Source organism: Camellia sinensis, unplaced genomic scaffold (genome assembly GCF_055761805.1).
Source record: "Camellia sinensis isolate YWXY unplaced genomic scaffold, ASM5576180v1 Unanchor1, whole genome shotgun sequence".
NCBI lineage: Eukaryota > Viridiplantae > Streptophyta > Magnoliopsida > Ericales > Theaceae > Camellia > Camellia sinensis.
In genome coordinates, this window is record NW_028128987.1 from 27,440,419 (window position 1) to 27,571,918 (window position 131,500).

The window sequence follows — 131,500 nt, forward strand, 5'->3', positions numbered from 1 at the left end:
AAATATAATTCACTTTGTGCATCACCCAAAAATTTCAAATGCTTTGAAGTTCCTTCATTTGGTCCTGTCCGGAGATCATTTGCAATGTGATCATCGTTCCCAACACTTGTACGTGCATATGAATTTCTTTAGAGTCTCATTTATCATTCCAACCATTGCATCCCCAGCATTTGAATCCACCAAAGTTTCAATATCTATATTTAGACAAAGAGGACTGTTATATATCATCAAAACACTTCACCTGCAGTGGTTTCCCATTTGTCATGGTGGGTCAAATTATTTTTTAACTATGGTGGGCCCAACGCATACACATGCAGTTTATTGTATGGATACATGTGGGAGGTGAAATACATCTGGTGATAAATATCATTTTCCATAAGAGAAATTATATATATTTAAGGCCGACAAATACAACATCAAACAACAGAAGAAAATTCTAGAAAAGTTGAAGAAATATTACCATCCAAATCATCTGCACCCATTAAAAGATCACACTCATCTTCTAGATATTCAACCGACAACTTTTTCTCATTTGAAGCAATTGACTGATTTGCCTTTGATGAACTTACATCATCATCATTTTCAGAAAAGGAATCATCCACAATAGTGTCCAGAAAACTCTGGAACATTCTATCTGCCTCAAATACGCTATCATCTGTAGTGTTACTGGAGCTGTCTGAATCATGCTCTAGATCTTGTAACATCACATTATGCTTCTTTTTATCAGGCCTTTTCTTTCTGGTATATATATTTATCAATTCACAAAAATCCTTCTCATAAGAAGATGGGGATGATGTTCTACTATGCTTTACTGAAAATCGATGATGTTCTACTATGTTCTACTATGCTTTTCTCAATATCTATATTACCATGAAAAGGACCGTATAATTCTCCATGATTAGTCCAATCTTTATACTTATTAAAAAAAAAAAAACCATTACTATAAAGATGATCCTTCACAATTTCTCAAGAAAAATTATAGCGATTCTCACCAATCCTACAAAGACAACTAATGAATGAACCTTCAAGCCTATCGGTGTATACAAACTCAAGGAATCTATCAATCCCATTCAAGTACTCCCTTAACATCCTAGTTGGTAAATCGATCCAACTCTTATCCATTGTCTTTTTTCTTTTTCTTTTTTTTTTTGAAGAGTATCTCTTATCCATTGTCTTATTTTCTGAACTTTGCCTATGAAAATTGCATCACAATACTTAGCAATCACAATTCTAAATGAGATTTGACATTGTTTGTATGGAACAATTATTAGTATTTGTTAAAATCTACCTACTCCACTAAACCTTCACCCACTCAAACCTACTCCACTAAACCTAACCCACTACACCACTACCACCTCCACTTCACCTACTCCTTACCTACTACACACTCACCCTCTTCTATATACACCTCACCTACTCCACTAAACCTAACCCACTACACCACTACCACCTCCACTTCACCTACTCCTTACCTACTACACACTCACCCTCTTCTATATATAGGAATCATGAATCATTGTAATGTAAATCAACAACATATCAATCAATAATAATACATACAATTTATTCTCTCTTTCTCTATACATTATTTCTTACATGGTATCAGAGCTGGTTTAAAACCTAGTATTTTCGCTTCCCCGGCGGGCGGCAACCTCACCTTAGCCGCCCGCCGGACCTCAACCTATTCTGCTGATAAAATCAACAAAGATTTGTGCAACTGTAGTCATGTGTGAGGCTGATGGAGACGAATTCTTCACCTCATATGACGAGACAGTCTGGAACTGGAAACACTGCAACATTCTGCTCTGGAATTCTGCAGCAGCTAGATTATAACTTGGTTGAGTGCCAAGCTTTGGTTCTTCCACCCACTCTTGAACTTGCCCAGCAAAGTGTGAAGGTTCATGCTTGTGTTGGAGGGACTAGTGTGCGCGAAGATCAGCGCATTCTCTCCAGTGGGGTTCATGTTGTTGTTGGTACTCCTGGTCGTGTGTTTGACATGTTGCGGAGACAATCACTTCGCCCTGTTTGCATCAAAATGTTTGTCTTGGATGAAGCTGATGAAATGCTGTCACGAGGTTTTTAAAAATCAGATCTATGATATTTTCCAGTTCCTGCCACCCAAAATCCAGGTTGGGGTGTTCTCAGTTGCTGCCACCCAAAATCCAGGTTGGGGTGTTCTCTGCCACAATGCCACCAGAGGCTCTTGAAATCACCAGGAAATTCATGAATAAGCCTGGAAAGAGAAAAAGCTCATGCTAGGATTTGCGAAGTGATTCGCTGCAGGAATTTTGGCTTTGGATGAAACCCTTACCATACTCCACTCATTCTCTCCAACTGTTCTAACTTTTTATTTTTATTATTATTATTATTATATCAAATAATCAATGCACTCATGTTCCCCACTAACAGTGTCCACTTTTGACCCAAACCATTTTCAATCCATCATTTCTCCTTCACCTTTTGCACCCCACTCACCGACTCTCTCTCCACTTTATCACATGGGTTTGTCCCTCTCTCTCCTCCATTTGATTTCAAAAATCACTTATTTTTATTTATTTTTTCCAAATCACTTTTCCTCTTTTTTAAATACCCCACTTTATTTTGAAACAATCGCACTGATGTTTTTCATATAATCCATCTATAAATATTTTTTATCTATTTTCTTTCTCCCTTGTTTTCTTTCATTTTATTTTTATTTTTTTCAACAAAACACTCCCAAAACAAAAACAAAAACAAAAAAAAACAAAAAAAAAAAACAACATTTTACAAACTTGTCATTTCTTCATGCCGGGGATCAACCCCGATCAGCATTTTACACCATAAAAAATAAAAAAAAATAAAAAAAAAAAAAAAAACACAAAACAAAACAAAACACAACCAACACAAATCGGAACAGTGGGATTTTTCTTCTCGCCTATTCCGCCGGTCTTTTCTTCTTGCCTCTGTCCTGGGCGGTCCTTGACGGTGTTGCCTCCGTGTTTCCCACTCCACTGGGCACGATCACTACTCCCTGCTCCTCCACTGCAGCATATGGCGGCCCTCCAAATCGGAACATCACGGTGGCCTTCCGCTTCAGCTCCTTATTTTCTGCTTTCAGCACACTTATCTCTGCTCGCGCATCCTTATACATGCGTTGGAGCAGAGCCAGCTGGGCGGTTAACTGCTGCACTTCATTTGTCCTACTCTGCAGCCGGTTCGACAAGTTTGTGACTGCCGTCATGCTTTCCACACATACCTTCAGAGTATACTGATTAGCCTCAATATCAGTTTGCACCGCCATTTTTTGCTCCACCGACCGCATCGGAAAGTTCAATGGAGCAAAACCAGAGGTGTTTGGTTGAGGTTCACTGGCCACCGCACCAGTTATTTCTCCTGTGGGCTCGTTCAGTTCTGGAAAGAGAGTGAGCAGGTTCTGGGTAGCTGGACGGGAAGAAGAGGCCATGTTTTGGGTTGTTAAGTGTTTCCGAGCAGGGTTTACAGAGTATTTCAGACTGCCAAAATTCAGAGGTTTCAAACTGGTTTGCACAGCCTCTGCCTTCGTCTTGGTTATATAGCCAAGGCAGCCACGCGCATCGCGCGCCTCTTGACGCCCGACAAACTGGCACGCCTTTTCATGGCACATCTTTTGATAAAGTGGACACGCCTTTTGATGGCACGCCTTTTTATGGATTGGGCACGTCTTTTGATGGCACGCCTTTTTACAAAATTGGGCACACCTTTTGAGGGTGCATTTTTTAGGGGTCCGACAAGACTCTGTAAACTGTCCCGACATTGATTCCGGTTAGTTTCTACAAGGGTCCGACAAGACTCTGTAAACTGTCCCGACATTGATTCCGGTTAGCTCCTTTATGGGTCCAACAAGACTCTGTAAACTGTCCCGACATTGATTCCGGTTAGCTCCTTTATGGGTCCAACAAGACTCTGTAAACTGTCCCGACATAGATTCCGGTTAGTTTCTACAAGGGTCCGACAAGACTCTGTAAACTGTCCCGACATTGATTCCGGTTAGTTTCTACAAGGGTCCAGCAAGACTCCGTAAACTGTCACAACAACTGTCACCACATTGTCTGCTACAACGGTCCGACATGACCCCATAAACTGTCTTCTACAACGGTCCGACATGACCCCATAAACTGTCTTCTACATCGGTCTGACACCACCATACAGTGTCCTCTACCACGTTATGACACCCCCATACAGTGTCATCTACAACGTTATGACACCACCATACTGTGTCCTCTACAACGTTATGACACCACCATACAGTGTCTTCCCCAATGGTCTGACACGACCATACAGTGTCACCTATCCTCTTTTATTTTTATGTATTTTCTTGTTTTGTTACTCTCTCCAAACTCAAGTTGGTTAGTTCCTATCCCCCTTGAGTTTGCGGGGGGCTGTTAAAATCTACCTACTCCACTAAACCTTCACCCACTCAAACCTACTCCACTAAACCTAACCCACTACACCACTACCACCTCCACTTCACCTACTCCTTACCTACTACACACTCACCCTCTTCTATATACACCTCACCTACTCCACTAAACCTAACCCACTACACCACTACCACCTCCACTTCACCTACTCCTTACCTACTACACACTCACTCTCTTCTATATATAGGAATCATGAATCATTGTAATGTAAATCAACAACATATCAATCAATAATAATACATACAATTTATTCTCTCTTTCTCTATACATTATTTCTTACAGTATTTTTATTTATAAATGTATGTATGTTCACACATAGAGTGAGAAGTTAGGAAATAAGAAAAGTAACGATATACTAATAGAAAATTGATATTGAAATTTATACATAATGACTTGGCTAGGTTTTGAGTATCACTTTAGAAGGAAGAGTTCATTGAAGTGCCTTCAATTACACAAATGACACTAACACATTATTCAAGTGCAAAATTCTATGTAGAAATTTTGGTAGAATAGCATTTTCTTTTCTAAAATTAACAAGAGAAATGCTAGAAAAGCACAATTCACCCACAATGACTTGGCAAGTGAGTTGGCCTTAGAGCTTCTCCATTAAGTTAGTTAAATTTTTGTTATATTTTAGCTTAAAATTTTTATTTTTCTTTTTTAATTGTACAATTTTTTAATACTCTCCAACAAACTATCTATTTTTTTTTATTTAAAATTTATCTTTTATTAACTCAACACAAGTAACCCGAAAATATCAAAAATAAAATATTAACTACCAGCTGCATTTGTTGAACTTATCTTTTATAAACTCAACACAAGTAACTCGAAAATATCAAAAATAAAATATTAACTACCAACTACATTTGTTGAACCAAAACCACCAAAACTAAAGTAGCTAATTCTATAACTAGTTTGATGGAGTTGAAATTTGATGATTTACTCACTATTTTAGCTAAAAATCAAAATAGCTAGTTTGATGGAGATGCTCTTACATGATTGAATTTGTGACAAATAAAAAAGTGACACATTACATGTCATGTCATTATGGGTACATTAGGAGACTTTTTAGAGTTCTCAATCTTTTTCCAATTAACAAATAGGAATAAACAGTTAGATACACATTCAAAGAGTACTATGGTAGTTTAAGACAACTCCTCAAAAATTGCCTCCTAACTATGGAAGTTCAACAATTGGCCACTACACAATCCAGCTAGAAGAAGGGAGGGGGAAAGCTAAACAGTTTCAAAAAAATAATAATAATAACACTAAAAACCTAATTTACCAATAAAATAAAATAAAATAACTAAAGGCCAAAATACTCAATCATCATCAAAGAATACCCCATCATCCGAGAAGTTAATGGTTGGTCCAAGGGCAACGCCACGTGGCACTCCACATGCATTGTGATTGGTGAAGGGGGTGGGGTCCACAATTTTATATTGGGTGATTGGAAAATATGAGAGAGCATGGGGGTTTGTGATTGGCCTAGGGCATGGCCACGTGGGGCCCCAAGACCAACCAAAAAATTTTCCCATCATCCATTAAATGTAATCATTTTTATAGGTAACTAAACAAAAAAATGAATTTATCTTACAAATTGATAATTGTTTTCTTCTCATTTTTGAAAAGAAAAGCATAGGGATCTTTCTCCAATATTTAGAAAGCCTTATACAATTAGCAAGAAAGTTCTTGTTTTTACCTTCTTTTTGTTGAAAGATAGTAAGAAGCTATGAAGCATGGACATGCCAAAATGGAAGTCATGGAAATGTCGGATGCGGGGACACGTACGGGACACGCCATTTGGCGTGTCCCTTTAACCAATTTATTTTTTTGGGACACGGCGGCACATAGCAAGAAGACATGGCAAGGGAAACAAAACAGAAAACCCTAATTCGAAGAAAGAGGAGAAGAAGAGAGCTAAATCCAAAATCAGAAGAAGAAAAAGAGAGCAGTGCGAACCTATTCCTCTCCATCTTGATCGATCGATCGATCTCCATCTCCATCTCCATCTCCAGTCGATCTCTATCTCCAGTTGATCTTCTATCACTTCTTGACCTGGTACGTCTCTATTCTCTCTCTTCTCTGGCTCGCCTCTCATCTCTCTTCTCCCTTGTCTGGCTCGCCTCACCTCGTCTCTCTCTCTCTCTTCTTTTTCTTCTTCTTCTTCTTCTTCTTCTTCTTCTTCTTTCACCTTTCGTCTGCCTCTCTTCTTTCCCCCCTTTCGTCTCTCTCTCTCTCTCTCTCTCTCTCTCTCTCTCTCTCTCTCTCTCAAACTGAAATGTATCGTTGACCATCTCAAAAGATAATATACTATATGTATTAATAGTTATTCTATAACATATAATATACTTATAAGATAATGTATAATACATATTATAAGATAGTATATACTTATACATATAAATAAAATAAATAAATAAACACATATAGGTAAAATAAAATAAAAAAATTAATTGAACACATTATTTAAAAAATATAATAAATAAATAAAATAATTAATGTGTATTAAAATAAAAATATTTATAAAAAAATTAAAAAATTCGCCGTGTCCCGTGCCGTGCCCGTATCCCCATTTTTTAGAAATTGCCGTGTCCCATGTCCGTGTCCGTGCTTTATAGATAAGAAGCAAAGATTTACCCTATGTATTTTTTATTAATTAGATAAGTAATCAAACTACCCACCGCATTACCACCAAAACCCCAACTTTTCTAAACTTGAAATAATATTATTGCACCTTATTTTACTTTCATGAAAATTTTGAATGGTTGAAAGAAATTAGACATGCAGCTAGAAGCATCCAATTTATTAATGAAGAACGAAAAATGGAATGACTTCTCCATCTCACTACAATGCATCATTAATCGCACATATATTTGAAGTATCTTCGAAGAAAGCCATATAGCACTATTGAGACTGGAATCTTGTATACAATTTGGGAAATAATTTAAAGAATTTGCCTTTTTTCTCTAACCTAAAGAAGAAGAAACAAAAAACAATTACTCAACACCCATCAATCAAAAACCAAAAAAAAAAAAAGGTCTTCCATTCAATTCCAACACTCTCTAATAGACTGGCTGAAAAACAAAAAAGAAAGCAAGGAGAGAGAGAGAGAGAGAATAAGTGGTGTCTTTGAATAAATATCAACCCTGTTCAATTTTATATTTGGAAAACTATAAAATCTAAGAGCATAGTATCATGAAATTCAAGCATTAGTCATCAAATTCAATGTTGTATTTGGATAACTATTAAATCTAAGAGAATATTATGATCAAATTCAGTTTTGTATTCATAAACGTTTAAATCTGCAAGCATGACAAAGGGAGTTTTAATTTTACAAGAAAGTGAGAAAGCAAAGATTTGGTGTGAGATCAAATGAAAATCAGATAAAAGAAAGAGTTTTTTTATTTAAAAGGTAAGTGAAGGGTGGGGGGAGTGGGTTGGGAGCATGGCGTAATTTTTTAAATTTTAGAATTTATAAATAAATAAAATAAAATAAAGAAAAAAAAGTAGGAAGTGGAGGCCAATGAGCACCCACTACATTCTTATATTATTATGTAAGGTAGATAGATAGATAGATAGATAGATAAGATGATAGATGCACATACATACATACATACATACAGATACAGTAGCGTTATGTGAGTGGTTTGTTTTCTTTGATTTTCCAAAACAAATAAATGCAGTTTATCTGTAACAGGTGGTCTTAGTTTGTAGGGAAATTTAGTGAGAATTGGAGTCCAAGTAGTTGAGTTGAGATAGACTTTTTTATTGGAAGATTTGAGAAGGGATTTGAAAAGAAAAATAAAAAAAGATGGGTAAAATTAGATGATATATATATATATATATATATATTATTCACGTTTCACCTGCATTTTCCATTTCTCCTCCTCAAATTCCCAACCAAACACAGCATGCTTCTCCTCCTAATTTGTTGGTAATAGGAGGGGGTTTCCTCAATCAACCTAAACTAGCATTGCTCTGTTTTTTCTTTAGTTCACAATAGTTCTAGTAAGCAGAAGAAATCAAATCCTCCTCAGTAAGTACCCCATATAGATTATATACCATTAATCCCTTGTTGTACCTCTAATTAAAATGTCAACCGATTTGATAGAGAAAGAAACAGAGAGAGAGAGAGAGAGAGATGGCTTACCCGCTGGAGAAGGAGGGTCAATCGGTGGTGCCGCTGGAGATTGATGACCGAGAGATAGAGAGAGAGAGAGAGAGAGGGAAGACAGAACTCGTTAATGAACCAATATGGATTTTCGCCAAAAGATGAACCCATATGGATTTTGGGCCCAAAAAAATTAGGGAAACATACTATTATTATATTCGGTGGTGTTCGTGCATCAATTAGTATATATATTAGTGTATCAATTAGTGTTATGATATTATTATTTATCACATTTATTATATAAGTTACATTAATTGATACGCATTGTATTATTCTATTATATTATATTATATATGTGAGCACTTGATTTGGTGTTTAATAATATGGTGATTTTTCTTTTTGTCAAGTAACAAATTTTTCTATTTTAAAATAAAATAATATTATTTAAAAGTATGAGTAAGATTTAAACCTAAAACCTTTGATTCCATTAAGAATACCCTTACCATTTAGACTACATACATATTACGATATTAACTTCTTTATTATTTAATTTTATGCTTACCTATCTGAATTGCACACGTGTTGCGTATGCCACCCATTAATATATATATATATATATATACACACACTAGCGAGTCTCACAAATAATGTGGGTGTAATTTAAAAAAATATAATAGTATAAGAATAATTTATATATTATATAAGGATAAGGACAATGGGGTTTTTAACCCCTAAGTCTTGTAAAAGTTCAAATATCTCAATCATAATTTTTTAATATTTGGATTTTAAAAAAAAATAATCTCAACATTTATTGACTTCTCTCAATCCACAAGCTTTTTTGACTTCTCTCATAGTTACCATAACACCCTTTTCAACTTTTCTCATACACTATGATTAGTGATGAGATTGTTAAACTATTTTTATAAAAAATTTAAAAAAATAATTTGTATATTAAAAAAATATCTAAAACAAATATAAATATTTATACGTATCTATCTCTCTATATATTATATAAGGAAAAAGAGGTTTTTAATCAGCAGTCTGCTAATAGCTTCAAACTCTCATTCTAAAATTATTCACCTTGCTTGTTTCCACTTTTCAGAAAATTTTACTTTTTTATTTTTCGTGTTTTTTTGTTTTTACTGAATTTTTTTAATATTTTAAGCAATTTTTTTACTTTTTAAACACACCTAACATAAATACACCTAAAAAGTAAAAAAAATGTAAAAAAAATCTTTTAAAAATTCACTAAATACCAAAAATATAAAAAAATACAAGAATTCAGTATATTTTTTGTATTTTTATGTATTTATTAATTTTTTAAAATATTTTTTCACAAAATTTTTACTTTTTAGATACGTCTAAGTAAGGTGCATTTAAAAAAGTAAAAAAAATGTTTAAAATTTAAAAAATATTCACTAAAAACAAAAAAATACGAAAACCAAAAAAGTTAGTTTTCAAAAAACTTAATTCAGAAAACTCAAACCAAACACACTGATTGATTTTTCAATTTATAAAATAGATTAAAAAAACCTATTGACTGATTTATTTATTTAATTATTTTAGATATAATAATTATTCATTAATTTATGGATTTCAAATGAGAAGATAACAAAAATATTTCATAATCTCTCTGTCATAATCTCTCACCAATTATTTTTTAAAAAAAATATTAAAACTTGCATTCATTTTTTCTCCTCCAAAAAATCAAATAATATTTTTATGAAAGTTGTAGGTATCTATCTATATCTAATATATTATATTATAACATAACAAAACAAAAAATAATTAAAAATCAAATATACAAACAGATAAATTTAATAAATTTAATTTTTATTTATTTAGTTAAAATATTTCTTTTGCCTCTCAATATCCAATTTCAAATTTTAAAAATCTATAAAGTATATCTAAACAAATCTGATTTGAAGATATCTGCCACTATCATACTTTAAATCAATAAAACTCACATATCTATTACATATTTAACTCGCATCATAACTTACCTAAATAATAATAATTAAAAACAAATAGAAATCACAGATAAATCAAATTTTTTTAAAAAAATAGAAATCCACAACCCCATCTAAAATAAATTTTAAAAAAAAACAAATAGAAACCAAAAAAATAAAGAAAATAAAGAAAATAAGAATTTAGATATGGATCTCAAAATGATATAAGAATATCTAAATTTGAATTATGATTTAGCAATATAATTATCTATTTTTTTGATGCATATCTATCAAAATTTTAAATCACTTAATGGGACAAATTAATCAATTTTCTAAAATTATTGTTTTTTCAATTTATAAAATAGATTTTAAAAAAAATTATTGACTGATTTATTTATTTAACTATTTGGGAAATAATCATCCCTTAATTTATGGATTTCAAACAGAAAGATAAAAAAAAATATTTCATAATCTCTCCATCCTATTCTCTCTCATCGATTTCCAAAAGCAAAATATTAAAACTTGCAATCCTTCTCTCTTTCTCAAAAAATTAGATAATATATTTCATGAAAGTTGTGGATATTTATCTATATCTTATATATTATATTATAACATAACAAAAAAAAATCTAAAAAACAAATATATAAACAGATAAAATTAATAAATTTGATTTTTATTTATTCAGTTAAAATCTTTCTTTTGTATCTCAATATCCAATTTTAAAATTTAAAAATCTTTAAAATTTATCTAAACAAATCTAATTTGAAAATATTTTTCACCATCATACGTTAAATCAATAAAACTCACATGTCTATCACATATTGTAACAACCCTCATACTGTTTACCGACTTATGACTGATTGATTACCGATAACCATCGATTATCATTAAACTGAATTGATTATGACTGATAATTGAACTGATTAAAGTACTGAACTGACTGACTGAAATTGGAAACCGAATTGATTGAGTATATGTTAGTTAAATTGCATTCTATCTGTTTGACTGTATGATTATCTGTTCATGCTTATATGTTTAAACTGCTAATTGAAGGCCTTATCGGCGGCCGAATTAGAAACCGATTGATGTTCCATGACCCTCGTAATTAATGTGATTTTATGGTGTATTTACCTGAAAACTGATTGGGTATGATTAAATTAGATTAAATTAAGCTAATTAAAGAGTTGGACTTAATTACCGAACTGCCACCCTTAGTGGCCCACTCAATACACACACACTTGAGCCTTATGTACACACTTGTAGAACATTTCATCAGCCATTTCTTCTTGTTCTAGCCGACCTTAGAGAGAGAGAGACTTGAGGAGTTGATTTCATCTCAATTTTGCTTGTGAATTGTTTGGAAATTGAAGAAATTGTTGAAGAGATTGCATGGTTGAGCTCCCTTCTTGAACTACAAGACTTAAGGTAGCTCCATTGTCTTCTTGTTCATGTTTTGAGTTGATTGTTGCATGGTCCATGTTAGATTGTAGAGCTAAGTCATGAATTGGGTCATTAATGGTGAATTGAAGCTCAATCTTTGCATGCATGTTTGAATTAATGAGTTTTGAGTTGAATTCATGGTATAATGGTGCATGCATGTTCATAATTTTGTGGTACCCCATGAGTTAATCTTGTTTTTGAAGGTTTAAGCTCTTTTGAAACAGCATTAAAGCTTTGAAAATGATTTAAGATCATGCATGTTGCATGTTCATATTGTTCTTGGAAAATGGTTTGAAATTGGGTTTAAATATGGTTTTAATTGACTCACCTTTGGGGCTTGAATTCATAAATTGAGCTTTGAAACTTGTTATACATTGAATTTAGTTATGTTTTCCAGAATTTGGGCCCAAGAGGTCGAGTTTGGAGTGGTAGAATGCTTGGTTTGAGCTTGGGAGGCAAATCTGGAAATTCCAGATTTGGCGTCCTCGCTCGAGTGAAGGGTTCCTCGCCCGAGCGAGCACCTTTGTCTAGGGCTCCGCTCGAGCGACCATCGAGCGACCATCGCGCGCAAAATCACAGCATCCAGTATTTTTACTGTTTCGACAGACCGCTCGAGCGAAGGATTCCTCGCTCGAGCGAAGCCTTTGATTTTGGACTTCCGCTCGAGCGAAGAAAGTCTCGCTCGAGCGAGGCTCTTATTCTCAGCAAAGTTTGCAAAATATTTTCTAAGTGTATTTTTGCATCCTCATCCCATCCTAGGCATTCTTAGGCCTAGTTTAAGACATCTTGATGAGGATATCGTTGTAGAACACACCAAGGCAAATTAGGGATTAAGTTATGATATTTCCCAACTGTGTAGCTTAGTGTGTTCAACCTGTGAACTGTGTAGGGTTGGCGACTGGGGAGACACGCTCTAGCATACCGTAGCCCAAACTCTGTGAGTAACAATTGTGTAAAGATATGTTCAACTGATATCTTTTGAATACTGAACTGAACTGTTTACTAAACTGGTATTACTGAATGAATGTATGTCCTTTATTTCTGAACTGTACTGTGGCATCCTTAGTACCTACTGTTTACTGTTACTGTTACAGAGATCTCTGTCGGTTCCCTCGTGGAGCCACTACTGTTTACTGACTGATGGCCATCATTACTGTTCGGTCTTTAAGACCTACTGTTTACTGCTATGCTAATGGATGTACCACATATGACTGAATAACTGTTCTGACTGAAAGACTGAAGTATTGTTTAATGAACTGATTTCATTACTGTAAGGACATTTCATTCATAACCTCTTTACGCATTATGTTATTCACTGGGCTTTAGCTCACTGTTTATATATATATGTAGGTGCTCAGCCACCAGATCGGAGCTAGGAGCGTGGGTTAGACTCCAGTTTAGTCAAGCCAGCCTTTGTGCCTCACTGCGAGGTTCCGAGTTGCCATGCTATGGCTTGGGGGTGTTTTGTTTGTTTTCCCCCGCCTGTCTTCATACTGTCTAACTGTTCTGTATAGACTGAATGTTTACCGTACTGTTATCAAGGGATTAGGTCCCTGTACCGTGTGACTGTAAATTCTGTATAGACTGTACTGTTTGTGTATGTATGAATGCATGAAAAGTCTTTTTGGCATACAGACTGTCACAGCTCAATGGACATTGTTTAATTACTGTTTTGGCTTCCGCCAGGCCCTGTACTCTGTTTTACTGTATTACTGATCAGCAGGCCTTCGGTAATCTCGGATTACTGGCCGGTTACGGTGCTAAACCCATAGGGCCGGGTTTGGGTCGTGACACATATCCATAACTTATCTAAATAATAATAATTAAAAAGAAATAGAAACCACAAATAAAGGAAATTAAAAAAAAAATAGAAACTCACAACTCCATCTTAAATAAATTGAAAAAAAAAAAAACCAAATAGAAACCACACAAAAATAAAAAAAATAAGAATTTAGATATAAATCTCAAAAAATATGACAGTATCTAAATTTAAATTATGATTTAGTAATATAATTATCTATTTTTCTGATGTATATCTATTAAAATTTTAAATCAGTTAATGGGATAAATTAATCAATTTTTAAGTCTTATTTAAAGAATAATCTAATTAGTCATCACAACTCCTATACTTCACGGGCACTTGCAGAGGGGCTAACGGATTAGGTTAGGTGAAATCTAAGTTATTGGAGGTAACATTCTCCCACTCCATAAATTTATTTGTATTCAATTTTATTTTTTTGCTTATATGATTCTTTTTCTCTGCTGTTGGTGGAGAAGAATTATTAGTAATTATGATTGCAATCGAAGTATCTATATCAGTTCTGCGACAATAATTTTGATCGGATTTTGTTTTTTTCAATAAAGACCATAAATTTGAAGTTAAAAAAATAGGTATGAAATTTTTTATATTTTATTGTCATCTATTTATATATTATATAAGGAAAATGAAATTTTTAATGAGAAGCCTCTTAAGAGCTTTAAACTCTCATTCTAAAATTATTAACTTTTCAATTTATAATATAGATTAAAAAAAATCTATTGGCTAATGTATTTATTTAATTATTTTAGAAATAATAATTATTCATTAATTTTTGAATTTCAAATGAGAAGATAACAAAAATATTTCATAATCTCTCCATCATAATCTTTCTCACCAAATTTTTTTTTTTAAAAAATATTAAAACTTGTATTCATTTTCTCTCATCCAAAAAATCAGATAATAATTTTCATGAAAGTTATGGATATCTAATTTATATCTTATATATTATATTATAACATAACAAAAAAAAAATACAAACAAGTAAAATTAATAAATTTGATTTTTATTTATTCAGTTAAAATATTTCTTTTGCCTCCCAATATCCAATTTTAAATTTTAAAAATCTATAAAGTCTATGTAAACAAATCTGATTTGAAAACATCTCCCACTATCATACTTCAAATTAATAAAACTCACATATCTATCACATATTTAACTCGCATCATAACTTACCTAAATAATAATAATTAAAAACAAATAAAAATCACAGATAAATTAAATTTTAAAAAAAATAGAAATCCACAACTCCATTTAAAATAAATTGAAAAAAAGAAAACAAATAGAAACCACACAAAAATAAAGAAGATAAGAATTTAGATATGGATCTCTGTAGACACCCCATTTTGACCGCCCTTAAGACTTGGGCGCCTCACGCTGAACACTCGATGATGAAATGTTATGCTGTACAATAGTTTAATTCTTTAGCAGAATGATATGATTTCAAGCTTTAAAACCAAAACCTTGCACTCCCTTTGGATGAAAAACCCAATTTTTTCTAGCCTAACTGTAGCAATCCAGATTTTTTGTAAGTCATTATTTATTTATTAATTAAATACCACATTAAATTCTCATATAACTACACAACTTGGGCGCCTCACGCTGAACACTCGATGATGAAATGTTATGTTGTACAATAGTTTAATTCTTTAGCAGAATGATTTGATTTCAAGCTTTAAAACCTAAACCTTGCACTCCCTTTGGATGAAAAACCCAATTTTTTCTAGCCTAACTGTAGCAATCCAGATTTTTTGTAAGTCATTATTTATTATTATTATGATTATTATTACTTTATTTATTTTTGAATTTATTAATTGTGTAGTTATATGAGAATTTAATGTGGTATTTAATTAATTTAATGTGTTATTTAATTATAAGTAATTAATCCGAATATTGATATGTTTATATTGTTTAAAAAAAAATTATATATTGATAAAATATATATCATATTTATTTATATTTTAATTATGTTATATTTATATTATATAATATAATAACTATTATAGGTATAATAATGGGGGATGTACCAATAAATCCCAAATTAATAACTTATGCACTGTTTAGTCCTAAAAGTTTTCTTATAGACTGAAATGTCCCATTACAATGTTAATAACATCAGATACAATGTTAATAACATCAGAGTCATGTTACAAACATTGGATTTCAAACATCTAATGTTCATCAAATTTCAATAATGTTTGAAAATATAGGATGAAAAACATCTAATGTTCATCAGATTTCAATAAATTTTGAAATTATAGAATGAAACATCAGATCATTTACATCATTCACATCATGTTGATGTAAAAATGGGACTAAATGGAACATAAGAAAATTTTTAGGACTAAATGATTCAACGTTTCAAAAATTAGGACTTATGGGTAAATTTTCCAATAATAAGTGATTAGTTTGTATTTATATTATACTATTAAAGTTATAGAATAATACAATAAGTGATTAGATTATCAATTAAAGAAAAAAAAAAAAAAAAAAAGTTATTCAGAGACCCACCGGAAAGGCGAGGGAGAGAAGACAGAGACGGCGCGGAAGTAGAGGGAAGGGGAAAAAATATTAGGGTTTTGTTTGGGCGGCTCTATTAGATTTTTAAATAATTTTTTCATTTTCAAAAATAATATTATAAGTACAAAATTTATTTCTCTTAATTTATGTTTAATTTGTTGTTTTATTTATTTATTTTTATTTATTTGATGTTGAATTGATTTTATATTTGTATGTAGATGATTGATTATTTTTAATTATTTTGATTAGCTGTGTATGTAAGGTTTAGAATTTTTAGATGTTTAATTGATTTTAATTATTTTGATTAGTTGTGTATGTAAGGTTTAGAGTTTTTAGATGTTTAATTAATTTTAATTATTTTGATTAGTTGTGTATGTCAGGTTTAGGATTTTTATATGGATTTATTTTATGGTTGTAATCACCCTCATGGATATATGAAATTAAAATAAATTAAAAACCCATAGATAAATTCATTACATTCCACAATGACTCATGGATTGTTGTTTTATTAGAGTGTTGTGAGAAAGAGTGTATAAAAAAAAATTGAGAATTATGAGATTTATTTGAATACCTTAGGCTTACCATTGTTATGTTTATTCTCATGAGTGAGATGTTATGTAAATATATATTATTGACTCGTTCTCATGAGTAGACGAGTGCTTTGATTTATACGCGTACGTATATGCTAACCATCCAGGGAGTGTGGATCAAACTCGGGACGATATCTCCGTGTAAGTTTAGCTTTGGAGCTGTGTTAGATATATGGAAGGCACATGAAATATATGTGTAGGCGGGAAGTGATGGGCCGAAGTGGTGGAGTTAAGGTACAAAGAGTTTAATTATGAGATGAATGTTATAGTGTGTATTGTATTGATTTGTAAAGATTGAAAAATAGTAAACGACCTTGATAAATTATGAAATTTGAGCAGAGACATTTATACATGATTCTAGACAACTTTTGTGTTTTAGTTTGTTATCAAAAAGATTGATTAGAACTTATAATCGGATGATCTTCGTTGTTGTTAGTTTGATTCATTTTAGCAATTAAGATTTTAGAGGCTGTTTTAACCTACAAAACGAGCTCATTTTTATGGGTTTCGCATAAACTGATGTAAAATATTATTCTGCACACTTTTCATATTTTGAACTTTTTTGAAAAAAATCATCTTAGGGCAGTTTTTGTTCGTTTTCAGTTTCAGATTTTCCGATTGAATTCCGTCTAGGTTTTTCTATCAAGTTTTTCTCTCAACCTGTTCAGTTTCTATTAAATTCATTCGCATAATTTTTCATGAAATTTGATTCTATACAACTTTCGTTCTTTAAGTTTTGGTCAATTCAAATTATTTAAGCATGAAACGGTGTATTTTTATACTTTTTCAGCAAGTTACTTATGACTAAATTATACTTACTTTATTTTTTTTCCAGGATGGTGGGTCTTACTAATTTTTTTTGCAGGGCTAACCCACCATATTTTTATTTTTATTTTTATTTTGTTTATTTTATAATCAATTTATATTTCGTTGTGTACGGACAATAAACTAAATGCCACCGTATTTCGAAAAACTACTCATTCGTCTCAGTGCGGTTAGAACTACTTGTCTTGTCCCGTAACAAGAATTAAATGTATTTTTGTTTGTGTCTGGTGGACATGTGGGAGCTAAATTTTATATTCATACAAGTATACCTGTATACTGACCCGTTTTGTCTTTTGGCAACTCGGGTGTGTTCTGTTTGAGCGCAGTCGAGCTTCCTTTGCAGGATTAGTTGGGGCTACGGTGGTGACGTGGAGTAACTATAGTTTTTGGACATATCTCTTCGATTTCTTTTGTTTTCTTGAGTTTAGGGATGATATTAGTTTATGTATTTATTATTTTTTTTATGACTTTAGTATTGAAATAATTTGGCATTTAAGTTGTTTTGACTGGTTGTTGCTACCTGAACGTTAGATATTGGTTAGTTATGAGATTATGGTGGATGGTTTGGTTGACATTTAGTTTTTTTGTTTCACCCCTAGGATTTGGATGATGGAATATTGATTGGGGTTTAGCCCTAATTTAATATTTAATTGTCTAAATTTTGGGACATGACACTAACCATTTAGAGAAGAGTTAGCCAACAAGTGGCTGGTAGGCCATTTTCAGGTGGCTGGTCGTACCTCATCATGACCGGCCGGCCATGTTTAGCACAAACAAATATTTGTCCCCATGTGCATGCTTTGCCCCAACTTTCCTCTTTCAGATGTTTCCGACTTGAAATGCTGTTTTTCTATAAATACAAGGCCCCCCCTTATGGTTTGGGGTTGAAAATTTTTGCCAAGAACCATAACTTGTCCAACACACTTCCCTCCTCTCTTGCAATATACATACACCTTCCAAGCTTAAACTTGAGGCTTTTGCTGAGGTTCTTGAAGATAATTTTACCTACTAGAAAGTGTTAAGCTTATGGTTTGTTAACTAGGAAGCTCTTCCTCTCTTTAAATGGGTAATCTTTGAATTCTTTAACCATCTTTTCTCCCTATTTTTGTTGTATTTTCATACTGTTAGACTTATTTATTTTTATGATTTATTTAATTATATTTTAATTTATTTTAAAGGGAAAAATAGAATCCAAAATTTATTTTGATGATTTATTTAATTATATTTTAATTTATTTGAAAGAGAAAAATAGAATCCAAAATTTCTTTTGATGATTTATTTAATTATGTTTTAATAGAATCCAAAATTTATTTTGATGATTTATTTAAATTATGTTTTAATTTATTTGAAAAAGAAAAATAGAATCAAAATTTATTTTGTCCCATTATTTCTCACCTAAACTTTTTTCATAAATATTGTTTGAATGTATTTAATATTTGCTTAAATCAAGAGTTTATTTTAACCTAAAAATAATGCCCAAACTAGAGGTTCAAATAGTCCAAAACAAAAGCAGCAGGCCAAAAGGTTCAAGTGGAAGATATTCAAATTAGTAATGATGGAGTGGAAGATGTTCAAATTAGTAATAATGGAGTACAACGGCTATAAGTTTCATTATATATATACCAAAGCCTCTAATGTAAACAAGTTACAAAAAAAAATCAGAAAATATTCTTTAATCTATAATCACTCACATCTATTCTCTGAAAAATTCTCTGAAAAATGTTCTTCAATTTTTGTTTACATTCTCTTTCAGAAATTATACACTGAGACGTATAGCTTTAAGCCCATCTTTCTTGTGTGAGGTTTACAAAAAAACCAGAGTTTCATTTTTATGTCTATCTTTGAGAGATAATTCTTGTAGTTTCTATGAAAGCATAGTAATTTCAGAGTTATTTTAAGCTTAAGCCTCGTTTGGCAAGTGACCTTTTTAGCCAAAAAGTCAAAAAGTCACTAAAAAAATTAAAAAGCCAACAACTCATACCAAAAAGTCAAAGATTCTCTTTTCTCTCTATTTGCACATCTTTTCGTAAAAAATTAAAAAGTCATCCCAAATATACTAGTTTTTTTTAGCTCATATTTTAGCCAAATAGCCAAAAAGTTACTAAATTAGCCTGTTCCCAAACGAGGCCTTAAAAAAGTGATTTAAAGTCACAAAAAGATGAAGGGTTAGCCACATTTCCTTAGGTCTTGTTTCATAGCTTGTTGCTTTACCTTTTCTACTTTGTTTCTTTTGGCTTTGGCCACTGTTTTTTTTTTAGTTTAAGGGTTGTTTAGTGTGTGAATTTAATTTATGTTTTGAATATTACGCTTGTGTTATTGTGAGTCCTCATGGATTTGGTGTCTAGGCCATAGCTTCCAATCCATTTGAGTTGATAATCTTTTCTTTCTTTTTTATAGCTTTCATACACATATTCACGTCATTGTAATTATCCACCCTTTCATTCATGATTTGAAACCTCCTTCATTTCTTTGTTTTTTTTTATTATTATTAAGAGTTGTATCAAACAAAAGGCTACTGCTCAAGGCATAAGAAAGAGACCCCTCATGCTAAATAGTTTAATCTCTTCGGAGGTTCATTAACAAGGCATTACATCTCTCTTATGCTAAGCATGATCTCTTGTTTGACATTTATCTATCGCTAGTGCATTACTTCTAAGGGACTAATTTTCTAGTTAGACCCTTGGAAATCATAAAGGAAAGAGTCATTATAGCTCATTATCAGGTTTGAATTTAGAGTCATTATCACTCAATTCGGGTTTGACTCCAAGTTCATCATCGCTTGTAAATGAGTTTGATTATTCCTTTGTAGTTTTCACTGTAGAAAAGGGCTTGAAAAGCTCATTTCTCGAGTCAAGTCATGCTTGCTATTCTTTATTGCTTTGAACTTAGTGGACGTATTCATCACCTTTGGACAAAAAGGAAGAAAAGATAAGAAAATGGAAAGGTAAAGTAAAAAAAAGGCTAATAAAATTGAAGTAAAAATGGGTAGAAAGATAATAAAATTTGGTCAGGTTTGGTCAGACATTATACTGAACCTATTGCGTTTTGAATCATCGCATACTATTTTAGTGATGTTCGATGATTTATGAAGCAAGTCTACCACCTCCCTTAAGATTACTCCATGACAGGGAGGAGTTATTGTCTATATTTTGTTTCATTTATTGAGCTCTTGTCCTATCGTTTCTAAGATCGTCATGCAACAAATTTGTAATGATTGATGATTTGAAAATCGAATCTACTTCTTCCTTGATCATCTTCATGATAGGGAAGGGCAGAGAGGATAAACATCTCTTGGAAACACTCTATTTTGTTCTGTTTCAGCTCTATTGCAATAGGATATTCCCCAGAAGTAATGGTCGGTCGCCCATCATTCTGTATGGCCAACCACTCTTTTAGGCCGGCCGACTACCAATTTTTGTACAGGTAGTGGTATTTTTACAATAGAATAGAGCAAATCCAGAGGCCAAAACAGAACAGTTTTTGGACTATAAACAGAGCAAATTCTGGCAACAAATAGAGACGTTTCCAGAGGATGTTATCGGTTGTGCACACGCAGTTCCTCGCCTCTAGTTCGAGTCTATTAGATTAGTAGCTTTTAGATTCATATGTTGTAATTAATTAGTTGTTTTGGTTTCATTCGAATTTGTAATAGTTAATTAATTAGCTTATCCATTTGTGTTGTAATAATTAGTTAATTAGGACATTTATTCGAACCCTCTTGTGCGAGGGTCAACTTGTAATATTTGTATGTCTTCCAATCATCATTTCTTTATTGATAGGCTTATTGTCACGACCCCATTCCGCCCCTGGTAGAATGGTGCCGTGATGGCCAGTAATCTGAGATTACCAAAGGCCAACTTGTAAGAATTCACACACAATCAGAGTATATATATATGGGGCTAACATGTGAGGAAGTAATAAATTTAGATCTAATTAGTCCGTAAGAGCTGTGCATAAGTCAAATGAAATGACATACATCTTTACATAGCTTTACACCTTGGGTACAATAAAATGAAGTACAAAAATACATCTTGACCAAAAGGCTTCTCAAGCCATCATATACAAAACACAATGAATTACAAGCTAAGAAGCATGATCTTCAAGATGCTACAAAATGCGAGTCCAAAACAAGTTGTAAAGCACATCTAGGCGTCACCGCCATCCTGCTCATCACTTACATATATATAGAGAGGGTGAGCTTGGATACTCAGTGAATGGTACAAATAATAAAGGGTTTGCATGAATAATATCCGAATCTTTATCAAAGTGACACACATTATATCTTGCACAAAGTCAAAGAGAAAGCAAGCTCATCTAACAAGTCTTTCAAGCTTCATCAATCAAGTCTTTCAAGGCTTTCAAGTTTCAAGGGGTGACATTAATAAAGGTTGTGCTACAAATGCTTATAGTCCCCTAGCACGTACGGACTGTCAAAGGTTGTGCTACAAATGCTTATAGTCCCCTAGCACGTACGGACTTTCAAAGGTTGTGCTACAAATGCTTATAGTCCCCTAGCACGTACGGACTTTCAAAGGTTGGGGTCCAAAATAAGGCTAACACTTGATACACAAAATAGGGACAATCATTCATGCTTAACAAATACTTTTCAAAACAAAGTAAAGCTTTATCAAAACTTTATAACATAGCTTTATTAAAAATACCACTCACATAGTTCTTCAATGTCGGGGTCAAGCGAGAGTCCAAGTCCTACAAGCACATGGCAAAGTCTATTGAATGCACTTTCAAACAAGCTTTACATTAATGCAAATGATCTCGGCATTCCTTCAAAATTGAGTGGAGCCGAAACAAAACATTGTTTCTCATATCGGGGAAACTTGCTGGGCACCAACCAGGTCTTGGCCGAGGTCCCACATCTCCTTGCCGAGGTGTGGTCCCGATGGCCACATTCAAGGAAACGAAGTCGGGAAAATCTGGGTTTCCCTTTCTTGAAGAACATGAACATAAAGAACATGGATGCAAAGATCATAACTTATCATTACAAAATTTGAGATTTCATGCTATGAATTCAAAAATATGGACCTGGGTACCCATATTTGAAGATTTCATGAAAACAAACACAAAAACATGAATCTCGATGCAAGCTTTCATATCAAACAAGGCTTCTATTCAAGAACACATGAATATCACTTTCTCTTTCTAAACCCAACTTTAAATCGATGCATGGCTTGCAAATCAGGTTCGATCATGTAATGCAACTAGATGATCAATAAGAACAATAAGAGTAGGTTAAGATTCTAACCTCAAAACACGAATCAAATGGTTTGAACTCTAAGGATCAAGCTTGGAAATCTATTCCTCCTCTAAGAACTTTTTCTTCTTCTTCTAGAGCTTCTCTCTCCTCACAAACAAAGACATATAGCAAATGATACATTTCTAGGTCTGCTGGCTGGCTTAACACTCAGCTCAGACACGTGGCAACGGTTGGTTGGTTCTACTCAAAAAGGTGACTGAGTGAAAAGACAAGATTATGACAAAGTGTGTTCAACAAACAAGATGGCATAGGCACTCCGGCAGGTAATGATCTCGGCTAATAACAAGGCATCGGCAAGTAAGGGAACAATGATCTCGGCTAGGAAGGACAACACTTGACTAAGCTGTGCCATACCTTGGCCTAGATGTGTCACACCTCGGTCTAGGTCATACCACTCCAGGACAAGATCACTTAGGTGCAAAGGCAACATCTCGGCCTAGATAATACACATCTCGGCTTTGGTGATGAACACCCCGGCCTAGATAATGACATCTCGGCCAATATGTCAGGGCGAAGGTGGAGGTCAAACAAAGTGGTTCCAAGATAATTCTAGACCGAAGATGACCTCGGCTAAACTCACACCAAGCAAGATACAAAACATGCAAGAAACACTTAAGCAAAACAAATCAAGGTTTGCAAAATGCAACATATCAAGGCAAGACCATGTAATATATGCAAGCATGACTAGAGTAAAGTGAGGGTTGTTACACTTATCGTGGTCGCATATAGTATTATGTTTTCATTTTATATCATTATCATGCTTTATATCTATTTTTGCATAAATAAGGTTCGGTTCATCATTTATTGAATATCATTGTCATTTTTTACTTACTTGAATACGTGCATTACCGCATGCTCTAAGTTGATCCATATGACATGTTAATAAGCCGAACTTACTAGTTGCATTACTGTATGTGCTACATTAGTCATTTTGCTTATAGGATCATGCAGTTTTCTAACTATATTCTTTTCTTTGGCTTGTCTCGGTTGAGTACTAGGTGAGCATTATTACATGTGTGATTGTGTTGCCATGTCAAGCATACCACCCTGAGGCTACGTGCTTATTTGAAATACCTCTTTGAATGCCTGTGGATGAAGGCTATTTCGCTTAAGTTGGAATGACTTTGATTAGTGTACATGTGAGCTCACTTTTTCAAGTAGCACATATTCAAACCTCTTTTCAAACAAACATGAAATCAAAGCATTCCAAAGGTCTATACTTATGTGCCTCACGTAGTAAGTTAGCCTAATAATCAGAAATATGAGCATATACTATTTATAAAAATCACATCATGATTAGTAGAGGTCGATCTTTGATCGGGTGAATGGGGTGCTCAATTCGTGACCTTTCCCTCTCATACCTAAGTTTTCCGAGCCAAGACACTTTGGTTATGACGGACAAGTGGCTTTCAGCACGAGTCATGGGTTTCCTAAATTTTCTAAAAATATTTAGGTGGTGACTCTGAAATCTGGCAATGTAGTTCATTTTTGGCATCTCTGATAATTAATGGATTTTTCTAAGATTTGCTAGATTTGGACTCTCATTTATTTTTCTGTTTCACATTGCACTTGTGAAACCAGATTCAGAACCACGGGAGTTCGAACTGTAGGACTATCGTACCCGAAGAGACTAACCCCTCCGAGGAGCGCAAAAACCAGCTATAATCTCAAAAAGATATAACAATATCTGAATTTGAATTATGATTTAGTAATATAATTATCTATTTTTTAACCAACTACATACTCAAACTTGACTATTTCAAAATGTTATTTCATTATAATTCCAATTAAGAGAATTTTCAACCCTTAATATTTTTTTTATTAAATTATAATTTGATAAAAAGTTAAAAAGATGAAACGTTGAAAATTATTGTTTTTTCTATCAAAATTGGTGAAAATAAAAAAAAAAATTGACATAAGAATGAAAGTTCTTTTAAAAATTGATAAAAATTTAATGAACAAGTTAAAATAATTCATATCAAATCAAAAAATTTATTCAAATTTAAAATCAAATTAGATAAAAAAAATTAATTTTTTTTAAAAAAAAAAACTAAAAGAAAATGATGAAAGTTTAAAAAAATTTTGAAACCTTCTTATTCTTAAAGACTAGAAATGTGTATATATATTATATTCATATTGTATTTTTAGTTATAAAATTGAAATCAAAAGAAATGTAATTTAAATTATTGGATTATTAATAGAAACGTCATATTAATTGTTGTTAAATATCACTTCACTTTACATTTAATAATAAAATTGTATATTTGTCTTAATTATAACTTTTAAATTTGTATATTTTCATATCTAGAAGAGGTATGTCATAACTCATTTACTCAGGTTTAACTTCTTTTTTTTAATACAAATTATCAAAATTGCTCTAAATAGATTTATATATATATATATATATTTTAATTTTTTAAAACTATAATTTAAAATTTTATAAACGTAAAAGTTAACTTATAAATTTCATGTATACCACAAGACAAAATATTAGATTACTTCAAGATAATGATTTTTTTTTTTAATTTATAAAGCCTCGTGCATAGCATGGGCTACCACTAGTAATATTATATATATGAGCACATGATTTGGCGTTTAATAGTGTGGTGACTTCTCCTTCTGCCTTGTGCAAATTTTCCTATCCTCAAAAAAAAAAAAAAAAAAAAATTTAAAAGCATGAGCAAGATTTGAACCTATGAACTTGAGTTCCATTAAGAATATTCTTACCATTTAGACAATACACATATTATGATATTAATTTCTTTATTATTTATTTTTATGCTTACCTATCTGAATTGCACACGCATTGTGTGTGCCACCCACTAGTATATGTATATATATACACTATCGAGTCTCACAAATAATGCGTGTGCAATTTAAAAAAATATAATAGTATAAGAATAATAAATAAATAAATAAATGTATATTTGTTACTTAAATGGTAAGGACTTATTTGTCAAACTCATGACAAGGAAAACAACAAAGTTGAGATTTGGATTTGTCCGCTATAATTGTCCAGTTGCAACAAATGTTGCCATTAAACAAGATATGGTGCAATAACAAAGCGTTGAAGGTGAAGAATGCAAAGTTTGAAAATGAGCAAAAAGGTGAAGTACAATTTCCAGTTAATCAGATAAAAGAAAGGAAAATGATTTTCAATAATGCTGGTAGGGAAATGAGGGTATCATATGCTAAGGTAGTGAAAAGAGGGAAACATTGAAGGATTTAGTATCCACAATAAAAGTAGAAGACTATGGGACTGACTGGTTGTATGTAAGTATAATGATTAAATTTAGAAACCAATTGTCATTTTATAGAATTCACAAATGAGCAACAAACAAGTGGCTTGAAAGACATTTAAGTACAAAAAGGGGTGTAGCATCCTCAGTTTTAGACCCGACTTGAAACCTTGTAGGTGGGTATACCAACGTCGAGTTCGAAACTTTAGTGTGACATGTCTTGTTTTGGTGATTGTAATTGGGACCACATTAATTCCTTTTGGCATCTAGTGTATTCAATATTTCGTTTCAAGTGTAAAAATGAAAAACAGAGTAGAAGCATTTTTGGAACTAGTGAGGTTTGGCCGTACGAGCAATCAAATCCACTGCACGAGCGACTAAGTTAATATTCTTTTCTACTAGAGCTCCACACAAGCCACTGTTTCCTCTGTACGAGCGATAAGGCCACCGCACGAGTGGCCAAGTTGAGTTCTCTTTTGCTGAAGCTCAGCATGAGCGGCCAAATTCTTCTGCACGTGTGGTGAGGCTACCAACACAAGTGGCGGGGCCACCGACACAAACGGCCAAGGCTTGTAGGCCACGACGTGGCAACTTCTCAATCCAATATTTTGACTTTTTTCATATTTTGTGTAGAGAAATCAGCATCCCTTTTCATTCTCTATAACTTTCGCTATATCTCTCTTCTCTCTACACTCTCTCTCCACCATAACTACACAACTTTAACTTTTGATTTAGAGCTTTTAGAGTTGAAACCGATCTCCAACTCGAGTATTAACATCGTATAGCTTGACGAGGGCGTTGAGACCATCCAAGCCAAAATTTGATTAGGATCTCATGAGATTTTGCTTCTCCTCTTCTCTCCAAAAGATAGGGTTTTCTTCTACTTATGTAATATGGATTTAGATGAGTATGTGTGCTATTTTTGATATTTCATTGAAAATTTTGTAGGGATGTTGTGAAAACTCGCATTAAAAACTAGGGTTTGAGATTGGTTAGACAATTCTCTAAAATTTTCTTATCAAACATATTTTCATGTATAACACGTGGTTATTTTAATTTGAGAAAGCCTCAAATTTGGTAAACCTTAATTTGTGAAATGGTATGAATCGTAGAAATTATGTCAAATGGTATGAATTGTAGAAATTGTGTCTTTACCTTGAAATTGAGAAAATTTTGCATGAGTATTATGAAATTGAATACTAATAGAGATTGCATTGTTGGCCATTGGTAGCAAATGACATGGTTGTAGAAATTGAAATCTTAGGATAAACTAAAACCCATTTTTTTAATTGTATATGTAAATTATTGTATTCATCGGATGAAGACCTGTTGTTAAACAAAGGTGTGTTGAATACATTTTGAATATAATTAAGAATGGCATAAGTTGCCCATTTGTTTTATTTAAACATTATGGTTTTAAATTGATTAGTATGGTGAATCTATGTAATGTATAGAGAGTGAGATAACTTGGCTCGATAGTCCAGGGTGAAAGATCGAAAACCTCTGTAGTGTATGTTCCAAGCTCCTTCCGGTTAGAAACTTGTAAATTAGGTGGTGCTTAGCGATAACCACTAGTAGAGTAGTGCTCATAGAAGCCTATTGGTTAATTAGGTGGTTCTTAGCGATGACCACGGGCAGAGTAGTACTCATGGAAGCCTACTTGTTGATTAGGTGGTGCTCAGTGATGACCATTGGCAGAGTAGTGCTCATGGTAGCCTATTAGTTGATTAGGTGGTGCTTAGCGATGGTCACTAGCATCTGTACCTTGGTAGGATTCATTGGAATAAAATGAAGGGTTAGGATTATAAAACGATATTTTATCAAACTTGTGATAACTTGTTATTTGAGAAAGTGGAAACTTGCCTTGATTTTGAGAATGATTTGAGAAATCAAAGAGCATCTTATACCTTAGTAGCATCATGATTATGTGCTTGTGTAGATGCATATTAGTGAGTAGAAAGATTATCTTACTGGACTATATGTTCACTCTACATGGCTAAAATCTTTTTCAGGTATTGATGACTTGCCACGATAATAAGTGGCCTTGGACTTGTGCAAGGGCTAGACAGAGCTCTCTTGGAATGTCAGCCAAGCGATTTTTTGTTTCATAGGTCAAGTTCCTTTACATTTTGTAAGGTTTAATCCCTTTGTAGTTGATGTAAGCTTGAGGGAATTTTGTTTTATTGTTGGATGTTTTATTTCGTATAACATACAGTATGGTCACTCCACCTAGAATTGAACATATGGTGTATGTAATGAACCAACTTGTTGGCTACATATTTTGTATAAGCCAATCACAGTTCGACACATGGCAGGATGAGGGCAATACGGGAAGACAATTCAAATCTTCAATCATAATCACACACGTGGTAGTTAGTATTGGTCATTGTAGACCTGCATAGCACTAGATCAACAAAGAGATGAAAAATGACGTGGCTTCAACGGTTACTCATATTTAAATTCAAAATCATGAGGGAAGCCTAACTGCAAATATGGCATAGTGGAGCTAACTGTAAGGCAATATGATCAGCGATCATAGATGGACGGTTAGAAACGCATTTCGACGGTTGTCATTGAGAAGTATAAATAACAGAGAATGCCCCAGAAAGAAGCCCCACACTCAGATCCAAAAAATCAGTTTTATCTACTTTATTTTCCTTCCAGTTTTTACATTTCTTGTTTTTTATAATTCTGTACTTCAAATTCCTGTATTGCACTTCGTTCATAGGAGTAGTTTCAAGTAGTTTGTTGTTGTAAACCTCAATGAGGCTGATTTGGATCTTTGTAAGTCTTCCATTTTACTTAATGAAATGCTACAATTGTTCTTCATTTAATCGTTGTTTACTTAATTCTCCTAAACAAAGCCACCAGTAAAAGTCCTCTTCATTGAGGCTGAAAGAACTAAAACACAATTGTCTGATAATTGGTTGACAATTAATATTCTATAAGGATTGATTGATCCTTACTGGCACACTCAAAATTACAATAATAACCTTCGAAAGCCAAAAAAGCCAACATATATTTTTGGCACGCCCAGTGGAACTAATTGAAATGGCTAGACGTAGGAGACAACGAGAAAATGAACGCTTGGAAGAAGGCGTGGAAGGAGAGGTAAAAATACCTAATCCAGAGGATAATGTAATAATACATCCTGTAGAAGTACCTGTTTTATTAGAACATATGGTCGAACAGACCAGCACTTCGGAGCAAGTACCGCATGTTCAAAGTATTGGACAAGGACAAGGAATTGGATCATCCACTGTTCCATCTACTCAGCCAATGAATCCATGAGGAGGCCTAGTAGATGCCATGGGACAGCAGTTAATGAACACAATGGAAAGATGGGCAACATCCTTTATGGATCGAATGAATACTCATCAACCAACTAATGCAAGGCAAATTGAGAAAATTTCAAATGTCCCTCAGCAAAGATTGGTTAGAGATAAACAGTCTATGCAAAATAATGGACTTTCTAATGGTCAAACTAGTAATCAAAATAATGAAAGACCATCACCTCAGTCTTGGTATGAGCCTCTTTCGAGGCCTGTGACAAATCAAAATGCCTCATTACTTAGCAGTGAAGCCATGCAAATTGGTGGATATGGCCCAATACAAGAAAATGGCATAAAGATGCTTCCAAATCCCATGTTTGAAGCCATACTTGGCACGAGGGGGTTCACTAATCCTTTGTTTGAATTTGTACCCGGGGGGTTGGAAGGGTTTCCTGCAACTGGAAGAGACACAACACCTATTCTAGCACCTTTCGTAGGACAGGCTTAGAGGGGTTACCCATACCCTCAACAGCAGCCAACACCACAGGGACAACCAGTCCCAAATATACCGCCCTATGGACCAAGAGGACCTCAGGCACAAGGTTATCCACCAAATCCTGTGTTTGTTCCTCCAGTAGTGGTTCAACAAGTACAAAATATGGTCCCTAGGGACCAAATTACTGATATTGTTAGAGAGATATATGAACCAATGGCTCGGGGGGTTCAAACTCCTGTGTACAGGAAACCATATCCAGAATGGGTAGATAGGGTACATGAATACCCAAGAGGGTTTAGGATACCAGACTTTGCTCTTTTTTATAGAAATGGAAACCAGCCAACGGTAAAGCATATTGCTAGGTTCGCTGCTTAATGTGGTCAATTTACCAATAATGATTACATGAAGTTAAGACTTTTCCCAAATTCTCTAACTGGGGCAGCTTTTGTATGGTATATTAACCTTATACCATGCTCCATCCAAACTTGGCAACAAATGGAGGAGGCATTTCATGCCCAATTCTTTCAAACGGAACCAGAAGTTTTCCTGGCAGACTTGGCAAGGTTGAGTCAAAGGCCTGATGAGAAGGCTGCTCAATTTATTGCCAGATTCAAAAGAGCATGAAACAAATGTAGAATCATCCTACTAGAGCCTAAGTTCGTGAGATTGGCTCAAAATGGTTTAGAGTTGAGGCTTCGAAAGAAGTTTGACTCAACAGAGTTTAGAGACTTAGTGAAACTGACCTATAAGGTGTCTAGGTATGAAGCATTACTAGAAGAATAACAAGATTGAAGTAATGCATCATACAAGACGTATTATAGAGACCCTAATTATGAGATTGATTCAACAGAGATTGTAGGGAAAGAACTTGTGATCTGTGAAGCATTAATTCATAAAGACACAACAATAGACTAGCAGTTTAAAAAGAAAGACTTTCATAGGAAATACTCTTTCGATTTAACAAAGGCAGATGACATTTTTTATCATTTACTTGCGGCAAACTTCTTGAAGTTACCAAAATAAGTCAAAATTCTGTCTCTAGAGGAACTTAAAGGAAAGGTGTATTGTAAATGACATAATTCTTGGTTTCATTCAACTAAAAACTGTATTGTTTTTCGAGACAGGATCCAAGAGCAAATTCGAAAGGGGAGTTTAAAATTCGCAGCTAAAGCAGAAAAGGCCATGGGGATTGACACTAATCTGTTCTTAGAAATTGGAGAAGTTGCAGCCAATGTTATTGTGCCAGACTTCCAGAACTTATCCTTGAAGGAATTAGAAGAGGTCAATGTACAAATGCATGTTGCCAACCAGACTACTATCAAGAAAGATGCTAGAAGTTTACCAGCTGTTAGACAAGGCTTTGCAGACTAGAGGGAAGACTCTGATAAAGAGACACTAGATGATGATTCTTTAGAGGTAGCTGTTATGCAAAGATTGTGTCCCATGTACAGGTTGAGCTACAAGTGGTTGAAAGGGATTCCGATTGATGGGAAACAATATTACAAGGATGTGCGGAGGCGTCCTAAACCAACTAGTACCTATAACAAGAGGCCATATCTAACTGGTACTAGGTAGCAGCCATTCATGGCTGAGCCAACAGCCACTAGAGTGCACTCTAAGGGCAAGAGACCTCTACATGAATTCAGACCACCCAGTTATTACAAAATGAAGGGCAATCATCCTGAGAGGAGACTTGCAGTGGGCTCAAGTGATAGGATCAAAGCCAGAGATTGGCCTCCTAGACCAGCCTCACACAAAAAGGAAAGTGGCCATCTTTATGGAAGACCTAAATTAGGCCCAAAACAGGGGGTCAGGGCCAAGCAGTGGCCTTCACAGCTAGCTTTGAAACTGGCTTCGAAGGAAGAAAGAGACAGTTCGACAACTGGGCTAGTGGGTTCAAGGGTACTTGGAGTTCCAGATTGGTTTGTTATACAAAACAAACCAAAGGAAATTCCTACCCAAAGAAATGTTGTTGGAGACCAGGGTAGGATGGTCAAACCTCCCTTTGTGGCTCCAAATAATTGGGTGTTACTAAAGCATCCAAAAACAAAGGAACCAAACATGGTCCCAGTGTTTTCTAGATCCCAAAGGAGGAAAATCCAGCGAAGGTATACTCAGTACCAGAAGGATCTGAAAGAAAGTGGAAAAATCTCTTCATTGGTGCAGTTAAAGGGCTAGACAGAGGGAAGAAAGAGTCTAAAGTTAGGTCATAGTCCAAAATCGACTCTTCAAGACAAAAAGAGTTGCAGCAGAGAGCAATTGGCCAAAGTTCACTCCAAACTAAAAGCAGAAAGATCCAGTTTAGCAGGATTGGAAAGGGCTTTGATGGAAAGCGATAGTGAGACAGAGGGAGAAATTGGCCTAGACCAAAGGAAGGAGATGGTTGAGGAGGAAATGTTCGAAACCTTCATGGCTGAACAGACATTTTTGGTCAAAAAATCAACAAAAATAGACCATTCGAAGAAAGTTACTAGTACTGAAGTGTCAGACTACAACATGGAAGATGCTTCTGAAGTAATTGAGCAAGTTGGCCAGGAAAAGAAGCAGGTACAGCCAGTCGTCCAATTTGGCTCATTTCTTCCAGTAGCAGTGAATATGGTGCATATACTACCACAGGAATTCGAAGTTGAAGATGAAAATCAAGAAGGTCAGGAGATTAACCCAATTCCAATTTCTAGTGAAGATTCACAAGTGAGTATGGTGCAAGACGAATCTGAAGTGGCCACGCCAATGGAAACTGAAGACGAAAGTGAGGAAGAGATGAGTATTAACCTCTCATACCCTTTTGAGTATCCTACGACATCCATGACACTGCATGTCAAACCCTTGTATATCAAGGCCTTCTTCGATGGGATACAGATGAACCGGGTATTGGTGGATAATGGGAAAGTAGTAAACCTGCTTTCAAAATCTTCTTTGAAGAAATTAGGAAAGAGGCACCCCAGATTAATCCCAACAGTACAACCATTGCTGGTTTCGCTGGAGACAAACAGATGGCTCAGGACATTTTGCCCATCAACCTGAGTGTGGGAACCAGGGACTGCATAACGGCATTCTTCGTTATTGACAGCAATGCTAAGTATAATGCTCTACTTGGTAGGGATTGGATTCACACCAATAAATATGTGCCTTCCTCTCTACATCAGAAGATCATGATGGCCTTGTGCAATGGAGAGAAAGAGAAGATCAATGCAGACCCTCAACCCTTCATAGCTTGTGCAAATTTTGTAGAGGCCAAATTGTATACTGAAGGAGTGGCACCACTCAGTGTACTGAGAAAACCTGATGGATCAGCCGAAGTGACGGCTGATGAGGAATTAGCACACCTGAAGCACTTAGTTCAGGAAAGTGCTGATGAAGAGTTTGTCGCCAAAGATGACAATGATGCCTGGTTGTAGGCAAAAAGATGGAACCTAGGAAGCCAAATATGTGGCTTTAGTTAAGTTCTCAGTATTGGACATAAAATCAATAGTACAGAGGGTGCAAGAGCAAGAGAAAGAAGCCATGGTAATTGACTGTAAGAAGGAGCAGCAACAGGCCAGGGTTTTGGCCTTGGATAAATACTGTGCATTGGACATTGAAATAAAAGTTGAGGAGATACAGGAAGAAGAGGCCTTATGGACAGACTTTGTCTATGAGGTGGAGGACAAAGATGTTGAATCAAAGAAACTGGGAGCAGAACAAAGCAAGGAGATTGCTTCGAAGACAGAAGAAATCAAAAAAGAAGCATCAGTGAGTCCTCAGATGCAAGACCCTTTGGAAGAAGTGAACATAGGGAAAGGTTCTATACAGCAGCCCACCTATATAAGTGCTTGGTTAAATGCTCTTAATAGGGACCAGTTGTTGGTGGTTTTAAAGAGATATAAAGATTGTTTTGCATGGTCTTATAACGAACTACCAGGATTGGATAGGTCATTAGTAGAATATAAGCTTCCTATAAGGTCTAATTTCAAGCCATACAAGTAGAAACCAATAAGGATGAGTCCTGAAGTGATTCAGAAGGTCAAGGAGGAAATTCTTAGGCTCCTCAAGGTAGGCTTTATTAGGACAGCCAGGTATGTTGAATGGCTATCCAATATTGTGCCTGTAGTTAAGAAGAATGGTAAAATGAGGGTATGCATTGCTTTCAGAAACCTGAATTTAGCAACTCCAAAAGATGAGTACCCCATGCCCATAGTAGATTTATTGGTGGATAGTTTAGCAGGGCACAAGATTTTACCAATGATGGATGGACACTCTAGTTATAACCAAATCTGCATTGCAGAAGAGGATATCCACAAGACAACATTCAGATGTCCTGGGAACATTAGCACCTTCGAATGAGTTAAAATGTCATTTGGCCTGAAGAATGTTGGGGCTACATATCAAAGGGCTATGAACACTATCTTTCATGATCTCATTGGAGGATATTTAGAGTGTTACATTAATGACATTGTAGTAAAGTCCCAATCCATAGAGGAACATTTGTTTCACTTGGAAGCAGCTTTTGAAAGAATGAGAAAGTTCAAGTTGAAACTTAATCCTCTCAAATGTGCTTTTGGCGTATCAACTGGAAACTTCTTAGGCTATGTAGTACACAAGAAGGGAATACAGATTGATCAGAACAAAGCCAAAGCTATCATTCAAGCCAGACCTCCATCAAGTAAGAAAGAAGTATAAAAATTCCTTGGGCAGGTTAATTTTCTTCGAAGATTTATTTCTGATACTGAAGGGAAAACTAAAGTATTTTCTTCCTTATTAAGGTTGAAAGATGAAGAGGAATTTGTGTGGACAGCAGAGCATCAAACTGCTTTCGAATAAATCAAAGCCTACTTGGCCAACCCTCCAGTGTTGATGCCACCAAAGGGTGATAAGCCCTTGAAGTTGTATATAACTGCAGCAGAAGATTTACTGGGAGTTTTCTTAGCCCAAGACAATGAAGAAGGCAAAGAGAAAGCAGTTTATTACCTTAGTAGGTTTTTAAATTCTTGTGAATGTAAATATTCAACTGTAGAAAAGCTGTGCCTTGCATTGTATTTTGCTGCAATGAAACTAAGATACTATCTTTGGCCTACCACTGTCTTGGTAATTGCAACCACAGATTTGGTTAAATATATGTTATCTAAACCTATGTTGAGAGGAAGAATTGGCAAATGGATATTAGCTTTATCAGAATTTCATCTAGAATATGTTCCTCAAAAGGCAGTAAAATGACAAGTTTTGGCTAATTTCTTGGTAGATCATCCATGTCAAATAAAAAGCCAAGAGATAATGGAACTTGGTATGGTTAGTGTTGAACCATGGCAAATGTGGTTCGATAGATCAAAAGCTAATGGTCTAACTGGAATTGATGTGGTGATTAAGTCACCACAAGGGGTAGAAACCACATATGGTTTCAGAGTGGATGAAATTACTTGTTCCAATAATCAAACTGAATATGAAGCTTTAATAATGGGACTGGAAATACTTATTGGATTATAACCTCATGCAGTTGACATATTTGGAGATTTTCAATTGGTGGTTAACTAGGTGAAAAGAATTTTCAAATGTCAAAATGTAAGCATGTTGCCATACTATGTTGTTGCATTATATTTGCTTTCTCAATTTCAGATAGCAAATGTAACTTATGTTTCAAGATTCTTGAATAATAAAGCTAATGATGTGGCTCAGAAAGTTTCAAATTTCAAGAGAATGGATAACACTCAAATGAACATAAGCCAAACAACATATCAAAAGGTAATACCACCTTTAAATAAAAGGAATATAGTCTTAGAAGGCAATCATAATGACTTACAAGAATAAGATTGGAGACATCCAATACTGCAGTATCTAGTTGGCCTATCTTCGAAAGCCAACAAGAAAATCAAATTGCAATCTATGCAATACATAATGTATGGTAATACTCTCTACAAAATGGGGCAAATGGGTTATTATTGGAATGTCTAGGACCAAAGGAAGCATTGACAGCCATGGCTGAGATTCATGAAGGCATCTGTGGTGCTCAGCAGCCTGGTGTGAAGATGAGATAGTTGCTTCGAAGACATTCCTACTATTGGCCAACCATCCTTAAAGATTGCATAGAATATGCTAGAGGTTACTAGGTATGCCCAAAGCATGGCACAATAAGACATGTCCCTATAACTGATGTGCATGCAGTTGTGAAGCCTTGGCCGTTTAGAGGATGGGCTATAGATATGATAGGAAAAATACACCCACCCTCTTCGAAGTATCATTGTTTCATCTTAGTGGCCACAGATTACTTCACTAAGTGGGTCAAAGCTAAGCCGTATAAGGCTGTAGACCAGAGCGAAGTTATTGGATTCATTAAAGATCTGATCCACAGATTTGGCATCTCACAGATGATAATTGTTGATAATGAGACTGTATTTGATGGAAAGATGGTAAAGTTTTTTGTGGCAGAATTTGGAATTAGTCTTGTTAATTCTAACCCCTATTATGCACAAGCCAATGGTCAGGCAGAATCATCCAATAAATCTTTGAAGAAAGAAATACAGAAAGTTGTGGAGGATAATCTCAGGGATTGGCATAACTTACTGTTGGATGTATTATGGGCTTACAGGACTTCTCCAAGATCAAGTACAGGAGTTACTCCTTATGCCTTAGTATATCGGCATGATGCAGTGTTACCTGTAGAAATTAACATCAAGTCCTTAAGGGTGAGGGTCAGGATCAGTTAGTTCCTGTGCAGTATTATCAGAGTATGTGCTGGGAATTAGAGAACGTGGATGAAGTTAGAATTCTGGCGTTAAATAGTATTCTTTTCCAAAAGAAGAAAGCAGCCAAAAATTATAATAAGAAAGTCAAGCACATTAGCTTTGATGAAGGTGATTTGGTATGGAAGACAATACTCCCAATAGGGATTAAAAGCCACAAGTTTGGCAAATGGTCACCTAACTGGGAAGGATCATATCAAGTTCATAGAGACTTGCCTTCGGGAGCATATCATTTGAAAAATTTGAATAGATACGTACATCCTAAGAAGATTAATGGCAGATATTTGAAATCCAACCGTGTGGGAAACACAAGGAATATAATAAGTGCTAAATGAAAAGAACATGAAAACGCTCAAATGATAAATAAGGATTTTATTTCATAATGAGTGGAATACATGCAGCCATAGATTGGTCCAAAAGTCAGTACAATGTTTAAGTTGTTCCTTTACAATAGACTCTCTACTCTTAAGAGATGGGAATAGCTAAATGGCAGTAGCCATCTCCTGCTTTCAATCAGCCAGTCCTTGGTTAGTGATTTGCAGCTTGGTGGCAATTCGATCTAAAGCTTGGTTAACTACTAATAACTCTTCTTCAAGCTGAGCTTTCTTCTCCAATAGTTGAGCTCGAAATTGGGAGACAGAGGAGTGTTGCTCTTTCAATTCTGACACTTCAGCATGTATTTTGGAAACAAAACTCCGATCTCTCAGCAATTTCTCTTCTGCAGCCTTGGCAACATGGCAGATGTTGATGTAAAAGTCAATGGTGGCTGCCGCCTGAGACAAATGACTTGAAATAGTCATGCTGGATTGGTCAATAACTCTGCAGCACTGGAGGAAGCCATTCTTGATAATAGGCTTTTGCAAAGCTTCGAAGGGGATCTTCGAGAAGGATGTCAGCAATTCCAAACAACTGTCCAAGTCCAATGTAGGCAAGGAAGTCTTACTAATAGAGGAAGAGCTCTCAAAAATTTCTAAGAGAGAATCAGCTAAGACTAATGGCTCAGTCTCATTGCTAGCTATTAAAGTGGTGGAAGGCACATCAAAAAGGCTAGCTAGTCTAGCTTCGAAAATGTCCACTTCTTCTGTTGACATGATTGGTACAGAAAGAGCTATGATATGAGAAAGAGATGGCTGCATATGGATAGGAGGAGAAGGAGAAGTATCCCTACCAGTATCTATAGTTTTAGCTGCCAGTAGGTCAAGAGAAGAGGGACCGAAGCTAGGTAGAGATAATGGACAAGGAATTGGTGAGCTACCAGTGTCTTCTCTATAGGAATCAGCTATCACTAGAGATGAAGCAATAGCTGAAGTAATAGTAGGATTTTTCTCAGAAGAGGAAGGAACAGTAAGGCTTAAAGGGAGAGCAAATTGAGTAGAGTTGAAGGATAAATGAGGAAAGTATGGAGTTAAACCAAAAGATAGGGATGTAGGAATACTTTGCCTCAGGAAATATATGAAAAATGTAGGACCAGGAGTGGGAGTATTATTTGAATGGGCTCCACATTTTGAGGTCTTTCAACTTCAGATGAAATTGAAGGAGTCCTTATTGAAGGAGAATACAGAGTAGTTGTTGCTGCAAAAGAAGAAATACAAAGTAATGTTAATTCTCAATATCAAGAATTTGAGAAAAGAAAGTGGAGACATGAAATGAAATTACTGGTTTCAAAAGTGGTGGCAATAACGGGAGAACTACGAAGGGAATAGTGCTCAGCAGTGTGTTGCCTTCTCGCAGTTTCCCTTTGGATTGTATCAATAGCAGCAACTTCATCCCTTAATAGTTGTTGCTGCCGCCTTTTTTCAACTCTCTGGAAAACAATTATTTCTTTAGAGTGTTCCTTCTCCACTGTTTTGGCAGCTACCTCATGAGTAGGATCTTCGACCAAGTCAGAAGGAGAAACAGTTATCTTCTTTATCTTTTTTCTCTGCAGTGGTACTTCCTGCTCTTTCTCTGCCCCTTTCTCTTCAATCTGAGACTCAGACTCCTCAGGAATGAGTATTAGTTTTCTTTTCTTTTTCTGCTGGTGTTTGTCTTTGAGAATAGCTAGAGCTTCAGCTCTCTTGGGAGATTCTTTTTGTGGAGACCCTAAACCAAGTAATATGAATACGAACAAAACAAATAGAAAATTCTGAAAGAAATGAAACCTAAAAATTCATGCCCTTTTTCGAAGCAGCTCTAGTAACTCTGAAATGAGGAAGTGAGACTGCGGAATAGTCTTGGTAGCTGTAGAAAGAGAGGGGATGGTCCCATTTTCTTTTGGTTTAGCCTTAGAAGGCACACCTAGCCCTATTAGTAAATCATGAGGATGTATTGCTAGATAAACTTTCATATTGGCTGTCCACCAATTTTGAAATCTTTTTAAAACTAAGCCAGATGAGAGGAAGGGGATAAATTTAAACTCACTCAAATCTTTCAACGGTTTAAATATTGCCTCCTCTAGTTTAGATTTGGGTACTCTCAGGTCTCTGGCTGTAAGATGGATATTCGAGAGGTTGCAGAGTGGAATAAGAATTCCTTGGGTAAACCCAAATTGCCTGGAAGACTAGGAATGACAGTATACCTCAGATATGCACTTATAAGCTCGAGGGTTTAAAGTACCAATAAAAAGCTCCCTTGGCAACAAAATAGAAGCCCACATATCTTTGTGCGATGGGATGGAACACTGTTTATCAGCCAAGAATGTCCTTAGCCAAGTCGGTCCTTTATTGGCATCAAATGGGGAAAAGAAGGTGGCAGCTGGGGAAACAGGAAGCTGGTGGAAAAAAGTGAGATAGTAGGTGAAAGAAGCAGGATAAAGGGCAATTCTAGCATACTTTTCTCCATAAGTGCTAGGGTCTTGAACTAAGAATTTCGAGCACTTGGGATACAAATCAGTGAAGTAAACAAAGAGCAAGAGTTGAAGCACCTAGAGGGGACCTCCTTGGTTGATCTCAAGAGGTTTCTTACAGAATTTGGAGTAGGCTCTATAAAGATGGCTTAAAAGATAAGGGGCCAAGGCTATTCGCTTCTTTAAAATAAGGACCTTTGTAAGTGGGGCAAACTCAAGCATGATTCGTTGAGATGATGTACAAAAGAGAAATTTACACAACCAATATAAAATAAATGAGAAGAGTTCTTGATCACGCACAGGGTCCACCCATTTATTTTCAGCCTTTACAAAGTCACTGAAAGAAGAATTCAAAGGTGGAAAAGAAAATTTAACCGAAAGGTCTGGATAGCTGGGTGTAAAGGGAGTACTAAGTGGTAAAAGCCCTAAGAGATGACAGATATCAAGAATGGTAGGAGCCATCATACCACAACAAAACTGAAAAAAGTTAAAGGCCATATTCCAGAAACAAAGAGCGGCAGGAATCAAAAAAGGGTCTTTAGGAATGATAAACCTGGAAAGAGACGAAGGGCATCGAGAATATAGAGCTTTTATAGGTCCCATTCTCTTGCAGGCACGACCCCGTCATACCACTCCTTCCATTCAACCCTTAATGTTGGCCAGCAACGATGAGGTCAGTATACCCTCCAATTTCCCCAGTCAAGCCCCCCTTCATAGAGAAGAAAGTGGTCCTCCAAACGAGGGTACAAAGCAGGAAGTTGGGCGGGAACCTCTTGAAAGATAGGACCTAGGACATATTCTTGTTTTTCACTGTGGCGAGGAACAAAGAGGCATTCTTCTATGGCACTCGATCTACCATCTTTAAACTTAGCAATTTCTTTCTCAATACATCTTTTCAAAGCCATTATTGGGCTTATACGTTCGCCAGTTGGTACTTTCAAGGAAGAAAACTCCACTGATAACGAGCAGCAAGCAAAGAAAGGTCAGTAGAGATTAAGGGTTTGTGTGTTAAGCAGATGAGTGGATTTAGAGCATGAAGTAAAAAGGGTTTTAAAATCTTTGTGTCTGAAAAATATACCCAATCGTTTTAAGTGGGTTGAATTCATAAAGAAGTGTTAAAAGTACGGATACAAAAAGTTCCCCTCAATGGTAATAATTTGAGAGAGAAATGCATCTCAAATACTAATGTTGGCTTCGAAATCAGATTTTTGGCTTCAAACCCAAATTTTGGCGCCAAAGTCAAGTGACAAACAACTTCAAAAGCAGGAGGTCAACTTTGAAACACATTCCCCACCTAAGGGTGCAGGAACGCCCAGGTATAGACTGCTTGTTCGAAGCAAATTAGTTGATTTGAAATTACTTGATTGTATTAACCATATGTTGGGGAATTGGATATGATCAAGTCAAGTTTCGAAGGGCAAAATTGGTAATTTCGAAGGGCAAAATTGGTAAATTCAAAGCTCTGATTCTGAAAGGAAACCGACAAAAGTTGTCAATTACACTCCATATGTTGGAAAAGTTCAAATTGGGCTTCTAGTATTTCGTTAGATGTGTTTAAATCAAGTTTCAAAGGACAAAATTGGTTAATTCGAAGCTAATAGCTGAAGAATTATGTTAATCCTAGAATCGGTATAAAGGGCGATAATTGTTTTCTTAAAAAGAAAATTTCACACTTTGGAAGAGTTTGAGTTAGGACTTGAGTTTGAAAATTTCATATCAACCTTACAATTAAGTTTACAATTGGAGTGGTAAATCAGAGTCTGACAAATGAAATTTGGAAAGCCTAGTTTTATTGATAAGTGTTGTTTACACCGGGATTCATTTGATTACATTCTCAATTTCATAGAAATATGGAATGGACAAAGTTACAGGATCATGAAATTTAGTCCAACAAAATTCGATAAATGAATACTCTTTTTCTACTCTATTCTCTATCTTGTCTAGGTTTGGTATATCTAATTGGTAAGCCCTTAATTGAGAAGTGAGTTATTGGGCCTTCATTTCAAATTCTATCTGTTTTAGGGCTTTATCTGTGGTGTCCATCTCCTCTTCTTCATGCACTTCGGTCATTGCAACATCCTCCCCATGCTCAGAATCCTAGCTCCTGAAGGCCTTATATTCATCAAGGAGGTTCTCTGCCTCATACTGAACCTGAATTCGAGCAGAGAAGACTTCGTCCAGAACTTCACTGGTAATGGAAGCCTGGAAGCACCAGTTGAGTAGGAGAGGAAGTTGGTCTAAAAAGGTATAAAGCTCTATTTGGGCCACAGGATTGAGAAGATGACTTCGAGACATAATGTCACAAGCCCATAGAAAGTTTTTGTGGGAAATGTCATCTCAAAGGACTTCAAAGAATAAATGGGAAAAAACAGCAAGCAAGGTCTGAGCCGTAAATTGCTGATAAGAAGTTGGAGACACTAGGGCCTGGTAAGGGGTGAAGTATTGGCCCTCAAAGAGAGTAAGCCTCAATTCATCAATCCAATTTGATTGGAAGGCAAAGGAGGAGTAGCCGGAGGTTCCCTGATCGAATCTAGGAATTCAGGTCTGGCCATACATTCTAGCCAATCAGAGGTATAAAGTTTTGCATTTTTGGCTAAAAGCGCAGGACTGATCCCTAAAGCTTCATCAGGACGTTGGACACTTCGAACCGTCCGAGATGGCAAGGTAGAAGTATACCATGCTGAAAGCAGATTGTCCTCAAGACTGTGTATACGGTCAATAGGAACATATGGATATACTACAGAACTGCGTTTGGAATGAGGGATTTCAAAAGGGTCATCGAATTCTGGGAATCGGTGATGAATGCGTTCCCTCGTCTGAGGTTGAGTAGAGGCAGGCCAAGTTCCCCAGCTAGAGGTCATAGAAGATGAAAAAGCAGCAACTTCATCCCATGCGAAAGGCTTTGTTGCAGAAGAAGAGCTTTCGATATCCATGATTGCAAATTTGTGTTCCAAAAAATCGTAAGCAATAGGTTCTTGGTTCGAAGGTCGGTGATTTGCGAAAGCTTCCATAACTTGTATAAATGGGAGTGGATAAAGGTGGCTAATCAATGCATGAAGGTTCTTTCGAGGACGAACAACATCATCAAATAACTCTTCGTATGCTTGATCAATGAAAGAAAAGACTTGCTTGGGCATAAAAGATGTACCAGTCTTTTCGAATACTGAGATAGTGGGAATGTTGAAGGGTTAGAAGAGAATTTAATGCAAATGTTTCATTGATGAATGCTGGTTGCATTTCTGAAAAGTGCAAAGCCCATACACATTCTAAGACGTGGGCAAAATACCTTGATCCACTAATATCACCAAGTATTGGGTACATTAGTACGGGGGGTAATGTTGGCTACATATTTTGTATAAGCCAATCACAGTTCGACACGTGGCAGGATGAGGGCAATACGGGAAGACAATTCAAATCTCCAATCATAATCACACACGTGGCAGCTAGTATTGGTTATTGTAGATCTGCATAGCATTGGATTAGCAAAGAGATGAAAAATGGCGTGGCTTCAACGGTTACTCATATTTAAATTCAAAATCAGGAGGGAAACCTAACTGCAGATATGGCATAGTAGGGCTAACTGTAAGGCAACATAATCAGCGATCATAGAGGGATGATTCGACGGTTAGAAACGCATTTCGACGGTTGTCATTGAGAAGTATAAATAGTAGAGAAGGCTCCAGAAAGAAGCCCCAGACTCAGACCCAAAAAACCAGTTTTATCTACTTTATTTTCCTTCTAGTTTTTACATTTCTTGTTCTTTACATTTCTGTACTTCAAATTCCTGCACTGCACTTCATTCATAAAAGTAGTTTCAAGTAGTTTGTTGCTGTAAACCTTTACGAGGCTGATTTGGATTTTTGTAAGTCTTCCATTTTACTTAATGAAATGCTACAATTGTTCTTCATTTAATCATTGTTTACTCAATTCTCCAAAACAAAGCCACCAGTAAAAGTCCTCTTCATTGAGGTTGAAAGAACTAAAACACAATCGTCTGATAATTGGTTGGCAATTAATATTCTGTAAGAACTGATTGATCCTTACTGGTACGCTCAAAATTACAATAATAACCTTTGAAAGCCAAAAAAGCCAACACAACCGCATGTATTAGATGGTATTCATATATATATATATATGTAAGAGGGACCTTTGAGTATATTCATTATTGCCTGTTATTTATTATTTGAGTTTATTTTATTGGGATTCGGGTCTTGGAAATCCGGGGTGTAACAAGGGAGAGGCAAAGTTGCAGCGGTATCCTTTGGATCCATGGAAGCATTAAATAATAGAAAGAAGGTGCTTGATGATTTGATAGATAAATGGTGTGAACCCATTGTAGAGTGGAAGAGAGGTGTAAGAATTGAACATTAAAGGTAGGGGTGTAAAAATGGCCCGAGGCCTGTGGGCGGTCTGAAGCCCGCTTGAGACCTAAGGTAGGCCTGGCCCGTTTTAGCCCTGTTAGGCTCGGGCCCGAATTTAGCTTAGTACCTTGGGCCTTTCATTTGTGGCTCGATCCAAAAAATTTTGAGGCTCGGCCCGCCCAGCCGACCCTCTCTCTACCAATGGTCAAATTTCGAAAAATAAAAATAAAAATAAAAAACAACTTACAACGGTTAAATAATTAAAAAATAATAAATAAAAATATTAATCTTGTAAAAATAAAAAATATAAAAACAAAAACAAAATAACATAATAGTTAATAGTTAATAATTTGTACAATTATCTGTAATTGAATTACAAGAATTGAAATAAAAATTTATATGATTAAATGAATAACATTAATAATTTTAAAACAAAACAAAAAATAATAATAGTTTATCCACCCCTCCCTAGCCACAAGAGAGAGAGAGAGAGAGTGGAGTAGGACCCACTAGCTGTTATAGCAGCCGAACGAAATAACATTGCATTGGAAGAAAAGAAGAGCTAGACAGGTCTACAAAGATTCAAACGGTAATATATATATACAAACAATCATAATTCAAACGGTAATATATATATATATATATATATTTATAAATTTATTTCACTCTTTAAAACTATTATAAATATCTTTCATTTTTCAAAATAAATCTCACAACAAAAAATTCTCTCTCTCTCTCTTAAAATCTCTGAATCTCTCTTAAACTCTTAATTAATTTTGAAGTGTCATTCCTAAGTGACAATTGCAATTATGTAACAAGAAACTTTTATCAAAAGAAGCTAATTTCTGTATCGCATTCGCCAAGTGATAACATTAATTAGTTTAATTAAATTTATTAGCTACTCATTTTTTTTCATTAATTATTTGTGCATATATATTAATTATTTTTTTTTTTTGATTGTATTTACACATTATTTAAATTAATTGTTAATTTTTATATATTGTTTTACTTATTACTATGGATCCTAATATTCCTAATGTTTATGTCGATGTTAATACATATACTACACAACATGAATCTGTTGATTCTCCTTTTATTGTGTCTTCCAACAATTGGATCATCATCTAGGAGCAGAAGTAGTAATGTTTGGGAACATTTTGAAAAAATATCTATAAATAATTTTGATGGTTCAATTACATTTAAAGCAAAATGTAAATATTGTGCACATTTACTTAGTGTTGCATCTGTAGGGGATCTTAATATTCCTAATGTTTATGTCGATGTTAATACATATACTGCACAACATGAATCTGTTGATTCTCCTTTTAATGTGCCTCTTCGAACAGTTGGATTATCATCTAGGAGCAGAAGTAGTAGTGTTTGGGAACATTTTAAAAAAATATCTATAAATAATTCTGATGGTACAATTACATTTAAAGCAAAATATAAATATTGTGCACATTTACTTAGTGGTGCATCTGTAGGGGGTACTAGTCATCTAAAAAGGCATGTTAACAAACATTTACAAAGTTAACAACCTGATATTTGAAGTCAAATGCAATTAGGGATTTCGTCAATTGGTAATTTACAAACATTTTCATATGATCCTATACGTGTACAAAATTCTATAATTGACTATATTATCAAAAAAGAATAACTTTTTACTACTAATGAATGTCTCGATTTTACCGAAATGATTCACGAAAATTTTGCACCGCAATATCAAAGTTTTTCAAGAAATACAACTAGAAATAGGATTTTTTTAAAAAAATTGAGGATGTTAAAAGTGAATTATTTGACATCTTTAAAAATTTGAATAGAAGAGTTTGTTTAACATCTAATCTGTGGTCAAATAATGGTTTTAAATATAAATGTATTACTGCACATTTTATTGATAATGATTGGAAACTAAATAAAAGAATTATTTCATTTAAATTAGTTGAACTTTCATACACTAGTCATTCGCTTGGTGTAGAAATAAGAAATGTATTATATGAGTGGGCTTTACAAAATAAAATATTTACGATTAATTTAGATAATGCAGCATATTATAATCAAACTGTAGCCCATTTAAAATCAACTTTACAATTACTTGTTGATGGTGATTTATTTCATGTTTGTTGTTGTGCCCATATTTTAAATTTGATTATTAAAAAAGCTATGCATGTATACAAGACTTCTGTACTTGCAATAAAAATGCAGTTGTTACTATTATGTCTTCTAGTAATCAAATTTCGGAATATAGAAAAATTTGTCAACGAAAAAATATGCCATTTAGAAAATTAATTTTAGATGTAGGTAGTAGGTGGAATTCAACATATAATATGTTAAAAATAGCTTGTAAACAAAGAAGAGCAATAGATTTATTTTTTGCAACAACATCAATAGGATGAGTACTGACTCCCACTGAACTTAATTGGCACCAAATAGCCTTGTATAAAGATTTTTTAAAAGTTTTCGATACTTCAACAAAATTATTTTCTTATATATATATATATATATATATTCCTACTTCACCATTTGTTTTATATATGCTAGGAGAAATAGTTAAAGTTTTCATAAAATATATGGGTAATGAATATTATGTAACCATTATTATTTCAATGAAAGAAAAATTTGATAAATATTTTGATCATTTGTCTTTTCTATTAGGTTAAGCCATAATAATTGATCCTAGGTGTAAAGAAATTGGTTTACAAGAATTTTTAGAACGTCTTTTCGCTGATCAAACACAGTTTGCCCCTATTATACAAACATGCAACAGATTATTTGAAGAATACAAGGCAGCTGCATTTGTAAATACACCTACACACACTACACTAGCAGTCTTATCTTGAGGCAGGAGATTAAGTGTTTTTTTCAGCAATAAAAAGTAGAAGAATATCTCTACATATAAGTGTAAGTAGTTCTGAACTACAACATAATTTGGAAAGCCCGTCAGTGGATGATTCTGATGATTTTGACATTTTGGAATCGTGGAAACAAAATGAAACTATGTGGCCTGTGGTTTCACAGATGGCCCGTGATATACTAACCGTTCCTATTTCTACAGTTGCTTCAGAAACAGCTTTTAGTGCAGGTGAACGAGTGCTGAGCGATTACCGAAGCAGACTTTCACCCGAAATGGTTGAGGCACTGATGATATCCAGAGATCATATGCATGCGCTTACAAGAAGACAAAATTATAGTGAAAATGAGCGAATTCAAAATGATTTGGATGACATGTCCTCGGGCAACGTAATTGAAATGTCTGTCTCCTCCGATGATTGATCAACAATTTGTTTTTTACTATTTCATTTCATTTCATTTCGTTTTTTCTTTTTTCTTTTTTTTTTTGTATTAAATTATTAAGGTGGAGTATAATTCAAATGATTGGTAGGCTAGTAGGTGCCAACTTAGTTGGGATGTATGTGACCTATAGTGATACAATTGCTCTACCATCATCAGTAATTTACACCTAATTTATTTAATAATATCAATTTTTGTAATTATTTATTTCATTTTGAAATAAAAATTATTCATTCAAAAAATGTTATATAAATAATTTAATATTGTAAGTTTCATTTTCATATATATATATAACTATTCATTTTGAAAGAAAAAAATTACATAATTGCATATTTTTTTAGTTATAAGTTTATAATTGAAAAAACATAAGTCATACATAATTAAATTTAAATATCACCATGAAACATTACATAACCAAACAAAAAATCTCATTAATCTTAACTAAAATACTCTATTATAATTTTTTTTATTTGTTATTCCTAATATATATATATATTAAAAAAAAAAAAAAACTCGACTAGGCCCGGCTCGCGGCCTAAGGCTTGAGCCCAAGCCCTAGGCCCTATTATGAGTGGGCTTGGGTTTGGGCTTGGGCCTAGGCTCCATTATGAGTAGGCTTGGGCCTAGGCCCTACTCTTTGGCCCATGGCCCGGCCCTCTAAAAAGGCAGGAGCCTGCGAGGCCCGCTTGGGTCGGCTAGAGCCTGGGCCGAGCCATTATTACATCTCTAATTTAAGGTTTGTCTAGCTATGTTGTTATGGATTCAACCTCTGGAATAGCATTAACTTCAAAAGAACTAGTAAAGTATGGGGAAAAGTAGTGGAGATTGGGGAGACTACACCCAAAATGACATCTTTAGAATATGGTAAAGTGAAAGTATTGACAAAAGACATAGAGATGATTAACAAGGTATTTTGAACCGGTGTTGGATCGAGCCAAATTTGAAGATATTTTCAATGGATTAGATCAAAGGATTGATTGGCAAAATGGGTTGGGATATAGCCTAAACAATGGAATTGAACCTTAGACGCAGATTTGATCATTGGAAGTAAGTGGCCCATTTCAAGCTATAATTCGAATGAACCAAGAAAGGAAAGACTTGCATCAAAATAAAGAGATTTACAGGAACCATGAAGGGATAAGCAATGAGAAGAGCGAGACACAGATGACAATAGAGGCAAAGTTGAGGAGAAGTTCAGGACAAGCCATAGCTTGGTCAAGAAATGGTTTCACAATGGGGCAATTTTTAGGGCGGTTATAGCTACAATTTCATTTTTAGTATCGCAGCATAGCTCCTCTAGTAGGAGAAGACATCTAATGAATAAAGCTCAAGCTATGATTCAAATCGGCAAAGCTTTGAGAGTGGATTTTGAAGGTAAGGAAACGGAAGTAGCTGAAAGAATTGTGGAAATGGAGTAAAATGACCTGGAGTAGTTAGCTCAAAGGAATGAGGAAAGGGGTACTTAAATGAGTAGCCTAGGAGGTAAGGGAAAAATTTGTTCTACTGAAGATTATGTCTTGATTGGGGAGGTTTGAAAAACGAAGAAGAGTGAAAGATTTTCTCAAACTTATAAAGGTGGATATGGTACTTTTTTAAGAAACAAAAAGATGAAACATCTTAGACCAATTTGTTAGATCTCTTTGGCTTGGTGATTTGGTGGGGTTTATGGTAGCAGATGCTAAAGGCAATACGAGAGGGCTATTGTGTGTATAGCAATCTAAAGTGTTTGACCTAGTGGATTGCTGCAGTAACAAGAATGTCATCATTCTTTCAGGGATGATACATTATCAACTTGATTGTGTTATAGCTAATGTATATATGCACATAATGAGAGTGTGAGAAGAAGGAATTTGTGGGAAGTCATAACCAACCTCAAAACTGTTTTTCTTAAACCTTGGTGCATTAGGGAGGATTTCAATGAGGTTAGAGCTATTGATGAAAGGAAAAGGTGTATAAGGAGAGATAGAGAAATGAATGAATTTAATGATTTTATCGATAACCTTGTAATGGTGGATACTCCAATGTTAGGAAGAAAATATACCTGGTGCAACTCACAGGAATATGATAGATGGAGTAGATCAGATAGATTCTTATTAAGTCAAGAGTGGTTAGAATGGTTCAAATTTAAACTCTGGGGGCTACCAAGGTTGCTATCTAATCATTGCTAATTCTTTTGATGGAGGATGATACGGATTGGGGACCCAAACCCTTTAGATTTATTAATGCCTAGGTTTTGCACCCATCTTTCTTGAAAGAGGTGAGAAAGGTTTGGAAAACACATAAGTGGTAGGCTAGGCATGCTATAGAATAAACACAAGATTGCAAGCACTTAAAGAGGCCTTAAGGAAATGTAATTATTATGTCTCTGGGAATGTAAACAGTAAACTCAAAGCCATTGAAGAGGAACTGCATTACTTGGATTTGATTGTTGAATTGAGATCCGTACAAGATGTTGAAGTAACGAGAAGAAAGGAAATCAAAAAGGACGTATGGAAGTTAAGAAAAATGAAAGAATGGATTTGGTTATAGGAGTCTAGAGTGAACTGTGCTCTAAAAGGTGACGAAATACCAGGTATTTCCACATCATCGCTACCAAAAAACATAATAGGCATCTAATGGATTCAATCACTGTAAATGGAATTAGCTATAATAATCCCATGGAGATGAAGTAGGTGGTGTCTAACTACTTGAGGAATGCCTTCATTGAATATTGAAAGGATAGACCAAAACTCTCTGGTGATTTCAAGACAATTGAGCCAAGCCATTCATTTGAAATACTTGAGAAGACTTCTTTGAAGTAGAAATTTAGACTATCATCAAGGAATGTGATGGTAACAAAGCTCTTGAGCCTGATGAATTTAATTCAACATGCTTCCAAAAAGGATGGGGATTTATGAAAGTTGATATCATGAGTTTTGTGGAGGAATTTCATAGAAAAGGCAAACTGGTAAAAGGATTGAACTGTTCTTTGTGGCACTAATTCCTAAGAAGGAAAACCTTGCAAACATCAAGGAATTTCGGCCAATTAGTCTCTTTTTTTTTTGGTAGATAAAGTCATAAGTTATATACAAAAAAATAGATATTACTGTGAGGTTCATTACACACCCAGAGGCAACACACCCTTCGAGAAGGGAAAAAACAAGCATAGCTTCTATACAAAGTCTAAGAAGTAGGTTAACATACAAGGAGAAACTAAAGCTAGGCCAAGCAATAATCAATGGACACACCAACAATTTCATAAGAGTCTTACAACTTGATTTCTTAGACTTGATAGAGATGCTAACTTCTGGAGCAAGTTTAAGATAGGCGATTCTCTCAAGAAGCTTTTTCTTGTTTTCCACTTTTGAAGATAAGTTTGTCCATGGAACAACGAATGTTCCATTTGAAAGGGATTGAGGAGCTCCTTTGGAACGTGAAGATCATCTAGGGGCTAACCTATTTATATTACCTACAAAATCCTCTCAAAAGTCTTAGCTAACAGATTAAAACAAATACTATCAAATGTTATTAATTCAACTTAATTGCTTTTCTGGGAGTTAGAAATATTTTAAAACAAGTACACCCCTCTTCCACTGTATCCAATTGTCGACGATCCCTCCCTTACCCTCCGCCGTCGCCGCCCTCAAAATCAAAACCCTAAAAGAGAGAGAGAAAGACGATCTAGTTGCCAAAGGTCGTTGGGGTTATGATCTGAAATGCCACTACCATCGACACAACTGTCATTGTCATCCACCTCGGATCCAAATCTTTCTTTTTGTTTACGGTGGTGATTAGGGGTAGATGTGGGGTGGGGGCGGAACTATGATGTTGGGGAAGGGGTTGGGAGTGCTAGCCGTCGGCAGTAGTGGTTATCCAGAGTAGTAGAAAAGGAGGGAGGAAGGGTTTTAAAATGATGGGGATTGGAAATTGAGGGAGGGGTTGTGGTGGTCGGAGGATGGATGAAGATGGTTGGGTGGCAGTGGTGGTGGGGCTTTGAGGTGATGTCAGCGACGGTGTTGGCCTGGCCAACATTGAAAGGAAAGAAGTGAAGAGAAAGAAAAGAGTAAATTTGAAATTTGACAAAACTTCCTACCTTTTTTCAATTATTTTTTTCTATTGTTATTATTTTTGTCTTCCATTAACTTGCAATTCTTTTAACTTATTGTCATTTTTCTATAATTTACCCAAGTAAATTTGTGCAAATGAGTGCCAAAAAAAAAAAAGAAAAAAAAAATAAGAAAAGAAAAGAAAAGAAATAGGGTATCAGCGTGGATGAGAACTTTTTCAGCAATTAGGAAACAAAGAAACGAGATACACGAGGAGAGCCACGTGCAAGTGGGCATTCAACACCCTCCTATTATTATAGCATTTATATATTGGGATATTTCAGAAAAATATTTGAAAGTTGTTTTTTAACTTGTAACTCATTTTATGACCTATTATTTCTTATATTTTTTATAAATTTTTATAAAATTTAAAAAATTAATTTTTAACTACCTTGTCAAACCAATCCGTTATTTATGCATCATCGTCGAGGCAAACCAAGCAAGTCCCACGTGTTGCTTGCATTTGAATAATAATTACAAAAAATAGATCAGATCTGTTAAAATAATAATAATAATAATAATAATACTAATAATAATTACTATTAACCTATAAATAACAGATCAGATCTGTTTAAAAAAAAAAAAAAATCTATTAACCTATAAATATTAATAATTATAATTATATATTTTTTTATATATTTGCAATAATTTTTTTGAAATTACCATTGAGTGATAATTTTTTCTATTATTATTAGAGCAAATTACAAATAAAAAATTCGATTTATATATTAAACTTGACAAGAATGTTATGGGAATAATATTATTGTAAATAAATTTCATTTCAATGGTATTTTATTTTTAAAATGGTTCACAATGAGTCACATCATTATGTATAAATTTTTTTATTACCTAAAAAAGAATATTTTATTACCTAAAAAACAATATGGCCTATTTTTGAAAAGTAGGTTAAAACTCAATTTTTTGACTTTCTTTGAAAAAAGGTACAAAAAATTAAAAATGTGACGTGATTCAAAAAAAGTCAAAAAGTAAAAAAATTGACTTTTAACTCAGTTGATAAAATAGGCCATATGTATGCATTTGTTATTTATATGAAATTACAATATAAATACATCTCTTGAATTTAAAATACGAATTGTCCTATATAATTTTTAAAATTACATTCTACCTCTTAAAGTTTATAATTGCATAACAAATTATCCTGTTTAATAATAAATTATTAAGTTAATTAACAAATTTTAATAAGGTTAGAAATATATTTTAATTAACAATTTATATAATTTTATTGTTGTACAGAAAAGTAGTTAGAAGTTTTATTTTTTCTATTAATTCTGTTAAATAAAAAATTCTAATAAGAATGTATTTATAATTTTCAAAACTATAGGGGCCAATTCGTATTTTAAACAAATTTTAATAGATATATTTGTAATTTGTTCTTATTACTATTATCATAAAGGGGCTTTAGTTTAAGATATCCGATATTAGGATTTTATAATATAGGTTTCATTTGGGATGTAAGTTGGCTTTTTGACTATTTTAGCCCGGGACAAAAAAGTCTTATTTGAGATAGGCTTTTTAGATTTTTTGACTTTTGTGAGAGAAAAAATAAAATGATTATGGATCAGATGTGACATTTTGTCTTATTTGACTAAAATAGCCAATTTTGTCCTATAGGACTATTTTAGTCCAAATGTGTATCCCAAACGGAGCCATAAAGGGCGTACAATATTTTTATAGTAGTTAGAGTCTCTTAATATTTTCATAGAAAAATTTGTAAATTTTTACAGAGAAATTTTACCAATTTCTCTAATAATATTATTAAGAGATCTTGACAAAAACATGTTGGATCCCTCTTACTATCCAAAATTAGAGATGAACGTTTCACTAATTTTTCCTTCATATAATACTTATTTTTATCAATAATTCGTTAGTCATATAAATAAAAAAATATATATTTATCACTATTTTATCTTAAAAAAATAATTTAAAATATGAATCTTCAAAATAGAAATTAGAAGGAAAAATAAAATTGTGGAACAAGTAGGGCACGATGATAATAAACAGTGAATCGTTACAGATTTTTTTCCCAAGGTATGTGGATCCACAGACTTAATTTTACTGTTTTGTTTATTTGGATGGAAAATATATATATATATATATATTTATATTTTTTGATGTTTACTACAATAGAAAATGAATTAGTGTGCTTGATTTTAGTTTTCTGAATTCAGTTATTTGAAAATTAAGTTTTTTTATTTTTTATGTTTTTTTGTTTGTAATGAATATTTTTTAAATTTTACGGAATTTTTTTACCTTTGTACATGCATCTTCTTAGATATATCTAAATAGTAAAATATTTGTCAAAAAATATCTTAAAAATTTAATAAATACACAAAAATATGAAAAATGTACTAAATTTAGTATTTTTTAAAATATTTGTTGGCATTTAATGTATTTTTTTAAAAAAAATTCACAAATATTATACTTTTTAAGTGTATTGATGTTAGGTGTGTCTAAATATTAAAAAAATTTACTCAAAATGTTAAAAAAATTTATTGAAAATATTAAAATACAAAAAATAAAAAAGTAAATTTTTTTGAAAACTATCTTTTAAAAATCAAAACCAAACAAACTAAATAGTTAATAGAAAACAAACTTATATGAGTAAAATATATTTTTTTACTTTTATAGAAATTCATATTATTGTATATACCAGATTAAAATAGCAAGTGTCATTATTATTACTGATGAGCAAAATTTTATATTTGTAAAAAAAATTTTGTATGATAAAAAATTCATTCATTTAGGCTATTTTACAAAAAAAAAAGAAAAAAAAAAGAAAAAAGAAAATCGGGGATGTCTTGAATTTTTACCAAGAAGAAAACAAGATAAGAAGAGTTTGTTCCCATTTGGAATTGCACACTAGCATAGCACCACCACGCCACGCCACGCCACGCCACTCGGGAAATCTGTGATCGTGGGTGGGTGCACGCACAGAGGTTCCCAGTACCATCAATTAATGTATACAAAAATGGCCAACAGTTTGAGGAGATTTGCAAGGTTGGGTTGTTCTAAGACTAGGACTAGCAGTAATAATATTATTCCTATTCGGGGGACCAGCAGCAGCAGCAGCAGTGGTGGTGAGGGTGAGATTAATCTCCGGCAGCAGCAGCAGCAGCAGCAGCAGCAAGAGAGTGAATGTGAAAGTGAGAGTGGGAGTGTGGTTGGGGGGAAGTCGATTAACCTCTTCTCTGCTATCAACCAAGCCCTTCACATCGCCTTACATTCTGATCCTCGGTATCTCTGTCAATTACTTTTTTCCTCTCCCTTTCTTTTCTTTTCTTTTCTTTTCTTTTCTATATACAATATGCCTATTCATTTTTACCTTCTACTCCATAATTTGCGCTCCACTTAATTCCAATATTTTTGGCAGCAGATTCTACCTGGGATTATTGCTCTGTAACTGTCTCTGTGTACCTCACTCTTCTTATCACATACGTTTGATTTGTTTTTCCAAAGTAATTAAGCAAGGGTTAAAAAAATTAAAAATAAAACAAAGAAGAAGAAAATGAAAAAAGTAAAAAAAAAAAAAAAAAGAAAGTAAATTTGCATGGTTGATTGGTTTCTCTCCTCTCATAGCTGCAGTTTGTTTCCCAATGCCAAGGGATGGTTTTCACACATAGGAAATTTTTGGAAACTAATACTCAACCGGAATAAAGGATTCGGGCATATCTTTTGTGGTTGAATCCGCAACCAACAACTTAATGGGTAAATCAGGTGCTTTTGAATCACAAACAACCTTTCTAGCGATGGAGCGATACTACTGAGTATCACCCTTGCGAACCACAACACAAAGGCTTTTGTTGTTCTCCAATGGCAGAGAGTTAAAACAGTGAGAGTTGAGAGAGATATTATGGTAACCTACTCACCATTCTACGTATCTCAGAGTTGTAACCACCTACATCTCCTTATAAGATGGGATATTTATCCGTAGGATAAGGTGGTTTGAATTCAATTTACCGTTGTCTCCAAATGGGTCCTTGATCATGTCACCATGGACACCCAACCCGACTCAGTTTTCCAATATCTTCCACTCTCACGAGTTGGCATGACATTGCCATGTCTTTATCTCAATTTGCTTAACCGTTGAACAAACTCATACTAGGCAATGGACTGTGCCACTGTTGAGAACACCTGCATGTGGAAACTCTATAATAGAAACTCAAAACAAAGCCAACGTTGAGACATCAACCCAGAAATGGAAATAGCGTCTTATGTACCCCGGACCCATTTGGTTACATTGGTTCAACTATCTCTAATCCCTCATAAAGCATACTCAATCCTCTCGAGTTTTCGTAGTTTATTCACACTCAATTTGTAGAGCAAAGTGAGTTGTTGACAATGAATACATAGCAGATGTGTAATACTTGGTGATGTTCCCTTCCCCCTCATATTAGTTAAATTGGAATTGACTGCTTTCCTAGTAATATCCCTTAACCACCTATAATACACCAAACTAGCCGAACATTAACCCTTTCACCTCATAACATAGTCAAGGGTTGCAAAGGGCACACAATGAGGTTACCAATGATGAACTATGGGGTTCATACCGTGAGAAAGTAGGGATCCACCCTCTCATTTCACTAACTGATCATCAAACGCATGTAATGTAAATACATGCTATTGTGGAGTAACCCTTTTGAAGAGTGATATTATACTCTATACACCATACAAATCTTAGTCTAGTCACTTCTAGGCACACAAGTCGCTTTCTAGCATGTAAGCCAAATGCTCTATTTGCTTATCTTCTAAGCGCCAAATGATATCTCACATTTGACTATCCAAAATAGGCACAACATGGAAAGTAGGTATTAGCATCCGTGGTCGGTCTATAACAAGACCTCATCTTAGCTCCAACCAAGATTACGTATATAGTGGATAATCTAAGCCCTTTTTGGCTCCAACCACTATAAATCACTAGTCTCATCCTTACTCGCTATCCAACACCAAGGGTGATTGCTCATGTGAATGAGCCAATCTCACTTGCTGACATCTAATCAACCTTTTTTGTGTCTGCTATCTCACAAACCATATTCATAAGCAGTGAGCATACATGTACAACAAAAACAAATATTAATACTAATAACATAAATATCCCCCAAAAGTCAATAGATGAGGTAAGTGATCAACTGAATCCGGTAACATACACAAGTATCACCACTTATGAAGTTCTAAAGTCCTGACATGACTAAGGGGTTGTTTGGGATGTTCTAAATAAGTGCACTTTTTGACTTTTTATGAAATATGAGTTGGGTTTGAAGTGATGTGGTAGAGAGGTGATGTGACTTAAATAATATGATGCGACTTAAATAGGATAGTGACTTTTTGACTTTTTTAGATGATGCCAAACCTAGCCTAAGATAAATATATCCGGAATGGGCTTAGTCAAAGGATTTGCAACCTTGTGACTAGGGATGCCAATTTTCTCCTGCTTCGCTTCGCCTCGCTCCCGCATACCCTGCCCCGATGAGGAAGTGTAGCAAGGACGGGTGATGGAGACAACACAAGTGGCAACATAATACTAAAGTCTATAAACGGCGTGGGAAAGATGCTTCTAAGGCTCAAGTTTTGATTTGGCATGTGTTAGATGATCCACTTGGGAACTAGAATAAATTAGTTAGATGATGGAGACAAGTGGTAGCAAGTCTATAAACTGCGTGGCAAAGATGCTTCTAAGGCTCAAGTTTTGATTTGGCATGTGTTGGATTATGCTGGTTCGTTGTGTGTTGACCTATGGATCTTGGTATTGGTTTAATATGTTTATTATGAGTTTTATTTGACATTAAATAGGTTTTAGAAGTCAAATTTTGTAGTAGTTTCTGTTTTTGGTTTTAGTAGTTTCCTTCTTGGTTCTAGTTGGCTAAGGAAATCTCATAATCCTATATAAAGCTATATATTGCTTCTAATATAATAACAATCGGAATTTATATAATTTTCCAGAGCTTTGAGCCTCTTTACGGTTTTTGTGATGCAACCCAAACCTTAGAGGTGATGCATAAGGGATTCTAGGAGTGATTCCTATTTTCTTTCATCTTCTTATTTTCTGTTCTGTCATTGTTCATAAATTACTACCTGCAACCCATAGACAGTCTTTATTTTGTCACCAAATTGTTATCTCCTTAAGCCCAAACCATTCATAACCAAAACCTAAACAACGCTTAGTATTATTTCATTAAACCTACCCCTAAGTTAGCTTAAACTTGCTTCAAACCTGCGTGTGTTGCATCAATGGGTTTTGCTCCCTCGGCTCCGTACCCTGCCCCCCCGGTCTTAATTTTATTTATTAAATATATTTATATGTATATATTTTAATTTTTTCAATATAGTAAGACTAAAATGTTAAAATATTACACTTAATATTCAGGCCTCGTTTGGGAACCCTCTCTTTTAGCCAAAAAGTCAAAAAGTTACTGAATTAGCCAAAAAGCCAACAACTCATACCAAAAAGTCAAAGATTTTCTTTTCTCTCTACTTTTTGCACATCTTTTCGTAAAAGGCCAAAAAGTCATCCCAAACATACTAGTTTTTTTTAGCTCATATTTTAGCCAAATAGCCAAAAAGTTACTAAATTAGCCTGTTCCCAAACGAGGTCTCAGTTTCGCTCATTTATTTATCATCGTACATCTTTTAACTCTAATTAATTATAAATAATTATTCTCAATATACTATATTATCTCTAATTTTTATTAATTTTCTTATTTTTATAGTTTCAAAATTAACTTGCCTCCGCCGCCACCTCGATTTGTTCCACCCCCGATGTGATACAAGATGGGGGCAGGGCACGACAAACCCGCCCCGTTGCCATACCTACTTGCGACTCATAGGAATGTGTTCCACGATCACTTCCGTTGTGCCACAATGCTCTAATAAAGTTAAACCTCACATCAATATGCTTGGTTCTCTTTTGGTACTTAGGATCCTTAGCGTAAGTGCAACCAGGATAGGCGAGAGCTCCTATCTTGTTGTATGTTATGATATGATTGATAGTGTTGTTGCTATGTGGATGCATTCATGATATTGTTATATAGAATCCAAGAGTATTGGAGCTCAAGCAACTTATGGATAAGTGGCGAGCTCTCGTCAACTCAACAGCTGGTGATATCAGCTTTACTATGTGTCCTATGATTCAAGCCCTTGAGAAGGATTCATAGGAGTTGCAGAGGTAGGTAGGTATGATATCTCAGGGCATGTATCATGTATGCAGCAGCCGTGAGTGTAAGGTCAATGTCCCCTCAAGATTGGTCAAGGTGGAGCTGTCATTTCAGGGAAGACAACAAAGCAACCTTGACGAACTCATGATCCTAGTCTTCGATCCACAATCCTCTAATGATATGCCTAGCCCTTACTCCCAGCCTAGGCAACCAAGTGATTGAGTAGAGTGATCCTCGCTAGGAGAGTGAGTACATAGGGAAGACAAAGAGGTGACTCTAAACTTTTTCTTAAGAGGTTCCCACGTCTCAAGTGCAGTCAAACAATTCTCAAACTCACTAATCTAGTCATTTTTCATGTTGCTTAACATGGTAAAGCGAGTGCACCGATCTTTGTTATTCCAAATCTGAGAGGCTTCAAGATCATGACAATTTTGAGTTGTATTGCCCTGCTCAGACTATCACTTGGTTGAGTGTGCTGAAAAATTTATGCTCATTGAGGAGATATTGGATCTTACGTCACTAGATGTCATAGTTATCGTCATCAAATTTCTCTCGCTTAGTCAAGTCTTTCACAATATTCTTAGCTGCCATATCTACATACAGGGAAAGGAAACAAATGTGCATGGGATATTAATTTTAGGGTTTGAGTTTTCTTTGAATCCATAAGCCCAAATCATGCCAATCATATGCTATCAAAAAGGTCTTGGAACAAGCTTTACAAATATGTAAGATTCATAACTGAAAAAACAAAGTATGTGGTAGAAAAATACAGTCAAAGTTACGAGATTTGATTCTTTGACATCAAATTTCTTCTAAATGGTTTAATAACTTTTGACGAAACCTTCCAAAATTTTATTATAATCTTATGAGCTACAACATGTAAAAAATTTAGGCAATTTTGACATGTTAGGAAAAATTACCATTTTTTTGCATGGAATGCCTAATCATTGATGAAAATTTGCATATAGGAGTGATTTTCTAATCTAAAAAATGTTCCAAAATTATACTCATGCATGAAAAAGCACAAAAAGACCCTCAACAACTTTGATACCAACGTAGAAAACTAATACGTAGCGGAAATAACAGATTCAGGCATACCTTCTGAGGTTGAATCTAAAACCAAGAACCTGACAGGTGAATCACGTGCTTCTAAATCATGAACAAAACCTTCCCAGTGGAGTGGTACTATGGTATGAATAGCACCCTCTCGAACCATAGTACAGATGCTTTTGTTGTTCTCTAATGACAGAGAATTAGAGATAGAGAGTTGAGAGAAATATTCTAATGACCCACGCACCATTCTACGTTATCTAATGTATATGACATGTCTCAGAGTTGTAACCACCCACATCTCTTTATAAGATGGGATAGTAGGCTATCCATACTTATCCTAAAGATAAGGTGGTTTGAATTTAAATTACATGGATCTCCAAATGGGTCTTGAATCATGTTACCATGGACACCCAAACCCTGGTCTGAAACCCAACCAAGTTTTCCGATGGAAATGTATAAGAATTAGCTTCAAATATATAACTAATAAGTTGTAATTGTGAAAACTTGATAGAATATGATTGTCTAAACATCTTTTTGTCGGTGTAGCCTATTAAATGTAATCTTGGTGCGTCTTTTGAAAAAATCAGGCAAAACAAATGGGCAATTTATTCCCAAAATTTTTCAACAAATTTGCACGTGAGCCCAATTTATTCACTCAAGCATTTGGTGTATTATTTTTGACCCTATTGTCTAGTTCAGAAGAAAGTCAGCTTTCTTGCATGGGTACAGTTTTTTTATCATGTAAATTGATACCTGTTCAACTCATATAGATTATATTCCTCTCAGTGCTTATGTATTTGGAGAAGATGTGAGCTTCGGCGGAGTGTTTCGATGCACAACAGGATTAGCTGATCGATTTGGCAAACACAGAGTTTTTAATACCCCTCTCTGTGAGCAGGTAATTCTATCTCAGATGCTACCCATTCTGATCTGCAGATTCATGTCCAAGTATTTCTAAAATTTAAAACTAAACATTCATTAAGAATTTCTAGGTTGGAAACTGATTCTCTATAACATCAAACTCAACATGGTTGAGTGATAGAGAGAGCCTCATTGTTCATCCTATAATTTGATTGCTATGGATCTTTCCCATTTGGTACATTTGGTAACTTCTGTACTGATGTTATCACACATAGGGCATCGTTGGATTTGGGATCGGTTTGGCTGCAACGGTGAGCTCAAAACTTTTGTGGATTTATCATACAGTCTTCTCATTAAAACCCTCCATCAAGTTTGATTCGTTTATTTTTCTTTTCTAAAATTTTTTCAACTGATAAATGCAACTTGCGTTAATTCACATGGTAGGGCAATCGAGCGATCGCAGAAATTCAATTTGCAGACTATATCTATCCAGCATTTGACCAGGCATGCATCATCCCTGGTTCTAAGTTATACTGCATCCTCAGATTCCTCACCGCTGATATTTGGCTAATTAAGCTTGTACTTTGTAGATTGTTAATGAAGCTGCTAAATTCAGATATCGGAGTGGCAATCAATTTAACTGTGGAGGTAATTTTAAGTAAAATAGTTTGTACAAGTTCAAATTTGTTATGTTTCCATTGCATATAGAGGATTCTTTAGTGATTTACCAGGTTTAACTATAAGAGCACCATATGGAGCTGTGGGTCATGGTGGGCATTATCACTCGCAATCCCCTGAAGCTTTCTTTTGTCATGTTCCTGGCATCAAGGTATATTTTCTTCTTCCAAGGCATTTAGTTTGCTTTTGCATGCTCCTTTTGTTTATAACTCATTCCCTAGTGGGTGTTGTGCAATGCTCCACAATGCCAACTAGATTGTGCAAGGATTTTAAGATATAGTTTCATGGGAAAAGAAACATAGATAGAAGTATAAAACAAAATCCTACGTGATTAATATTAGGAATTGTAATGTCAACATGCATTTCTCTTCAGAGATGGTAAAAATGTGACTCATTTGCAAAAAGATGCACAGTAAGAGTAGTACTAACTTCATTCGATGCAAATTATTGAATGATGAAAATTATGGGAAAAAATCACTTTGCCCCCTCAAACTGTTGCACTTATGGCATTGTACCCCCTTGAAGTATCAATTTAAACAATTACCCCCTTAAACTATTGACACTAACTTTATCCCAAATCTTCAATGATGTTAATGTTTTTGACGAACTATCACACCTATTGGCACACAAATATTATGCATGTTGTGGGATACCAATTGCATGCCCAAGAGGTCACCCCCGTTTTGTTCACAAGAAATGTGCAGTGTGAAACTAATGAGGGTCTAGATTTGGAAATTTGCAGAAAATCCGCTAATCTATTTGCTAACCTATTTTGGAAAGGTTCTATCCTCCTACCGAAAAATGTTTTGTTGAGAGTTTTTCAAAGAATAGAAAAGAAAACTCTCATGGGGAGGATAAGAATGCTTCCAACTGAGGCAAAGTGCCCTCCAATCAACAAGCAAACATAGAGATATCTCAAGTCAGCAAATAGCATTATGGTAGCATGTTTAGTAAGAAAGAAAACACTAGCAAGATGCAAAAGAAAGGAGAGAAGCTCACCTTTGTACTCCTCCACACCAAGCCAAAAGCATAATGGATTAGAAAATAAAGAAAAAAGATGCATGATCCCAGATGCATGACTCTACCAAATGCAATAAAACTAATAAAAATGAATCCTATAGGCCTGGTTGCCACTAGAATGTCATGTGAATCATCTCAAGCAAAGGGAATCACATTAACATGTATAATCAACATAACAAGATAGCGACAACATCTCTAAAACGCAATAAACTGGGCCTAGTCTAGATGCACAAATTAAGCTAAGAACATACTAGTAAGTACAAGATAAGAAGAGAAGACAGAAAAGAGATAGATAACGATCAAAATCTACCTGTTACACATGGAAAGAAGTCAAGATCTCACTCAGAGAGCAAGATGAAGGCTCAAACCCAAGAAGCACTAGATTCAAAGGAAGTAGATCTTAACCATTATCAAGAGCCAAGCTAAAGATACAACAACAATACTAGAAATGACAAAAAACAAGTAGAGAGAGATAGAAGATGGTTAGAATCTACCTCCAATGCATGGAAATAAGCATGAAAATCGTTCAAAGAACAAGATAAAGGCCTAAATCCATGATATAATGGATTTGGGAGGGTAGGTTCCACCATCATCACGAGAACTACACTAAGAGCATAATACAAATGCTAACTAACATAAGGATTGAAAAAGAAGAGGTAGAGATAGATAATGAGATGAATCTACCCCCAAAAGCATGGAAAGAGGCAGAAGTCTTGCCTAAAGGCAAGACAAAGGCCTCAATCCATGAAATGATCCGAAGAAGGGAGTAGATTCAACTCTCATCAAAGAGAAATAAGCTACAAACACAAAAGAAAAAGTAGAGAATGATCAAAATCTACCCTCTAAGCATGAAAATGAGCATAAATCCATGGAATAGTAGTTTGAGAGGATAGATTCAACCATTATCATATGGAAAATGCATGTTTGGCTACCAAGAAAGTGTGAGAAAATGAAGAGAAAGGAAGACAATGAATCTACATCAATAATAATGGGATTTGACAATAATCTCAACTACTCAAGCCCAAGACACAACCAATGACTAATAAAACTACAACAATATAGAAGAATAGAGTTGTTTGAATATAAAGAAAGGAAAAGAAAAGAAAAGGTGATAAAGTCTAGAAAATGAAGTTTTACCTCTTCCCAAGCTATAAGCAAGAGGGAATAGCACTAGAGCAATCAACACAACTCAAATATCCCTCTCAAAGCTTCAATGGAAGCTCAAGAAGCTTCAAGACCAGCCTTCAATTGAGGTAGAGAGAAGTTAAGGGCGTGTTTGGGCAGACTTTTGGCAAGGTAGTGAGTACTCTTCTTTCTTTAGCCAAATGGGTGTTTATATAGGCCAAGCAAGGCCTCAGGTGTAATGACCAGGTAAATTTGAACCTTTAATTAATGTAATTGAGCCTCAATTAAGTTTAATTAAGCCCACAAGTTTTCCTATTCATTTTAGTTTAAACCTCCATCGGTTAATTTTCTACACATCCGATTATCTCGGTTTGCATGCACCAAATCTAGAGCCAACCCAGGACCCAAGGGATAGACCGTCCGGGCCCAGTAGATGATGTTAATGTGACCTTAGAGTCAATCCTCTTAAATTAGAATTTAATTGTTTGTTGAGAAAGGCAGTGTAGCAACTGTCTTGAGTTGCATGCACCCAGGCCCAAACTGACATGAGATCCAAGAGATGGACTCACTGGGCTCAGTATTAGATGTTAATAAGTTAAAATAGTGCTATTTAATAATTTGGTAGCATTCTAGTGAATTGGGAATTTGGATGGGTAGTTTGGCTTGATTCATGTGTGCACATGTCTGATCCAATTTGAGATTTGAGAGGTGGATGCTCCAGGTCCTATAATTATCATTCTTGTGTTATTTATGTGAATTTTATTTATTTTAGTTGACCCTGTGAATTTCGTGAAATTGTAGTACATAAAGCATATAAAAATTGTGTAGTTTACATAGAAAATTGAGTTGTTTGGTAAATGGGAACAAGGGAGACTATAAGCACTATAAGAATTACATAGAAAAACCCTTTATTCAGTAATAAAACCAGCCCTCTATTTTCCCTATGCCTAGCATGTGACTTTCCTCTTTAAGGGTGAACAAAACCTTATTCCTTATTTACACATTCTTACCCCTTTCACAATTGGGGAAAGGGGGGTCACATGGGCTTGACCAAGCTTTATACATAAATGATATATATGAATAAAAATCTGATTTTTGAACCTAGGGTGGAGATTTAAAGGGTTTTCAAGCTTGATATTGGCCATTGATTGAAACTTGAGTTAGTAGCTAACCTAGGATCAATCTAAGGCTAGTTTAGAGTTGTTGGGTGTTAATTTAGAGAGAGAAAACATTGTCTTCTCTCCCATTTTCTTCTCTTCCATTATTGTGCACTTTAAGTCTCTTTTGCTGATTCATTATTAGGTTTAATACTTGTTTGAGTTGTTGAGGGCCATTGCATACACTAAGTGAGTTGATTAGTGAGTTTTAAGTGAGTTGTAAAAACACTTTGAAGATCACCTTGGAGCTTTGGTTGGTGTTCATGGAGCCATTATCCTCATTGGAGGTTAGTTGCACTACCTTTTTCTCTTCATTTTTGAAAGCTTCAAGTAAAGATAGGGGTTTTCTCATTTTCTTCTTAAAACAACGTGTTAGGGCTTATTTCAAGTTAATCATTTGATTTCATGAGTTAATGGTATGATTTGGTATGAAAAGCATGATTTAAGTTGTTTTTATTTAAATCCATGAAATAGACATATTAGTTTATGGAACTTTGCATTAGTTTTTGAGTTAGTTAAGATTTTCATTTTCTAAACTTGAAAAGTGTTTAGTTGGTCGAATTCATGAATTTAGAATATAATAGTCATGTTGCATTTAATTTCATGAAATACAATATTTAATAAATTTGGGGCTTTTTGCTCAAATCTCGAAAAGTGTCATTTGTGTCATATTCTAAGATTTTTGATGTAAAGAATATAATTTTTGGACAACTTGAAATTTTTGAGAAATATTTGAAGTGTTGAGAAATTGGGGAAAATGGTGTAGTTAGAATAAGCATGGGTTAAAATGAGTTAGTCTAAAAGACGGTGTGATTTAGAGTTGATTTACTATTTTCCCATAATTTTTACCCTAGTTTTGTTTTCTAGTTTCTTAAAAATACATGTTTCAATGACTATTTTATTATTTTAGTTGTGTTTATGAGTTCTCCATTTGATGGGACTTAAGGCTTGGCTTGGTTTGGTTTGGTTTAGTTGTGTTTATGAGTTATTTGGATTATTTAATGAATTTGGTACTTATAAGGGCAGAAGGATAATTTTTACTCTTTAGGGGTAAACTAGTCATTTGGGAATATTTGGATTATTTGATTGAAATTGACACGTAGGAAATTAACTTGGGATTAATGAAGGGTAAATTGGTGATCTCAGGCATTGAGGGCATTTTGGTAATTAACACCTTAGGGGTAATTTTGGTAAAATTGTGCCTTGGGGGCATATTGGTCATTTCACACTAAGAGTATATTTAGTATTATAGCCATAGGGGCAATTGGTTAGCTAGAAAGGGGAATTATTGAGAAGGTGGCTAAGTGTTGAAAAATATTCTGAAGTGTGGAAAAATGAAACTTAACTAAGTATTAAATAACTGTGTTGGTATTTAGTATACCTAGTTGTTTTTTGGGCGTGGCCTGGGTTATAGGCTTATAGCCATTATTGTGATCCAGTACGCTTGAGGGAAATAGTGGATCTGATTATCTACAAGTTAGACCTCCGGACACTATGCAGTTTAGAGGAGTAGTAGCCTCCTGCGGTTGAGGATGGAGTTCCTTTTTGACATGCAGTTTGGAGGGAGCCTGGGGCATGATCAGGGTAGGACCTATTATGTCCTTATTTATGGCTTGGGCACGGTATGTGTTGGCGAGACCATGTTTTTTGCCCTATTGGCAAGTTATTGATGCCCTGTTGATGGTTATTGATTTCAGATTGTTTCTTTTATTGAATTATCCTAGTGTGTGTTGATTAAATAAGATTGGACTTAATATGATTAAGTAAGTTAATCCATAAATTGGACATTTCATTGCATAATTTTACTTGTCATGACACTAACATGTGTATTTAGTAAGAAATGGGATAACTGTCGGGTGAGTGTCAAGAGTCAACCAGTTTTCTTGTAGCTAGTATTGTTCTTTTTAATCACATTGATTTGTCTATCATGATCATTCTTATAACGATGCCCTTGTAGTTAATCAGTTATGTTAATGTGCATGATCTACTAGCGATGACCTTAGAAGTCATCAAGAGATGAAACATGAGAGAGTATAGAGAGCTATCCTCAGAATTGAGGATCGAACAGAAGATAATCATTATCCAGACTGACGAGAGATCTAGAGGGAGTCTAGTGGAGATTATAGAGAGGAATCGACAACAAAGCTTCTCACTGAAGATAGATTTGGGAGGTGTAAGTTGGGCAGCGAAAGTTCTTCAGCTTGTGGGAAGCTTTACAAAGGAGGCTCTTTCTTTAGTAAGTATTAGAGTAGTTCTGCTGTGTTTTGTTTACACAAGTATACCAATGGTAGGGGTGTTTTTGTTGATTTGTCGAAATGGGAGGGAGGTGTTAAGGGAGGCAACATTATTATTCCGGCGGGGAATAATGGTAGTGGGTGGACAGATACAGCTATCATGCTTCGTAAAGTCATTTGCAATGAACCCAAGAGAAGCACTATAGGCATGGAGGCCAAGGTTAGAGTTATAGAAGGAGTTCAAAGCAAGGGGACAAAGGAGATGGCTTTGGCAAGGAAAACAGGGGTGAATAGAGGAAGGATGTTTGTCGACTTGTTCAATGAGAATCGAATGGGTACTTTAAGGGTCGATATGGAGCAGGCAATCAGTTCCGAACTAAAATTAAGCCTCTCACTGATTATAACACAAATCAAAACTCGATGAAATAACAAAACTTGATAAAATAGACACAAAATGGACGCAAGACAAAGCAATACTAGTCGATCACCTGGTCGGTTGCTCGTCGGAAACGCATTCCGGCAATAAAAACTCGATAGTACGGGTATAGGACAGAATACCGGCACATAATATAACAGAACAACTTACGAATTATCGGAACAAAACAAAAAAAACAAAGTTCCTCTTTTTTTTTTGTTTTATTACTTTTTCCTTTGTAGTTTAAACACTAGCTTCAGATAGACTCGCTGTATTGGAAGACTTTTCTTTTGTTTTATTGAGGTTGGACCCACCAATTTGGATGATCACCTCGCATAATGTGTGATGAACGGCATGTGATGAATGGTAGCATTGTACAGGACTTAAAACTGTGAATACCTGCTCTTGCATTCGTTCTTGAATCGGATAACGACCCACAACCGGACAAATATGTAAAATGTAACTCGATAACAGGAAAATGAAATGAAAACAACTCAAAAATACTAAAAGGCACTTGGTACAAACAGTACTCAAAACATAGCCGCGACATGCTAGGACAAAGGACCAGCTTTTGCATTGCTGCATCTGCACTGGTCTGGGCCACCACCTAGACCCGGCTGGGCTTCAAAAAGAGGTCGGTCAGTGCTGTCTAGCTGTCATGCATTGCTCCTTCTATGCCACTAGTCTATTGCTTCGACCTTTTTTTTCAAGTTTTTTTGTTGATTGTAATAAAAGTAACTTTGATTTGTATCAGAGATTTGGAGAACTTTAAGTTTGAAATCAATGAAATTAATGTTGTGAGCGCTGAAAATTTTCCTTTTAGTCCAAAAATGGTCTAAGTTGTAAAAGGTAAAATTTGAACAAAATCAACTTTTATTAAAACTTCTCAAAAACCATTTTCGAAAAGGATCACCACTTGACACGTACGGAATCAATCCTCAAAATGTATAATGCTGGATCAAAAGATCATAATTGCCCCTTGATTGAATACCACTACTCTGCATTGTACCCAACTTTTCTCTCAAAGTAAGGTGACAACCAAACCCTCAGGTAAATAACAGAGAAAGATGACTTGATCAACAAAATGGACAGGACGATTGAGCTAGAATTGATTACAACCGAACTTTAGGATGAAGTTGCCTACGTATCCCGAAGATGGGAATCAGGCCTTACGTAGTTCGGTTCAAGTTCTGTTAGAATTTACCATAAACCTACCACCACTACCACCTCACCTACTCCACTAAACCTAACCCACTACACCACTACCACCTCCACTTCACCTACTCTCCACCTACTCCCAAACACACTCCTATATAATAGGAATCCTTGTAATTGTAATAAACACATCAATGTATTAGATCTATCAATAATATACATCAATTTATTTTAACATGGTATCAGAGCTATAAGATTTAGGCCTATACTCTTTTTTTCCGGCGGGCAGCCGGCCGGCAACCTTGCCTTCGCTGCCCGCTGGAGTTTTTCTACACATACCTTGAAATTTCCCTTCTTCAACCTGCTATGCATACACTAGCTCTTTTCTCTTCCTGGAATGTTAATAGCAATTCTCAGTCCATGTCAAAGAAGCAACAGAAGCAGATCAAGCTCTCCAGTACAACCGGCATGCTCATGTTCTATGCTCCTGCCTTCCTCGCCGGAGCAGCTTCCTTCTTCCTCTTCCCAGATGGCGGACTCAGGTTTCTTCTACTCAAACCATCCATTTCTTCAAGAGGGTCTTCGAGGTTCTGTTTGTTCACAAATACAGCGGAGGCGTGGTTCTGGACTCGGCCATTCTCGTCTCGGTTGCCTATTTCATCTCAACTGCAAGCATGATATATGGCCAACACCTGCCCGAAGGGTATCGTGAGCCACTTATTGATCTGAAATATCTAGGGGTTGTTATATTTATAGTGGGGATCTCTGGAAACTTTTACCACCATTACCTTCTTTCCAAACTTAGGGAAAATGGTGACAAAGGATATAAACTTCCCAAAGGAGGCCTCTTTGATCTGGTTATTTGCCCTCATTATCTCTTTGAAATTCTTGCATTTCTTGGAATTTTCTTGATCTCCCAAACACTGTCTCTCTCTCTATCTCTCTTTTTCTTGTGACACACACTCACATGCACCTCTGTTTTTTTTTTTTTCATCTTTCACACACTCACATGGCCACACACTCACACGCACATGGCCACACACTCACACACTCAAGTGGGTTCTTGGAATCGGTTACCATTGCTGTCACCCACTCACTTCACTCTTTTTTTATTTTATTTAAAAAAAAAAAAAAAAAATTAAAAAAAAAAAATATAATAATAATAATAATTGCTGTCACCCCTCTTTTCCTTTCTTTTATTTTATTTAAACACAATGCCTCTCACCTGTTTTCATCCACCGCCCACATCCTCACTTTCTTTAATATATATTTTTATTATAATATATATATATTTTTTCTATCCCTACTTTTATTTTATTTTATTTTATTCTATTTTTTTTTTATCTTTTGTATAATACTGAAACATTGCTAAAAAAAAAAAAAAAAAAAAAAAAAAAAAAAATACACAAACCAAAACAAAACACCCACACCCACAGTGGGATTTTTCTTCTCTATTCTGCCGCCGGTCTCTTCTTCTTGCCTTCGTCCTGGGCGGCCCTTGACGGTGTTGTCTTCGGCTTTCCCACGCCACCGAGCACATTTACTCCCTGCTCCTCCACTGCCGCATATGGCGGCCCTCCAAATCGGAACATCACGGTGGCCTTCCGCTTCAGTTCCTTATTTTCCGCCTTCAGCACACTTATCTCTGCTCGCGCATCCTTATACATGCGTTGGAGCAGAGCCAGTTGGGAGTTTAACTGCTGCACCTCATTTGTCCTACTCTGCAGCCGGTTCGACAGGTTTGTGACCGCCGTCATGCTTTCCACACATGCCTTCAAAGTATACTGATTGGCCTCCACATCCGACAGCACTGCCATTCTTTGCTCCACAGACCGCATCGGAAAGTTCAACGGAGTATACCCAGCGGTGTTTGGTTGAGGTTCACTGGCCACCGCACCAGTTCTCTCTCCTGTTGACTCGTTGAGGTCGGGAAAGAGGGTGAGCAGCCCGCGGGAAGACGATGAAGCCATTTTCTGGGCAACAGAGTGTTTCAGAATATTACAGACTATCTCTCTCAGCAAAACGAAGAAGAGTTTTTTGTTTTTTCAGAGGTTTTTCGCAGCTTTTCTCTGCCTCAGCCTCAGCCTCTGTCTTATAGCCGAGGCAGCCACGCGCATCGCGCGCCTCTTGCCACTAGCCGACAAAACGGGCACGCAAGCCAAGGCGCCCACGTGCCTCGCCATCATGTCCGGCACATCTTTTGATGAATTGGGCACGCCTTTTGATGGCACGCCTTTTGAAAAATTGGGCGCACCTTTTGAGGATGCGATCCTTTATGGGTCCGACAAGACTCTGTAAACTGTCCCGACATTGATTCCGGTTAGCTCCTTCATGGGTCTGACAAGACTCTGTAAACTGTCCCGACATTGATTCCGGTTAGCTCCTTTATGGGTCCGACAAGACTCTGTAAACTGTCCCGACATAGATTCCGGTTAGTTTCTACAAGGGTCCGACAAGACTCTGTAAACTGTCCCGACATTGATTCCGGTTAGTTTCTACAAGGGTCCAGCAAGACTCCGTAAACTGTCACAACTGTCACAACATTGTCTGCTACAACGGTCCGACATGACCCTATAAACTGTCTTCTACAACGGTCCGACATGACCCCATAAACTGTCTTCTACATCGGTCTGACACCGCCATCTAGTGTCCTTTACACCGTTATGACACCACCATACAGTGTCCTCTACAACGTTATGACACCCCCATACAGTGTCCTCTACAACGTTATGACACCACCATCCAGTGTCTTCACCAATGGTCTGACACGACCATACAGTGTCTCCTATCCTTTTTTATTTTTATGTATTTTCTTGTTTTGTTCCTCTCTTCAAACTCAAGTTGGTTAGTTTCTATCCTCCTTGAGTTTGCGGGGGGCTGTTAGAATTTACCATAAACCTACCACCACTACCACCTCACCTACTCCACTAAACCTAACCCACTACACCACTACCACCTCCACTTCACCTACTCTCCACCTACTCCCAAACACACTCCTATATAATAGGAATCCTTGTAATTGTAATAAACACATCAATGTATTAGATCTATCAATAATATACATCAATTTATTTTAACAAGTTCACTCGAGTATTAACACTCTCCTTTTGCGTTCTAACTTTTGCCAAGGTCGCCCTTTAGGGTTTTCAACCTTACGAGCTCAGTTTTTCTTCATTTCTAATTTTTTATGCTCTAACTTTTGCCTAGGTTGCCCTTCCGGGCTTTCGGCCTAGTGAGCCTCTCAGGGATAATATTTCTTTAATTTGTCCGTGTTGATCGGTTGGAAAAATTTCAGACCATCTAAGTCCATGAGAATGACTACTCCTCCTGATCAGATAGACTTGATGATGTAAGGACCAGTCCAATTGGGTCTAAACTTGCCCCTAGGGTCACGGATAGGAGCTTGGTTGGCTTTGAGCACCAGATCTCCTTTCTTGAGATTCCTAGACTTAACCTTCTTGTTAAAATCCTTAGCAATTCTGCGTTGGTCGCCCTGTACATAATACAATGCCTTCAGCCTTCTTTCATCAAACAACATTAATTCCTCAAATCTACTCTGTTACCAGTCGGCCTCTGCTATTTGACACTCAACCATAACCCGCAATGATGGTACTTTAATTTCAATTGGCAGAACAACTTCCATACTATAAACAAGAGAATAAGGAGTTGCCCCTGTAGACGTCCGGATTGAAGTTCTATAGCCTCAAAGTGCGAATGGCAATTTATCTGGTCAGTCCCTATAGGGCTCAACCATCTTCTGCAACATATGTTTGATATTCTTATTGGCGGCCTCAACAGCTCCATTGGTTTGTGGTCGATATGTAGATGACTTATGAAAAGCAACATTGTATTGCTCCAACAAGTCTATCACCTCCTTCTTGAAGTGGGAGCCATATAATATAATAATATAACTTTTTTTATTATTTTCTTTTATATATATCAAATATATAATTTATACCAATTTATATAAAAACATAAAAACACCAAAAGCATGAACAAACAAATAAAATTATGCAAAATTACAAAAATACTAAACTAATGAAATATTCAGTATTTTAAAACAATTTGGCCATAATGGTAAAGGTTGTGATTAAAGTTTATATTTCATCTCTCTTACTGAGGATTCTGTGAGAAACACATTCTAATTGTCATCATCGAGTAATTAAAAGAAAGCGCTCAAGTCTTAGGGCCAGTCAAAATTGGAGTGTCTACAGGTATGGGTTGGGTTTGAAACGATGTGGTAGAGAGATAATGTGACTTAAATAAGATGATGTGACTTAAATAGGATAGTGACTTTTTGATTTTTTGACTTTTTTAAGTTATGACAAATAAGGCCTTAATTTCAGGTTTGTAACTTAAATATTTATATCTGTTATTGCGTGATATACTTCACTTTGTTGGTTTGTGCGCCAAGTGAGGACGTGTTTAGTATGTGAGAGAACCCTAGAGTTTCTGAACTTAAAGGGTGAATTATTTCAAAAGGTATTAAATGGCACATTTCTCAATGCAAGCCGTATTTTATCAAAAACACCTTGTTTTGTCACCTAAAGTTAAGTTAGGCTCTATAAAGGAAAAATGGACATGTTTTCCTACCCCATCCAATCTAAGGCCATTGGGCACATTTTACGAGGCAAACCTAATTTGATAATTTAATGAGAATTGGCTAAGAAAAGTGATCTCGAGTGTGAACTATTACTAAGCAATAAAAAGAGTTTTATTTAACAAGCTCATGCTTTGGTTAATTAATTTCTGCCTAATTGATCTTTGAAAATTGAGGCGTGACAACAAGAATATGCCATACATGTATATATTCGATATATATGCATATGGGATATTCCAAGATGCTAGGGGGACCTGCGGCCGCCTCATACCACCTGCTGAAGCATGTATGACCTGCAGCCTAAGGCTAAGTCAATGGTGGCCGTACAGTTTGTCTTGCCGGGTGAGCCTCCGCAAGTATGATCTTGTCTACGTGAGCAACCACGGTTGTGATTTTGCTCGTGTGATCATCTGTGGATATGATGAGCATCTGCAGATATGCTCTAGCCCACGTGATCATCCGCAGGTTTTTAAAACCTGCAGAGTGTCATAAATACCTGCAGCTGATGTTTTCTTGAATGTTTTCCCTCCTTTCATGCAATGCAACTTCGTCTTTGCTCACTTTTTTTAAAGAAACAAGGTTTTGGTTTTGAAAAGGTGGAGTTGGACTTGGTCAAATGCTCGAAATGACATCTTTAATCCTTGAAGACTCTTTTTCGAAAACATTTTAAGGCTTGAGAATGTATTTGGCTGAAGAGGGTTTAAGTTTGGGTACTTCATTTGAAAGGCTTGCTTGAAGATAATCGAGATCCATTTTTGTTTCATCATCGAGGGGTCACTTCAAGGGTGCCTGAGCCGAGTCGTAGGGCCGGCAAAAAATCTGTTGTCTACACTTGTGATTTGCTTAATTTGGTTATAGCCAGAGGCTCTAGTTCGCTACAATTTGTTGTGTTTTTTATGCAGGACAGCGCTGTAAGGACTGTTTTGGGGCTGTGAAAGTGCTAAAATTTAAGAAAGAAAGGAAGAAAGGAGAAAAGAAAAAGAAAGAAGAGAAGAAGATAGGTTTAGGCATCACACCTAGGGTTTGATTGCATCAGACAATTCATAAAGAAGCTTCAAAGCTCTCAAATTTTTATAAAATATCAACTCTCTTGAACTAGAAGCATTACATGATTTTATATAGACTTGAAACTTCCTAATTCAACCATAACTAAAAAATGAAACTACTAAAATATCTTTGACTTCTAAAACTAATTAAGAAACATAAATAAAACCCAATTAAATAGTTTGACCCACAAGATGACCTATGGGCAAACCCTACAACCCATATCAGCAAATATAAAATTTACCAAAAAACCCTTGACCTAAAAATCCTAGAAAATATAAACTAATCATAAAATAAGACTCTAATAATACTAAAAACATGATTATGAATGGTTCCTATCAGTTTGTCTTTGAAATCATGCCAATTTCCAAATATTGTCACTTCTTTAAATTTACTTTTCCTTGAGTTTCTTATATTCTGCATCAGTTTTGTTGTTTGTTATCAGGATATTTGTCTCCTTATCTATCTAATTATTACTATAGGGCAAAGTGAAACATAGATTCAATTAATCACACTTCTGCAGACAAGTTCAATATTTCATCAAAAATATTAACCTTATTAACAGTTTGGAGTGAAGGGAACTAATGTCAATATTTCAAGTGTGATAGTTTGAGAGGAGAAAAGGGGGGGGGGGGGGGGGGGGGGGGGGGAACTGACTTTTTCCCCCTTTTTTTATGTTTCCTAGACAGAACTATGGACATTTACTATTCTGTGTATGGAAGAAAATGCTGACCAATTAGATTATGATCCTTGATTTGTTTGAATGACTTGTTGGTTTTGGTCTGCATCTTCCAATTAGTTGATTTCCATCAGTTTGACAAGATTTATAGGGTTATTCCATATGACACTGAAGTGGCTTTTAGAGTTTACTATTGAGGAGCTTGGATTTCTTTTTCTTTCTCTAGTTTCCAAAGCTAGTTGAGGGAACTGGGTTTCTTGTGTTGTTTACAAGTAGAGAATACAGACATAGTTTCCGAATATCTCAATGGTAGATTGTTTGTAGGTTGTCATTCCTCGAAGCCCTAGACAAGCAAAAGGGTTATTATTATCATCCATACGTGACCCAAACCCTGTTGTCTTCTTTGAACCAAAGGTATTGCATTTATCTAGATTAATTTCTTTGAATCATTGATCGAATCATATCAAATGAAAATTGTAAGATCATGATTAATTTTAATGTCTTGGACTTTCAGTGGCTTTACCGTTTGGCCGTGGAAGAGGTTCCAGAGCATGATTATATGTTGCCTCTATCAGAGGCAGAGGTACGCTATTTTTAGTTCTATAATTGGTTGCGGATACTAAATCTGAAGAAATTGCATAATTCAAATTCAGGTGATTCGAGAAGGTAGTGACATAACACTGGTTGGATGGGGAGCTCAGCTATCTGTCATGGAACAGGCCTGTGTTGAGGCAGAAAAGGTGAATGTTTCTTTTGATAAAATTCTTCTATTTTGTTAATGTTCTTTTATTATAGAAGAAATTTAATATTGTATAATTTAAGTATACAATCAATTATCCACAATTTATCAACAAATATAAACATTTTGGAATGAATTTTCAAGTTGTCATAAGAGTTAAAAAGAATGTTTTGAGTGTCTTTTATACTTCTTGAAGTCCCATTCGTTTTTGCTCTCTTCTGTTGTTTAAAATTTTCAAATGATATACGATATATTTCTGATTAACTTCCAAATCACAAAAATTATTCACATCAAAAGAATCAGAAATATGTTAACAGGTGGGGTTTACTTTGTTCCATTATGAATTATTATTTGTAATTTTCACATGCTATACAGTAATTTAAACTACAAGATTTTGACCCTCTTTCTATGAATTTTTTGTATGTGTGTGCATGCAACACACCCGTACTTGTGTCTGTATATTGGTTAATTGACTCATGGAGGTTTGCAGGATGGAATTTCTTGTGAACTGATAGACCTAAAAACTCTAATACCTTGGGACAAGGAAACAGTAGAGACCTCCGTTAAAAAGACTGGAAGGCTTCTTGTAAGTAGTACAATCAATGCAAATATGCTTCCTGAAAGATGTGTTGCAACTCTTGGTGATCTGTCTGGTTTTTTATTTGTAGATTAGTCATGAAGCTCCAGTAACTGGTGGATTTGGCGCTGAAATTTCTGCTTCCATTGTCGAACGTTGCTTCTTGAGGGTAAATTTGGCACAATTCCATTGCTTATTTCCCTATAGAGTTTATTATTAGTTGGTTGCTTTCAGTAAAATGCCAAGCTTGATTTCTTTATGGGTGCTTGATATAATGATGTAGTAGCCAATGTTTTGAAACCAGACCATTGAGTAAACCAAAAAACATGCCACGGTAAGGGTTGTTAGTTCAACCGTCGGGTCAACCAGAATCAAATCGTGAAATATGAGTATTAAAATTATTATAAAAAAAAAAAGAATTTATTTAGAAACTTAAATTTTCTAAAACATCCACCACCAAAGAAAAAAATATGAAAGAAAAACCAATGCAGTTATCAACTCAAGTTCTCAATCAAATTTTATAATCACTTGTATTTAAATAAGGAAAATACTAATACTGAATAACAAAAACATGCACCCAATCCTAGTTTTTGGATCACAGGCACAGAAAGGAGGATTAGAATGGGGGCTACCAGCTTTAGATGCATTGGGTAGAGGAGGAGATGCATGAGCAGTACTCACACTTGTTTGCGTAATGTGAGTAAGGTGTTTCAAGGATGAGACTTTCTTTTTTGGGGGGACGGGGGAGGATGTAAAATCCCCATCCAACTAATCTTTCGACAGTATTTCTGCATTTTTCATTTTTGGAATTTTAGTAACATATTAAAATTAATAAAATAAATGGTGAAAATAAAATTGATTAAAACATGCTTATCTGACTTCAAAAATCACATTGTTGCAAAATTAATTGATCGAAGAAATTTTTAGCAATATTTGAAAATTTAAAATTTTAGAATGTAGGGGAAATAATTAAATATAATAAAATTGGAAGTGTCAATTTTGTAAATTTTAGACACCCATTTGCATTAGGTTTATTTGCAAATTGCATGGCTATGTGACTCATAAGGAGAAACTCTAGCTTTTGGGTGTGCTACCCGTTAGAGGTGTTTGCCAGTGGATTCCAATGAGGTAGGTTCTCTCTCCTACTTTTTCTCTTCTATGCTTCCTCCTTGTTTTGGACCTAGTGGGCAAGTAGTCTCCTCTTGGCAGCATTTCAAATATAGCGTGTGTAGCTTTTTCTTGATAAGAGAAGAGGCAATATCCTCAGTTAAGTTCAATAGTTTTCAACTTTTCACGGTAGGGATGAATGAATCTCAAACACATTATCCTTTTGAAAATTAACTCTCTTTAATGGTGACAACTAGGAGTTCAACTCAACACAAATAACCAAAAACGGTGTCTGCTTACTTTGGCCATCTTTGTTTTGACAGTGTTGGGATGAAGTTAACTTCAGTTGCCCTTAATAATTGCACTAAATTACTTTAGAGTAATATATTTAGACCTAGAATTACTTGACTATTACTCATCAACCCCTCAAACTCAAGTTGATCAAATTTGAGTTTCCCAAACTGAAATCTGTAAATGAATTTGACACATCTCAATAATTAAAAAACACAACAGGGTTACACTAACATTTCAACTTGTGGCATGTTAAAATCCACCTACTCTCCACCTACTTCACCCACTTAAACCTACTCCACTAAACCTAACCCACTACACCACTACCACCTCACCTACTCCACTAAACCTTCACCCACTTAAACCTACTCCACTAAACCTAACCCACTACACCACTACCACCTCACCTACTCCACTAAACCTAACCCACTACACCACTACCACCTCCACTTCACCTACTCCTCACCTACTACACACTCACCCTCTCCTATATATAGGAATCATTGTAACCATAACATGAATATCAATCAATAATACAATTCTCTATTTCTCTTTATACATTAAATTTTCTACATGGTATCAGAGCAAGGTTAAGCACTTAGTATTTTTCGCTTCACCGGCGGGCGGCAACCTCGCCTTGGCCGCCCGCCGGACCTCAACCTAATCTGCTAGAATTTTCTACACATACCTTGAAATTTCTTCGAGTCCACCACCACTGCCTCTCCTCTCACTGTTGTCCTCCCATACACCACCGTCTCGATCGTCTTCATCTACAATGTTGCAGTAAAGGATCTCAAGCGTGGTTTTGTTGCATCCAACTCAAAGGATGATCCAGCCAAGGAAGCTGCAAATTTCACCTCCCAGGTTATTATTATGAATCACCCGGGTCAGATTGGTAATGGGTATGCTCCAGTTCTTGACTGCCACACCTCCCACATTGCTGTCAAGTTTGCTGAGATTGATCGTCGATCTGGCAAGGAGATTGAGAAGGAGCCCAAGTTCTTCCGTGAACATGTTCATTCTTGATTACACAGCCCAAGAGGCCATCAGACAAGCCTCCTCTTCTCCACATTCTTGATAACACCAACAGCAACAGTTTGACGCATTTATTAGAGAAAAGGTCTAAAGGCAGCTCCTGTCAAAGCTGATGCTCAACAGGCTGTACCACCTATTGAAGTGCCAGCACTATCCTTGCACATGGGGGGCACCCACTCATTTCTTTATTGTTTTCTTTTGCTCACCCATGTGACCCACAATGCAACCTATTCTTGTTCTTTTCTTTACACTCGTGTTCCCCACTTTCTTTATTATATATATATATATATCTCTTTTTATTATATTATATTAAAAAAAAAAAAAAAAAAAATCTTCATCTCTCCTCCGTTTGATTTCCAACTCCATTATTTTTATTTTTATTTATTTTCTCCAAACCACTTTCCTTATTTCCTCCATCTTTCATTTTTTGATTTCAAATATATTTTTATTATTTTTTCTTTATTTTTCTTTCACATTCTTTTTAATCTTTTTCCAATTCCCTTCATACCATATAGCTTTGCACACCAAATCATATTTTATTCATCTCAGGGATCAACCCCGATCACAATTTTACACAAAAAAAAAAAAAAAAACCAACAAACAAACAAACCACCACAACACACCCGCACCCACAGTGGAATTTTTCTTCTCTACTCTACTGCAGGTCTCTTCTTCTTGCTTTTCTCTTGGGTGTCCCTTACCGGCGCTGCCTCCATACTACCCACTCCACCGAGCACGTTCACTCCACCCTGCTCCTCCACTGCAGCATATGGCGGACCTCCAAAACGGAACATCACGGTGGCCTTCCGCTTCAGCTCCTTGTTTTCTGCCTTTAGCACACTTATCTCTGCTCGCGCATCCTTATACATGCGCTGGAGCAGAGCCAGTTGGGCGTTTAACTGCTGCACCTCATTTGTCCTGCTCTGCAGCCGGTTCGACAAGTTTGTAACCGCAGTCATGGTTTCCACGCATGACTTCAAAGTATATTGATTGGCTTCAATGTCAGTTTGCACTGCCATTTTTTGCTCCACAGACCGCATAGGAAAGTTCAACGGAGCAAACCCTGGGGCGCTTGGTTGAGGTTCACTGGCCCCCGCACCAGTTATCTCTCTTGTTGACTCGTTAAGGTCTGGAAAGAGAGTGAGCAGACCACGGGAAGACGAAGCCATTTTCTGGACAACAGAGTGTTACAGAGTGTCTCTCTCAGAAATCTCTCTCAGAAAACAGAGTGTTACAGAGTATCTCTCTCAGAAATCTCTCTCAGACAACAGAGTGTTACAGAGTATCTCTCTCAGAAATCTCTCTCAGAAAACAGAGTGTTACAGAGTATCTCTCTCAGAAATCTCTCTCAGAAAACGAAGAGTTTTTCAGAGTTTTTCTAGCAGGTTTTTGTCTTTGCTTCCAAGCCTCAGCCTCTGCTTCGGTTTATAAAGACCATGACAAAGAGGCCGACACGCGTTCTGTCGATCACGTGCATCGTCGCGTGTCTGGCGCACCTTTTGATGGCACGCCTTTTTATGGATTGGGCACGCCTTTTGATGGCACGCCTTTTTTGGGCACGCCTTTTGATGGCACGCCTTTTGAAAGATTGGGCACACCTTTTGAGGGTGCGATTTTATAAGGGTCCGACAAGACTCTGTAAACTGTCCCGACATTGATTCCGGTTAGCTCCTTTATGGGTCCGACAAGACTCTGTAAACTGTCCCGACATTGATTCCGGTTAGTTTCTACAAGGGTCCAGCAAGACTCCGTAAACTGTCACAACAACTGTCACAACATTGTCTGCTACAACGGTCCGACATGACCCCATAAACTGTCTTCTACATCGGTCTGACACCGCCATCCAGTGTCCTCTACACCGTTATGACACCCCCATACAGTGTCCTCTACAACGTTATGACACCACCATGTCTTCACCAATGGTCTGACACGACCATACAGTGTCTCTTATCCTCTTTTATTTTTATGTATTTTCTTGTTTTGTTACTCTCTCCAAACTCAAGTTGGTTAGTTCCTATCCCCCTTGAGTTTGCGGGGGGCTGTTAAAATCCACCTACTCTCCACCTACTTCACCCACTTAAACCTACTTCACTAAACCTAACCCACTACACCACTACCACCTCACCTACTCCACTAAACCTTCACCCACTTAAACCTACTCCACTAAACCTAACCCACTACACCACTTCCACCTCACCTACTCCACTAAACCTAACCCACTACACCACTACCACCTCCACTTCACCTACTCCTCACCTACTACACACTCACCCTCTCCTATATATAGGAATCATTGTAACCATAACATGAATATCAATCAATAATACAATTCTCTATTTCTCTTTATACATTAAATTTTCTACATGGTAACTGAAATCATAAAGAATGACGCCAGATGTGCCTATGAGCAACAAATGTCTAAAGTCAAGGAAATAAAAGGCGCAGGCATGTAAAGTGTCACTAGCTTTTTTAGGGAGTTCGTAAATTTGTCGTGAGCCGCATACAAGCCGTTCCGAGCCAAGTTTTGGAGTGTTAGAGCTTTGATTAGATAAAAATTAGTTAAGCTTAAAAAATGATGCTGGAGCTGGAGCTGGAGGTTGAAAAGAAAAGCCAAACTTAAAATACTAAGCATATTAAGAGGGAAAAAAAAGTGCAAATTATGAGCAGAATATAAAAGAATACTCGTATTAATACTAAATATCATCAATCAAATATGTAAATTTACACAAATACCAAACATAAATAGAGAAATAAAATAAATTAATGGAAATATTTTTGATATATTATTAATATTTATATTTATAAATATTAATTGTTTCACTAGCCTTATCAAGCAGAGCTTGGGTCTATTTGAGTTAGGCTCGATTACTAAAGGAGCCTAAAAAATAGGCTCGAGGTTGTTCATTTAGCAAATGAGCCAAGTTTGAGCTGTTTATGAACAACTTAGCTCTTTTGCAACAATGTTATTATGTTTTGGAATGCACGTTCCGAAATATGTTGCACTTTCGTTACAAACCCAAAAGTTTTTTTCAATATATTTACTAAGAGTAATGATATACAAACAAAAAAATTATACAGAAAGATGTGGCTCAATGTGGACTTTTTACTTTAAAATAAAACACCCATGAAAATGAATTTATTTACCAAAATGATATTGCCACATCATTCTTGTGGAGCTTTTTCCTTTAAAAAGTAAATAACGAAAAAGAAAAAAAAATTCAAATATAGCATACTAAAAGCAAAGGTGATTGAAGTTTTGACAAAACAAAACATCAAAAATGGATCATAATGGTTATAGTATCGTGTTGCTACATGATTAATTTGGAGAAAAAATCATACATTTTATTAGATGTCTAATTGTTGAAAGAAAAATTTTATAGCAGAACTTTAAATTCTTATAGTGTAATGTCTACAAATCTACTCATGTTGTACAATATTTTAGAGCATTTAACATACCCCGTTCCCGTTCCACTTGCCAAAATGATCCACGTTCCAAATAACATAGGTTTGCAACCGTAGGCAGAAACAGAGAGAGGTCATTTGAGGAAACTTTCAAAAGAAGGTCTTGAGAGCTTGAAGGGATGTTTTACTCTAGGAAAGAGAGGAAATTAACAATGTTAAGTGCTCTGTAAATTATGGTATGGTAAGAAGGAAGCTGTGGTTTAGAGGGGCAGTGTGATGGGAGCTGGCCTGGGCTAGGTTTATCCTTGGTGTCTTTCCATAGTGGTTGGTGGTTTTTTTTTTTTTTTTTTTTTTTTTTTTCTCCGCAGACATGTAAGCATCTGGTCAGGTGTAACAAAATTCATCAAATGAATCAATTATCACAAACCAAAGTGACTATATCAGAAGGTGGTGGAGTGAGATGAAGTCAGGGGGGTTCACATGGTACTGTAATCCAAAGGCAGACGAACAAAAGCAGATGCAATGAGACTTTGAAATAAACTTATTTAGAAGCCATATTGCATTAAAATTTTGATGCCTTGTAAAATATCTTTGGATAAACTGTAATTTTGCTTCAATTTTTCAGAAACATTAGTGGTTTTGTAGTCTTGCTATACTATTCAAAATACTTCAACTGAGCTCAAATTACTTGCGTAGTACTTTTAAAGACATTGCCTGGAAGTATCGATGTTACACGATATAATAATAGCGCATATGGATTGATCTAACTAGTCTTTTTTGTCTGATGTCGAAAACTTAATTTGGGATGGGGGTTTTGTAGTTAGAAGCTCCAGTGGCTAGAATTTGCGGGCTGGACACTCCTTTTCCTCTTGTTTTTGAACCCTTCTACATGCCCACCAAGAACAAGGTATTACAAAATCATTTTTGCACAGAAGCATTCATATTCATATATGTAATGTATAATACTCCCATGTGTCAGATATATAAGTTGTAGTTTGTCACTGACAATGGAGGACTCTCTGCTTGCTCCTTGCTCCTCACTCTACTTTTTATGCAGATATTGGATGCAATCAAATCAACAGTGAATTACTAAGCAACTGACTCTGCTCTGCTTTGCTCTGCCCCCTCAATATGAAAGTTGTGTTCCGTTCATTAGACAGATGATGTGATGTGATCATCAACAGCAGCATTGTGTAGATTATGAGAAGTGGTGGACAAAAATGGAAGAGAAAAGCCAAGAAACAAAAATACTTTTTGGTCGTGTCTTGTCCCAATCCCATTCCACATTGAATGTGTAGTATATATTTATGTATGTACTGTATGCAATAAGAGATTATGAGTGATTCTTGCCGTTCTGGTGGAAAATAAATATTGATAGTCTAATTATAATGTTTAGTACTATTACACTTGGTGAGAAATTTTTTTGATTTTCTTGAAGTGGCCTCTCCTTTTATAATAATAATAATAATAATATTCTATGTATGCGGGAGGAGGGTAGTGATTACTGACTGTGAAATCTGTTGTTAATAATTCCCACCAAATTTAGTAGGTACAAAGATCATATTTCTTTGACCAGTTGGGAACTGAAACTGAAAGTGTCCAACAACTGTTGCTCTTCTTAAGGTTGTGTTTGTTTAGTGATGGGAAAGAAAAGGCAAGGAACTGGTTTTCTTCTGTTCAGTTGTCCCTCCTACCAAAACGTGATCCTATAATATAATACTTGTTCTGATCCATCAAAAATAAATAAATAAATTACAAATTTTATTTATTTATTTATTTTTGGTTGAGAAGCCAAAAAGCAGGCAATATATTAAAAGAAAAACAGAGTACAAAAACAACAAAAGATAAAAACCTATTACAAATTACAAAAAGTCTTAGAAAACAGCCGCAGTTTGAGAAGATCAAAAATAAAAAAATAAATTACAAAATTATGCTTGGTAAAAAAGTTGGAAACTAAATTTTGTATAAACTTTCTAGCAAGCTAAACAGATAATGGATAAAATAATTGGAAAATGTGCATATTTTTGTAAGATTACTTATGTAAGTTCGTGAAAATTTACATAAGTTTGTGTATATGGTATGCATTGCACATTGAAAAATTTTCCTTCCTTAATTGGTGTTATTTACTTGTGTTTATGCTAATAATGGCACGGATTGTCTTTGAAATTTAATTTAATTTAAAGAGTTTTTGGCCAAAAAAGCCTTTTGTTACAATTTTTAAATGCAAACAGGACTCGAAGGTTTTCTCATTCACCAAGCAACTTTATAGTTCATTTATAAAAATGTCCATGTTTCTTAAAACCTTGAGAAAAAAAAAAATCGATGTGCAATGTATACCGTTTATAATCTTACATAAAATTACGTAAATTTTTACGAATTTATATAAGTGATTTCACAAAAATATATAAGTTGAACACAAATTCACGTAATCACGTAAGTTTTCATGAACTTGAGCAAATTTATATTCAACTTACATAATTTTATGTAGAGTTACATACAGTGTGCTTGCACACCGGAAAATTTTCCATTAAGAAAAGGCAATAATATCCGAAAGGAAATAAGCAGAGGCAATAAATAGCGTTAATTCCTTCTGGATGATAGCAAAAAAAAAGCGGTGCTTTAGCTTTAAGCTTTAGAATGAAGAGTGACTTAGCAGTTAGCAGCAAGAGTGAAACGACTTTTCTTGGAAGAGTAGAGATCAAAAAGCCGCCAAAGAAACCATTTTGGCACTTGCCTAGTTCCAAATAAATAAATAAATAAAATCATTATTATTATTATTAGGTGTGCACTTTTCAAGAAACAGAGAGTACAACGAGGCTGAGGTTATTAGCTCAGTTTGTTGAACATTAATTCAACTTTAGATTTGTAGGTAAACTTGTTTTAAATGATGAATCTATGTTACTGAAGGAGCTTTCCTACTAGTTAATGCAGCAGCCATCATAGGCTTTGCTCAATTCATTTATACATTTTTGTTTATTCTGCTTTCATGATCCATAAATCCCAAACTACTCTCTCTCAAATTAATTTTGAGAGAGAGAGAGAGCATGTAATGCATAACATCCAAAATTCAATCCAGTAGTTGAAGAAGTTTCACCATATTTGTTTTACTATCTTCAATACTAGCTGCAATTTTTGCTAGACTGGGGACGTCAAAATACAAAATTATTATATTTCAATCTCCAACCTACAACATCATCATATGCTCTACATTCTCCCCCCATTTTTCAGGAATTATGATTTACCTTGCAACTTACAACATCGTCATATGCTATAGTCTCCCCTACCAGTTGTTAACCAGTCACCAAAATATCTCTTAACGGTTTTGAACCAATGCAAAGAGGAGAAATAGCTCGATCTTGAGATTCTCAAACATCGGCTAACCAGCACATTACTCATTGAAGTGGTGGTGTTGAGAGTCACCTTGAATTAATTCACGTCATGGATCAATTGAACAATGTCTGCTTACTTTCTAATCCTTGAGCTATACCATTTTCTTCAAGATTCTTGACAAATGTACTAAGGCAACCATTGATTATACGAGGGGCCGCCCCATCACAGAAGCGTTTTGCAATATCAACAGCCTTCATCAATACCCACATACAATTGAATTAAAAATGTGGACAAAGAACATGGAAACATAATAAACAGGAGAAAAATATTAGTCAAGAAACAAAAATTGCAAGGAAAACCTCATTGATGACTATTTGGTGCCTTGTTCCCAGCACTGTTATTTCAGACATGGCCAAGTGAAGAATACATAGCTCCAAGATTCTGCCCGCTGGCTCATTCTGAACAATATAGAAACTTTTAGGAAATAGAAAAGTAACATATGAAACTATCAACATTTTCAGTCTAACAATAGCTTGGAGATACAAAACCAATAATTAAAGAAAAATTTTCATTTCATTATTTGACGATAGTCTATAGACCAACATTGTGCTTTTTGAAGGATGATGATGCCGGTCAGTGTTATACATACACACACACACGTATTTCTTCGTGTTCTGATTAGGGCTTTCGATCAGAGCCCTAATGGGCTTCAACCATCATTTCTTTGAGTTTCTATCTTCGTTTTCTCTTTTCTTCTGATTTTGTTTCCCTTTTCTCTCTCTTCTCTTAGTCATGGATTAGGGTTTCTTTGTCACGTGGTTGATAGGGCTCTATTCTACTTCACTTTTTCTTCGTTGATGCTCTTTGTATTTGCTTTGTGCTTGGAGTTTTCCTTCTTTTTGTTCCTTAAATCAGGGTATCCATATCTAGGATTTTGGGGTTCGTTCTTGGCAAGGACAGGAGAGTATTAGTTGAGGGACACAGAAAGTTTGGCCATTTGAGGGTCTTTAAGCAGAATAACAAGGTGGTTAAAGAAAGGGTGAGAGGAAAGTTCAAGATAGAGAGAGTACAAGGGTAGTGAATCTTCTATGCAACTTTCATGCTATTTTGCTCTGAATTGATCAGCAAAGCTTAGCTATGTTGGGAGAATCATTGGTTTCTTGACCCGAATTGCGTTTGTTGTGCTTCCGAAGTCGTGATTGAAGTATCAGTTACTAGGTGAATCATTGGTTTCTCGACTCGTCTCTATCGAGTGCAATGATGTTAGAATTTGAAGCTACACAGAATTCCGATTTTCATTTTTCTTTCCAAGATTGAATTGAAGCAGCCAAGCTGTAACCCATTGGTTTTGGCCCAAAACTTTTGGGGAATGATGTGGCATGTGAAATGGAGAGGTTGAAAGCACATGAGACAGGAAAAGTGTTATAGTGGGCTTCATGGTGAAAATCAGTGATGTGGAGACCTTTTGAATTTCAATTTGAAGAATGGATGTGAGGGTGCCACGGCTCAGGTCTCTTTCAGGCCAAGTCTGGGGTGGTTCACGTTTCTGATCATTTTTGGAGCGGTCTGGGCACAAATGGTTGCATAGGTTGATAATAGTAAGAGGGTTGTGGTTGATGCTGGTGGTGGTCCCAATTCGGTTGGAGGGTTGGTTAGCGATGTAGTTGGGCCTGCTAATAATTTGGGTGGATTTAGTGCTCACAGAGATACGAAGAGCATACTATTCAAACACAAAAAGAGCAAATAAACTTCTTACAAAGAATGAGCAGGTACCCCTACTATGCCTTAGGAATGGCAATGGGGGCAACAGGGCGGATATTAATTTCCTGTCCCCCATTCCCCATCCCCCATGGGGAGTACCCTCCCCATCCCTAATGGGTTTGGGTTTTCTCCAACCTGACTTGATTTTTTTTTTTTTTTTAAATTTTCTTTTAAGGTTCACAACCAAAGCCAAATACACATTCAATTTTATTTATTATTATTATTTTTTGATTCAACAGCACAATCAAATACACATTAGTTAATTAATTAAGAAGGTTATTTTAAAGTAATCAAATTTATAATCTTGAGACAATCAAATAAGTTTTTACTAATTCAATAATGAACCATATCATTATAAAACAAGCAAGATATCAGATCTTCCAACCATAACCCCAATGGATAGTCTTAACTCATTATTTCTTCAAAATCTCAAAACAAAAGATGCTCATGTCAAAGACAATTAATTCAATATTAATGCAAGGTACAATTAATTCATTAAGGGGAAAGAAGAAAAAAAAAATGCATATCCTCCCAACTAAATCTCACCAAACCCCCCATTTACCTTAAACAAATAAAAATAAAAATAACAAACCACCTGACAAGAAACAGAGTCAACAAACCCACATGGATCTGTTCAGTATCAGCTTCTCTCTCTCTGTTTTCACTTTCAAGAGGTAAATCCACCAGATCACTCATTTCTTTCATCTGGGTTTTGGATTTAGTGTTTAGTTGGTTTCTCACTCATTCTCATGTGCTTCGTTTGTTTCTCAGGAATTTCAGTAGCTACATTCATTTTCATCAACAAATGTGACTACACAGTCTGGCCAGGCATTCGCGCAAAAGTCATTACAGACTCCCGTATGGGTTTCTCTATCAGACCCAAAAACAAAGCAAAAATAGCTCAGAAATCAAAATATTAGAGAGAAGTGTATACATTCCACACTAAGTATTTGAACGCGAGAGAGAAAGAGAAACAAGAGAAGAAGAGAGAAAGAGAGAACGAGAGAGAGAACTCACCATGCTGGAGACAGCAGAGAGAGATCGCCGATGCTGGAGTGAGAGTGAGAGAGAGTGAGAAATGGAAACCTAGCCGTAAACAGGGATGTCAAAACATATGGCAAAATGGGCAAGTACCCATTCCCAACCCATCCCCGATGGAGATTTAAATCATGACACTGACCATTGGTTAGGGTCTCCATTGCCAATTCTACCATGCCTATTTCACTTGGTGAGCATCCTTTTCCTCTCCACATAGAAATACTGGTTTTTATGCAACGCAACAAAAATAAGTGGGACGAGACTAGAAGAGTGAGCCTAATTATGGATCCATTAGATCAGTAGGTAGGCGGAGGGATTCAACAAAAAGTGATGGTTATCAATTTGGGCAGGATCTATGGGAAATTGTTGACGGCAAGGATGCTGTCCAACCCGGAGCAGAGAATGCAGAAGCCTTGCTCTAATGGAGGATCAAGGCTGGAAAAGCGATGTTTGTGTTAAGGACAACTGTCCAAATAGAGTTATTAGAGTATGTTCAGGAAGCTACTACTCCGAAAGCAGTTTGGGACACATTTGCGGCGTTATTTTCAAAGACGAATGATGCGCGACTCCAATATCTAGAGAACGAGCTTGCGACAGTCACACAAGGGTTGATGACTATCAGCCAATATTTTCTGAAAGTAAAGACTCTTTGTAATGAAATTTCACAATTTGATCCTGAGTCAAAAATTAGTGAGTCCAGAATGAGGAGCATTATTACTCGAGGTTTACGACCCGAGTATAGTGGACTTATGGCTGCCATTAGAGGATGGTTCACTCAACCATCATTGGTCAAGCTGGAAAGTCTATTAGCGAATCATGAAACTCTGGCAAAGCAAACGGCTAAAGTCACACTAAAGTGTGAAAGCGAAGAGGAAGTGTTATTCAGTAGCAACAGAAGAGATGGACCGAAGTGACTAAAATATGAAAGATCAAAGAAAGAAGAAGATGAGAGATCGCAGGATGATCAAAGTTATCAACAAGGAGTTCGACATGACAGGAATGAAAATGATTGAAGACCTAGATTTGGACGACACAGCAGAGAATGCTTCAACTGTGGCGAGATTGGCCACTACACAAAAGATTGTCGGCTAAAAAGAAGACCAGTCGAAGGCAATGTGGTAACATCCAACGGTTACCATGATGAGAGTGAAGAAGAATGGGATTTCCAAGCTTCAATGTTCGAGACCACAAAACTAAGCTACTTAGAAGAAGAGCCTGAATTTGAAGAAGAATGGGACTTTGAAGCATCTCCTACAATGTTTGTGGTCACTAAAGCAGATTCAGAAGAAGAGATAGACTTTCATGAAGGTGAACAGGAGCAGTACAACACAATTACCAAGAAAGTGGATGCATATTCTATCACAAATGAGTTAGTTCTTGCAACGGATTCTCAATCTTCAGGAGTAAAAGAACCAGAAGCTCACCTACGAGAGAAGTTGGGGGAGCAAACAGAATAAGAAGTTGAAGAAGTGATAAAGCTGCAACAACCAACATAATTAAAGCAAAGGGAACTCAATCAAAGGTACGCCGATACAACTTTTGCTAATCTGGATGCTTTAAAGAAGCACATAACGATTCAGGAAACAAACAGTTGGAGGAAGATGATGGAAGAAGAAGGTATTGCATCAAGGCAGAGTTAGACTTGGCATTTGAAACCTAAGCCCAATGCTGGAGATCGTATATTCATTCGAGAATCAAGTGTTCCTTGGATATGTGGCTGTGCATTATCACTTTCTAAGAAAGAGGCTATCACCAGGAAAGATAAAGACGAAGCTCTTCAAGACAGAGGATCAAGTTGCAGATATCTTCACGAAGAGTTACTAAAACGTGGCGTGGTTACTTAATTTAAAAAGGAGAGTTAGTGCTGAGGAGGAGTGTTAGAGTTCAACACTAACTCTCTTTGGAATTTTCTAGAGTCCTCTCTCTCTAGAAATATCAACATATAAATATATATATATGTATGTATATTAATAATAAATGAAAATACAAGAAGCTTCTAGGAACTAAGTCGGTGGACAGAACCGACTATCATAGGTCGGTGGCAGCACCTATATATATAGGTTGGGTCATCTTATGTATGATGTATGTGTGAGAGAAAGCATCAAGTGTATGTGTGGTGTACGAGTGAGAGAAGTCTTGGTGTGTATATCAAAGAGTGACATGAGTGGAAGTGTACAAGTGTAAAAGTGTCCAGCAAAGTGGTGAGCTAGTGTCACATCATTGTCATTGAGTCTTAAGTGTTAAAATCCACCTACTACACACTCACCTACTTCACCTACTCTCCACCTACTCCTCACCTACTCCTCACCTACTACACACTCACCCTCTTCTATATATAGGAATCATGAATCATTGTAATATATATCAATATACATCAATCAATAATACATCAATTTTTTACATGGTATCAGAGCCATAAGATTTAGGCCCGTATTTTGTTTTCTCACCGGCGGGCAGCCGGCCGGCAACCTTGCCTTCGCTACCCGCTGGAATTTTGTACACATACGTTCACTCTAGATACTTGTTCCTTCCTTCAGCCTTGGAGTCCAGAATGTCGGGGAGAAAAGCAACAAAACAAATGGCAACAAAACAAACCCACGGTCTCTCTCTCTGAAAACCATCTTCTCAGTCTGCTCTGGATTGACCAGCTCGAGAAGACAATATGATGCCAACAATCAGACCATACAGGGCCAAGGCTTCAGCAAAGATGAGAATGAGGATCATTCCAACAAAAAGTTTTGGCTGCTGTGCATTAGCTCTAACACCACCTCGCCGAAGCAAACCCAAAATCCCTCTGGGACATTTCGTCGAACACCATGTCTGCAACAATCTGGGCTGGTTACAACTCATCCTTGCTCACAGATTCTTCCCCCATAAGTTCGTCAAGGGAGAATTCATCTTCCTCAAATATTTCTCCATCCTTACCATCCCATGGTTTGGTCTTCACAATGCTTTTCAAGATCTGGCTGCTTACCAGCAGCTACCCAAACATAGTTGTAAGGACTCCTTTTGAACTTCTCTGCAAGTTTTTCATAATTTCCTCCCTCTAAAGAACAGGACTCCAGGAAAGCAACTTTACTGGCACCAAAATTATGCCCACAAGTTTCTGTAAACTCAGAAATCAACATACTTTCCATCACCTCTTCATTCTCTGAAGCAGCAATATAGGGGAATGCCAAAGAAAAATTGGCCCTTGTAAAAGAGACCTTGAGAAAGTCCACAAGTTCTGAGTCTGCATGTTTGGCTCCAAAAATATCCGACGATTGTAACTCTCTCCCAACAAAAAGAAGTGCAAGATCCAGAGGCTGTTGAGATTCATTCCCCGAACACAGTAAGCTAGAACAGCCCCCTTTCAGACATCACAGAATTGGCTAACTCCTTTGAAGAGAGAGTTTGATAATTTACAGCTTCCTTCACTCTGATGTTTAACAATCCATCTTGGTGAGGCGACCAGAGAAACGCAGGTACCGTGGATGGGAGGGTCAACCCCGACGGTAGCTGTGCCACGACAAGCAAGATTGTCACCACTCCCACTGCAAGATTTCTCATCATACTCCTACGCTAGACTGAAGATCCTGAATCAAAGCTTCGAGTATAAAAACTAATCCAAGGCCTTTGAAAATTGATACTTGTGGGGAAGAAAAAGGTCAAACAGAGAGGGGTACCTATTCTGGATCTGGATCTGGCCAGATCAAACTCAAGGAGGGCAATCTCTCTCTCTCTCCATGGACCCAACATCATCATCATGCACCCACTCAATCTCCCTCTCTCTGGGTCTCGGTTGGAGAAGGAAAACATGGGGGACACCGATTGGTGCTCTTGATACACTCTTGTTCCCCACTTTCTTTATTTTATATATATATATATATATCTTTTTATTATATTATATTAAAAAAAAAAAAAAAAATCATCATCTCTCCTCCGTTTGATTTCAAACTCCATTATTTTTATTTATTTTCTCCAAACCACTTTCCTTATTTCCCCCCATCTTTCATTTTTGATTTCAAATATATTTTTATTATTTCTTTCTTTATTTTTCTTTCACATTATTTTTAATCTTTTTCCAATTCCATTCATACCATATAGCTTTGCACACCAAACCATATTTTATTCATCTCAGGGATCAACCCCGATCACAATTTTACACAAAAAAAAAAAAAAAAAAAAAACAACAACAACAACAACAACAACAACAAACCACCACACAACACCAAAAGCTTTGTTTTCTTTTCTGCAGCCGGCCTCCCACCGACCTCACTTCCACTACTCTGCCGCCGGTCTCTTCTTTTTGCCTCCGTCCTGGGCAGTCCTTGACGGTGCTGCCTCCGTGTTTCCCATTCCACTGGGCACGATCACTACTCCCTGCTCCTCCACTGCAGCATATGGCGGACCTCCAAATCGGAACATCACGGTGGCCTTCCGCTTCAGCTCCTTATTTTCCGCCTTTAGCACACTTATCTCTGCTCGCGCATCCTTATACATGCGCTGGAGCAGAGCCAGTTGGGCGTTTAACTGCTGCACCTCATTTGTCCTACTCTGCAGCCGGTGCGACAGGTTTGTGACCGCCGTCATGGTCTCCACACATGACTTCAAAGTATACTGATTGGCCTCAATATCAGTTTGCACTGCCATTTTTTGCTCCACCGACCGCATCGGAAAGTTCAACGGAGCAAAACCAGAGGCGCTTGGTTGAGGTTCACTGGCCACCGCACCAGTTATCTCTCTTGTTGACTCGTTGAGGTCGGGAAAGAGAGTAAGCAGACCACGGGACGAAGAGGCCATATTCTGGGTAGCTGAACGGGAAGACGAGGCCATGTTATGGGTTGTTGAGTGTTTCAGAGAAGGATTGGTTACAGAGTGTTTACAGAGTATTTCAGAATGCAAATGTTTAGCGGTTTCAGACTGGTTTGCACAGCCTCCGCCACAACCTTGGTTAAATAGCCAAGGCAGACACGCGCATCGCGCGCCACTTGACGCCAGAAGACAAAACGGGCGCGCAAGCCAATGTGGTGACGCGCCTCGCCATCATGTCCGGCACATCTTTTTATGACTTGGGCTCGCCTTTTGATGGCACGCCTTTTTATGGATTGGGCACGCCTTTTGATGGCACGCCTTTTGAAAGATTGGGCACACCTTTTGGGGGTCTGACAAGACTCTGTAAACTGTCCCGACATTGATTCCGGTTAGCTCCTTTATGGGTCCGACAAGACTCTGTAAACTGTCCCGACATTAATTCCGGTTAGCTCCTTCATGGGTCCGACAAGACTCTGTAAACTGTCCCGACATTGATTCCGGTTAGCTCCTTTATGGGTCCGACAAGACTCTGTAAACTGTCCCGACATTGATTCCGGTTAGTTTCTACAAGGGTCCAGCAAGACTCTGTAAACTGTCACAACAACTGTCACAACATTGTCTGCTACAACGGTCCGACATGACCCCATAAACTGTCTTCTACATCGGTCTGACACCGCCATCCAGTGTCCTCTACACCGTTATGACACCACCATACAGTGTTCTCTACAACGTTATGACACCCCCATACAGTGTCCTCTACAACGTTATGACACCACCATCCAGTGTCTTCACCAATGGTCTGACACGACCATACAGTGTCTCCTATCCTCTTTTATTTTTATGTATTTTCTTGTTTTGTTACTCTCTCCAAACTCAAGTTGGTTAGTTCCTATCCCCCTTGAGTTTGCGGGGGGCTGTTAAAATCCACCTACTACACACTCACCTACTTCACCTACTCTCCACCTACTCCTCACCTACTCCTCACCTACTACACACTCATCCTCTTCTATATATAGGAATCATGAATCATTGTAATATATATCAATATACATCAATCAATAATACATCAATTTTTTACATTAAGTGTGAGAAGTTATAAGGTGTTTTGGTGTGTACACAATTATAGTGCACAAGTGTTTGTGTATAGGTTGATTAATAAAATATATTTGTGGTATAATTCTTGGATCTATCAGTGTGTCAAACTCAACATTGGTCATATAAAACGGAGACCAACAGAGGCAGTAATGAAGAGATGCAATACAGTGACGGTAAAGGGAAGTGTTAAGAGGAAGGGGCAAACCTAGATTAATGTGGGTTAGTGTTAGCACCTTCTACTTGGAGGCCGCAAGCTTGGCATTGGCAACACCTTGCGCCAATGTCCAACCAAGGCCATGGCATGATGGTGGCATGCCAAGACAGCAAGGTGAAAAGTTGGCAAAGTGCTGAGACAGCAGCACACAACCCTTGGCCAAAGTATGGACAACAGTTGCACAGATGCAAGGCATTAACATGACCCAAATGTGGGCTGCAGCATACTTGGGGGTTGAAAGCAATCAGTATGCAAGACTTGATCTGGTGGCCAAGATAACCAAATTCGTGGCTAACTTGATGAGGCAAACAACATAGCAGTTATCAGCAGTTATGCTTGTCTGTTGGCAGCAGTTACCAATGTTGGGCAAAGACAAGGCAAGCCTGAAAATCAGGAACCAAGGCTAGAAGACAATAATAGTTATTAGCAGTTAGTTAGAAAAATTGTTCCTAAGTCCCTAGGCAATTGGGGGTGTCAACTGCCATGCCACTTGGCATGTTTTCCTTGTAATTCTAGTTGTATATTTGTAACTAATTGTAAGCCCATTTAAGGAATAACCATGGAACTCGAAAATAACGAAGTGTTTGTAAGAGTTACCATAGGCACTCTTTTGTATTGTTGGTGCAATTAATAAAGGTTGGGAATTTTCCTGTAATCTTTTGTTGCCTACTTTCTTACTTGTTCTAACACTTTATGTGGGTGTGTATTCATAATTGGCTGAGATTAAGTGCTGTAACTTAGTGCCATTACAGGCTGAAAATTTGAAACGAAAATTGACCCTGTAACAGTTGGTATCAGAGCACGGTTATGCTCTAATGGTTTCTGGCATGGATACCTTGAAAGAAAGAGTAACGCGGTTGGAAAATCTCGTGGGTGAACCTGCTGATGAGAACCACTCGCTGACGAATCGATTGGATGCTGTGGCCTCAGGGTTTCTTGCCCTTGAGACCTCAACACCAGATCGGTTCAAAGACATGCTGACGGATATGCTTGCCATTTCGGATTCTTGGAAGGACAAGTTTCAGGAAGTTACGGACGAACTAACCCTTCTAAAGAAGGTTGTCTGTGGGCATACGAATTCTGACAAGACTCCTTCGAAAATCAAAGTTCCAGAACCTAAAGCTTTCAGTGGAAATCAGAGTGCCAAGGAACTTGAGAATTTTCTATGGGACATGGAGCAGTACTTCAAGGCTGCTCATGTGCCAGAAGGAGAGAAGGTTATAATCACAAGCAGGTACCTTACTGGTGATGCTAAACTTTGGTGGCATACACGTGTCGGGGACGATGCTCGGCCAGAGATCTCAACATGGGAGACTCTTAAGAAGGAAATGAAGGAACAATTCCTTCCTTGCAACACATCTTACGTTGCAAGAGACGCCTTGAAACGGTTGAAGCATTCTGGATCGGTGAGGGACTATGTGAAAGAATTCAGTTCGTTGATGCTAAACATCAAGAACATGTTAGAGGACGATAAACACTTCAACTTTATGTCTGAGTTGCAGAATTGGGCCCAGTTGGAACTTCGGAGACTTGGTGTCAAAGATTTGCCCTCTGCCATGGCTGCAGCAGATGGGTTGCTTGACTACAAGTTAAGCAAGGAGCCCACGTCTAAAACCAGCAAAACCAAGAAGAAAGAGAAAGAGAAGATGGCAGAGAAAAAGTCTGCTTTCAAGAAGGGCAAAGACGATTCCAAATACAAGCAGAAAGGGAAATCTTCCCAGAACAATGGTGGGAAATCTAACAAAGGGTGCTTCATCTGTGATGGACACCATAGAGCGAAGGATTGTCCTAAGCGTGAGAAACTTAACGCTATGGTCGCTGAAGATGATAAGGCGGGATCTAACTCAAATGGCCCTACTCGAGTCAACCCTTTACAATTGTTGAATGTAATTCGTGCAGAAAAGACCCCCTTATCCGATTTAATGTACATAAAAGGTAATGATGGACGGTATCGAAGTGTTTGCAATGGTGGACACTGGAGCCACCCATAACTTTGTGTCTGAAAGGGTAGTGCAGTCCCTAAAATTGAAGATTGTCCAGAATCCAAGCAGAATCAAGACATTGAATTCTGCAGCCCAACTGGTGCATGGAATGGCTCGAGATGTGAAGGTAACAGTGGGTGAATGGACTGGATAACTAAATTTGATAGCAGTCCCGTTAGATGACTTTGATGTTATTCTTGGAAATGATTTCTTTGTGGCTGCAAAAGTGGCATTAATGCCATATTTGGGTGGGTTGTTGATTTCAGATGAGAATCAACCTTGTTTTGTGTCGGGCTCTACTCGACCAAACAAGAAAAATGGGGCAAAGAAGAAGGATGAGATGCTGTCGATTGTGCAAGTGCTTAACGGACTAAGGAAATGCGAGGAAACATTCCTTACAGCATTGATTGAAATGAAGCCTGACCTTACTATGGAAGTACCAGATGCAATGGCTGATGTCTTGGTGGAGTTCATTGATGTAATGCCTCCAGAGTTGCCTAAATCTCTCCCTCCTCGGCGTGCCATTGATCACAAAATCGAATTGGTGCCTGGAGCGAAGCCTCCTACCAAGGCATCCTACCAAATGTCGCTGTTGGAACTTGCTAAATTAAGGAAGCAGTTGTCGGAGTTATTGGAAGCCGGTTTAGTCCGACCCTCTAAAGCCCCATACGGTGCCACAGTGTTGTTCCAAAAGAAACAAGACGGATCATTGCGGATGTGTGTGGATTATTGGGCCCTAAATAAGGTGACTATCAAAAATAAGTATCATGTCTCTTTGGTGGCTGATCTGTTCAACCGTCTTAGCAAGGCCACTTTCTTCACAAAGTTGGACCTTCGCTGAGGGTATTGGCAAGTTCGGGTTGTGGAAGGAGACAAGGCAAAGACCACTTGTGTAACTAGATATGGTTCTTTTGAATTTTTAGTTATGCCTTTTGGCTTTACTAATGCTTCTGCGACATTCTGTAATTTAATGAATGATGTTTTTAACAATTATGTTTATCGGTTTGTACTTGTTTACTTAGATGACATTGTAATTTATAGTGAAACACTACAAGACCATTTGACCCATCTCAGAAAGGTATTCAACCGATTGCGGGAAAATAAACTCTATGTAAAGAAGGAGAAGTGCGAATTTGCTCAAAAAGAAATTAAGTTTCTTGGGCATATTATTTGCCAAGGCCATGTCAAAATGGATGGAAAGAAGCTGCAGGCTATTATGGAATGGTATTCACCCACCAATGTTGCGAAGTTGCGATCCTTCTTGGGTTTGGCAAATTACTATCGGAAGTTTATTAAGGGATATTCAAAGAAGGCTGCTCCCCTCACTAATTTGCTGAATAAAGATAAAATATGGCATTGGTCCATTAATTGTCAAGAGGCCTTTGACAAGTTGAAAAGTGCAGTGGCAAGTGAACCGGTCTTGTGACTGCCTAGTTTTGAGTTGCCTTTTGAAGTACACACGGATGCCTCAGACAAAGCGCTCGGAGGGGTATTGGTGCAAGGACACCTTGTGGCCTTCGAAAGCATAAAACTGAATGCTGCTGAGAAGAATTATTTGGCCCATGAGAAGGAGATGACGGTGGTAGTACATTGCCTTCTCACCTGGAGGGTTTATCTGTTGGGATCGAAGTTTTTGGTTCTTACTGATAATGTGGCTAATACATTCTTCAAAACTCAAAAAAAGTTGTCTCCAAGGCAAGCCCGTTGGCAGGAATTCCTTGAAGAATATGACTTTGAGTGGCGACACAAGCCTGGACGACATAATCTAGTCGCTGATGCCTTAAGCCAGAAGGAGATAATTGACTATGTGGCTGCTATCTCCAACATTGAATCACAATTGCTGGAAAGGATCAGGGATAGTGCTGCAATTGACTCAGAGTATCAACGGTTGGTGCAACAAGAGAAGGATGGAATTGCTCGTCGGTATTGGCTTGAAGATGGTCTTCTCCATGGCAAAGGAGATAGGCTATATGTCTCTAGTGTTGGGGGACTGCGAATGGAACTTCTTAGAGAAACGCATGACCCGTAGTGGGTTGGTCATCCGGGACAACAACGCATGATGGCACTTTTGTCGCGGTCATATGTTTGGCCAAAAATGGAAGAGGACGTAGAGGCTTATGTCAAAACTTGCATGGTATGCCAATTGGACAAGATCGAAAGAAAGAAGGCGGTTGGGTTATTGCAACCATTGCCGGTCCCTAAGAAGCCTTAGATTTCCATATCCATGGACTTCATATCCGGATTTCCTAAAATAAATGGGATGCGTTTCATCATGGTAATTGTTGACCGTTTTTCTAAGTATGTTGTTTTTATCCCTCCTCCTCATGCTTGTCCCGCTGATATTGCTGCTGATTTATTTTATAAGTATGTTGTAAAATACTTTGGCTTGCCTGAGGACATAATTAGCGACAGGGATACTCGGTTTACGGGAAGGTTTTCGATTGTGCTTTTTAATTTGTTGGGTTCCGAATTAAAGTTCTCCATAGCAAAACACCCTCAGACGGATGGCCAGACCGAGAGGATGAATGGATTGCTGGAGGAGTATCTCCAACATTATGTGACCGCAAGTCAAAAGAATTGGGTCGAATTGTTGGACAGCGCACAGTTTTGCTATAATTTACACAGATCATCTGCAACCGGGATGAGTTCGTTTGAATTAGCCACAAGGCAGCAGCCCCTAACTCCTCACTTAGTGGCTAAAACAGGCTCTAGTGGTAAATGTCCAGCAGCATACCGCTTTGCAAGAACCAAACAAGAGCTGCTGAAGGAAGCACAAGACAGTTTGGCTAAAGCAAGCAAAAGAATGAAAAAGTATGCTGACAAAGGAAGGAGTCCCTTAGAGTTCAAAGTGGGAGACAAGATGCTACTGAAGCTTACTCCTCAAATTTGGAAGAAGATAAGCAGTAAGACAATGCACCGAGGCTTAAGTCCGAAATATGATGGCCACTTTGAAATCGTAAAACGTGTGGGCAATGTTGCATACAGGCTAGTGTTGCCTGATCGATTGAAAATCCACCCAACTTTCCATGTTAGCTTTTTGAAACCTTTTCATGAGGATCAAACAAACTTGACAAGGAAACAAGGTCGGAGAGCACCTCCAATGGTCAAAAAGCGGTTTGACAAGGAGGCAGAACGGATTTTGGATCACAAGACTGAGGGTCAAAGCAAAAAGAATCGAAAAACCCATTACTTAGTGAAATGGAAGGGTTCCCCAAAATCTGATGCAAGTTGGGAAAAATATGTAACATTGTGGCAATTCGAAAAACAAGTCCAAGAGTACTTGAAGACCCTACCAACGAGGACGTTGGCTTCTTCTGGTGGAGGTGGTTTGTTAGCACCTTCTTCTTGAAGGCTGCAAGCTTGGCATTGGCAATACCTTGCGCCAATATCCAATCAAGGCCATGGCATGATAGTGGCATGCCAAGACAGCAAGGTGAAAAGTTGGCAAAGTGCTGAGGCAGCAGCACACAACCCTTGGCCAAAGTATGGGCAGCAGTTGCACAGATGCAAGGCATTAACATGACCCGAATGTGGGTTGCAGCATACTTAGGGGTTGAAAGCAATCAGTATGCAAGACTTGGCCTGGTGGCCAAAACAACCAAATTTGTGGCTAACTTGATGAGGCAAACAACATAGCAGTTATGCTTGTCTGTTGGCAGCAGTTACCCATGTTGGGTAAAGACAAGGCAAGCTTGGAAATCAGGAACCAAGGCTAGAAGACAGCAGCAGTTATTAGCAGGTCCCAAAAATTGTTCCCAAGTCCCTAGGCAGTTGGGGGTGTCAACTGCCATGCCACTTGGCATGCTTTCCTTGTAATGTTGGTTGTATATTTGTAACTGATTGAAAGCCTATTTAAGGCATAGCCATAGAACTTGAAAATAATGAAGTGTTTGTAAGAGTTACCATAGGCACTCCTTTATATTGTTGGTGCAATTAATAAAGGATGGGAATTTTCCTGTAATCTTTTGCTGCCTACTCTCTTACTTGTTCTAACACTTTGTGTGGGTGTGTATTCATAATTGGCTGAGACTAAGTGCTGTAACTTAGTGTCATTACAGGCTGAAAATTTGAAACGAAAATTGACCCTGTAACAACTAGTATAGTAAATAGAGATATGAATCTCCTTAATTTGACTAACCAAATGACCTTTGATAGAGTCGAGTGGAGAAGAAGGATTCGTATAGCCGACCTTTGATGGGACTTAAGGCTTGGTTTGGTTTGGTACATAACCTCCAAGGCATTGAGTCAAATTTTAAAATATTCTTTTTTTAACAAGAATACCCCTTAGTTTTTTTTAAGAGACAATTATAGAACCTATTTAAAAATTGCCTATTTCATTTGGGCAAAAATTTTTGTCCCCAAATACTTTGCCCCCTCTTCTAATGCATTCTTAATTATTAGATTAGATAAAAATTCATTTGTTTTGAGATTTTCACATGATTCAATAGTTGAAGAAAAATAGAGAAATTTGAAGAAAGAATCTTGGTCAATCCAACTTCTACAACTTATTTTCTTTATAATTGTTGTCCACCTAAAACAAGGACCAAAACGATGGAAAGAACATAACTATATAACATGTTAGTTCTGAAAAGGGAGAAGTTCCTCCAAAATTTAGGCATGAAGCTCTGTTATCAGAATCTTACGATTCGCGATTCGATTTACGATTCGATTCACAATTTTTGCAAAATCGATACGAATCTAAGGGTGAATCTATTTTGGAAGTGAATCTCTAGTGAATCGCACGATTCACAATCGATTCACGATTCGATTCGCTTTTTACGATTCATGCAATTTTAAAAATTATTGTGTCCGACATATTTTTGACTCTATTTTTCCTCTATCTTTTTAGTAAAAATGACATAATACAACTTCTAATAGCGTTTAATACGAAAATAACCAGCATATATACATGCTTTGTTGTTATTTTAGTGATCATGAAGTTTTTAATAGGATCCAATTAGATTTAGTCAGATCCAACATATTTTTAACCTTTTTTCTCATTATTTTTTTTCCTTTAAAAAATCATAATATATCTTCTAAAGATGTTTAAAATTAAAATTACACTATGAATTATCTGTTGCTATTTTATTAAATTAAATATTACATCTATGAGGTCAGTTATATTTTTAAAATATTTTAGGCTTTAAAAAAAAAGATTCTAAATGATTCTTTCTTATTATTTGCTCACTGTTACTTAGAAAAGTATGTATGCTTATTGTCTAAATATCAATATCGTTGTTAATTATTATTATTTTAGAAATTGATAGTTTGTCTATTTGGTTATTATTTTTATTAAGAATGGTTGATAAGAAATATCTAAAAAAGAAAAAAAGGTAAGATAGTGATCTTACATAGGAACGTTTGTTAACTTCTTACTTATTAAACTACGTGATTATCATTCAAAATAATATTTTTATTGATTTAAGTCTAAATATTTTATATTCATAAGATATATTTAACATCTAAATGTGTAAATATATGTTTTTAAATAATTTAGAAGAAGTGACCGAATCTTTACGATTCTCGATTCGATTCGATTCACGATTCGGTACGAGATCATTTCGATTCACGATACGAATCCCGATTTGACAACTATGGCATGAAGTCAATGGGCATGCCCAGAGGGAAAAATAAAAATAAAAAACACAACTCTAGCATTGACGCAGGATATATATGTGATAGTTCTGGAAAAGTATAAATAAATACCTATCCAGAATCCACCTCAGAAAGATGACAGTAAAGAAAGTAAAGAAGCATAAATTATCCATTTCATACGGTAAATTGCTTATCAAACCTTCCAATTAGATGGGGCAACTTTGTCAATAACAAGAACATGACTGTCCCACCTATCTACAACCGCTACTAGAAGTTTCCTTGTGAAGCTGTGATGAAGAACAAATATAAATTAGTTCTCTCACGTACATGACTTGCTGCAGGAAACAATTACAGCTGCAAAATGAATTGTTTAATTTATGTATACAAGGGGCTCACCGCAAAATTAGTTTGCTGTACACCAACTTTGGAGGAGCTGAAAGTACCTCTGCTTCTGAGATACAGGAAAGCACACAATTATTTTTTCTTCTAGAAAGAACATTGTAGCGAAATTCACTTTCAAGAGTCATGAGAAAGGAATTTTAGGAAATGAACACTTACAAAAGCATTAAATAGTTGTTCATTTCGTATTAAACAGTTCTTCATGGCTAGGATGGAGTTTTTGCATGTATAAATGCCAGTACCCAAGGCATGGGCGGGTCCATATATATTCAAGTGTGTTCAATTAACCCCACTCAATTTGAAAAAATCGCAGAAAATTTTATCCATATAGATTTTTAGGTAAAATTGAATCCACTGTGTGAGAACCCGTATTTTCAAATATATCAAATTATTTTAGTGATTATATTGTATTTCAATTTTATTAAATTAATTGAGATAAATACATTTAGCTGCTTAATTCCTATAACCCCAATTATGATAATCAATAATAAGGTCACTTTAATAATAGTAATTCAATTATTAATTAATAATGTTATAAGGTCTCATAGCAGGTATTATTTTAATCCCTTAATTTATACTTTCTGTAAAACTTTTCTGTGTAACCGAATATTAATCTAAGAAACCAATTAAGGGAAATTCTATTTTGTGGAAAATCTAAGAATTTATGTGATAATCCTCAAGTCATCTTTAGTAATCTTTATTTTGGTTATCCTGCATGCCTTATTGATTTATGGTTATTTATTGTTGTACCCTATCATGGTATTAATTGTGATTTAAACTCAACTTAAAGTTGTGGGAATAAACCGGGTGGTATGGGGTATGCGTAGTGACTCGAACGCAAGAATGAGAATGGCAATTATTGCCGAAATAAATGTGAAAATGGATAAAAATACATATTGTTTAGGGTATGCCTGTGGGAATATTATGTTAATTATGGAAATATATCAATTAGTTTGATTGTGAATATTAGATTGATTGTGTGAATAATAGATTGATTGTGTTTCCTATTTCAGATTAGGGTTGGTTTGGGGTGTCCTAAAAAAGTGTACTTTTTGTCTTTTTACGAAAAGATGTGCAGAAAAGTAGAGAGGTGATGTGATGGAAAAAAGATAAAAAGATAAAAAGATGGATTATATAGGTTATGCCAAACGAGGCTACAAAATCTTTGTATTAGCACAAGTTGAATATATAGATCATTCAAAAAAACTTACATGGTATCAGAGCTTGGTTTGAAACCCTGGCTTGCAAATTCGAAACCCTTGTCTGCTGTGAATCGTGATCAATCATCTCGCCTGCTTCATCCGGTCATCTGTGGTATCATCGTGTCTCTCTCGGTTCTCGTCAACTTCATCTGGTCATCGCGACTCGTCGGCTTCACCTGGTCATCGCGACTCTCTCTCAGTTCATCTCGGTTCATCTCACTTAATCATCGCGACTCTCTCGGTTTATCTCGCTTCATCTGACCCTGGTTCTCTCTCTCTGTCTTTGTGTTTTGCGACTATCAGTACTGTTATTTGGTTTAAACCCTTATTTCCTATTTGGCCCACTTGTTAGTTATTAGTATACTTCAACCTATTTATTTTTGGTTTATAACAATGACGGACACCAAAATCCAAGCCATTAGATGTAAACTCACAGGTACCAATTATGCTTATTAGGCTAGTGTTATGAAGAATTTTCTTGGTCAAAAAAAATGGGGCTATGTTTCTGGTTCTGTTTCTCGTCTATTAGATAGAAACAAGAAGGATATCTGACTTCCTGTGACACTTGGGATTGTGATAATGTCCAAGTTCTGACCTGATTTCATAATTCTGTGGATGACCGTATTAGAATGATGTTTTCTAAATACAGTACTGCTAAGGAGGTGTGGAACTATTTATTAGGTGTGTATCAGCAGTCCAACTTTGCCAAACAGTATAAATTGGAAACAGCTATTTAGAGTGCTCGTCAGTGGAATCAATCTATTCAGGACTTCTACATTGAGATGACAGGTCTCTAGGATCACTTGGCTCTCATGGAACCATCTAGCCTCAAGGCACTAGATGCTTATGTTGAGTTTCGTTAGTAAGGTCGTTTAGTGCAGTTCTTAACGGCTCTCTCCCCTCAATATGAGGTTATCCGTGGTGGCATCCTTCATCGGTCTCCTCTTCCCTCTGTGAATGCTATTGTTTGTAAGCTCCTCTCCAAGGAAACCCATCTTAAGACGGCCAATCAGACTCTATCTCCATTTGTCTTCTTGGCTCCTACTCAGCCTCCTCTGTTGTCGACCCCACCGCCTCATCAGCTTCAGGGCAATGCAAAGCCCAAGAAGGGGCCACTAGCCGTTGATGAGTGTGCTTTTTGCCATCAGAAAAGCCATTGGAAGTACAACTGTCCCAAGCAGGGACGTCAATCCGCTCAATCTTCTCAACCGCCTCAGACACAGTTTCACCCTCTTGCTGCTTATACTGCATCTGCTCCGACTTCTGATCCTGACTTGGCTTCCTTGCGTGCCCGATGGCTCAGCTTCAGCATCTCCTGTCCACCTCCCAACCATCCTCATCTGCCTCTGCACTCACATCTATCAATCAGCTTGATGCCTCTGATTTTGATGTTATCTTTTCTTCTTTTATCTGTTCTGTGCAGGATCAGATGTCCAAGCAGCAGATTGAGGCTGGCCGTAGAGTTGGAGATCTCTATGTGATAAAGAGCTTGCATCTACCTATGACAACCTCTCCGATCGCCTTTTCCTCTTTTCAGTTAAATTCTCTATCCAGTCCTTTCTACTTGTGACATTCTAGATTAAGGCATTTGTTTGCTGACCACTTACGGTCTTTAGCTCAATTAGATACATTGCGTAAAGTTTCTCCTAGTGAACGTAATGAATGTTGGGAGTGTAAACTTGCCAAAATGACAGCCTTACCTTTTCATAAAAGTACTTTTATATCTAATCCACCGTTTTCTTTAGTTCATACTGATGTTTGGGGCCCTTCTCCTGTTCTCACCAAAGGGAGTTCTGCTTACTATGTATCATTTGTTGACGACTGCACCCGTTATACTTATGTTTATCTTATGACTCATAAGTCCGATTTCTATCAGATATACCGTACTTTTCAGTCTATGATTACTACTCAATTTTGGTCTACAATTAAAGTGTTACAGTTTGACTTGGGTGGGGAATATTTTAAAAATTAGTTCTGTGAGTATTTGGCCAATTTAGGTACCATTCACCAAACTTTTTGTACAAATACACCTGCCCAAAATGGTCAAGCCGAGCGTAAAAATCGTCATCTCCTTGAGACATCTAGGTCTCTTCTTCTCTCTGCCTCAGTTTTGGCTTCGTTTTAGGGGGAAACAGTTCTTACTGTTGTTTTTCTTGTCAACCATATGCCTACTCCCCTTCTTTCTGGTCGGTCTCCTTATGAGGTTTTGTTCTCCCAAATACCTAATTACTCCCTCCTTCGTGTGTTTAGGTCTGCCTGTTTTATCCTTCTTTCCCACAAAGATTGGACCAAACTTAGTGTCCGATCTGTCCTTTGTGTCTTTTTGGGTTATTGTCCTACTCAGAAAGGCTATCGGTGTTACGACCCTGTTTCCCGTCTTCTTTATGTCTCCCGTTATGTTTCTTTTCTCGAACGTCTACCATACTTTCAGCTTCCTCTTATCACTACTTCGATTTCCAAAGAGGATTTGGTTCATATTAATCTATTTCCTTCTGAGGCCCCTCCTGATTAGTACATCTCTACTGTTTCCCCTGAACTTGTTCCCTTTTCTCTTCCTACCACCCCTCATACTGAGTCTTTCTCCACTGAACCCCATGAATCTGCTCCCTTTTCTCCTCCTTCTCCCTAACCTGCTCCTCCTCCTCCTCCTCCTCCTCCTCCGTTGTTAGTTTATTCTCGTCGCCGGGCTCTCCCTCCACCAGCTAACTCTGCCCCTACTGTTGATCCTCCTACTTCTGACGACTCGGATCCTGCTGCACCCCGATATCCTACTCGAGAGCGTCATGCTCTAAACATGTTAGGTTGGTCTAATACATGTTTTTCTGCTTCCTATCGTACTTTTTTATCTACTATTCATTCTTTTTCAGAACATCGGTCTTACAAGGAGGCCTGTCAGGATCCCAATTGGGTTCGCACTATGGAGGATGAGTTGTTTGCTTTGCAGAAAACTAACACTTAGGTGTTGGTCCCGTTGCCTGCTAACAAGAACCTGGTTAGTTACAAATGAATCTATAAAGTCGAGACTTATTCTGATGGTTCTCTCGAGCAATACAAAGCTCACCTGGTTGCCAAGGGCTTCTCATAGGAGTATGATATTGATTTTGAGGAGACCTTTGCCCCTGTTGCCAAGATGACTACTGTCCGTACCTTGATTTTTGTTGCCGCTATTCGACATTGGTCTCTCTATCAGATGGATGTTAAGAATACTTTTCTTAATGGTCATCTCACTGAGGAGGTCTACATACGTCCACCCCATGGTCTTCCCTACTCCTCTGGATAGGTTTGTCATCTTCGCCATGCTCTGTATGGTTTGAAGCAATCTCCTCGTGCTTGGTATGATCGCTTTCAGACTGTTGTTACTGAGCTTAGATTTCATCCTTCTACTTCCGACTTTGTTTTGTTTCTGAGACATACCTTGGCTGATTTTGTTGCTCTCTTACTATATGTAGATGATATGATCCTCACTGGCTCTGACTCTTTTGCTATCTCTGAGGTCAAGCAGCATCTCTTCCGCACCTTCGAGATGAAGGATCTAGGTCCTTTGCAGTATTTTCTTAGTATTGAGGTTGCTTCTTCTCTAAAGGGCTATTTCTATCTCAGGCTAAGTATGCTAATAAGGTCATTCACTGTGCTGGTCTTACTGATACTAAGGTTTCTGATACACCTACTGAGCTTAATGTGAAGCTCAACTCTACTGATGGTGTCCCTCTGGATGATCCCACTTTATATCACAAGCTTGTGGGTTGCTTAGTCTATCTGACGGTAACTCGTTCTGATTTTGCCTATGCTGTTCATGTGGTTAGCCAGTTTGTTTCTACTCCTCACTCCACACATTGGGCTACATTGGTTCAGATTCTTCGCTATCTCCAAGGTACTATATTTTAAGATTTACTATTGTCCTCTAGTTCCTTTTCGAATTTGAAGGCCTATGTTGATTTTGATTGGGTTGGTGATGTTACTAATCGCAATCCACGTCTAGTTTGTATATTTCTTGGTGATTCCTTTATCTCTTGGAAAATAAAGAAATAAACTGTTGTTGCTCGCTCTATGTAGACCGCCTGAACTCCGCTCCGCGCGCGAGGGCGCGAATCGTTGTTCTTAGCTACTACAGTTCGGACTCATATCACGGTTCTGAATCTAATCTCACAAAATGCAATGTAAGACTGATAAATCACCAAAAAGTCTAAATCCGGCAAATCGTTTTAGAAAATCAATTTTAATCAAAAAACGCCAAATATGGACTGTTTTGCCAGATTTCAAAGTCGCCACCGAAATATTTTATTTTTGAGAAATTTAGGAAACCCTAACTTGTGCCTAAGGCCGCGTGTCCGTCATCACCTGCCTCGGCTCGGGAACTTGGGTACGAGAGAGGAAGGTCATGTAATGAACACCCCTGCTCGCCCGATCAAAAATCGACCTTTACTAACATGATATGTTGTTTTTGAAAACACATGTGTTCTTATTCCGGTTTTTAACCTAGAATTACTATGTGATGCGCACAACATACAAGTATAGACTAGATCGCCTAAGTTGGAACAAAACATTTCATGTTCGTTTGTTTGAAAACGGTTTAGAGGTGCTACTCGCAAGTAGGCTAAGTCTTGGATTTTGCCACCCTCAAGTGGGCTTAGAAAACATGATTTTGATGAATTGTTCCAATTCAAGCAATTCAACCTTCACCCACAGGCATTCAAGCAGTTAATCACTTAAGCAGTTAGTCTCATGGCAAGCATGCTAACATGGCAACATACACATCTCATGCAGTATGCTAAAACATAAACACTCACAGCATACTCCGAGCCAAAACAAAGAACTAGTTAGAAATCATGCATGATCCTAGTTCATGTTAAGATGGCTAATGCAGCACATACAAAAATGCAACTAAAATAGGCTCGGCTATTCTAAGATGTCATATGAATGCAACACTTGATAATATGCTTTGAAACACGCATTCAAGTAAATGTATTGAAATACAATACAGCTAGTATGATGCGCCGAGCCCGGTGCATGCAATACAGATGAATGGGTGGACGCATGCGAAGCATAAGTGTAAGATAAATTGATAGAAAGAGAATTAATTGTATGTATTATTGATTGATTGTTATGTTCTGTTTACAATGAGTCCTATATATAGAAGATTAAAGGAGGTAGGTATGTAGTAGGTGGAGTAGTAGGTGGAGTAGGTGAAGTGGGTGGAGTAGGTGTAGTGGTAGGTTTTGGTACATTTTAACAGCCCCCCGGATGGGTTGGATTTGTACAAAATAATAATAAAATAAAGGAGTGGAGAAGGTTGGAAAAGGGAAGAGAAAAATAAAGAAAGGTAAAGTGGGGGATTTAAAAAAGAGTAAATGGATGTCGTGCATGTATGTGTGGTGTAAATGAAATGAAATAAAATATGATGATATTGGGACTATGCCATTCATCCTGTGGTGGTTTCCACGCAAACTCAGGGTCACCAGTTTCCAGAAACTTTTCATATTCAATTGCCCCTCTTCCTAAAGCATATTTGAGTGACTTTGGATCACAGCTTTCATCAGCTATGACAATCAGCAGTGGAGGCTTAAAACTGCTTTTCTTTTTCTCTTGCCAAATTTTCAAAGCTTCCTCTACCAAGGGAAAAAACTCTTGATCCACCATTACAACAGAAGATGATGAATGCTCTAAGAGAAAAGCAACAGTTGATCCATTGAGCCGAATGTTGACAGGGTTTATAACAGCTCCAGCCATCGGAACTCCAAAATGAGCTTCATAGAGAGCTGGAATGTTTGGTGCAATGACCGCCACCGTGTTACCGAAGCCGATGGAGCGGCGGGAGAAAGAGGAGGCTAATCGACGGCAACGGAGGTAGGTGTGGTGCCAGGTGTAGTGCAGAGATCCATGGACAACCGACTTGCGGTTGGGATGAACCAGAGCAGCCCTCTCTAGAAACCACAATGGCGTCAATGCAGTGTAGTTCGCTGCGTTCTTTGGTAGATCGGCTATGTCTCTCTCCACCGCCATTTTCTGCTCACTTGGTCCGAAATTCCTCCCTCTGATTCAGAAAATGGTACACTAGAATCTGATGCCAATCCTACTCCAAATAGCAAAACTGGATTACGGATGTACCAGCAAGCGGTTGCTGGAATCAGTCATATCTCATTTGGTGAAGAAGATACTGTTTCTCCAAAGAAGCCTACCTCACTGCCTGAGGTCGCAAAGCAGCGTGAATTGAGTGGGACGCTACAAAGTGACTTGGAGGCAAAGTTGAAGAAGCAACTTTCTAATGCTAAGAGCTTTGTGTTGTTTACTCTTCTTGCAGAGTTACGGCTGTGGAGAGTGGAAGGTATGTGTAGAAAATTTCAGCGGGCAGCAAAGGCAAAGTTGCCGGCCGGCTGCCCGCCGGTGAGAAAGAAATACAGGCCTAAATCTTATGGCTCTGATACCATGTTAGATAAATTGATAGAGAGAGAATGAATTATGTATTATTGATTGATTGTTATGTTCTGTTTACAATGAGTCCTATATATAGAAGATTAAAGGAGGTAGGTATGTAGTAGGTGGAGTAGGTGAAGTAGGTGAAGTGGGTGGAGTAGGTGTAGTGGTAGGTTTTGGTACATTTTAACAGCCTCTGATACCATGTTAAATTTGATGTATAGAGAAATAGAGAGAATGAATTATGTATTATTGATTGATTGTTATGTTCTGTTTACAATGAGTCCTATATATAGAAGATTAAAGGAGGTAGGTATGTAGTAGGTGGAGTAGTAGGTGGAGTAGGTGAAGTAGGTGAAGTGGGTGGAGCAGTGTTGTCAAAGTCGCGCCTAGGCGCACGCCTAGGCGCAAGGCGAGTCGAGGCGAACCATCTGCGCCTGTACAGGTGCCAGGCGAGGCGGCTTGAGCCAGGCGAGCGCCTTAGCCGCGCCTTGAGCCAGGCGAGAGAGGCGCAAGGCCCTCGCCTAGGCGCGACTGAGAGTTTAATCTGTAGATCAGATCGAACGACTCAGATTCGACTCAGATTAAGGTTTCGAATAGCATAAAATCACAGAGGATCAGAACTCATGTACCATATCAGCCGAATACGACTCAGATTAACCCTAATCGAAGTCGTCTCTCTCCCTCTTTCGAGCTGCTGGAGCTACGACTGCGACACGAGCTGCGACACGAACTGGACTTCGACTGCGACACTGATCGACTTCGGCTGAGCAGGTTCGACTCCTTCTTCTTCGTCTTCGACACTGATCCCCTTCTCCTTCTTCTTCGTCTTCGACAGGTCGTCTTCGACTTCGAGATTCATATTTTTTTTTTTTTTTTTTCCCTTTTCTTCTTTCTCCTTCGGCTTCTCCTCCTTCTTCGTCTTCGACAGGTTCAGTCCTTCGTCTTCGACACTGATCCCTTTTTTTTTTTTTTTTTTTTTTTCCTTTTCTTTTTTTTTTCAATTATTTGAGTTATATTAAATAAATAAATAAATAAATAAATAAATAAATTATGATTATTACATAAATAAATAAATTAATTCATACATACATAAATAAAAAAATAGATACATTACATTACATTCATTATGATTATATTAAAATTGATTCATCATTATACTGAAATTAATTAATTGATCATTAATTAAAAAAAAAAAGAAAATTGATTCATGAGTTAATTAATTCATACATTCATTACAGTACATACATTGAATCATAACATTAATTAATTCATAAATTGATTCATAAGTTAATTAAAAAAATAAAAAATTGATTAATTAATTAGAAAAGATTAATGTGTTGTGATTAATAAGAATTTAATGTGTTGTATGTGTTGTGATTAATGTGATTAATAAGAATTTAATTGATTAATAAAGATTAATCAATTTATCAATTTATCAATTAATCAATTTATTGTGTTGTGATTAAAAAAATAGAAAATTGGTTGATTAATTAATTGATAAATTGATTCATAAGTTAATCAATTTATTAATGTGATGAATTAATAAATTGGTCAAAGTTTTTCTTGAAAAAATAATGTAACATAGGAATTAATGTAATGGAATGTAATGTTCATTAATTAATTAATTGATCATTAATTAAAAAAATAGAAAATTGATTCATGAGTTAATTAATTCATACATTCATTACAGTACATACATTGAATCATAACATTAATTAATTTATAAATTGATTCATAAGTTAATTAAAAAAATAGAAAATTGATTAATTAATTAGAAAAGATTAATGTGTTGTGATTAATAAGAATTTAATGTGTTGTATGTGTTGTGATTAATGTGATTAATAAGAATTTAATAAGAATTTAATTAATTAATAAAGATTAATCAATTTATCAATTAATCAATTTATTGTGATTAATGTGTTGTGATTAAAAAAATAGAAAATTGGTTGATTAATTAATTGATAAATTGATTCATAAGTTCATCAATTTATTAATGTGATGAATTAATAAATTGGTCAAATCAAAGTTTTTCTTGAAAAAATAATGTAACATAGGAATGAATGTAATGGAATGTAATGTACATTAATTAATTAATTCATCATTAATTAAAAAAATAGAAAATTGATTCATACATTACATACATTAATAAATTCATCACATAACATACATTACATTCATTATACTGAAATTGTTTTTCTGTTATTTATTTTTTGTGTTGTGTAGTGAGTACTATTACTAAGTAGAAAATGACATCGGAAAGTAATAGAAAAGATCCGGCGTGGCAATATGCCCATTTGGTGGAGGAGAATAATTTAAACAAGTTTGAGTGTAATTTTTGTGGTAAAGTATCAAATGGAGGTGTTTATCGGGTGAAACAACACCTTGCGGGAGGTTATAGGAATGTTACTGTTTGCCCGAAGTGTCCTTCTCATGTAAGAGAAGAGATTAGAGAGTTCATGTCCAAAAAAAAGACACAAAAAGAAGAAATGAACATGTTGCCTGATTTTGATGACATGGACATGGAAGATGAAGATGAAGATGATGATGTTGTTGAGATCAATGTCAATCAACACCGCAAGTTGACAAGTAGTAGCCAAGGTTCATCCAAATCCAAATCCAAATCAAAAATGCCAAAGAGAAAAGGGCCTATGGATGTTTACTTCACACCCAATCCTGAATCAGTGGTGAAAAATCGAAGAGACCAAGCAAAAGGGAAACAAACAAAAATTGATGCAAATGACCCTTACAAAAAAGAAATGAGAGCTCGGGCACTGCAAAGATTTGCAAGGTGGATGTATGATGCTGGTATCCCTTTCAATGCAGTAAATTATGAGAGTTTTGGACCAATGATTGAAGCCATTGGCCAATATGGTCCTGGTATGAAGCCACCGACTTACCATGAAGTGCGGGTTACCCAACTCAAAAAAGAAGTGAAACATACTGAAGATTTGATGAAGTATCATAAAGAGGATTGTGCAAAATACGGGTGTTCCATAATGGCTGATGGTTGGACTGATAAGAGAGGAAGGACATTGATTAATTTTTTAGTTAATTGTCCAAGAGGAACTATGTTTGTTGAGTCGGTTGATGCTTCTAGCTATTCCAAGGATGGGCAAAAGTTATTTGAATTGCTAGACAAGTTTGTGGAGAAAGTTGGAAAAGAGAATGTCGTGCAAGTTATCACTGATAGCGCTGCAGCTAATGTGTTGGCGGGTAAGAATATTTCCTCATTCCTTACATCAAAATTGTTTACTCATAATTTGTTTTGTATTTAAAATTTAAAAACTTGAAAATAATAATTCTTCATTATTGTTACATTATAGGGAGGTTTTTGGAAGCTAAGTATGAACAGTTGTATTGGACACCATGTGCTGCTCATTGTTTGGACTTGATGTTGGAAGACATTTTCAAGATACCTAGACTGAAAAAGACATTTGAAAGGGGTATTGCAGTACATGGCTACATTTACAATCGGCCTACGTTGCTAAACATGATGAGGGGCTATACAAATTTGAAGAATTTGATCAAGCCTGCAAAAACTAGATTTGCAACCGCTTTTTTGACTTTGTCTAGGATGCATCAACAAAAAAACAATTTGAGAAAGATGGTCACCTCCGAAGACTGGACCTCAAGCAAATGGGCAAAGGAGCCACAAGGTAAAAGAATGGCACAAACTTTGTTGATACCTTCATTTTGGAATACTGTTGTGTTTGCCCTTAAGGTCTCGGGTCCTCTTGTCAAAGTGCTTAGATTGGTTGATACTGAGAAGAAACCTCCCATGGGATACATTTATGAGGCAATGGATAGGGCAAAAGAATGCATTGCAAGTTCATTTGATCATAAAGAAGAGAAGTATAATGAAATCTTCGAAATCATTGACAAAAGATGGGATGTCCAATTGCATCGACCTTTACATGCAGCTGCGCATTTTCTTAACCCAGAATTCTTTTACCCAAAAGCGTTAGAGGTGCAAAGAGATCATGAAGTGATGAATGGGTTTTATGAATGCATGCAAAGATTGGTCCCGGATGTCACTGTTCAAGATTTGATCACTAATGAGATGAGTATTTATATGAAGGCTGAGAGTCTTTTTGGCAAGGCTGTTGCAATTAGGCAAAGAAATACAAGAGCACCAGGTAATATATTATAGACTCATAGAGTTTATTTTGAGTAATACTTTTAGTAAAACTTAATACTTGGTAACAATTATTTCTAACTAGTGGATTATCGCAGCTGATTGGTGGGCATCATATGGTTCTTATACTCCAAACTTGCAAACTTTTGCTATAAAAGTCCTTAGCCTAACATGTAGTTCATCGGGTTGTGAACGAAATTGGAGTGTATTCGAACATGTGAGTATTTAACATTCTAACTAATTTTTTGTTGAATTCAATTTTTTTTTTTCTCATTATATAGAATTTAATATCTTTTTAATACTTGCAGCTTCATAGCAAGAAAAGAAATAGATTGGAACAACAACGTCTCAATGATTTAGTGTATGTCAAATACAATAGAACATTGAGATTTAGGTATGACATGCGCAACACTCTTGATCCCATATCTTTGCAAAATATTGATGAAAGCAATGAGTGGTTGCTTGGGAGGATGGATGGAGAATCAGATGAAGATAATGAGCCTGTGTTTGATGATGATGATGGCTTGACGTGGGCTACTGTTGCTAGAGCTTCTGGAGTAGAAGAAAGTAGCCATGCAAGTAGAGCAACAAGTTCACGCTCAAAGGCACAACCGAGGATATCTAAACCATCAACATTGACTCCACTTCAATTAATAGATGAAGAGGAAGCGGGCTCAGATGACACAGAGGAGGAAGATGTTGAGGGATACAAATCAACTGATGGAGAAGAAGATGATAGTTTGCTTGCCATTGATGTTGAGGATGATGATTGACTGACACCGACCTAACCTACCCTTGCTTTTGATATTGATGTTTTTAAGTGTTAAGTGAAGACATATATTAATATTTGTTGGATATTTATGTTTTAGATGTTTAGTGTTTATGTTTTTATTTTATTGAATGTGGATTATTTGATCTTTGAAAATTGGAATGTTATGTAATATGCACTTTCATGGCTTTGAGAATTATTCTATATTTTGTCTTGAATCTTGATTACTTTTTATTTTTTAAAAAATTGTCTTACTACTATGAATGATTAGTCTATATTAATTTTTCTATTTTTTACGAATACTGTGCGCCTTACTTCAATAAAGCCCGCGCCTCGCCTTGCGCCTTGCGCCTAGGCTCCAAGAGACCTTCGGCGCCTTAGTGCGCCTTGAGCCTTTAAAAACACTGGGGTGGAGTAGGTGTAGTGGTAGGTTTTGGTACATTTTAACAATAAGGATGCCAATTGAAACATGCCTTAAACCAACCATCAAAAGCTGGTAAACAAAAAGGAGAAAGAAATGGAGGTTGGAAGACATGCATCGCACACACGCATGCTTATTACAACAGTTGTGCCCTCTCGACGGAGGGTCCGAATAACAAGCTAACTAACTAATCTAAGCTAATTAAACTAATTATTACAAATCAAAACTAATTAACTATTCCTAGTTAACTAATTATTACAAAACAAGCTAACTAGCTAACTACACTAGCTAATTAAACATTACAGCATAAATCAATTAGCTAAACACGTTAACTAATCAAGTACAAAACCAAAGTATAAGCTAGCTAAGCAAAGCAGTAAAAATGAGCCTCGAGGGGAGAAAGTTGAAGTGCATGCATGCTCGGTCGCCTCGTTCGGAAATCCATCGCTATGCCCCAACTTGCCTCTGTTTGCATTTGTTCTTAGAACACTGTACAAACCTCAAGATAGCTTCTGCACCACCATGGAGACCTCTAAGAAGGCTGCCGACCACTTTATGGTGTTGTAGACCACCTGCCGACCACTTACCATTGATGCAGACCAGATAAAGTGGTCGGCCAGCCACTTTTACTGGTCTACCGACCACTTTTTGCTGCACTCTTCCAGTTTGCTGCAACAGAGAACAAAAAGGGACATGGCAATGTGTTTGCAAGATATGTGTACACAACCACTCTCCCTATCATTTCATGATCTCAAGGGAGTGTGGTTCTCGACTCTCGAACCACCAACCGAGCATCGCAATGCACGATGGCCGAGAAACCAAGATTGCACAAATCAATGTAAATGAATGCACACATAACACATAAATGCCTTAACCTCTATCATGCACGATCAAGAGGGTCGGCGACCGAGAAATGCGGCACATTTCATCACTTCAAGTATGAAACGTCCTTCGTTTCTCGTGTTTGAACTAACACCCAATCCAAACAAATGCGATGCAACTCAAGCATGCTAAACACAATGTAATGCATGCATACACAATGCAATGCAACATGAGCAACCTATCAATACTAATGGCATGCATACACAACGCAAGGCAACATAAGCATTTCAACACAAAGCGAACAACAATGCAAGCATAATGAAATGCAACATAAGTATGCATCAACAATACAAACAACAAGCATGCAAAACACAATGCAACTCAAGCATGCAAACATGATGCAATGTAACAACATTTGAACAACATACTCAATGGACTTAAACTAAAAATTGACAGACCTCAATCACGCCCAAATCAGTGGCCAATAATGCTGAAATAAAGGCATGAAAGCAAGAGAAATGCATGCACATGTATTGGCTCACCAATTAGGCATAAGAACACAACTCTCAAAAGTGCTCAAGGAGTGACAAATTTGGAAGTGTAACAACACTATAAGCACTGAAATTAGGTATGAAATGATGTCAAATCATTCAAACAACACAAGCAAGGCACGCAAGAGTCCTTAAGGCACAAAGCTACCAAGGAGGACTACTCTAGAGACATGCAATACATGGCACAAATGCATGAACCAAGCATGGACAGAGTTCAAATAGGTCTAAGCAAAGACCAAAACATGCTAAGATGGGGGCTCAAATGTCTAAGCATGCATGCATGCACACTAGGCCATAAGCAAGGCAACAATGCACAACCCTTAGAGACACTCAAAGAGTGAAAGAAGTGGGAACATGGCAATGCTACATGCTCTGAAATACCATGTTAAATGATGCCAAATCATGTACATGTCACAAATGAAGCATGTTAGGACTCAAAGCTTGAAACTAGCATAAGCACTTGCACTATAGCTATGCAAAACATGAAGCATATGGCCATTATAACCCAAAACAGTCCTAGATCATGCTAAATCAAGGTTAAAACATGCACGGAGTATAGCCAAAACACGCTAGCATGAAGGCATAAAGCATGGAATATGCAAGGCCAATATGGAGGATTACACTACACCTACCAAGGCCAAGCATGAGATGGCTTTGCCAACAAAAATCAGAGTTATATCATGGCAAAATAATCCCAAAAACACACTGAAATGATAGCTCGCAAGCTTAGGCATGAAGGCATACACAATGGCTCATGTTTAAGGCACAAAGCACAAACTCTCCAATGCCTTGAAAGAGTGACACATGCGAGTGTATGACCATACTACATGCACTGAAATCACATATTAAATGATGCCAAATCATGAAAATAGTCCAAGCAATGCATGCTAGTGGCTTAGAAACTCAAAGCTAGTGAGCTAGATTGAACCATGGCCATACAAAACAAAGCATGCATGACCAAAACAACATAAATCAGAGCTAAAGCATGCTAAAACATGACCAAAAGCTTGCTGAAGTTAAGCCAAAATCATGCTAGAATGATGGTCCAAAGCATGATACACATTAGGCTAGTGAATGGAAATGCACTACAAGTGCAAGGAGCATACAAGGGGCTATCAAACCAACCCAAAACAGAGTTATGGCATACTAAAACAACACCAAAAACAAGCTGAGATGGAGCCAAAACATGCTAGATAAACATGCTCAAACATGAGGCTAACAAGGCAAGTAACCAAGATACAAGGAGAGGGGATGACCCCCTCCTATTTGGGACCTCAAAACACAAGTTTTACTACTGAAAATCCACTGAATTTCAGTGGTTAAAAGGCCAAGAGAAAGTGATCTCAAGGGCCTAAAGTGATGGTGCAAAACAAAGCCAAACAAGGTATGCAAGGGAGTAGATCACCCCCAACACCAAAGGAGCCTTAAACAAACATGTTAAGCACTAAAAATCAGAACTTTTTACAGTAGAAAGTTAGGCCTAAAACAACATGCAAATAGGGCCAAAAGCTCAATCAAAAACAAGGGTTTAAGAGGTAAGAAGCTCACCCTTGTAGAACAACTTTAGAGCAACAACTCCAGCAGCTTTTTTGGATCAAAACCAGTCCAAAAACACCAAAACCAACTTCAAAGTGCCTCAGCAACAAGAGTATGGCGTTTCACTATGTGTTTGTGTGCAAAAGTGTGAAGAATAGACACTTTTGAGCACAAAAATGAAGTGAAATGAAGAAGTATAGAGATAGATGATATGTATAACTCAAGCAACTTTTTTCTGAACTTGGAGAAGGGAGAGAGGGCCTCCCTTATATAGAAGAACAAGCAAAAGCTTGTTGAGGAAGCTAAGAGCTCCAAGCCATCCCTCCATACACGTGTATGGAGGATGGTTTCTGTGCCTTCCAGCTGTTACAGCTGGCAAGAAAAGATCTTCAAAAAGGTGCTGGAAAGCTGCCAACCACTTGAAGTGGTCGGCCAGCTACTTTTTCTGGTCGGCCAGGACAAAAAGTGGTCTCCCAGAAAGAAAAGTGGTCTCCCAGGGGGGGAGGTGGTCTACACCAGGAAAGCAAGGTTGTGGCATGGTGGGAGACCACTTTTTCCAACTCCAAACCACTTGTAGACCACCAAAAGTGGTCTACAGGGAAGAAAACTGGCTGGCGGGGAAGAAAAGTGGTTTTTAGGAAGAGAAACTGGTCTCCCACCCTTATTCCACCCTCCAAGCAAGAAAAGCAAGGTTTGTACCAAAAAAAAACCAAAAACAATGAAAGACGAAAGTCCGGGAGGTGAGGCGCGCAGCCGAAAGCCTCGAAAACTAGTTTATGGACACCAAAAGTGGTCTACGAGGGAAAACTAGTCTACGACCACAAAAAGTGGCCTCCCAGACCTCAGTGTCCCTCTAGACCAAGGCAACAAGGCATGGTCCGAAAACCAAGCCAAGAGGAGAACATTAAGCGGTCCCGAGACAAGACGAGCGGCCGAAGACTCCAGAAATCAAAAACTAGTCTCCAAGAGGGAAAAGTGGTCTCCAAGACCTCAGTGTCCCTCTAGGCAAGGGAAAACAAGGTTAAGTTCAAAACCAAGCCAAAAGAAAAGCAAGACAAGGCGCTCAGCCGAAGGCTCCAGAAACCAGAAACTAGCTTACAAGAGGGAAAAGTGGTCTACGACCACAAAAAATGGTCTACAGACCTCTCTCTCCCTCCAGGCAAGGGAAGACAAGGTTTGGTTCACAAACCGAGCCAAAACACAAAGAATTCAGAAGCCCGGAGGTAGGGCACTCAGTCGAAAACTCCAGAAACTTGAAATGAGCACAAACATGCGCGATCACCGAGCGCTCAATCGATGACGTCTTAGTCTTAAGGTCGGTCAAAAATGGGATGTCTACACTCTACTGTCGAAGCTGAGTACCGTACTATGGCTCATGCTACTGCTGAGATTGTTTAGCTTCGTTGCCTCTTATCTGATTTGGATGTCCCTCAGTCTTCTCCGACCTCCCTCTATTGTGACAACCGCAGTGCTATTCAGATTGTCCACAATACTGTCTTCCATGACTGGACGAAACACATTGAGATTGATTGTCACTTTGTCCGACAGCATCTGCAGTCTGGCTCTATCTCGCTTCCTTTTGTCTCTTCGGCTTTGTAACTTGTGAACTTCTTCACCAAGACTCACACTACCGCTCGGTTTCAGTTTCTTCTTAACAAACTCTCAGTGTTTTCTGCTAAAACACCTTGAGTTTGAGCGGAGGGTGAGAATATATTGTGTATATTCTCAATTTGGCATGATTGTATATATTAGGAATTAGGAATTAGAAAATATTGTGGTGTAAATAGTTGAATTGGCTATTTCCTTTTTCAGTCATAGGTTTAGGGTTATATAAACTGATGAACTCCTTGTAAATATATACAATTGAATATATAGTTTCATTCAAAAACTTACAATACATACTTTTGAAACTGAACAACACATCACACTGCTGCTAGATGTACATAGTTCCAAGTAGATTTCCTTGCTACTTGATATTAATTTATTTTCATAAATAAAGCTTAATTGATTGAGTTTGTTCACAATGCATCTACTGTATTGATTGATTATTTTTGTGTTTGTATTTGTTGGTAAAATCTTAGCCTATTAAGCCTAATAACATTGAGGTTATGGATTCGAGTCACGACACAATCACTTTGTACACTATACCAAAGGTTAGGATGTACCCAATCTTTCCCCTCCCAAACACACATTAATATATACTAATTGGGCGTTGGTTATTTCTTTATTATAGATTTCCTTGGGATGGCCGGGGATGAGGCAATACTTGTGATATTTGTCTTGGGAGGACACATTTTATTTGGTGGTTTGATTTGATGGATGCTTTTGCACATATGCAAAATGATACTTATTCCACCAAAGTGTCTACCATTTCAATTTTCAACATCTCATGAGAGTCAGGTGTATTTTATTATGAAACAAAATAACATTTGTTTTGGTTCAGAGAGAAATATCAATAAAAACAGTAAGAATATAGTGAAACTGTTCTGGATCAGTATAATGTGTACATTAGTAACAGAAATTAAAGGACAATATACACATCACAGTGTATTCAATGTCCACAGGAGTATCAAAACTGCATAAAATGACTGCAAGAAAAAATAAAACGTGAGAAGAGACCAAGTCTAAGAATGTTATTGTTTGTTGTAAAACCCACACTACATAGTAGTAAGAAGATGGACCTGAACCATGTATAAACTGACGGGACCAACGGAAATGACGAAAAAAACCAACAAACGGGATAGCATGGCTTATAAAAGTAGGTAAATAAAGAATAAATCAATAAATGGAAATTTGGAAGCAATAGAGAGCGTGATAAATTACCAATTGCAGACTGGTTGGCATCATTGCGCATAAGCTCATCGGCTTCTTCAACTGTCTCTGCTGTGACAGGGGGGCCTCCAAAGCTCATGTGATTGTACTCCGTTAACAATGCCTTGTCAAACTGGAACCCAGGTTCTGCCCAACAACAACAGCCCAATCAATCAATCAATCAATCAATCAATCAGATAATCATTTTTATATTTATTATTTACCTCAAATACACAGGTATTTTTGTATATAGAGGATTTTGAAGATATGGGAAATATAGGCATGTATGTGGGTATGGGTGTGACCTCTTGGGGCATTCATTCGCTTTTCAAATAGCCGAACTGGATCAGAACCTTCTAAACATGCCGCATAAATGATTAACCTGACATCGGAATCGGAATATAGTTAGTTAGTTAGTTAGAGATGTGGATTAGGGGGAAAATAGACGATTCTAATAAGTGTGTGTGTGTGTGTGTGTGTGTGTGTGTGTGTGTGAGAGAGAGAGAGAGAGAGAGAGATACAGAGCCAGCTCTCGGGCGGCTCTGGGGCTGCAAAACCTCCCACTCTTGTCGATTTTGGGAAGAAATTCTTTCGAGGACGAGGATGACGATGAGGATAAAGGGGGGTTCGCAGCAGCAGGCTTTTGGAGCACTTCGGCTTCCGCACGATGAAATGCGCGGTTTTGAGGGAGGAAACCAACAATTCGGCATTTCCCCAAAGGAGACGATGATGATGATGATGGTGATGAAAGGCTATAATTCAAAACGAATTGGGGTTTCGCATAAGAGATCATATATGAACAATAACTACTACTACTAAGCACACACCTGCTTGCCGTCATTCTATTCTATTCAATTCTATTCTATTCTTCTCCTCTCCTCTTCCTCTCTTTACCCAGACCAGACTGCTCCTTACCAACCTACTACTTCAAATCATGACCTCCACAACGCTTGGCATACATACACGGATAACTCATTTTTTTTTTTGTTATCTCTTTGTTTTAATAGTAAATTTTAGGAGCTGACGTCATAAATTTAATTTTATCATCTCCTTTAAAATTTAAAAATATATATAATAAATTTCATGAATTTATCATAATTATATTGGAGAAAAATTGGTGATAAATCTAATTTGAAGGATGTCTAAGGCATTAGGTCCAATGGATATTTTTTATTGGTGAGAGGTATACCCTTTGTGAAATAATTTGGTAATAAATCATTTTATTTGTTTTAAAAGACATTTTATTTTTAATTTTACATATTAATTTATCTATTAACTTTTTTTTGACTATCTCTTCAAATTTATGTCTATATGTTCAAATTTTTTGCTATCTATTCAATTTTTTTCCCTTTTTTATTCAATTTTTTGTTATCTGTTGAAATTTTCCCTTACCAAGGCAATGATCTATTCAATTTTTTTAACTATCTGTTGAAACATTTTTTTATCTGTTGAATTCTTATAATCTATTTTTTCTATTTGTTCAAACAGATCAAAGCAAAAAACATAGATTGAACATTTTCTTATCTGTTGATGTGGAATATTTTAGAATGCACCAGTATATCCCAAACGCCAAACAAAACTTGATTCAGCAACACCTAAACCATACTCCATATCAGTATAACAGCATCTACTATTAAGCATAATGCATTTATGAAACATAGACAATAACTCCATTAAATTAGTAGAACTCCACTGAAGCAACAACTGTTGAAATCCATCCATATGCAAACACATCACCAACAATTGCCAAAAATGTGTGAGAGAGAGAGAGAGAGAGAGGGGTGTTGGATCACTTTTTTCACTTTATTTATAGCTTTTGATTTCACACTTGGCATTAGAATCCATAGCCCCTATCTGTAGTCTCTCTATATATCTATATCTATATACGTACATTGAGCATTTCAATTCTCGATTCCTTAAAAAAAAAATTCAAAATTTACTATTAGGGTTTCAAAGAATATGAATAAAATTAGAAGAGCATCGTATGAAGGATCATAGTACACCGACAATTATGCTGTAACTAGATCTGAGGGCGAAGTCTAGATTTAAAGAGAGAAAGGTGGTGCGGTAGGTGTTTAGGAAAAAAACAGAGAGACAGAGGAGAAGGGAGCGATCGAAGACCGTGTAGGTGACAGAGAAGACGCGGTCGACGGCTACATTAGAGTAGAAGTAGTCGACAGTGATGGCTATGTTGTGATGGTGTCAGTGTTGACGAAGGAAAAGAGAAGAGAGAGGTCATGGCAAAAGCGACAGTGGTGGTGATAGTAATGGAGTGGCGGAGGATGAGAGGAAGTAGTAGTGTAGACGCGCCCGCGTGGGGCCTCGCTGCTACTACAGTTCGGACTCGATTTGTGTCACGATTTTTAATCTTGAACCAAAGAGTCCAAATCTGGCAAATCGTTTTGAGAAACAGATTTTGAAAAGAAGTGCCAAACATGGACTGCTTTGCCAGATACAGAGTCGCCACCTAAATATTTTTTATGGGGGAATTTAGGAAACCCGGACTCGGTGCCGAAGGCCACATGTCCGTCATCACCGGAGTTGTCTCGGCTCGGGAGCTAGGGTACGATTGGGAAAGGTCAGCTATGAGCACCCCCTCTCGCCCGATCCGAAGATCGGCCTCTACTAACCGTGATATCCGTTTTTGAAAGCATTATGTGTTCTTAAACCAATTATTAGCCTAGAATTACTATGTTATGCGCGCAGCAAACAAGTATAGACTAGATTGCCTAATTTGGAAAGAAACATTGCATGTCCGTTTGTTTTTGGGAAAATGTTTTGGAATTTTCTACTCGCAAGTAGGCTAAAATACGAATTTCAACGAGTTTTTCCAACTCAAACAATCCAACCTTCACCCACAAGCATTCAAACAGTTTATCTCATATAAGCATCTAGCCGCATGGCAAACATACTGTCATGGCAACATTCACACGCATGCGGTATGCTAAAGCATAAATACTTACATCGTACTCCGTGCCAAAACAATAAACTAGTTAGCAAACATGCATGTCTTAGTTCATGTCAAGTTGACTAATGCAACAAATGCAAGATACAATTAGAGTAGGCTCGGCTAGTCTATAAATGACATGTGAAAATGCACAAGTAGCATGATGTACCGAGCCTGGTGCATGCAAGACAAATGTATGAATGCACGCATGCATAGCATAAGGTATGCTAATTTAAACATGTCCTATTACTAACCATTAAAGCAGGTAAGTAAAAGGGAGAAAGAAGTGGGGGTTGGAAGACATGCACACACTCACCCACACTTATTACAAATTCGCCCTCGCTCGGAGGGACCAAAAGAATAATACAATTCGAATAATGAATTAACTATCCTAGCTAATTAATTATTACAAATTACCTAATTAATTAACAAATTAACTAAGCATAAGGAAAACAATAAAAAGGGGCTCGGGAAGAGGGTCCGATGCACGCGTGCTCGGGTCTTGCTCGGAAGTGCCCTGCCATGCATAGGCTGCCTCTGTTAATGCTGCTCTGCCTCTTTGAAGACTGCCAAAGTCTCAGAATTGCTTCTCTGGACATTGGGAGACACCACCGGCTGAGTAGAATAGCCACCGGCAGTGGTATGTGATCATCGGCTGTTGGTGAAGATATCGGCCCAGTAAGGATTGCCGGTCGGCACTAAATACTGCCGGTCGGCAGAAAGTTCCTGCAGAATCTGCAATTGACAGCAACAGAGGTCAAGGCAGAACATGGCAATGCAATTCAAGCAATGTATGCACCAATCACGCCCCTTATCATGTTTATCACTCAAAGGGCCATGATCCTTGGTTCTCGGACCATCAATCGCGCATTTCAATGCGTGATGGCCCAAAGAATCAAGTGTGCACTTTGATTTCAAATGTAATGCATGCAAACACATAAGGGCCCAATCCCTATCACTAAATCAAGGGACAAGGCATGCATGTTCAATGCAACCTAAGCATGTTAACTAACATGCAACATGGTATAAAAGGGAGCATGCAAACATGAAATGCACATTAGGTACACAACCTAAGCAACAAAGCAAACAAGCATGCCACAACTATGCAAACTACTTAGAGCATGCAAGATATAATCTAATCATGCAACATGCTAGTAATTTGACCAAGAGAATGCATGCCAAATGCAAATGATTCCAAGCATGCAACACATGCAACCAAAGCATGCAAACATGAGATAATGTAATAGCACTTGAATGGCATGCAAGGGGTGGACTTACACTAATTGGACAGCTCTAAGTTAGGTCCAAAACAGTGGCCAACATGCTCAAGAATGGAAGCCAAAACACATACAAATAGGCATGCATGCAAGGTCCAACACTTAGGCACATAGAGACAACTTTTAAGCACACTTAAAAGAGGAACAACATGGGCATATGGCATGCAATGTAAGCTCTGGAAATCATGTTAATAATGGTGCCAAAACAAGCAAACAAGACAAGCATAGCATACAACAAATGATCTAAAGCCTAAGGCTCACCAAAGAAGCATTGAACTACACTTAGCGCAACCACGCATGGCATGAATTAAGTGACTAAAAATAGAGATGTGACATGCTAAAATGAGCCTCAAAACCCACCTAAATGGCATCTAAATGGCTTAAGTATGGAAGCATGCACAAGGGCCCAAACAAGGAGCATAAGACAACAACCTTTTAACACATTAAAGGGGTATCAAATGCAAGCATATAGGCATGCCACAAGGACTGAAATAACATGACAAGTGGTTCCAAACCACTGAAATGATGCAAGGATGGCATGCTAGAGGGGTCAATGCTCAAGGCATACAAGAGAGTTTGCATGGTAGCTATACAAAGCAAAGCATTGATGCCTTAAATGACCAAAAACAGTCCCTTAGCACACTAAAACAAGCATAAAAGCTTCACAAAGCTAAACAAAAACAAGTAAGCATAGTGGTCTAAATGCTAGATACATGTTGAGGCAATTTCATGGCATTACAAGACAAGTATGCAAAGCAAGCATGGTGTGTCTAAACCAATTAAAAATAGTGCTATATCATGGCAAAATAAGCATAAATAACACTTAAGACATGGCCAACATGAACTTAAAAAATGTGCTCACACATGAGGCTAAAATGGCACTTTTTGAAAACAACAAGGAGAGGGGATGGCCCTCTACTTCTTAGGACCTTAAACCACCATCCTCACCACTAAAATCCCTCAAGATTTCATTGGTGAGGAGGCCCAAACAAGGTGGTCCCGAAGTTCATCAAAAATAGCACAAAATGGGGCCAAACAAGGCCTAAGAGGGGGTAAACGACTCCAAACACAAAAGTGCCCTTAATGAAGTATCTTAAACACAAAAAAACAGAACTTTTTTATGTTATACACAAAGCTCAAATCAGCAAGCAAGACAGGCTAAAATGGTGTGCAAAAACGGGGAATAAAGAGGGAAAATGGGTTACCTTTGTAGCCAAAAGGGGACAGCAGCCTCTAGACCCAAAAATGCAACCCTCAACCTCTGAAAACAAGACCCAAGAACCTTCAAGTGATGATGGAAGTGTTGTGCTAGGAGGTGTAGTTCAAATGGCCAAAGACTAGACCCTTTTGGACCCTCTAACCCACCCAAATGTAGAGAGAGAGGGAGATATATAGAGAGAGTGATATATATGTCTTATATATCAGATTTTCTAACCCTCTAAAGGGGAGGAGAGGCTCTCTTTATATAGAGAAACCAAAGGGGCAAAGCTTCTCTTAGAAGCTTTGACCAAAAAGGCCAAGCTTCTCTTAGAAGCTTGAAGCAAAAGGGCCAAGAAGGCCAAGCTTCTTGGAGAAGCTAGACAAAAGGGCCAAGCTTCTTGAAGAAGCTAGACAAAAGGGCCAAGCTTCTTGGAGAAGCTAGGCAAATGGGCCAAGCTTCTTGGAGAAGCTAGACAAAAGGGCCAAGCTTCTTGAAGAAGCTAGACAAAAGGGCCAAGCTTCTTGGAGATAGGAATGGCAACGGGGCGGGGCGGGGCCGGGGATCACCCTCCCCGTCCCCGATCCCCGATTGCCAAAATCTCCCCGGCCCCGACCCCGATCCCCGACGGGGAACTCATCACCTCCCCCACTCCCATCCCCTAACGGGGATCGGGTTTCCCCGACCCCGAAATATCCCCGACACTTCTCAACACACACACACACACACACACATACACACACACACAAGAACTGTTCAGATCGACCATCACCAACAGCAACAGATACATATATATATATATAACAACAGATGCATATATATAACTTTAAAAAAAAAATTGTTCATCAACGATAGAGAGAGAGAGAGAGAGAGGGCTTCTGTTCTGCAGATCGAACCACGGTCTGTCCAGATCCAGATCGTTAGCTTCAGATCGATCGGAGATGAGAGAGATCTGTCCATCGGTAGCTTCATATCACGGTCTGTCCAGCAGATCTGTCCATCTTTAAACTTGTCCTGAATACGGGGCTGTGACACGGTGAGATGAGAGAGATGAGAGACCTGAGTGAGGGAGAGAGAGACGAAAGAGATGAGAGGCGTGAGAACAGATCAGAAGCAGTGAGGGAGAGAGATATGGGAGAAGTAGTGAGATAAGAGAGATGAGAGACGTGAGTGAGGGAGAGAGAGACAAAAGACATGAATGAGAGAGAGAGAGTAGATGAATCAAAGATAAAGTATATATATATATAATATATAAATAATTCGGGGGACAAACGGGGCGGGGCTCGGGGCCGGGGCCGGGGCGGGCCGGGACTGAAACTTGTATTCCCGTCCCCGGCCCGAATATCATCGGGGATTTTTTTTTTATCACCATCCCCGGCCCGTCGGGGGTATTTTTCGGGGAATAATCGTTATATTCGGGATCGGGGGGTCGGGTCCCCATCGGGCCGGTTTCAGATTGCCATCCCTACTTGGAGAAGCTAGGCAAATGGGTCAAGCTTCTTGGAGAAGCTAGACAAGGGTTCAAGAGGTGCAAGCTTCTCTTGGAAGCTTAGAAGGGTTCAAGCTTCTTGGAGAAGCTAAAAAAAGGGGTCAAGCTTCTTGGAGAAGCTAAAAAGGTTCAAGCTTCTTGGAGAAGCTAAAAAAAAGGTTCAAAAGGGTCAAGCTTCTTGGAGAATCTAAAAAGGTTCAAGTTTCCTCAAGAAGCTAAAAAAATGTTCAAAAGGGTCAAGCTTCTTGAAGAAGCTAAAAAGGTTCAAGCTTCCTCAAGAAGCTAAAAAAAGGTTCAAAAGGGTCAAGCTTCTTGGAGAAGCTAAAAAGGTTCAAGCTTCCTCAAGAAGCTAAAAAAAGGTTCAAGAGAGTCAAGCTCCCTCAAGAAAAGGTCACGGCTAGGAAAAGTGGCCGCTTGATCGGAAACAGTGGCCGGCCGACCAAACACAATGCCGACCGACCATAAATAGTGCCGACCGGCAATATATATTGCCGATGGCAACAAAACACTAGCCGGTGGCTCCTGGCCATGGCCGGTGATGTGTGGGGATGCCTCACAAGGCATTCCCTGCCCTTCCAAGGCAAAACACAAGTGTTTGGTGCAAAATCAGACACTAAACAGTCGAGTTCGGAGATCCTGAGGCAAAGCGCGTAGCCGAGACCTCCGGGAACTCCAAACGAACACAAACATGGATGATCACCGGGTGTTCAAACGGTGACGTCCAAGTCTTGAGGACGGTCAAAAATGGGGTGTCTACAAGTAGCCATAAAAAGAGAGAAGTTGCAGAGAAGGAGATTGAGAGGGTAGGGTTTGGTTTGGAAAACAATATATATACATGGTTAGTTTGATCATTTTACAAGAACTTGTCAGGACCCAAACCTGGTACTCAAAGGTTTAGCGCCGCAATAAGATAAAAATAAAATAATTCTAAAATTTCTGTAGTAGTAACGTAACAAATAAATTAAATAAATTAAAATAAAATAAATGGGTACCAAAAAAATTAGTAAAAAGAAAATAGTCATCTGAGCTTCATTTTATTACAAGAGTCCGATCATATTACAGATAGTAAAAAAAAAACAAACAAAAAAAAACTCTGCAGTTCATTTCCAATCCCGATCCCACTAAATCTCATCACCTGAAAGGGAATAACAGCTATAAGCACATAGCAGAGTGAGAAATATTATACATTGAGCATAAGGGTCCCAAAAATCCATGGATAATTATTAGGCTAAACAGAAATTAGTTTGGTAACTGAAATACATAACTAAGTTTAATTAGTAGAAGTAGAATGCGGAAATTATATAGCAAATAATCATAACCACGGTACAGAACAGAACAGAACAGAACAGGGTTCACTAGAGTGACAATCAGAACAGGGGTCAATGGATCATTGACAAACAAAGGACCACAAAGAAGCCAAACAAAGGCCAATGGTTTATTTTAGCCCCCCAAGGCGTGGGACTCCCGTGGTGGTACTTACAGAACATAATCGTTTATAAAATTATTGTCAAATAATTTTTAAAATTTAAACAAACATATCCATAGGTTTCAATTTAAAAAGTTTAGAAAATAATCTACATAATTGAAACATTAACGTAACCATAAAACATAAATTATATAAATAAATTATGATAACTCAAAATATTCGTAAAATATATTATGGTAACTCAAGGTATAATATAACTCACCTTAATACCAACCCTAAGTCTTTACTTTCCTACTATAAACTCCTCGCTATTAGCACGCTGCTCTTAGTTATTTGTATCTCCCTATATTTTCAAAGCTCTCTCAATCATTCACTATTTATAGGTGGTAATTGCATGGTTTCTTACATGTGGCTTGCTTAAAATTGGCCACCTGTCTAACAGGTGCCATTTCCTCCCTTATCAAGCCTGGTGATTCACCTAGGCTACATGGCTTGGTCACCATCCTATATATTAGGATGGTGATAAGCCACCGTTTTTTTTTAAAAACAAAAAAAAAATTACTTCAAATTTTCTTTATTTACTCTTGGCCCACAGCTTAAAATATTCACAAATAGGGATGTTACAATTGCTAAAGAATTGTATTTATTTATTATATATATATATATATTTCCTATTCATGAGTAATTACTATAAATACAATATTAAATTAAAAAAAATTGGGTGTTACAGAACTTGTTTTTATGGACAAAGTATTTGAGAGCCTGAATCTTTAGGCAAAGAAAATCCAAGATTGCATTTATCGCCTGAGCACCCTTATATTGGACTCTATTAATATTTTTAATTCTTATAGTACTTGCCCTTTTTTCATTAAAAAGTCTTTGATCGTATGAATGAAAAAATAATATTGTTACCTCTTTTATATTAAAATACATATATTTATCTAACCTTATATATCTTTGAGTGTTAATATCATCTGTATTAGTTTTTGTCTCTTTAACCTTACTAAAAAAATGTCAATATAATTATCTCAAAATTGTGAGGTTTGCTATATTTTCTCTAAATCTTAAGGGACATAAGTGTAATTTACCCATTCAATTTTCAAACTTATTTGGTAATCACTCCTGCCACTAAACTCTTAAGGTCACAACGACATACATTTTCTAAACCAAACCAAACCAAGCCAAGCCTTAACTCCCATCAAATGGGGTCGGCTGCATGAATCATTTTTCTCCACTTGACTTTATCCAAAGTCATTTCGTTAGTCAAATTAAGGAGATTCATATATCTATTTACTACACTAGACCAAGTCAATCTAGGTCTACCCCTTCTCCTAACACTATCATCTATCGTCACTGTATCGCATCTCTTCACTACTACCTTTGTAGGTCTCCAACCAAACTATCTCAATCTATTTTCTCTCAACTTATTTTCTATCGGTACTTGTCACACCCCAAATCCGGGCATGACCGGCCGTGGCCCACAGGGACTTAGCCCAAGGCACACGTAAGCCTAAATACGAATCCAATCACATTGAACAACTGAACAATAGTCCAATAATAAATAACCAAAACTCAATCCAGACATGCCACAATTATAAACGGCAAAATCAACCGTAATCAAAAGTCATCCAAACTTATGGGATATAAACAACCCACAAAATAAAATAATTCTAAATAAAACGCAATCACAAAGTATGCACAAAACTCGACAAAGCAACCTAAAAGAAAATTAAATAAATGCCCTAGAGGTCCATGCAATTGAGTCCCCGCTATGCCATGAGTTCACTCTAAGTCCATCTAACACCTGGAAATGGTAAACAACTAAGTCAGCTGATAGCTCAGTGAGTAGCAACATGGATAGTAAATACAGTTTTGAAAACAGGGTTCAATTCCAAAATAAGATATATATCACAGAAACTAGATTGGCATACAGTTTGGTAAATACAATCTGTTTCAAAAAGAAGGTTCCACAGTTCAACACTTAAAATACTCATGTCTCGCAAGAACATGATAAACGACATTTTCCACTTAAAACAGATTATAACATGAACACCAATAATTTTCTGGGTACCAAGAAAAACAAATAATCTGCCACACATTTCTCAGGCTATAAGCCCCGTTGGATCCAAAACCGAACTAAGAGTCATCCTCAGGGTGGCACCTGGGCCTTTTCTCAAAGACGATCCGATTGAAGGTCACCTAGTTGTTTTTAAAGGTCTTTTCCTTACAATCGTTGAGCACTAGAGTCATCACGGCCCGACCCGGATCTGTTCCCTAGTGGCCAGAGTCACCACACACGGTGGAATAATTTCCCTGGACTAAATACACACATGGTCCCAATAATCAATACACATCAGTTTTCGCAAAACATGGTGGTTCATCATTATAAACATGAGACCAAAACAAATAGTTTACAGTATGCCAAGTTCACACATGTTTCAGAAATAATTTGAATCAATTGATAATATAATAATTTATCAAAACAGTTTAGTCTTGAAACAACAATTTAATTTTCCAACAGTTCAGGGTAGGGGAACATTTATAAAAATACGTAGCATGAAACTACTCACCTGGAACGAAATAATGTAATCCTCGAATAGAGTATGAAAGTCCGACTAGTGCCCTGAACCAATATGAAAACTACACGTCACTGCTAATTTAAAAATACTAAAGAATACGAACTGAGTAACCCCAAACTAAAGCGCACTAA

General features: G+C 36.8%; 3 protein-coding genes and 1 long non-coding RNA gene across 5 annotated transcripts; 2 read left to right on the forward strand and 2 right to left on the reverse strand.

Annotated features, from left to right (window-relative positions):
• The first annotated feature begins 54,086 nt into the window (after positions 1 to 54,086).
• On the forward strand, positions 54,087 to 83,021 carry LOC145814233 (2-oxoisovalerate dehydrogenase subunit beta 1, mitochondrial-like). Of its 2 annotated transcripts, XM_082910799.1 has the most exons (13): positions 54,087 to 54,498; positions 60,252 to 60,363; positions 60,602 to 60,637; positions 60,771 to 60,830; positions 60,917 to 60,974; positions 61,058 to 61,155; positions 74,758 to 74,847; positions 74,948 to 75,016; positions 75,087 to 75,173; positions 75,663 to 75,758; positions 75,841 to 75,918; positions 82,405 to 82,491; positions 82,642 to 83,021. In XM_082910799.1, exons 1-13 carry the CDS (start codon positions 54,221 to 54,223, stop codon positions 82,675 to 82,677), a joined length of 1,185 nt encoding a protein of 394 aa, XP_082766925.1. In that variant the 5' UTR covers positions 54,087 to 54,220; the 3' UTR covers positions 82,678 to 83,021. The 2 variants fall into 2 exon arrangements, with proteins under 2 accessions (XP_082766925.1, XP_082766926.1); XM_082910800.1 differs by lacking the exon at positions 74,758 to 74,847 and having other exon boundaries at positions 54,097 to 54,498.
• A 1,642-nt stretch (positions 83,022 to 84,663) lies between these two features.
• LOC114288292 (uncharacterized) lies at positions 84,664 to 121,411 on the reverse strand. The gene is made up of 7 exons (XM_082910802.1): positions 120,975 to 121,411; positions 120,759 to 120,835; positions 120,466 to 120,600; positions 101,790 to 101,844; positions 101,593 to 101,680; positions 85,274 to 85,372; positions 84,664 to 85,165 (listed from the first exon to the last, which is right to left on the reverse strand). Exons 1-7 carry the CDS (start codon positions 121,292 to 121,294, stop codon positions 85,028 to 85,030), a joined length of 912 nt encoding a protein of 303 aa, XP_082766928.1. The 5' UTR covers positions 121,295 to 121,411; the 3' UTR covers positions 84,664 to 85,027.
• Positions 110,495 to 114,516, forward strand: LOC114302700 (uncharacterized). The gene is made up of 4 exons (XM_082910798.1): positions 110,495 to 112,621; positions 112,732 to 113,544; positions 113,642 to 113,760; positions 113,852 to 114,516. The coding sequence occupies exons 1-4, from the start codon at positions 111,655 to 111,657 to the stop codon at positions 114,314 to 114,316; spliced, it is 2,364 nt and encodes a 787-aa protein (XP_082766924.1). The 5' UTR covers positions 110,495 to 111,654; the 3' UTR covers positions 114,317 to 114,516.
• An 8,941-nt stretch (positions 121,412 to 130,352) lies between the features above and the next one.
• Positions 130,353 to 131,403, reverse strand: LOC145814202 (uncharacterized). Its single transcript, XR_014357543.1, has 2 exons — positions 131,361 to 131,403; positions 130,353 to 130,594 (listed from the first exon to the last, which is right to left on the reverse strand). It is a non-coding gene; the product is annotated as an uncharacterized LOC145814202 (long non-coding RNA).
• Between the last annotated feature and the right edge of the window lie 97 nt (positions 131,404 to 131,500).

Coding starts and splice junctions, on each gene's coding strand:
- LOC145814233 (XM_082910799.1), top strand. CDS start 54,221: ATGTATACAAAAATGGCCAACAGTTTGAGGAGATTTGCAAGGTTGGGT. Junction 60,364..60,601: donor ATACCCCTCTCTGTGAGCAG/GTAATTCTATCT, acceptor TATCACACATAG/GGCATCGTTGGATTTGGGAT. Junction 60,831..60,916: donor TCTATCCAGCATTTGACCAG/GCATGCATCATC, acceptor TGTACTTTGTAG/ATTGTTAATGAAGCTGCTAA.
- LOC114302700 (XM_082910798.1), top strand. CDS start 111,655: ATGACATCGGAAAGTAATAGAAAAGATCCGGCGTGGCAATATGCCCAT. Junction 112,622..112,731: donor TGCAGCTAATGTGTTGGCGG/GTAAGAATATTT, acceptor GTTACATTATAG/GGAGGTTTTTGGAAGCTAAG. Junction 113,761..113,851: donor ATTGGAGTGTATTCGAACAT/GTGAGTATTTAA, acceptor TAATACTTGCAG/CTTCATAGCAAGAAAAGAAA.
- LOC114288292 (XM_082910802.1), bottom strand. CDS start 121,294: ATGACGGCAAGCAGGTGTGTGCTTAGTAGTAGTAGTTATTGTTCATAT. Junction 101,845..120,465: donor TGCCAACCAGTCTGCAATTG/GTAATTTATCAC, acceptor CCTGTATCTCAG/AAGCAGAGGTACTTTCAGCT. Junction 101,681..101,789: donor TACAGCAAACTAATTTTGCG/GTGAGCCCCTTG, acceptor TCTTCATCACAG/CTTCACAAGGAAACTTCTAG.